At 39.0% G+C, this 144,179-nt stretch overlaps 3 long non-coding RNA genes and 1 pseudogene across 4 annotated transcripts; all 4 read right to left on the minus strand.

Annotated features, from left to right (window-relative positions):
* Window positions 1-7,186: 7,186 nt before the first annotated feature.
* On the minus strand, window positions 7,187-10,420 carry LOC134476772 (uncharacterized). The gene is made up of 3 exons (XR_010048566.1): window positions 10,094-10,420; window positions 9,832-9,924; window positions 7,187-8,060 (listed from the first exon to the last, which is right to left on the minus strand). It is a non-coding gene; the product is annotated as an uncharacterized LOC134476772 (long non-coding RNA).
* An 11,986-nt stretch (window positions 10,421-22,406) lies between these two features.
* Window positions 22,407-106,000, minus strand: LOC134476774 (uncharacterized). Of its 2 annotated transcripts, XR_010048569.1 has the most exons (4): window positions 105,002-106,000; window positions 104,685-104,894; window positions 101,108-101,205; window positions 22,407-22,599 (listed from the first exon to the last, which is right to left on the minus strand). It is a non-coding gene; the product is annotated as an uncharacterized LOC134476774 (long non-coding RNA). The 2 variants fall into 2 exon arrangements; XR_010048568.1 differs by lacking the exon at window positions 22,407-22,599 and having other exon boundaries at window positions 99,282-101,205.
* On the minus strand, window positions 24,974-28,331 carry LOC134477056 (glutaredoxin-1-like; annotated as a pseudogene).
* On the minus strand, window positions 79,310-95,523 carry LOC134476773 (uncharacterized). The gene is made up of 4 exons (XR_010048567.1): window positions 95,466-95,523; window positions 93,196-93,347; window positions 89,856-90,085; window positions 79,310-79,671 (listed from the first exon to the last, which is right to left on the minus strand). It is a non-coding gene; the product is annotated as an uncharacterized LOC134476773 (long non-coding RNA).
* Window positions 106,001-144,179: the final 38,179 nt, after the last annotated feature.

A 144,179-nucleotide genomic window follows, 5' to 3' on the forward strand; every position in this document is an offset into this window, starting at 1 on the left:
AAATATTCTGTCCATCTTTTTGGCTAACAGAGCCAATAAAAATGTTTCGGAGTCATTATCTGTTAAAAACGGTTAAGTATTTCAGTGAGCTCCAACCTTAAAGGAATTGGTCAAACTCATCTGTGTCATCCTTTTGTGAGGGGCTGGCATATATAGCCACTTAGAACATTTTATGAAGCAATGAATTTAAAGAGGTAAAATACTATATATGCTTTTGTTAAAGTTACTGTGAATCAATGCAAGGAGTTTTATAATATCTCTAGAATAGAGTAGAAGTTATAAAATGAAGTTACTCAGAGATGAGTGATCTAGGAAAATCTCAACATCTAAAGTAAATGCAAAAATATTTCAGGTAAAAATGAGAAAGCCAACAAAATCAAAATTGTCTTTAGCCACACAAGATTTCTCACAATTGCCCTTAAGTACACGCATGTGAGATTTTGCTTCTATTCCAGTTTTGTTCTCAGGGCTCTTTTCTTTCTTTATATGATTCTTCAAATGAATCCCTGTTGAGGCGGTCGTGAGAAGAGAAGCTAATGTGTCTGCTGGAAAGACTGCATTATGCTTCCCTGCACTCTGCCTAACACTGAGAAGAGAAACACTCTGACTACTAATCTCCAGGCTCCTGTGAGCAGCATGGGTGCCAGCCACCCTTAATTAAGTGACCCACTCAAGACACAAGCAGAGGAGAGGAGCAGTCATGGAATACCAATATTTAAACGGGGCATGGTGGCACACACCTATAATCTCAGCTACTCAGATTTATTCAGGAGGATCATGAGTTCAAGACTATTGAGGTGATTTAGCAAGATCTTGTCTCAAACCAAAAAAAAGTAAAAATATACACACATTTATTGTGATGTTTTCTGAGATCTGTCTGCTATGATTCTCTTGCAGTTTTCATAGGAAGAGGATAAATATCTATTGTGTAAAATGCTATTCTTACAACACTAGCAAAATCAATAAAGTAAGTCAAGGAACTTCATCCTCTGTTTTCTAGATTTCTGTCTGCCCCCTATCCTCAGGACACAGAGTCCACATGCTCAACATGACCACATGTGATATAGTTGATTATTTAGTATTTGTCCTCCCCTGCAAGAATGTAAGTTTTGCAAGAACAAAGACATGATGTTTTATCTTGAAAAATATGTGCTTAGTATTTATTGTTAAACTAACAAAAGCATTAAAGAATTCTGTGCCCTGGAATCTAAGAACTTCAGTTTCTTATTAGAAATTTATGAAGTAGGTATTCAGTTTTGTGTTAGCTACTTTCTCATTGCTGAGACAATGCTTCACACATACAACGCCAAGGAGGAAAGGTTTACTTTGGCTCACAGTTTAGAGAAGTTTCAGACCATAGTCAGCTGGCTCCAAGGCAGGGCAGCACCGCAGAGGAGGCCTGCTTATAGCATAAAATCAAAGAAAGGGATCAAGGAAGACAGTGACAGCTCTTACAGGCCACTCCCCGAAGCAATCCACCTCTTTCAACCAGGATTTCCATCCCAAATTACCTTTATCTGTAAACTCACCAGTAGACTAATCAGTAGATGTGTGTCACATTCCTGTGCTCCAGCCACCTCCCAAAAGCCAGCCCCACCTCAGTATACACTGCTTTGGTGGGACACCTAGATATAAACCATAACAAGTTTATCTTGTCCAGACCACTTTTATGACTCAATATCCCTTGCTATTCTTACTCTTTGCTCTTCTTTATTGACCCATATATATTTGCACAAATTCATTTTTTCCATCTGTAAATATTTCTGTTTAGTCCACATGCAAATACAAGCTATGCTTTATGGATGCACTGGTATGTTCTGGAATATTCCGGCTGCCTTCTTTGCTGACTAATCACAAGCAGCTTATATCCCTGGTCTAGGCTCATTGCACTTTCATTGCACAGGGTACTCTTGTTCTACATACGTGTTTTCTGCAGCAGACACTATTTTCTGCCTCATGTTTAGTACGCTTCCTGAGAAACCAAATGTGGCAAACTTCTAGAAACTTCTCCCCCTACCAAGACAAAGCACAGAGCTTTCTTTGCAACCAAGCATCCCTTGAAAATCACTGACAGAGGAAAGCACCCCTAAGTAGTTCCCAGTGACTATCATCAATTTTACATAGAATATAAAAGTATATTATAGAAAATTTGTGGTAATATTCAATATGAAATTTTATATGAATAGAAACCTAAATGATTCATACTGATTTAATACTACAATTAATGACCACAAAACAAGACTACATTGTACCTCAAGTTATTAATTATATTATTATAATTACATTATATATAATTATTATATTAATTATATTATTAAACATATGGCTGGCCATTTAAAACAATTTGTTTTTCATTTAATTTGATTTTATTTAAATATGAAAAAAACTTGAGAAAATGTGTATATAATATGAAATTGCAAATTTTTACATTATGTCAGGAACTGCTATTCTATTACCTACCAATGAGTTATCAGATATCTACACTGTACAGAAGGGATAGTTGACTTGTTTAAAGGAGCAGATGTTTTAGGTAATATTAAAGGAATAGCTACATTTAAAAGTCAATCAGTTTTGCTGCTTTAATTGGACCTCATTTATTCTTACAAATAGGTAAGCTGCAAATATACTAAATAAGTGACTGGAGCATTTTTAAACCCTCTAGTCTATCTGGGACCTGTGTAGAGAAGTATTACAGAAAGTTGTCCACACAAAATCTAAGAAATACATGTTATCCTGATCAGGCACCTGCCATTGAAAGTTACCAGTAACGTTTTGCTGTATGATTCCTGTCATCTCTCACAAAGCTAATACAAAACAATGAATGCCTGCACCATGGCAAAGGCTTGTGCTGTGGTTGATGGTGCATTTGAAAAAGGACTATAGAATTTTAGGCAAAGTCAAAGAAGGCAAGTGCCTGTGGCTCCCAGCTTTACGTTAGGTATGTGTTTCTGTCTCCAAGTTAAACACCAGCTTCACTATACATTAGAGGCCAGTAGACAAGAGGCAAGAACACAGCACGTTTCAGCTTGGCTGAGAGTGACAGGGGAGGGAGGCGTCTGGCTTTCATGGTCATTGGAGTTAGTGCTCCCTCTTCTTCAGATCTAATCTCTATGTACAAAGGGCAGAAGTAACCAAGCTAAAGAAGCTGCAAGGTTTTATTGGAGGGTCATTCCTTGATGGCGTAGGTTCCAAACCTGACTTACTCTCCCTTCTGGGGTCTCTCTGAGGTTCTCAACGTCCTCTAAGAAAGCTGATGGTCAGGTGCAGTCGGTGTGGCTCTATCAAAATAGAGCTCACCCTTGTGAAATATTCATCTTCCTCGCTGCACTTTGGTTTCTTTCTTCTCTTCTTTGAGAAACAAGTAAAAATGTCACCTCTTTGGAGAGCCTCTCCCTGAACACACATATTTTTCCAGTGGAACTGAATTCCAAGCTCGGTCTCCACTGTTTCTATATATAACCTCTTTGGGAGTCAGAAATGATTTGTCATTATACACAGACCCAGCAATTAGTGGATTTAGTCTAAAGATCTACCCTGGTCTTTTGTTTCATCTTTCTTCCTTGATCTTTTCCTCCCCTGTCTACCTTACTAGTTTTCTGTCAAAATCTATTCTCAAAGAAAATATCCTTACTATGACACCTTCTTCTGTTAAAAACTTCATCTCTAATACTGTTATAAAACACGCCCACCCAAGTAAGAGGAACATATTCATTAAAAGTACAACGAGTATTTTAGAATTCCAACCCTTAGGGTTGGAAAGCAAACTTAGGGTTATGCTGACTTTACTTCTCGTTGTGCTACATAAAACATCCAGAGAAAATAGTTACAAAGTGATATCACTTTCTCTGTGATCTCTCCTGTCAGAGATCTCTCCTGCCAGAGATCTCCCCTATATGGTGTGGTGGGAACATTATAATTTTCCAATACTTTCTAATTCCACCTGTGAGGTATGAAGTTGGCTAGTGGCCATAGCAGAGAACAGTACTGCTCAAAAACACAAAAACAACACTCCAAACCCTGCCCCAAAACACAAAACAACAATACTCGAAACCCTGCCCAAATCCAAATCTAGAGCATAGTCTGGCATTCTGAGCAAAATTAAACATTAGATGCAGATAAGCAGTGTGCAAAGGTTGAAATCAGCACTGGAACCATACTATGGTTTATATGTGGGCCTTTTGAGAGCTAACAAGGATCATTGGGTATGTAATACTCATTAGTTAATTAGATCATTGATGAATTTATAGCTAAACTGGGAGTTTAAGCTTAGTCAAAAGAGGTGGGTCATGGTGGGTATGATGTGGAAGAGTTTATCTCCCTCCTTCTTTTGAAAGCTTTCTGCTTCCTGTTTCCTGCTTCCTATTTCCTGCTTCCTGTCTCCTGCTTCCTATTTCCTGCTTCCTGTTTCCTGCTTCCTATTTCATGCTTCCTGTTTCCTACATCCTTCTTCCTGCTTCCTGTTTCCTGCCTGCCATCCCATTAGCTGTTCATCCTCTGCCATAATTCTCCACCATGCCATCCTGCCTTGGCAACTATGGACTGTTTCCTGTGTACCTTAGATTAGTTTTCTATAAACTGAGCCAAAATAAACCTTTACTCTTTAAGTTATGGGTAACAGGTTTATGTCTCAGCCACAAGAAAGTAACATAGACCAGAGCAATAGTTACCTACAAAGAGATTTCAGTGACCCAGAATTTGAAATTTGTAATAAAATGCTATCAAAAAGTTGTAAGCAAAAATGTGAGATTATATTTTAAAATTTTGAATGTTATTAAAATCTGAAGCCAATAAAATTAAGACAGATTCCCCAAGGATAGCCTAAAATAAAATGTTAAAAAATCAATGTGGAAATCATTTAGTTTGTATCAATAAAACATTAGCCAATTTTTTGTACACACAAATATACAAATATCTGATATTACATCTTAACTATAATGACATTTGAATAATCCAAAACATTCCCATTTCTCTTAAAGTGAGGGCTTTACACAGAGCACCAAAAGACACACTTTGTGTTCAAATCAATAAAAGACTGCTCCAACATAAATTCTTTTCTATCACATATTATTTCTAAACCCTCCCATGAGACTTGTGTCATGGCTTAGAAAACAAACAACAGTACAACTGAAATTGAAAATGCATACTGCATTAACTTTAATTAAGCCATCAGAATTTATTTCAAGGCCACTTCACAGAGAAAGTTCTGTCTACTAGTCTGATTATTTTTTTGCTAAAAAAATGAGGAATCTTTTTCAAAAGAGTGCACAATGGGCAAAGGGCTCTGGAATGAGCTCTGTCACTTGTGAACCTAAACTGTCACATTCTCTCCTCCCCAACCCCTCCCATAAGAGCCTACTTCAAAGCTTGCTTCCTACCTCAGTACAGCCACAAGGCCACGATGACAGCAGCCTGCCGCAGGGGACTGCACACAGTAGGCACTAGTCATATGGTTTCTGCCACCAAATTATAGTAAACACTAGGAGTCACACAGCAGCAGTGATGCAATTTTAGAGATGTCATTCCAACCACAGCCATGCCGAGCTGTTGGATTCCAAGATGCTTGCCGTGAAATTGGTTGTCCTCTAAATGGTTTCATCTAAAAATGTAATTGCTTTGTTCTGGGTTCAGAAAGGCACGGGAGGGAAAGTATGATTTCCATCCCCTACTGTTCCTGCAGACTCCAACTGCCAGTACAAGGGCTGGTAAAACAATAAAGTTGTCTTCTTTTATCTCAATACCAGATAGATTTTCTCTCCTTGGCTTCCAGACAAAACTCACTTATTATAATTATCTTCTGAGCTGGCAGTGACCACTATCTAAATCTTTATAAATGTTCCAATGAAACCCATTGTGCCACCACTTACATCGAGGGGAGCAGGTGACTCACCTCCCACACCGCTGAGATGCAGCATGCACGTGCTACATAAACACGGGGAAGGCAGCCACGTGCAAAGTGGCATATTGCACAGCACACGTGAAACACCCTTTGGCGTATTGCATGCAGCCTAAATAAACATTAAAGACCTAAAGAAGGCGAAGTTTGCATTAGAAAACATAAGCACTGGGTTGTTAACGCTCCTAACTGCTATTTACAGTAGATAATTTAATTATTCTAATATATGATTAGCCATCTGAAATTCTTGCAAGCTTAAGTATTTATGCTAAGAACCCACTGACATCTATAGTGCTATCTGCAACAATTTTATTCAGCATTTCAAATAACATTTGTTCATTCATTCTTCCTAAATCTTTGTTTGCTTCTTCATTATTTTTTTAAAAACTTATTAGAGAAGTGAAATTTGAACAGGTGTGGTGGAGTGCACCTGTAATCCCAGCACTTGGGAGGCTGAAGCAGGAGGATCATTGCAAGTTCAAGACCAGCCTGGGCTACAGAGTGAGCTCAAGGCCAGACTGAACTGCACAGGGAGACCCTATCTAAAAAAAGACAAAAAAGAAAAAAGAAATTTAATCATTTTGCTTAGATTCTCTGAAAAATGTTATTTTCAACATGAAATTTTTAAGAGATCAATTAATTTTGGATTAAGGACAATATGGAATATCCCTGAACTCATTTATACACATAGTTTTTATTTACAGGCTGCTGAAAATGAGCAAAGTATATATTCCTCTTTCAAACTAGGTAGTTTCTCTGCTTATTAACTTCCTTATGGAATAAAACTACTAAAGTCAAAGCTTCAAACACTTCTGTCTTAGTTTAGGCTTTATACACAATAAAAGGTATGATTAAAAATATGGTGCACGTTTAAATGATAAAAATTCAGTACAGTGAGAAATACAGTGCCACCCATCCTCCTCAAGAAACTCCTTCGTGCTTCAAATAGTTATTCCAACATCTTTGTCACTTTCTGAAATTTGGAAGTTGTCTTTCTTGAGGATCATTAGTTACAATAGTAAGGCTACCCTGATGTCCTGAATCAACTCAAATGTTTACATTTCATGGTCATCTTGAATGTGGGAAACAACCAGGAGTTATGCCGTGCCAAAATTGGTCAATAAGGTGTATGAAGACTCACAAGAATGTTTGTATGCATCTGTCTTTCTGTTGGATGGTGCCTGGCAACAGCATTCTCCATACTTTCTATCACCCCTTTAAAGACACTCATGAAAAGGGACTTCCAGAAGTCCCTTCTTTGCAAAATGGTGGGATACATGTGTTCAAGATGGGAGAGGTTCCTTGAGGGGAGTTAATGGCAATGTGGCTTTTAATATAATAATTTTTAAAATTTATATACTCACCATACATTTTGATCAGATCTCATAATTTTATATTAGAAACAGGAAAACTTTGCAATACCACACTTAAATTGACTCCACAAACATCTTTTAATTTAATTTTAGTATGATGGTTTTCTAGATTCCAGATTAGGAAATTCAATCTCAAGTAGGTTAAGTGACTTGAGCGGTGTCTCACTCCATTTAATGGATGGTCTCAGATCTCTAGGATGGAGAAGAAGAGACAAGGCACGGGGGAGACCTGAGTTCCTGAGGGCAGAACCTCCACATCCTCGGTGCAAGTTACAATGGCAGTATCCAGACGTGTGTCAGCTGCGACACACTGCAGCACAATGATGCAGGATGGAAATGGCGGGGTCATAGCAGACATCAGAGTAAGCCAAGGCACATACCTGACCAGACCAGAATGCCTCAGAAGTCTCCAAGAAGCATAGAACAGCACTGGGATTTTCCCTGCTGGTGAAAGGTCACGGACATTGGCTGAGAAAGGTTTATGAGGAAACTCACAGAGCAGTGGACCTTGGCCTTGCAATCCTGAGATGCCATCGTAGGAGGCAAACAATGATTCATGTGACCAGGACTGCAGGGATGGCATAGATTTCAGTAGATGCTGCCACGGAGAACTGGCCACGTTGCAGGACCCAGTACGTTAGTGTTCATGGTAGAGATAACACATGCACTAATACCAGAACCAAATATTCTTTCCAGCGTGAAAAGTTCTGAATTGAAAAGCTAAAGCCAGTAATATAATAGACACAGTTTGATTATTGACTGGCATTGTGTCTGGGCTGGGAGAGTCTGTTTTGCTATAAGGTAAAAATAAAGTTATAAAATAAACAATGCTGCAGTTATAAATTAATAAAGTTGCAATAAGCATCTCTAAATATGTGAGCTAAGATTTTGTTGCTTCTACAAAGGGAAAACTAATGTCTTTTTTAAAAGAGAGCGGGCATTTTCTCATCAGAATTCCAAATTGAATGTATTCTATGTCAAACCCAAAAGATTAAAATTACTACTTCTTAAAGAAAAAACAGCCCATTGAGGTCATTTGCAAAGCACACAATTTCCACCTTCTTTGACCTAACTTGTAACCGCTCATTGTTTAAAGAAATAACTGGGTCCTTAACTGACTTTTCTGTGTGTAATAGACTTTAGCAATACCATCCTTTAGACTTTACAGTACAGAAGACTCTTCTTGTTCTGCAGACTTTGCCTGAATAACATCAGCGTTCCACCTCTGGGATGGAGACTTAGCCACCCCAACATCACAGCGTACCTCTCCCAGCCTTCCAAAATAATACGTTCAAAAAACCCATAAGTGAAGTTGGAGGTTTGGGGAAATATAACTCATCCACAGATAATAGAATGCGAAATATGACAGTGAAACATAAGTCACAGTTCTTTATTTTTGCCTGCCAAAGTGTAAACTTTATAGATATTTCTATCAAGAAAAAACAAAAAATCGGAGTCAACCCATGATTGCCATCTTGTGGAGTCGTTTGGCACTGCTGGGCCGGAACACTGTCCTCAGGTGTTTCAGTAAAGATCGCCTCAGGACACTCCTCAAGCAGCCCTCCGTGAACAGTTTAATCTCTCTCTGCCTGGCAGCTGACCAAGCCCTTGGGGTCCCTCCTGTAGGTGCCAGGGAGAGCAACTGCCTCTGCCTGAGATGGAATATTTTACACACTCCATCAGGTTACTAAAGCATGCCTAGGATTTTCAATTTCTAGGTTACAAAGTCCCACATTCTCTGAAATTTTCACTATATTCCTGTGTTTCATTTCTTGTTTCCAAACATCTTACAACTTGGTCTTCTTGTTTTGCTGTAGTTTGAGCAGGTGGTTCTAATCTGCTCTGCTGCCCGTCCATGTGTAATTTTTAAGATGTGTGGCTCATATTTGGGGAACAATGTAAGACTTCTGCTAACACTATGCTAACTCTGAGGGTTCCACACGGTTCCATTCTCCCCAAAGAAGCCCAGAGCCCTAGAGCAACCATAATGCCTGTCACCAACAAAACCAAATTATAATAATGAACACTCCAGAATTTCTCCTGTCATGTTCCACAACCCAGCACACACAGAGTAACAGCCATCAAATTCCCAAGCTAGCGGGCAGTTTTATAAACTTGTGTTTCCAGGGCATGAAAGCACAGGGGAAATGCTCTTTCTTACACACACATGCCTCACAATTGACCGTTGAGCACATAATGTCAACTGAGCTCTCAAAAATGGAGCACACATCACAACGTGATAGCACTGCCACACCCAGATCCGATTCCGCTCCTACATTGCTTCTTAGTTAGATTTCTACACGACCCTCTGCAGTCTGCTCTCAACAGAGAAGCCAGGATAATCTGGAAAAACACAAATCAGATCACATCACTTCCTCCCTGCCTTAACCTCTGCCACGGCTTCTGTCCTCAGAAAAAACGCCAAAACCTTTGCTGTGATTTAATACCCCTTTAGAAAATGGCTGCGCGCTCTCTCTGCCTCCTCGCCTGCACGCTGGCCCTAGATTATTTTGTCTGAGCCATCAAACTTACTTCTGTCTCAGGATTTTTGCACTTATTACTCACCCTGCATGGAATGTTCTCACCCAGTATCTTCACGACTTCCTTCCTCCCAGCATTCAGGTCATTTCTCAAAAATTACCTTACTGAGGCCCTTCCCTAGAAATCAAAAATAAAATATCATCCTAACTCCCATTTAATATCTTCCTATCTTGATACATTTTTAGTTCTTAGCATTCAAAACCTATTAACCAATACCTTGCCTCTCTAGTTTTCAAATGCTATTATAACACATCTTCAATTTAACAGAACACATGTATCATCTCACCATTTTGTTGAGCAGAAGTCCAGTGATCTTAGTTTTCTCATGAAGCTAAAGTCAAGGTGTAAACTGGCTCCTCTTTCTTTAGGAGACTGTCAAAAGAATCCACTTCACAATTCAAGTTGTTTCTGGCAGAATTTAAACCAAGGTGTTTGCAAACAGACTTGTCTCCTTTGTGTCAGCCAAGAATCAAAACTTTCTCACCTTCTAGATGCTGCTGCATTTTTTAGCCCCATCACCATTCCCTGGCATTCAAAAACAATCATGGGAAGTCCAGCCCTTAGCACACTCTGAGTCTTCTAGACTTTCCCTTCTTCAGCCTCATCTCTCTGGTCTTCCTCATCTACTCCAGCTAGAGAAAACTCTGTCAGGATTAGATTGAGCTCACCTGGAGAATCCAGGATAAGGCTCTTAAACTTAATTATAACGGCAAATCCCTTTGCAGCAGTACTTAATTAAAGTTTGATTGAATAACCAGGAGATGAGGATCCTGAAGAACTCTGGTAGTTTTCCATCATTCTAACAAAACACCTGAAAAAGTTAAGTAAAGAGGAGGCAAATTTTATTTTGCTTCACAGTTACAGAGGGTCCAGGCTTGATCAGTTGACTCCATTGTTTTGGGTCCTCTGGTGAGATGGACAAACATGCAGAATGGACCAGAAGTCCAACAGGCTCCTAGGGACACAGGCCTAGGGACACAACTTCTTCAACTAGGCCTGTGTGTGTCTTAAAGGTTCCTTTACTTCACAATAGCACCGTAGGCCTGCGACCTGAACTGTAATGCATGAAACTGTGGGGGTAGCCCAGATCCCAACTATGAGAGACAGTTTTTAAAATTCTGCCTCCCACGGTGTCAGATTACCAGAACAAACAGAATATAAATTCTGTAAGGGAAGAGGTGTTTCAATTGTGTGTAGTGCGACTTCTCTAGTATCTAAAAACAGTGCTTGAGACCAAGTCCACAGAAAGCTAATAACTATGGCATGAACACAGGTGCTCCAGGCTTCTTCATATGAAGAATGATGGCTTTGCAAAAGGACACGAAAGAAAACGAAGTATAAAAAGGGGTTGTGAAGAAGCGTGAATACTTGCTTCGATTTTCATCAAGTTCTTAAAATGAGTATACTTCTAGTTTGCTGTGGATAGTCTTTATTTATGTTTCTTCTCATCATAATTACTCATCCAATCCCCCTTGGCTCTCAAAGTATCCAGATTTGAAATAAATTACATTTTTATTCTAGATTCTTAAAGGTATCCATGGCCCAACAAAAGTTTAAATTCCTCTGAGATCTTTAGGTTCTTATGCAGGACTGTTTTTAAACAGGAATGGATGTATATGTTTTCCATAACCTTTCTTTTGAGAATACATTTTAGGGATTTGAATTAACTAAATTAAGACAAAGAAAATCTATAACTCAACTCTTTAACACTAACCAATTAACCATCTCACCAAAATAACCATGAGTGAGATTATAAGGGACGGCAGTGGGTATGCAAACAAATATGCGACCCTGAGAGCTTGGCTGCAGTACCTGACATGGGACCACGTGTTCCACGCGCTCCAAAAGATAGCACCTGTGTGCACCACACTTCGTTAAAAAGCTTGCTCTAAAGTATTCTTGGTCTAGTATAACCTGTGACCTACAGGCTCCTTGGCCTCTTTTTTAATCTTATGAATATCAAATAAAATGTACAGAAGGTTTCGTTACTAATATACGTTAACTATATTACAAACAGTGATTCCCAGTTTATGAACTTAGCTTGTTTCACCGCTTGGAGGGGAATGAGTCTGTGTGCGTGTGGGGAGGATGGATGTGGTCGTGTTTGTCACCTCATGTGCAGTTGGTAGATGGAAGTGAAATTTTGCTAAATGCTTCTTTTTATGAACCGAATTGCCTGCCAATAGAACTGTCTGTGTGTCCCAAGACAGTTCATTTTTTCTCAAGGAAACTCAGGCAAACCAAAATATTGTGCACACCTGGTTTAGAAGTTCATTGTAATGACAATACCATTATCAGTTTTTTAAGCCTTAGTTATGTAGAACTTAAAATCTAAAATATGTTATTATTAGAGTTTGAAACTGAACACACCAAATATTTCAGTTTTCTGAAGCCTTTCATTTCTGTCTAACACAGTTACACATTATGGAAGAAACTTCACTGGAGTAGCAGATGGGAGTTTCATTTTTATTATCTTGTGATAATTTTCTGCTTTTATAAACTTTTGGCACTTTATTCTCTTTCTTTAAACCAAAGAATTTTATTACGGCCTCACAGCCTGATCACCTCACGTGCAAATTTTAGGGCCAAACATGGCCCATGCTAAGAAGATTGGCTACCTGTCTACATGATTAAAGAGTTAAAAGACTTCAAGTGGCTTTATAAATCTGTCTCCTTACACTCGTCCTGGGGCGTGGGAGAGGCTTCATTTATAGACTGGATTTTTTTCTCTTCTATCAAATAGTTTTAAATCAGCCACTCAAAATGAGGAATTTATAAGTGTATTACATTTTATCTGTAAAATATACACCTGCTGAAATTACGAAGTCAATGTCAAGGAACCTGACTCAGCGACACTGTCACTGAGAAACCAGAATCAGAATGAAATAAACTTGCCCCCTCACCTCAAGCTCATGACGGCTGCATGATCCTATTTTCCACACTATTAGGGAAGAGGAAGGAAGTTAAACGGGAGAAGGGGAGACAGTGAGGTAGAGGAAGTGGACAGAACCACAGTATGTTTACGCGTGTATGAAAATGCCACAACACAACCCATGACTGCGTAATTAATAAGCACTAAAAGCCTCCTTCTGTTCTTAGTCCTGTTCCCCATCAGACATGGTCATTTTTACCAGGATGTCCCTGAGGACACCTTTTTGCTCTCCATGATCAGAATTAATCCAGGTGCTGCATAAAGAAACCCAATGAGCAATGCTCTGCTGACGTAGCCCTTGATGCCTGTGGTCAGTCAGTTCCTAGGTTTGAGAACGCAAACACTGGGCGAGGAGTAAGGTCCTCTGCAAAGTGTGACTCCCAAGAGGTGGTACTCTAAACGGGCTAAACTCACAGATGACCAATTCACAGTCTCACATTTAATGCTAGGCCTGGAGATCTCTGAAGGTGACCTGAAGCAGCTCTAAAACACAAAGGAACTGACAGAGAATAATTCAGGTTGTCATCTGTGCCCCAATACATCTTCTTCAAAAGCAACTACTGAAAGAATAATACCATCACAGGCAGAAGCAAAACGCTGTCAGGCTGGTAAACGGTGGGTGGTGAGTCTGCTGTAAGATGAATTGCTGGCCAGTGAGCTCATCAGGAATGCAGAAGCCAACCCCACGCTAACCAGTCTTACCCTTCTGCCTTTGCTGTATTTTATACTTACCTTGTTAGAAAAAATTGTAGTAATATAAACGTGAAAGAAAATCTGCTGCTTTAACCTTTCGAAGTGCACAGTTACGTGACATTAAAGATGTTCACACTGTTGTGTCACCACCATTAGCATCTTCTTGTCATGCAATATTAAAATTGCACCTATTAAACACTGCCTCCCTATGATACAGCCTATCTACATTCATATTTTAAAATTAACTTATGGAGGCTGGACAGGTAGCTAAGAAGTAGAGTACTTGGCTAGCATATAAAAGGCCCTGGGTTCAATCCCCAGCACCAAGACAAAGGGGGAGAAAACAGCAGTTAAATTAACTTCTTTACTAAGAGCCTATGTTACTTAAACTCAGCGGTTGGGGAGGAGATATGAAAGGCTCAAAAAATTAGACACCTTCCAAAATAAAATACGGGCAAGTAAAATGAATATCAAAAGCACACATGGCCAAGACGCACATGAAGAAATCCTCAACGTCGCTGGCCACTAGAGAAATGAAAATTAAAACACTGAGATTCCATCCTATGTCAGCAAGAATGGCTGTCATAAGAGGTCAAATAATAACTAATGCTGGCGAGGCTGCAGGGAAAAGGGACCTTCCACCTAGCCGGTAGGAACATAAACTAGTACACACACTATGGAAATCAGTATGGAGAGTCCTCAGAAAACTAAAGCTAGAAATTCTACTGGACCCAATTATTCCTTTTTCCAAATGAGTTAAAGACATCATAGTACAGTGCTACACGCATACCTGTGTTTATAGCAGCAGGATTCATAACAGCTAAGTCTCAGAGGCAGCCTCAAGTCCACAGCAGATGAGTAGATGGAAAGTGTGGTGCTGACACAGGATGCAGCGTGATTCTGCTCCACACCTGAAAGACAACTTAAACCATTTGGAGGAAAAGGGATGCGTCCTGAGACCGTAATGGTTAAGTGAAACAAATCAGACACATAAGCTTAAAGATCACACAGTTTCTCTTATCTGAGAAGTCCAAATTATAAAGATCAACAAATTATAAAGAACAAAAGTAAAGACTGATAACAGGAAATAGCAAGACAAATCTCAAATTGAAAGCAATAGAGATAAAGGAGGGAGGACAGTGAGAGGAAGAAAAGATGGAAAACAAGAAATTTAAAATGTTACACAAGCAACGTAAGCATTATGCACTTCAAACGTGTACCATTAAAAACTCTAGTCACTAAATCTTCTCTTTTTGAAAAAGCCTTTTAAAAATAAGTTGTTTACCATTATTTATTATCTAATCAACTAGAACTATTTTGTTTGCATATGACAGAATCCCAATGCAAGGTTTTAAGAAAACCTTTAAGAAAAAGAAAGAAACTCTGACAACTGTAAGAATTCATCTAACTACAGGAAGGACAGGAATATATCTGTGGCTTCAGGATAACAAGAAGAATCTAATGTCTTTAAGGCAATATCCAGAAGAAAGCCTGATATTGCCGTTCTCTGTCCCTCCTCATCTTACGTTTTTCCTCTAGTGCATCTTGAGCAGAAAACCCCATGTCACAATGTCTAGAGACACTGTTTGTCACAGCTAAGGAATGCTACAGGAATCTAGTGGGCAGCAGCTCTCAATGCTGCTGGGCATCCTACAATGTCCAGGACAACTCCTACAATGAAGAATTTTCCCCATTCATCAGCATACTGAAATCAGAAAACTGGTCTGCTCCGTATCTGTTGCTTTCATGTATTCAGTAACACAAAATCTTTCATTTCTAAGCATCTCATTGGATGGCCTCCCAATTAGAACAGGACTGAATTGTGCCGGTAATTTCCATATTTTAAAATTCTTCAGGAAACAATCAAGTTAGATATATCTGAGTCAACTACCAACAAAAGAGTCATGAATGCAGGGTAACAGGGACCTGGGTGACCGGTAGAGGGTGACCCTCTCTCCCCACTGATAGTAGACACTGAAAGGAGCCGGAAAGACAGTTTATGTTACATGGAAATTTCTCAGTGATAACAATTTTTAAGGGTCTTAGTGTTGCTTCTTTAACAAATTCTCTAAAGTGAAAAAAAAAAAAATACACAAACAAAGTGAGTGCTATACCCAAACTATATATTTAGGCACTAGTTTTAAGCACAAATTATTTGCCTAAAGCATAAATTAATTCAAGTAATAATATATGCAAAAGCATGGAAAAAGCAGAGATATTTATAAGCCTCACTTTTGAAATTGGCAAAAATAATGAATCTTTATGTCTGCAGTGATAAAGTTGGACTCCTCTCTGAGTATCTCCATCTTCTGTTAGATTGCTTGCAGATCCACTGAAATTAGATGTCAGGGTAAATTATGGTGCAGGCCGACTTACTAGCCGCGGCTATGAAGGGTAGACACATAAAAACAAGGTGCTATTCAATGTAATTGCTTCTGATCTTAAAATTCTTCAATGACACAATTGGTCCTGATGTGGTATTTACATCAGGTATTCTCTTTAATTGACACTGACTCACTTGGGGGCATTTTTCTTTCTTGAGAAGTTTTATTATTTTTTCTTGTAAATTCTTAAATCCTAAAAGAGGGAAATCAGCAGCTTAGAGCTTAGATACCTCAGAGAAGAGAATGACAGCATGAGATGTTAGTAGAGAAACTAGAGATCACCAGACTTCTGATGAGGTCTGTGTCCCTATGAAGTCTGGAGTGAGGAAATAAATCTGAGCAAAGAGCATTTGAGATAATACTGGGGTGGAAGCTAGCACTTTCTCGATCCTGGCTAAATAAGAAAGCCCTATTTGCAAACATTTCCATTCTTGTCTATTTCAATATGGCAAAAGATGAAAAAGCATGACCCACGGAGGCTCCTGGAAGAACGAGATACATGGTTCTGTCTGCTAATTTAAATACTTAACAAACCACAGGGAAAAAAGGCTTCCCATTTCACTGCCCATAGCATATGTCAGTAAGTCATAAAAATAAATCAGCCTCTGGACGGCTTTGCTTAGCCTTGTGTGAGACATTAGCGCTTGCTCTTAAGCCAAAAAAGCAAACAATCCAACTGTCTGTTCCCTACCTGCCACGAGAAACAGTTTCCAGAAAATAGAGAGTAATTAGTTCATTCCTATCCTGCCTTTATGGCAAAGTTATAATGTTCTCTCTGTCTAGATATTGATTTTATCTCATTGAACTTCTTTAAATTAATGTAGAATATCTCAATAATATTCTCAGGTTTAAAAAAACTAGAGAAAAAAATCTGCTTTATACTGATCACATTAGTAAACCGTAGCTACAGAGAAAGGTGTTGGGACACCGAATACTGGTTAGAAGACTAGTCTTTGTAAGACAAAATATATATATTGAATAAAATCTTTTTTCTTGCCCTCTCATGCCTACATTCAACTGAAGCTGAAGAACAATGTGTTTTAAAATATTTCCAAAGACTATATAACTGGTTTTGAGGAAAAATATTAGTTTAGACTCAAGTGTAATTGGAAAAGCAGAACGTAGAGACCTATCTAAGAAACTGAAAACTTTCAATCAGCTGTTTTTCTTGGGGTTCACCCTGATAATATGCTTCAACGGGAAGGAATTTTGAGTCTGTTCTCACCTAGATTAGGAGCAGCAGCAGGTGACAGTCCTGCCTGGACACATTTCATCTTTTCTCCCAGTCTTTTAAGGAATACAGGTGAGAGCAGCCAGAGAGCGGGGGACGAAGTCACAGATACACTCAGTTATGTGCTCAGATTATTGGGCTCTAGGCTCCACTCACTATCCCCTGACTCGCAGCACCCTAACCACTCCACACCTGCCCACCTAACCCTCCCCCAGTTATTTTTGGGAACAGTCCCTAGAAATGTCTCAAACATTTAGAAATGAGGCTTTCTCATGAGCACAAGGCATTGGACTTTTCAAGCCCTTCCTGCCCGCCCTGCCCCGTTCCAGTTTCTTAACTGACTTCTGCTTCCATGGTCCACGTGGTCCAGTGCCCGCCTGACACGCGTGATTTAGGCGGCACACCACAACATGAAAGCCCCTCACAGGATACTCAGCCAGCAGCTGGGCTGAGTCCATAATGGCTCTTTTGCCACAAGACGGTCTCAGCCGCTGCTGTGCCTACTAATGCCTGGGGATAATGATGGCTCTGACTCCAATACCAAGGGCAGTGAAACTCGCAAAGGCACCAAGCACGTCTCCTACAGATGGTTCGTCTCCTGCTGGATGTGTTGCTCTGCCCTGATCTCACATACATATGGGAGCTGCTCCACTTCCAGGGGAGGCGAATCATAATACACCACTGCACTGTTTCCACAGTGGCCACAGGGACATCGTGCTGGATCACAAAATCAAAGTTGCAAAGATGTCCTCTCCCCCATGTGTGGTACTGTGCAAATACCAAAACGGAGTTCTTGCATGTTTCCACTATTTTACTTGTGAGGAATCAGTAAAAAAAGTCACAAAGCTGACTCACATCACAGCACCTTTCACCAGCAGTCCCCGAGGTTAGTCATTACAGGCGACATTCAGGCCTTGCCTTTCTATTAAGAAGCAGAGTTCTACCAAGGCAAATTGGTGAAGGATACAATGTCTGAAACCCAGTGAGAAACAATGTTTTCCTTACTTTTTCATTGTTGAACAAAATAGCCAACACTCAAAATTAAAGGCGGAAAGGTTTATTTTGACTCACAGTTTGTAGAGGTTTCAGTGCATAGTCAGCTGGCTCCAAGGCGGGTGCTATGGCAGAGGGGCATGCAAAGGAGAAATAGCTCATACAAACCAGAGCAGGCAGGCAACAGCAAAGTCACAAAGTAACATAGCAGCCTATTTTCTGTCTGTCTTTATATTCCATCCAGGATTCCTGCTTTCTGAGTGGGCCAGCCACAGCCAGGATTCTTAATCACAGCATTCTTAAACCCAGCTTCACATGCTTAATCCCAATCTCATGCACCCTAATCCAACCACCTTCAAAACTCCCTGCCTGTGACCACATGAGGCTTTGGGGGGACATCTGTATGCAAGTCATAACACACAGCTTGGGCTTCATTACCAAGGGCTAGAAGCAAGTGCTCTCCGGCCTTCGTGTATTCAAAATTTTAAGCTTAAACAATTCAAAAAGAAAAGAAACACTCTAAACATATCCTCACCAGGGTGCCAAATCATAAAGCAAAACGAACAGGGGCTGGGGATTTAGCTCAGCAGCATAAGCACCTGCCTTGCAAGCAGGCAGTCGTGAGTTCGATCCCTGGTACCAATAAAAACGAAAAAGACAAAAAAAAAAAAAAAAAAACAGTACAAAACGAACAATAACAGAAAAATATCAACTAAACAAAAAGCACAACGAAAAAATATGAACAATTTATCAAAAGTTATCTAATAGCATTTTCATAATCTCTGTCTCTCTCTGTCTGCCTCTGTCTCTGTCTCTGTCTCTCTCTCTCTCTCTCTCTCTCTCTCTCTCTCTTTGGCCACCTTTTGCATATCCAGTCATATGAAAAGCCAGGTTCCCTTCATTTTTCTATCCTTTCCTTTATCCCATATAAAAACAAAAACTTTCACTTATTATTCTCCTTCTAAGATACAAATACCCTATTAAAATATTAGGAAGTAAAAATACAAAATGCTTCCAAGTAACCTTTGGCTTTGAAGCCATGGATTAATCACAACAAAGAAATTAAAGTTTAAAACAGTGACGAATGCCACATAAACTTAATCACTGAAGCTGGAAATAGAGCTGGGGATGGAGAGCGGACAGTGTAAAAATTCTCCTGCTTCAAGAATAACAAATATAAAGTAATCATGCTTTAAAGGACAGTGATATAAGTAGGTTGTGTTGTTAATATTAATTTCTTCAGGCTATTTCCCCCTGACACCCAGGCAAGATTAAGTCTTAAGAGCCTGTTCCACCTCTAACCCTTCTCTGCAGATGCCTGTCTGCCTTTGGTTTTGCAGGTTAAATCAGGCGTGCGTTTGCTGCCCAGGATGGTTCAAGCACAGTGAGAAGAAAACACCGAGCATTCAGTGACCTGAGCTCGGTGCCCTCCTCCTGCAAAGTATAATGCAGTTCCTTCAAACTGATAATTGTCGCCAGAAGGAATTCAGATTAAAAACCTTAATCTTCCACCAAAATTCTCTCAGTGAAAGCCTATAATCTGTCCATCCTTGTGTATTCAACCGTCAGGAATAGATACATTAGCCTCACCCGCTCCCAACAGAGGCCGGCTGTCCTGCTCTGCTGTTTCTGTCTCCTGCCTTAATGATTAGGGCTGTTTCTATCCTCTCCGTCCACTCTCTGCTCAAACATCCTGGTGCTATCACTTATCTAAGTGCTGAATACTAACAAGGATATGTGATTTACGCTGAATCTGAATTTCGTTTGGGCTTTTACCACCAAAACAGAATGACTTCTCTCTCTCTTCCACCCCCCCTTTTTTTAAATTTTACCACCTCAGTTATATCAAATTATCCAACAAAGCCTCGTGATCACCATCATAAAACTGATCACCTAAAGGTAAACGGGCAGACAAAGTGACCCCTGGGGTCCCCAAGATCAATACCAATTTAATTCCAGTTGGAAAGGTGGCTTCTCTTCTCTATGGAAATTTGAAGCAAGTCTGTTGGAATCAAGGCCACTCCCTATGACCAACCACAAACTAACATTTTTCTCACAGCAATTTACTATCTGCCGTGAACCTTGTCAAAGGACAAACTAAAAAGACAGGAAAAAACCTGAAAAACCAAACCCTGAAACATGCCCAGCATTGTTTATCTTTGACCTGTTTCGCCATTAGTAATGGAGGTATTGTTACAGAGAATAAGGCTTCAAGAAGGAGAGAAAGAAAGTGAGAATCACAGATAAAGGAAGAAAAATTATACTTTTTACCATCCTGACTGTTACTGCCTCCAGAAAGGCAGAAAGCTCTATTGACAAAAAAATAAAAAATTAAAAATTTATAAAGACTTCCAAGTCAGGACTGAATATAAAACTAAACTACAAAAAAATCAATATTTAAACAGAATCAACCCAACTTACTATTCTTAAACATACATTTAATCTAATGTAAATGCTCTCATTTTTCAGGCATAAAAATGTATTTTTTCACTTCTACAACAAATTGTGATCCATTTCTCATACACTGTGGTGTTCAACATTGTCATCATACTATGAGACAAATAGTGTCCATTTCTAATAAGCCAACCTAATCAAAACATGAAACACTTATAAATTATCTGTCATAAAAGATGATACAAAGTAAGGTCAGGAAAAAAATACTGTAGTGAGCCTTAAAAGTTGGCCATATTTAAATTTTAAAATTCTATTGAAGATTTTGCTCTTTTGGTAGAAAATATAACTAGATTTTTAGTGATAGGCCAGAAATAAAGAGGACTCTAAATCTCCCCCTTGCAGAGATTAATTCTGCTAGCATAGAAATAACTATAGTATCTAAATGTCACTCACTGGTATATAAGCTTCACCGGCCCATAAAAATATCACTTTCCTATGAATGAAAAATAGGATTAAGATCAAAGAATAAAGGCCATATTTTTAGAAGTTGGAGATAAATTATTTAAAAATATGTGAGGGGAATAAGCTGAACCAAAATACAAACCAAGGTATTCTTCCTTGACACATGTATGTTTTATGATGTACTATATTTATGCTATTGCATTTTAGAATAATAATTTAATTTCTACATTTTTAGCTATTTATAAGTTAGTGATAATTGAGTCCCTTAATACAAGCTTTTTCTTGATTCTTTTGTCTAGCCATCATATTTATAAATATTAAAGTTAGAATTTGAATAAATAATTCTTGGATGTCCAAAAGTGAATAAAATAAAAAGACTGTAGATTATGAAAAATGTTCTTGATCATGCAATTACCATGATCTACACTGTAGGGTAGGCTTGCCTTCTGAAAGGCAGAGCTTCTGAAGCCAGACTGTGGTGTGAGTTCTCTGTGCCTTTTAATTACGAATTATGTAACATGACGAAGGCCTTTCCAAGATCAGTTTTCATTACCTGTGTAACTAGAATGATAATCACCACCCTGCATATTCTTTAAGGATTGGAGATAACACCATACCTGACACGCAGGTAGATCATCAGGAAGTGATTAAGAATAATTCCTTTCCTTTCCACCTTCTTCTTTTCCTCTTTTTTCTTCTTCTCCTAAGATTCATTTCTTTTCCACAAAAGTAAAGCCAATGTCCAGTTATTTTACTTAGTAAAATACAAAAGTAAACAAAAGGATGTCACTTTTTTAACTCTCAGAAGAATGGAATAATATTTGGAATATGGTTCCCACCATGTCTTTAACTCAGAGACATCAAAACTCAGACTATTCACTACAAGCACCAAAATGACACTCTGCCAAATATGGTCAAAGAGAAATCTACAAATAAACCAGGAGATTTTAGTTACTCTCCACATTCACCGGTTGATTTGGGCATATGCCAGGCAACAAGTTGAATTCAGCATGTCTAGGAGCAGCGAGTTTGTTTATCTAAGTACTCAGAACCTTGCACACTTCCCATCACAATTTAGGACCAAAATATTCATTGCTTACTTAAGAACAAGGATGTAAAACTATAAAATAATCTTTTTCTTCATCACTAGTTTAATACTTTTCTTTTTAACTAATAGTTTCTAGTATTTCATTTATCCAATATGAAACATTCGTACTAAGTGTCAACATATACAAGCCAGTATGTGAGACACTAGAGATGTGAATTTAAACAGGGTAAACAGTCTTAAATAAAATTATTCAGGAAAGCAACACAATGCCTAGCACACAGTAAGCTCCCTGCAAATCAGTAAAGTCACAAAACAAGCGTACAAAGATGCCAGCCACACACATACGCACACACACCCTCTCTCTCTTACACACGCACACACACACACACACACACAAAAGCTCTCAAGGTTCAGTTACATTCCTTCCTCTTGGAAATTCAAAAGAAAAAAAATGAACCTTCATCGAAGTATCTTTCACTTTATTTTCTTTTTTAAAAAAACCTCAGTCCTTCATAAAATAACCTTTCAAATTAATGAGAAAGTTGTTGCTCCCATCAAAGAATCTTCAAACTTCCTGCAATTGGCAGCATTCTGCTCCAGCTGTTCAGCTCCCACAGCAATCAGTCTTTGAAGTTGAGAGGTGTCCTGGACCAAGCTAAAAAAAAAAAAAAAAAAAAAAAAAAACCATTACTTTTGTTTTACTGGAGACCTGGTGAAAACTGATTTGGAAAAAACAAAGCCTGAGTTTCCAATACTGCTGCTGGGCCCTGCAGGGTGGGCCTCTGCCCGCTGAGTGACGTCCAAAGGCTCCTCCACGGCCGCTGAGAGCTGTCGATGCGCACCGTGCACGTCTACCTGCCCTTTGTTTAGTCCTAGCCAGGTGAGGCCCAGAGGCAGCTGCCCTGCTGAAAGGCCACAGACAAACACGCTCCCCTCCCACTAATGTGCCGTGGGCAGCTAAGCAAGGTCAAGCACGTATGTCCTGAAAATCTAGGCTACAAGACTAGGCAACACCTCCATGTTAGTAATAGCACTAAGAGCTGCAAATTACTATGTGCCTAAAAGTCAGGCAGTGTACCAAGGGCTCTGTACTCGTTGTCTGATGCACACGACGCAAGAGAAAAGATCCATGTGGGTCTGGAGGGGATCTGTCTTGCCATCGGCTTGCCATCGGACAGTTCTTGTGGGTGAACTATTCTCTATGCGTGCTGTTGCCTTCCACAGAGAGGGATTCCATCAGCTTGGTCCTCCAGGTCTCACTCCATTGCCTTACTAACCCCGAGAGCATGTAACATGCTTGGTTAGTCCATTTACCAGGGGGAAGTAAGGACTCAAGTTATAGTACCTGCTCTCTCTCTCGCTCTCTCTCTCTCTCTCTCTCTCTCTCTCTCTCTCTCACACACACACACACACACACACACACACACACACACAGAAGTCCACCACCAGAGAGCTCACGTCCCCTGCTCAGCCTTCTCCATTACTTAGAGGAACGCCACCACCTGATTAGCTGTATCAAAACTAGCACAGCTGTCCTTGAAGATTGTTCTTGGGGATTCAGTTGCCCAGAGAAATACATCTTTTTGATAGTTTCATTTTCTAATTGCTGACTGCTTTAATATCTTGCCCAACAGTTCCAGAATTTGGGAAGAGATGATCAGGATGTTTGGTAGGATATTCCCTAAGACCTTGACTCTTATGAAAGGTATATAATTTTCAGTGCCTAATTATCATGTCTGTAACACAAGAATAATCCTAGTGCCTGTCTCAGAGGCACACTGCAATCATAAGAAAGAATATATATGTGAAACGTATACATGAAGCACAAAATAAACATTAGCAGTTAAAATTATTCATGTTATCATTATTTTTGTCATTTCATTAATCAACTACCGGATCCATTTGTCTTCTTAAACAGATTTCTCTTAATTCTAAAGTTATTTTACAAATAAAACTTGTCTGTGATCAAGACACTCTCTGGGACTTAAAGGCAGAATGATAGTATCTAAACTGCTGGGTTTAACTGCAATTTAGATACTAATATATAAGAAAATACAGTTTAGTGAGTAGCACATGGCCTGTCATATAATCCCAAGCAATGAACTGTTGCCTGTATTAATATTTTTTAAATTTATTGTAGATCATCTAACGATTCACATCCTTATCACTCTCTTGTCAATTACGCAAGCATATTTAATTTAACATTTTACTGTAAATGACATACAGTTTTCTTACATCTAAATAATTATTATCTTCATTTAAAGTCTCAAAATAAATTCTCCATTTGTCTATTGTATTAGTTAAGGTTTACTGTAGAAACAGAATCAATATAAAATATAGTGTATAATTACATAAGGGATTTACTAAGTAGCCCTACAGAATCACAAGAAGAGTCGCAGTGGCTGTCTGCAGAATCAAAGGTGGAAGAATCCAAAATGGCCATCCGTGGGCTAGAGAGCCAAGTCCAGTGGCAGCTAAAACTTGGAAGCTCACTGTAAAGTAACCAGTGTAGGTCTGTGTTAGAAAACCAAAGGGCCTAAATTGGAAGGTTGAAGAGTGCGGACTGGAAGCCTAAAGCAACAGGAGACCAACATACAACTTCAACGGTGAAGACTCGACCTTCCCTAAAGAAAAAGGGAGATTTCCTCCTTTCCCTTTTTATTCTGTCTAAGCTCTTAGCCTATTGGTTAGTCCCACCTGCATCTTAGTATGCAGCCTATATGTCAATCATCCCAAAGTATTAATCGGCCAGGCATGTCTTACACAAGTCAAACTGATATATCATAATTAAGGATCACATGTAGTATTTTTAAATTCATTTTATTGGTACATTTTATATACACATAATAACACTTATCATTGGGGTCTGTACCTGTACATGAAGTATCTTGATTCTCCTTTGTCCCCCTTCCCCTCCCTACCCTTCAACTCGGTCCCCTATTTATTTATTTACAAAAGCTTTATTTCCCTTTTTCCTTCTATTCCCTTCTTTCTCCTTTTCCCCCTTCCCCTTCCCAAGCTCCCCTTTGCATTCGAGCATTTTCTTCCTGTTTCTCAATAGCTGTTACACATTTTGGTTCTGATTTCCGTGTCCTCTGGTTTGGGTGTTAGGGTAATGCCTGCTTCCAGGAATGAGTCTGGTACTATTGTTTCCCTTTCAATTCTATTAAAGAGTTTGCAGAGTAGTGGTGTTAGGTCTTCACTAAATTTCTTGTAGAATTAAGCAGTAATTCCAGCAGGACCTGGCATTTCCTTTGTGGTAGACTTTTACTTACATCTTCAATTCCAATTTCATTCATTAATCTTCAGTTACATCTTTCAATTTCATTGGTTGTTTAGACATTTTATATCTTCTGGATTCAGCTTTGGTAATTCATTTGTATCTAGTAATCTATTTCTTCTGTGTTTTCCATCTTATTTGAATACAGTTTCTTGAAGTAGGTGTTGATGATCTTCTGGATTTCTTTAGAATCTGTTATGATTTTATCCTTTTCATTCTTAACTGCATTGATTTGAGGCATTTGCTTTCCTTTTTGATAAAGTTAGCTAAGAGTTTATCAATATTTGTTTTATATAGTTGGGTGAAATATATATATGTGTTGCATACATATATTTATGATAGCTTTCTCTTCATCTTTGAGTGTTCTATGAACAAGTATGCAAAGACCTTCTTTGCCTCTCTTGATCAGTCTTGGCTTGAAATCCACTTTTCTGCAAATAGAATAGCTACCCAAGTTTTTTCTGGGTTCCTGTCGCCAGAAGTACTGCTTTCCATCCTTTGACTTTCAGTTCATGCATTTCCCTTTTAATTGTTTCTTCTATACAACCATATTGTTAGATCTTGTTTCTTGATGCATTCTGCCAGTCTGTTTCTTTTGATTGGTGAATTGAGACCATTTACATCAATGGTTATAACTTCTACATATGAACTTATCCTTTTTTTTTTATATGTAAACAATGATGACCCACATGTCTTTAATTATAATGGCAGGGACAAACACAAAACTTTACGACAGTATATTTCACATTAATGTTATCCCTTAAAAAATTCTTGAAAATGTGGACAAAACTAGATACAAATCACATCATAGCTACTGCTTTATTAGAAGAGAAATTAACTGTCCTCACTGGAGACCAAAGAAGGAAATTGACTTGATCTTGCAATTCTGGAACACAAATTTCACAGTAAATTTTAAGGTGTGTGAGCCATACAAGGAATTATTTAGGATTATGTTCCTCAAAGTTGGCTTCTTTCTTAGATATATTCTAGGGTGGGGGCTGCAAGTTTTCTGCAATCTTGTTTTGCATTTCATGGTTTAATATCTGGTAATCTAAAGCATTAGTACACAGCTTCTGTATGTAACGGCGTTGCCAGGTGACTGTACCGTCTGCTCCAAATCGCCACCCACGTAGCCCAGAGACCACCAAGTGAGGATCAAGACTTAATTTTTTTCATATAGGTTCTCACATGGGGTGCTCACACCTTCTACGGAATTGGGGAACACTGAAGATGGTTTCTGGCTGTGATTCTGTAAACAGGATAGGAGAGTGCATGCGTGTGGTTTGAAGAACCATGTTCAAAATACTCACCGATTTCATCACTCAGAGCCAGGTTCAGCAGAATAATTTCAGCTGATAGCAATAGCATAAAATCAACTATAGCCAGGCATGGTGGGACACACCTGTAATTCCAGCACTCTGAAGGCTGAGGCAGGAGAACTGCTGTGAGTTCGAGGCCAGCCTGGGCTACAAAATGAGTTCAAGGCTTGCCTGAACTGCATGGTGAAACCCTATCTCAAAAAGACAAGACAAAAAAAGAAGAAAAAACCCCACCCAAACCAAAAGAAAACCAACTGTAGATTCATCCTGGGAGATGGGGTGTCTGGATACACATGACTGAGAAACATTGCCTTAGAGCTGGAGGCGCTGGCCCGCGGAGAAGAGTTTGTTAGAAATGCGCAGAAGAGAAAGATCGTGTGGATCAGTGAGTGACTCCTAAACCAGAACCTGTCATTGTCTCCTGGGAGCTACGGGGCAAACCCAGAAGAAACCCACAGTAGTTCATCAATCTTCTTGGCCCTGTCATGAGGGACAAGTTGGTCTGTTGGTCTACTTTTTAATTTTGAGGCAAAGAAGAAGGAAAAAAAAAAAAAGCTGATTTTGTTCAAAAATCCCATCACCAGGAAGTACCATCATTCTTTTCGATGTCACCCAGCTCTCACGGGGGACAGCAGCACGGGGTCTGTTCTGGAGTCACTGCAGAGTGCCGATCTGCTTCAGCCGGGTCAGCAGCTCCCCATTCTGCTGCAATGCCACCAAGTCACTGCAGCCCCCGTGCAGCCTTTCCCTATGAACACCCGGGGGACCGTTCTGGCGCCTGTCAGCTATTGCAGATAATCCTGCATCTCACTTGAGTTGCTGGTGGCTGTAATATCCACGAATTCGAGAAGCCCTTCTCTGAAGGGCAACTGACTGAGGATCTCTTGGGTCTTTCTGCAGTAGTGGAAGGTGGGTTTGATGAACACAACCACCTTCCCGGACGGGGTTTTGCTGTTCACAAACGCTTGAGCCATGCTGCAGGCTTCAGTCTCCTAGGAAGAACCCCCAAAGGCAGATACAGCTCTGAGCTGCTGAACCGCGGGCCAGCTGGCTCCTATCTACTAAGGAACCTCCCGGGGGAAGGAACTTATCCTTATATTATTTTCCTGCTGTTGATTTCTTCTTTCCTTTCTGTTTAATTGTTTATTTTTACCTGGTCAATTCTTTCTATTGTTGTTCATGGAATTCTATTCTTCCTTACTCTTTTTTAGAACATCCTTCAGAACATTTTGTAGTCCTGGTATGTTGGGCACAGATTTCTTCAGGTATTCTTGGTCATGGAAGTATCTTATTTCCCCATCAATTGTGAATGATACTTGTGTGAGGTGTATGAGTGGGGTTGGAGGCTATTTTCCTTCAGGACTTGACATACTTCTTCTCAAGCTCTCCTTGACTTAAGGGTTTGTGTTGAGAAGTCTGCTGTGATTCTTCGGGGCTTTCCTTTACAGGTGATTTGTTGGGGTTTTTTTTTTTGTTTGTTTGTTTGGTTCCCCCCCCCCCCCGGCATCTTGTAATATTCTGTTCTTGTGCTAAATTTCTGGAATCTTGACTATTACATGACTTGGTATAGACTTTTGAGGGGTGTGGGGGGGTCATGGCTAATTGGAGTTCTAGATGCCTAATTTGTCTGTATGTCATACACTTCTTCCATGCTTCGGAAAGTTTATGTCATTTCCTCTGTGAAAAGGTTTAATTCATTTGCACTGTCCTCTGCTCATTCTGTTTACTTCAGTCAATCTTATGTTATTCTTTGCACCATCTTGCACCTGTTGGATTGATTCCTTATGGTCCCTTGCAATTTCTAAGAACTCTTTCTCTTCATGATCACTAACCACGATCCTGTCTTCTAGAGCTGAAATTCTCTGTTCTCGTATCAGTTCATTTGGCTGCATAAACTTTCAATAGAATATTTAATCTCCTGACTATCTGTTTCAATCTGTTTCATGAATTCCATTTCTTTCCTATGTTGGACCTTCATGCTTTCTATCATTTTCCTAAGCTTTTCTATTTTTTAAATCTGTATCTTCTTTAGATTCCCAGATCAGCTCCCACATGCTGATCGTAACTTTTATTAACATGAGAAATTATTTCTGATCCTTATTTTTTGGTATGACCTTAGTGATCTCTTTTGTTTCTTCTGATGCCACCATTTCAGAACATTCGGGAAGGTGGTATATGATTTCCTTTATCTTGCTGCACCCTGGACAGTGTCCTCCTCACTGCCACCCCTGGGTGAGCTTGAGGTCTGAGGTTCAATCTTGCTCCTGCATTTTGTCATTTTTTAATTTCTTTAAATTTATTTTCTGTGTTGATACTTGTAAATCATTTATCACTCATATCAAGGCTTTCCTAGAAAATGATTATTCTCCAGAGGTAGTTCTAGTTGTAGCTGGCTCTTGGTCTTTGAGTCTGTCCCAAAATCCTACCTTCCCACTTTGTTAGGGAAGAGAAGTTACTGCCTATTTGGCCCTAAAATAGTACAATGAACAATAATAATACCACAAACACAGCCTAAAATCTGACAAGTTATAGTAATTATTCATTAGGTACCTTTAACCATGGAAGCAAGATCTATAGTTACATAATAAAATCCAACACAAACCAGGAGTTTATATTCCCCAAGTAGAATAATTTTACCATGTGGTGGGATTAAAGGAAATAAGAGGAAAAAGTAAAGAAATAAATGAAGAGAAGGCTATTAGAAATGATTCTGGAGGACAAAGGAAATCACCAAAGTTTTGGGACATTGCAGAAGGAGACAGGACAAAAATGATAAAGGAGAAGACAAAGAAGATCAAAGTGAACCAGAAAACTCAGGCAATGTTCACTCACATGAGAAAATCTAAAAAACAAAAGATATTCCAGCAAAAGTAAAAAAGAAAAAATAATAGAATATCAAGGAACAAAACTAAACCAAACCAAAACAACCATCAGAGTTTAAAAACCTATATAATCAAAAAATTTTTAAAAATAGAGAAAAAAGAAGAAAGTCACAATTCCCCTGACCACAGGCCTGCAGCTGTCTTCTGTGGTCTGCAGTTCCGTGGCAGTGTCTATGTCAGAGCTCAAGTCTGTCCTGGGGGAGCCCACCCAGGATTAGTGCTGGGTGCAGGACAGTCCAGGCCAGGCGCAGCAGGCGCTGCAGGCACCAATCTGCTCCTTCAGCCCCTCAGCCTTGCAGACTGATCTGGCCTCAGTTTTGGAGGGCTCAGGGCGTTCAGCCAGGAACGCTGTGGGTGTGCCTGGGTGGCCCACCCGTGTAGTCTTCTTACTCCACATGTCTCTGTCGCTATCACTCGCCTAGTTGCTTGTGACTTTCAACTCTCACAGTCCTTACACAAAGACCCCAATGCTGGACTGAGAGCAGCATTTAGCTGGCCCCTCCTGACCCTTGTGCAGCCCCCTCTGCTCACTCGGCTGCCATATCTCTCTCCTCTCTCGTGCCACTGGAAGCAAGATGGGATCATTCACACATGATGTTCTCCTAAGAGCTCCAAACTCACTCAGAGGTTGCTTTTTATCTTCTCGTAGTCTGAAAACAAACTGGTGGACCATCAGGGGGGAGGTCACTCGTCCCTAGTGCAAGGGTAAAATAAGATGACAGGCCTCAACATCCTCTGTTTGAAGCAGAGCAAAAAGGAGGTCCATATACCCAGAGTCTATCGTGATTCTGCCAAATATTTCTATCCACTTTAGGGGAACTTTCTGGAATGGTAGTTCTTACGCAGCACACAGCTAGAGGTCTCATAGGCAGCCTTGTGGAATCTTCACCTCTTTATAAACTCCCATGGCCACGTTTTGTTGGTCTGAAAGTCTCTTATTTCCATCAGGTTGCATTCCTGTCTTTCTTCCAATTATTATTTTAGTTAATTTTCTCTGAGTATATCCAGTGTGGCTCCTCTATTTAGCCAGGTCAAATTCCCGTCACATCTAGATTTAATAAAATTTAGCACTGGCATTTCTTTTCCAAAGAACCAAATATAGATTGTTTCTTTCAAGGAAAAAATCAATAACAGCTCATATATATTTTAGTTCTAGAGACTTTGGCAATGCAAGTCATGGCAACCACATGCTATTGCTACCAACACCCCACAATCAATGAAGAAAATATATGTAGACCTCAACTGTGATAAAGGCTGAGCAACTCAGAAATCCGAGTCTTCTCCCATCAAAATAATTTTCAGAGGGCAAGAAAATCATGATCTTTCTGAATTGAGTTGAACTAAAAGACATGTGTATAGATAGCAGTGTTGTAGAAAGTCACTAATCTTCAAAATCCAGAAAGAAAAATAACTATCCTATCATGTCTCTGAAAAAGATTTGAATTCAGCTGAACATTTTATTAGGATTTCAAGAAAATAAACTCATCTTACTCTTCAAAGGCACATGTTTGAAAGGAGATTATAAACTTCTAAGTTGATTTTCCACTTAAAAGTACAAAAATTTTTAAGTGCATTGGAAATATTTTCTGTTGTAAATGTAGGAGCATTTCCAAGGTGTAGAGAGGCCACACTTTGTCCCAGACACATTCGGTTGACATTGTTATGGGAGAAGTACAGGACTTAAAACATCGCCCCCACCCCGAGGTTAAAACAGGAGGTCCTGTAAGGTCAAGAAGTAAACAAGTTATATAATCTGAGCATGCACAATTTGAGTTTCTTTGTTCTTTATCTCAATAAAAGCTGCTTGCGTAGGCTGCCTGGGCAGCAGTCATTTTGCTGACCCTTAGTGTGTGCAACCCTTTATTTTTCCTTTGCTTGCAGACCCCAACATCTGGCACCTGAACAGGGGACTCGACAGCGGAGACATCTGCTGTGGAGGGTGACTTACCTTCCTGGGTGGGACACGGTCCCTGATGCACTGACCTCAGTTTCTTGGAAAATCCCTGGGTAAGTCCTGGGAAACTCCCTGTCCGAAGCACAGCAGAAACGTCAGGCAGAACTGCTTTTTCTCCTTGAGAAGGTGGGCGATGAGTGTAATTTAGTGCGACTTTTGTGGAAAATTCATGATTACTGTCCTTGGTACTCTGAGGGAGGAACGCTCATTATGGAGGATTTGGAAAAGGTAGGCCGACTGCTGCATGCGGAGCCTGGAGCCCGTATCTCTGTCCTGCACACCTGGCAGCCCTGCCAGGATGCTGCTGCCACCTTGGGCCAGCAGACAGACAGACACCGCATGGCTCCCAGCTGTGCCGCTCTGCTGTCTCTACCTTAACTGGCTAAGGCCCTATTTTCCTTTGACCACTCAATAGTAGCTCCTCTGATGCTTTCCAGGGTCACGCAGACCCCGCTGATGTGGTCCCTCTCTCCTCTCCAGCAGGCCCTTCAGAGCATTGCTCACACCCTCACCACAGTTACCGTGGCCTGAGCCCCAAGGACTGCCCTCTCTCCTGACTCATGTTTCATTCAGCCCCTTTGCCCACCAGGGCTCTTGTCACCATCCAGGACAACCAGGTATTTATTGTGGAATGGTTCCATTTACCCCACTCGCCAGGTAGTACTTTATTTCCCATATTAACGCTATTTCTGCTCTTATCTCTCGAGGACGTACAGGAGTACGTGCAGGAGCACTTACACTCCTTGGAACTGATCTCACTGATGTCGTTTTACCACTCACCAAGGCCGACTTCTCCTTTCTGCTGTCCTCTACTGTTTCTCTTCAAGTTGTTCTGGCTGACTATGCTGGTTCCATGTCTTTCAAAATGCCCCCAGACCCAGGCTGGTGGGGGCCAGTGCCCTGCTGACCTGGGGAGGAGGGGATGCTTCTGTGTTATCTCCAACAGGCCCTATGTGGATTCCTGCTTGTTGCATTTGCCCTGCATGGAAGGAGTTGGCACCATGGTTTCACCTCTCCCTGAATCAAGGGTGGCCACCTGGGAAGTGACCCAGGACCATGACTGCTCAGCCAGTGAGCATAAGACTTGCTTCATGCATCTGAAGAGGAACCCACTGCTGAAAAGCTTCTTCCGGGGGTATTTACCAAATTGAGAACGAACTCTTTAATGCTTGTTTGTATTCTATTGCTATGCGTTTTGCAGTCCACCATGGGGATTGCAGTGGGATGCAGTGCATGTGGGATTAGAGTCCCACAACCTCCAGGAAAGATTGGAATACAATATTTGGGTTCAATTGGCAAGAATAGCTAATATCTCTCATTTCTGTCTTGCTCAAAAGAAAGAAATAAAATACATTCTTGGGTCCTGTCTGATTACGGTCTGCAAGGACACTGCCTCTATAAGTAATTACACCATTTTCTCTACTATTTCAAACAAAATCGTAACATATGTTGGCTATCCAAATTGGGGCACTACCACCATTAAAAACCTGATAATGCTGTTGAAATGTTCAATCCATGTGTATCAACTTCAAATGCCTCATGTGCTCATATTGAAAGTTGTACTACTCAATCTCTTTGCCTTCTTAATAGTACTTGGAATTGTTCTAGCTATGAGCCAATATTGTATGGACGTGGACATGGACATGTTCCTCTCCCTGCTGGATGGTTTTTCTCATGTGAAGAGTATACTTTTAATTATATCCCTGCTAACTTATCTCATAACACAAAATGCTGCCTTAGTCACCTTACCTTATTGTTGCCTTCTCCTGAATTTACACTGTCTTGCACCAAAAGGTCCAAACTAGTCTCACTGACCTATGTGGGGACCTTTCTATTAGCCTGTTAACTAAAACAGAAATTTATGCTTTAGGTATTTCTTTGGTTGGGGTGCCTGCCCTGGCAGCCAGGGCCAATTGCAATGTTAAAGCACTAGCTTGTCTCATGGCAAAACAAATTAATTATACTTCTACAGCTTTGGCATTATTAAACAAAGAACAAAGTGGGCATCGACAAGTGATTTTAGATAACTGAGCTGCAATTGATTATCTGCTTCTATTGCATCATCTTGGATGTAATGAAATTGCTCAAATGTGCTGTTTTAATTTGTCTGATAAAAGCAAATCCATTAATGGGAAACTTCATGATTTACAAGAACTTACCAAGCAGATACATATGTCTCAAGGGCTCAATACTGGATTATGGAATTTCCTTACACGATGGTTACCAGATATCAATTGGCTAAAACAAATGTTTCTTTATGGTGTTACTGTTCTCATCTGCTTAATTGGTATGGGATGCCTTGTTCAATGCATCCCATCCCTATGCAAAATGTTCATAGCTAAAATGCCAGCTTCTAACATGGTAAGAAAACCTAAACTAAAAAAAAAGAGGGGGGAGATATAGAGAGGCCACACTGACTCCATTTTGTCCCAGACACATTCGGTTGACATTGTTATGGGAAAAGTGCCTTGAAATATCACCCCCACCCCAAGGTAAAAAACATGAGGTCCTGTAAGATCAAGAAGTAAACAAGTTATATAATCTGAGCATGCGCAATTTGAGTTTCTTTGTTCTTTACCTCAATAAAAGCTACTTGCTTAGGCTGGCCGGGTGGCAGCCATTTTGCTGACCCTTAGTGTGTGCGGCCCTTTGTTTTCCCTTTGCTTGCAAAACCCCAACACCAAGGCATCAATTAAAGTTTCCGATACTATGAATAGTCTGAGTGTCTGCTTCAATGTCGTTATTTTAAATATTGTGATGGTTGATCTTGGTTGTCAAGTTGATTAGATTGACAGACATCTAGATTAGTGGAATATGTTTCGGGGTTTGTGTGTATGGGTGTTTCCAGAGATGATTGGCACGTAGGCCAAAAAATTGAGGGGAAAAATACCTCATTTGTGGGTGGCACTACCCAATAGATTTGCAACTCAGCTCAATCCAAGCGGAAGTAATCATCCCACACTTGCAAACTCCATTCTGGTTTGGCTGGTGTGTCCTTTGCTGCTTCCATCACCTATGGACATCCACATCTAGTGGCTTCAGCCTTTCAGTGTGGACACATGCTGTCACAGGAAGCATCTAGGCCTTCAGCTGTGGACTGGATCTGTATCCTGGGTCTGAGGCATCCAAGTTCTTAGATCGAGCAGCCACTTGACCATCTACCTCTTCAGCATCCATGTCAAGCCACTGGGGACCATCCAGCTTCTTGTCTTGTAAACCAATCAAGCAAAGCCCCTTTTTAAATTATGTGTATGCACATGTGCTCTATCAATCCTGTTCCTCTAGGGAATGCTAACCAACACAAATATAGTAATATAGTCCTATTAAAATCTTTGATAAACACCAACTCTACAGCTGTACACTTTTTTTTTTTTTTTTTTTTTTTTGGTGGCGGTACCGGGGATCGAACTCATGACCGCCTGCTTGCAAGGCAGGCACTTATGCTACAGAGCTAAATCCCCAGCATTAGCTGTACACATGTAAGGAATCCCTTCATCATACCTGGTAAATTTATAGGAATTCCTGATATGAGGTTGTAAGACATACACCTTTGTATATATTTTAGAAAAATGTCTTTGGAGGATTCCATTTCTGACAAGATTGAAGAAATATTGAACCAGAGGGTGTCAGAGGAGGCCCATTCTGTTCTAATTACAGAATATAATCTAATATCTAATAAACAGAATATAGAAAGAGAGAAAAAGTACAGCCAGAGTTTTTTAAGAATTAGCTCATGTGATTGTGGAAGCTGGGAAGTCTCAAAATCAGCAATACAAAAGCCTGAACACCAGGAGAGATGGTTTAAATGATAGTTTGAGTATATTCAGGTTTCAAATATATCAAATAAGGCCCAGTCACACTGAGGGAGAAAAGATGCTATACTTAGTCTGTTGATTCATGTTAATCAAACACAAACACCCTCACAGACATCCTCACAGACTAAGAATCATCCTCACAGACTAAGAATCTCTGGGCTGTCTTTGGCCTAGGAGAATTATCACATAAAATTAACTATCACAGATAAGAAAGTCTTATGGTACAGGTAATAATGTGGCAAAAAAGGCAGTATATTCATGGATAGATATCTTTAAAAATATTTTCAGTACATCAGTAGTTAGCCATGCAATTATCTATTTGCTCTTTGCCCTTCACTTTTATCCCCTAAAAGAAAATAACAGATCTTTCTTTATTGGCCAGTAAAAACACTGACTGAAAAGCCATCTTTTTATACCAAAGGAAAAATATTCAGCAGTAATCCAGAGGCTTTTTTGTTCCTCTCTCAAATTCACTGTATTCATAAAATATAACAAATACAACACAATTTTTCCATGTTAACTAACAAATAACGTATCAAAAATTTCTAGATGGAATTTTTCTTCAATGAATTCTAATATTCTTCTGTGTATAAGAAACTTAAACAACTCAATAATTAAAAGAAGAACCCAATTAAAAAGTAGATAAAGATCTGAATAGACATTTCCCAGAATAGACATACAGATGTCCAAAAAGTATAGGAAAATGCTAAAAATTATTATTATAAGACAAATGCAAATCAAAGCCACAATGAGATGTCAGGTTACATCTATTAAAATAACCATCATAAAAAAGGCTAAAGATAAGTGTCAACAAAGATATGGAGAAAAGGGGAATTTTAATATCTTTGATAGATTGTATGATTATGGAAAAAGTATGGAAGTAATTTAAAAATTAAAAATATAACTACAAATTTGTACAATCCAGTAATCCTACTACTTGGGCATAAAAACAAATGAAATCAATAAGTCAAAGAGATATCTGCACTCCTGTATTTATTATAAAACTGCTCACAATGCTAAGATACAGAGTCAAATTATATCTACCAATAGATGAATAGGAGAACCAGCCAGCTAGTGTCTCCTGAGATCCTGCCATATTGGAACTTAGGGCACTGGGCAACAAAGGAACCCACTTGCCTCCCTGGTAATCAGCTGAGAGCCTACCAGTGCATGGGCTGAGAATCAAACATCCCTCCCTCCCCTCCACTGTTCACAAATGAAAACCAGAGGTCTGATCATCGCCTGGGAGGATGACTGTATGCAACATAGCAAATATGGGGGATTTCCTTCTACCATCTCTTTGAAGGCAAAATATTGTTACACTGTTTTGCTTTGTTTTGATTGATTGCTCTATTCAATACTCTGTTTTGATAGGTTTTGTGATGCTCTGTATTTGGTTTGATTTTACTATCCCTGGTTGAAAGCATAACTATTGTGAAGATAATGAGATATACAATGGAACCTATTACTGCTATCCCGGTAATCTGCTGTGAAGTTCTGTACCAATTTCACTGCACTGCCTCAATTCTGTCTTATTCTGTTGTATTTTACTACCTTCAAAATAATAATTAAAAAGATGAATAATTTTTAAAATGTGCTATTTGTACAAATGTATACAACTACATACATGCACATGTAAACACTATGTAAATGTAAATTGAAAATGTAAACACTATGTACCCCTTTGAAAGAAAGATCCTGTGATTTGCAACAGTTTCTCTAATCTTATGATTAAGACTAGGTAATTTCTACTCCCTTCTTTGTTTATTCCTTTATTCTGTTTCCTCAATGCTGCTATTTAACATATTCATTGGATTTGTTATTTCTATTAGTGTATTTTTCAGTTCTCAAATTTTTCATTTGGGTTCTCTTTATGTCTGTCTATTTCCAGTTGTTGAAGATTTGTACTTGTTTTATTTTTAACTATTAAATATATTCATAACGGTTATTGAAGCACTTTTATAATGGTTATTTTAATATCATTGTTATGTAATTTCAGCATATATATACTGTATCAGTACTGACATCCCTTGACGTCATTTCTTGTTCACTTTGACATACAATTCTTCGCAATGCATAGTTTACTATTATAACCTTGCTATTATGGGTACTGTTAGGTCTGGGAAAAGGGGGAGGAGAGAGAAGTCCGTGGGAGGAATGGAGCGGAGTGGACGGCCGTAAAAGTAGTGGTCAGCGGTGGCTTTATTCCGGGACTGCGGGGAGGGGGCCCCCGCCGCCACCGGCCCCGGGCGCAGCATTGCGCCCGGGGCGGGTGGTCTCTCTCTCTCTGGCGAACTCCTCCGGCGAGCTCCCCGGCGAACTCCCTCGGACACGTGGCGTGGGAGATCTAAATAGCCTAAGCTTAGGGCAGCACCCTAACTTCATTAGAGATGCACAGATATCTCATTGGCGCACAGGTCCTTAAGGATGGGGATACAGAATCACAATCAAGTCCATAGGGGGCAGGGTGGGGGAGGAGTTTAGGTGCAGCCTTTTCTGGTTACAGTGTTTTATCTGGGCCGGCAACTCTTTCAGGTACTATTTTCTTCAGGCTGGGAAATGATGACAGTCTGGACATTCCACTAGGTCTACTTTCCTACCTTTTTAGTAACAAAAGAAACAGGAGACTTTCTTGAGGGGAGCAACCAGGGATTCTCTAGTAGCCATTTCTAAGAGTGATGTTGGAGTACAGATTAGAATTTCTCATTGCACATTCTGATAAAAAGATTTTTGGTTATATTTCATAGAAGGACAAGAAGAAAAAATAAAACTATTTATCTTTTCAGAAATATATCAATCCAAAGACATGCTTTTAAAATAAATACAAAATTATATGACTTACAATCTAACATAAAGGAATTATTATAAATTATTAAATAAATATATTGTGGTAGTAACATAAGTATACACTGTTTATCAATGAAATAGATTAAAATCCAAAAATTGACTTATACATTATTAGTTGACTTTTGAGAAAGAAACCATAAGAATACAATGAAGAAAAGCTTTTTAAAATAATGATAAAGCCCCTACATTAAAAAACAGAAAAATAATGAAATGACCATGCTTTGTCTTACATAAAAGTAATCAGAAATATATCATAGGTTTACATATGAATAAAACTAAAATTAAAAAGCTCACAGAAAAAACTATGAGAAAATTTAAATATAATGTAGAAACCAAGATCTAGACATATAAACAAAATTAACTTTTGAAGAAAAAAAATCTGACCTGAACTTGATAAAAATTAACTGTTCTTGAAGTCAAATTAAGAACATGGAAAGCCAAGCTAGAAACTAAAAGATAATAGTCACAAAAACAAGTACCTTAGGTACATGATGTTTTAGGGACTCCTCTAAATTGATAATAAAAATAAGCAATCCAATTAAAATGTACAAAGAATTAAAACAGACACTTGTCAAAACAATACAAATGGAAATAATATGGGAAAAGGTTTTCAATATCATTATGCATTAGGGAAAGGCCAATCAGCACTATAGTGAGATGCCATTTCCATGCACTAGGAAGACTGAATAGAAAAAGGAAAACACTGACAATAACAGATGTGTGAGGATGAAGAACACTGAGACTTCTGTGCATTGTCAGTGGAAGTGTGAAGTGGTTCACTCATATTGGAAAATAATTTGGAATTTTCACGCAACATTAATCATACACCATGACTCAGTAATTTCACTCTCAGTAATTTCCAGACAATCCAAACCTAGAAATGTAAAAAGATATTTGTCCAGTATTGTTCACAGAAGTATTACTTACAGCAGTAAACAAAAAAAAATATGAAAATTAACATCCAACCTATGTATTACCATTTGGATTCTGTGTTCCTCAAGTTTTATATGTTCAAGTTTTGATCCTCAATGTACAAATGTTCAGAATTCAGGTCTTTGGAAGGCTAATGAACTATGGTGGCTCTGCACTCATCCCTGGATTAGTCATTTACAGATTCATAGCTGCGTAGGTCTGGGGAACAAGGTTTTGTCACTGAAAAGAGCTCTCTATCTTTGCTGCCTGGCTGTTGTGCAGGAATAGTATAGAAATATCCATGCTTCCTGCCGTGATATTTTGCCTCAGCACAAGCCCTAGAACCAAAGGACTCTGTATCAAAACCTCCAAAAGCATAAACCAGAATAACCACTTCACCCTTTTATAAGTGGTTCGTCTCTCTGATGCTCTAGCTTTTATTCAGCTTGTCTACATCCTTCATCTTTTTAAAGTTGTTTGTTTCAGTTATTTTTGTCACAACAGTAGAAAGCTGACCAATACACCACACACACAAGGAGAGGGGGGATGAGGAGATGAGGGGGAAATGAGAGGAATAAAAACATGCCATGTGCAGGATGCTACGTAACTAATCACTGTAGACATTACATGCTGTAACAAGAGCTAAGACAAATAAAATCGACAAGTACAAAAAGATGGTAGAGAATCAGAGGAGCAGGGGGAAAGGGAAGGAAGGAGAAAGGGAAAAAAAACAGAAAGCTGTAATAAGCACACATGAATTCCCCAAGGTGACGATAAGCTGCAAGAATTGCAAACATGTACCAATAAAATAAAATAAAAATTATGAAATGTAAAAAAATTATATAAACAATAAACTAAAAGAAACCAGAGACAATTATTATTTTAAAAATAAAACAAAACAAAAAAGGATAGAAATGATATAGAATTTCAAAACTAAGAAATTAACAGTAGTTAGTAGAAATTAACAGTAGTTAATATATTGCATATTTTAATCTTTCAATTTTGGAAAAATTAATATTTTATTACATGGAGACTTTCAATCAATTGTTGCAGTATGTCTCTATTTAGGTCTTAAACAGAAAGCAGGTAGAAATGATACAGAATTTCAAAAAAATAACATTAAGAAATCATCACTAGTTGAGATATTGCATATTGTTATCTTAGAAGTAGTTGTGCAAGTTACAAAATCAAAGCATAAAAAATGAACAGACAAACAATGACAGCACAAATTATTCTGTTTGATGAACTAAGAAAAACTTAGTAGCACGGTTATCTATGTTGCACACTTAAACATGCACCTCGTTATATGTTAGACCTACAAGTTGTTCTTTCCTTTCGAGCACTTTCCTTCCCTTTCATTCTTACAATATCTATTACACATTTTGGATCTTATTACACTTTCAGTTTTTATTATCATTTATTTTTATGCTAGAGAGACAATACAATACTTACAAATGGAGTCTGATTTATTTCACTTACGAGGCTAGTCTCAAGGTGACTTCCTTTACCTATAAAGGCCTCAAGAGCATCCTTTTTATGGCTGAATAACATTCCATTGTTTAAAAATATCACATCTTTTTCAGTTGATGGACATTTTGGTTGTTTCCAAGATTTAACTATTACAAATTGTGCTGCTATAAACAAGGGTGCACATATATCACTGTAACACGACATTTTCAGTTTTTCTGGGAAAATACCCATGCATATTGTTATTTTAGAAGTGATTATTCAGATTACAAGATTTAGGTATAAAAATGATCAAATAATCAAACAATGAAAGCATGAACTGCTTTTTTGATGAACTTAGAGATTAGTAGTATAGTTATCTATCTTGTGTGTATATATATACATATACACATACATGCACATATGTGTATACATATAGGTATATATTCATATATATAATCTTTTCCCTTCCTTTTTTCCTTTCCCCATCCAGTTGTTCTGTCCTTTTGAGCACACACTTTCTCTTTCATTATCACAGTATCGATTGTACATTTTGGATCGTATTTACTATTTAATTTTTTTTTTTCACTGAGAAACAATATGATACCTACACATGTGAGTTTGATGTATTTCACTTATGGGTATGGTCTCAAGTTGCATCCATTTGCCTATAAAAACCTTAAGCTTATCCTTCTTTATAGTTGTGCAATACCCCAATGTATAAAAATACCACCTCTTTTTAACCATTGCATGGTTGATGGGCATTTGGGTTGTTTCCAAGATTTAGCTATTACAAATTGTGCTGCTATAAACATGGGTGCACATATATCACTGTGGTGTGATGTCTTCAATTCTTCTGGAAAAATACCCAAAAGAGGAATGACTGGATGCAATGGGACCACGAATCCTCGTTTTCTGAGGAGCCTGCACACTGCTTTCCACAGCGGTTGCCCCCGTTCACCAGTGGAGAAGGGCTCCTTTCTCCCCATAGTCCGGGTCTTGTCATTGCCCCAGAAGCAAATTTTACTACAATCAAATAACATGACATAATTTTTAAATGTGTATGACTAAAACAAATAGGAAACATTTAAAATTTGGTAAAATATACAAATCCATAAATTATGAATATTTAAAATAATCACACAAATATAATTTTAAAAATGAAAAATACTTAGAACAAACATGACAAATGGCTAAATAGAGTACTTGCATACATAATGTAAGAATAAGAAAAATTCTCCAACTTCAACAGACAGGCAGGTGAAAGTCTTAAACAAGTAATTTGGAAAAGAGAAAATGCAGAGAAGTCAATATGGGTAACTTTTACTGCTTTTAAACTGTTCTTGCTTTTGCTTTTCAAACGCAGCACCACTGTCAGCCTAGCTGGCACTTACAGCTGGTCACAGCACACAAGTGTCACATGAAGAAAATCTTTCTCTTCCCTTTCTTCTTTCTTAGGAAACAATAAAAATGGTACGAGTGGTGCAGCTGTCATACTGGAACAAGAAGACGCGGGTAAGTGAAAGCCAGGATGTTTACAATGGCAAAGTAAAACACATACACAAATAAAACGGGTTTTGGAGATTCTTTCAACAGGTGATCAATCCTATTTTTGTTATATAAGAAATGTCCTTTGAGAAAAACAGTGCTCATATTCATTTAAACTGCAATTCATTTGTTTTCTTATTTTGATGAAGGATATTACTTACCAATGTATTAATCAAATTTAAAAAACATTAAATGTCAAAGAATAGTAAAGCTACAAAATAAAAATATTTTATTTCTTTACAAAATAAAAGTTCAAATGTTTCTAAGAAATAAAACAGGAAGGATTGAATTTATTTACTAGCACTTTGGGTATAAATTTATAACTCTGTAGAGACCACAATAGTGTATATAAAGAATATGCATGATTTTATAATCTAGGTTTTTTGTGTGCATGTTGTCACTTTGTTAGGAATTTATAATTAGATGTAATTAATGTTTTTAACATGAAATTCCTGCTGTCAGTTAATATTCAGGAACGGTCATTTTTATTTTTCCCTCATTTCGGGTCTCTCACTAGTGTTTCTTATTTGTAGAATGATGTGCACATCCCTGATGGAAAAAAATTCTAGGAAATGTAATTCCCAAAGTAAAAAGTAGGCACTAAATAAAAAGAAAACTTCAGACCAACAAAGATGTGGTTGAGTAAAATTTGAACACAAATACAGTTCATAGGGCGTGAATAGTGCTGTCCTATACCGACGTGCACTTTCAAATGCAGCATTTCATGGTTTAGGTAAACAGAATATTATTTCCATCTCTTAGAAAGTAATGCTATAAAAATTCTATTACAACAGGAACCTGTTTAGCATTTCCTAAACTATTTTAGCTCACACTTAATTGATCAGAATACACATTAGAAAATAGTAATATATTACATAAATACTAAATTATTTTTGAAAATGTTTAACAATATGGAAAATGTTATAAAATATATGTAAGACAGAAAGTTAAAATTCATAATACAAAAATGTAAACAGAACTTCTAACACTTCTCTTCCAGGCCCCAGATTAATTTTACAACCACTGAAATTTACTTACTTCTCCTTGGAGACGATGGGTTTTCTAAAACATAACTATTTATTTCACACAACCCCAACCATTACCAACAGTGCAATGGCAGCTTCATAAGAAAGAAATATTGGGTTCCTTATTCACAGCTGTATTTATAATGCATAGAAAAATTCTTCGTTAATATTAAGTAAATTGCTGAACAGTGGATGAATTAGAAAGAATAAATTGATTGTTTTATGATAATGTTTCTGTCACTTTATAGGAAAGGTAACCAGTGGAACAGTGAAATGTCCTTGGTGGAGGGGCTTCTGGGCAAAGATGGAATTGTAATTAAGTGTTAGTTAGACAGAAGGAGGAACAGGCTTCCCTGAGAAAGAGAATGCAGCAGAGGGAGGGATCTGAGATGATCGTGGGTCTCAGAGAACTCCACCAAAAGGATAATCTGTGCAGTGGAGTTAAAAACAGTGCAGTTAAAAAACAAAAATAGTCAAGAGTTAGATAAAAATTTTAGAAGATCTTATGTGCCACCATTAGAAGTTAAAATCTTCTAATTTTTGCAAACTAAGAGCTTTTCTTGGCTGCAGTGTCTAAACCCAGGCCAATAATTTCATTTAACGAACTGAAAAATAAATAGGGAATGACTTAGGTTGTTAACCTTATGAACAAAAGGGGTGATATTTAGTTAGGGATAGAATAAGGGAAAAAGAGCAGGCTTTCTTCAGAAGTTGACTATGAAGTATTGATAAAGGAAATACAGTGGAAAAAAGATGATGGCCTAGAAATCTCTGTGAACAGGGCTGTTTGAAACACAGCTGAACATATGGACGCAGGCTTCTGTTCTTTTTTTGCCTATTTCAAAAACAACTCTGAGGCCTCCCAGTGATCACTGCCAACATACCAATGGAAATCTCCTCCTTAGCCTATGGTGAGACCAACAATCAAAGGAAACCTTTGTATTTTAGTATTATTTAATCCTTGCAACAAACAATCCTTAGTATATTCAAGTGATCAAACTGATGTTTACATATTAAGATATAGTTGCAGTCTCCTCAGCTCTGTAACCTAGACATACACATAACCCTTCCCTCAGACCCTAGATTACTGCATTCCACCCAGTTCAAGACATAAAGCTAGTGACAATCTAGACATCAAATGCTTTGCATTACTGAGATATCTCTGAGACACCCAGTAATGATTTTCAGCAGGGTGTTTGACATCCAAGTCTGAGGCTCAAGAACACTGTATAAATCCCCGAGGTAGACTTAGCAGTCATAAGCATTTGGGTAGCAGCTGGATTTATTGGTGTAGGCGAGATCATCAAGAGACAGCTACAAAGTGAGACCAGAGGGGAGGGGAGCAGAGAAGAGTATTCAAAACTGTGTCCTGTTGCACAGTGTTGCACCCAGACCCGCCCCTGGGTTACTTAGGTATGTCTGGCGTTATTTTGCTGTTATTTTGTTTTGTTAGCTGATTGCTATTTAAACTAATTACTGGTTTCTGATACTTGGACTTGAAAGATCCTGACCACTTTCCTTTCTTACCAAGATGCCACAAGCATCAAATGATAAAACCGATGGAGAAGAAACTATATGCATTTCCATCATATAAAAAGGTTTACCGCAACAATCATTTTGCCCTCTTCCAGCCATCCTCCAACTGGGAATTCCAGACCTTCCATTCACTGCCAGGCCATCTTAGACTCACTGTGAGGAGCTACTTCAATAGCAGGTCCCACACCTGCACAGATCATGTCCTACGTAGCCAGAGGACAGTGAAGACCAGGCCAAGAACAGCATGGGGAAGGGCCCACAGTTTAAGTGTTTTGCTCATGTTACAGAGTTTATAACTGACAATATCCAGCAAACACATATATGTGTTTTAAAATAAACATGACATCAGAACATTTTTCTTGCACACTGCACTCATACCCACTATGGCAGATTAACTAATCACCAACTTGTAACAGCCCGCTGAACTGAATCGGCATGGTTTTGGGTGTGAAAGGCCACCCTGAGGACTGTTGCCAACAGCGTAAGCGCAGAACTGGAGGGGAACACGGTGTGCTGTTGATTGTCCTGGAAAAGCTCCTCATGCTGGCTTTCTTGATAAGAGTTCAGTTGTTCTTATCATCGAGGAGCTCTGTTCTAGCTGTTACTGAGGATGGTTGTGGTTCTTTTCCGGGTAGCTCTGGGTCCTTACCCTGAGTGTCACTTCCTGGCTCCAGTGCAGACCCTTCAGCCTGGTGGCACAGATCCTTCATTTCACTGGCACAGACTTTCTAGCTGCCACCACTGACCTTTGGGCCTTCCCAGTGCAAATCCTTGATACAACCTTGCATGAGACACTGTTGTAGGTTTTTGGCCTCCAGCTGGAGAACATTGCCATGAGATCCAGGCCTCAGCTGAATTCTTTGGTTCACTAGCGTGTGGACAGACTCTTGTGATCTGCATTTGACTTTTGGGGGGAATATTATAAAATAATCCTATAAATTGTTTCCTATATGAAATCCTTTCCTTTGTAAATCTTGACTATAACACTCACTGAAGGTAAAATTACCAGACCTCAGAGTAAGGTCCAGATACTCTTTCAGACAGACTTCCTAATTTTTCACCTGAATCTAATGGATGTCAGTATTTTCCTGCATTACAGTCAGACTATGTAGTGATAGAATGTGAAAATGGTTATTCATAAGTTACAGGCATCTGGTCTCAATAGCAAAGATGAAATTGGGATGCGCCTTCTTTGGAAAGGAGAAAAAATGTACAAAAGAACGTGTCTTAGTACCCACGACGGCCGCTGTGGAGGCTCAGCTTTCTGACCTTGCTAGGACCAGTGGTTCCTTTTCGCTTTTTGCACTGCTGCCAGAGTGGGTGCTAATGTCTTCTGTGATCTACAGCTCACCAGGTGTAGCGGAGTTAACTTTGTGAAGTTCTCAGGTTTGTTCTGTTCTCTCATTGGTATTCATTACAATGAAGACTCCACTGTGTGCTAATTTCCAATTCCCTGTGTAGAGTTTTTACTGTTATGAGGTGAACTTAATTCCACAGTTGGCCATTAAACACCTGTGCTTCATCATGGGTTTTTGCCTCTTTACCTTGAAATAATTTCTGGGTTAGCCTTGCATTCTGAAGACCCTGAACTTTATGCAATATCTCACCTGATAATATCAACCTTTCCTGACCAGACAGGCAGACTTTGGCATTAAGAACAAACGAAGTTGAGTGGTAACGCTGTCAATAGATTTTATCATTCTGACACACAACTGAATGCATCCGTGCTGACACAATCTTTGATCAGGAAAAAGACAAAAAAAAAAATCCTAATTTTTCATCACAATGCCCTTTACAAGCATCGGCATGAGTGCATGTAAATACTGTTACCTTTTGAAACTAATAAAAATCAGCCACTGAGGAAATGTATTAACATTCATCAAAAGTAAAGCCGTTTGTAGTCTATGGTACCCAACATAAGCCCAGATGTACACTGAGAAAAACCTGACCAAGGGGAACCCATGGACCATATAATCCTCACAAAAGCTGGAAAAAATGCTTTATATAATGTAACATTTTATAGGACACATTCAAATAAGCACTCTCATGAGGGAAGAAGCCACAAACCAAAATTTTCAACAGAGCATGATTCCACAAATAGAAAATAATAAGATATGTTCCATTAGACATGGTAACATTTCTACTAATATGAAATTCTAGTCTGTGTTACTGAATGAGCAACATAGCAATGGAGTGCTAAAATTAGTAGGTTAAGAAAACAAATAAGTTTGTACTTTTTCCCAAATAAATGAGGATTACTAGAAAGTTCATAAAGTTCTAGACCTTTTATCTACATTACAGGTAGCAAGAAAATCAGAGACAATGTTTTTAAAATAAGCTTTACTTTCTTGAGATGTTTATCTTGTGCTAGCGAAGGCTGGGTCTCCATCTTATTGTTTGTGTTTTCTATACTGATTAGCACATAACAGACCAAACATACGTCTGTAGGTACTAAATGTTGTATGTGAATAAGGCGGAGATTGATTAAAAGACTTGGTTTTCAGAGCTCCACGCGGGATGAAGTCCTACCTCATTCCACTTCCTCACTCCAAAGTTTTATGGCCCGGCCCTGGCACTTCTGTTTTGCCACATCTAAAAATTTGTCTTGAACAAGTCTTCCTTCTTGACCTTTGCATTGTCACGTCTTACAAACCACAGGTGCAGACTCAGCACCCCAAGCAGAATAACATCATTGACTAAATGACCCAAACTCTCCTCCATTTGTATTTAGATATCAATTTCTGCTTTCCAAGACAACAATCCCGATGACTCTGAAAGATATTCCTATTGGGGGAAACGTGTTGATAGAGGGAAAGAAAACATTAAACTACAGATCTTCCAATATGCATCATTTATTCCAGCCCTGTTACTTTCCAGACAAACGAGGGCCAGATCAATAGAGTACCAAGCTAGTTCATGGGATCAGCAGAGCCTGGATCCAGGTTTTGACCACCATGTTTGGATATGAACCTTGGTGTATGATATGTCTGCTGTCCTCTGTTAATTGAAGACAGAATCTAACACTCTTCCTACACTCCTCAGCTAACACTGAATTATACATGGAGTACAATTCCAGGCACTGACGGTCATACCCGAATCTCACTGAAGACAAATTATCCATATACTGAACACATTTGTTAAAAGGAGAATTCAAAAAGTAAAGCCCAATTCTGATGAAATTTCCCAGAAGTTTGCCACAGAAAAATCTAAATGCTTAAACAAAACCATTCCATTTTACTACTTATGAAAATTTTATGCCTTGACTTTGGTATTCTTTCCCTTCTAAAAAATTGAGTTTCATATGACAAAAAGTAGCAGGTGAAGCAGTTTAATGTTTCTCAGAGCTGAGGGCTCCTAAAGCATTTAATTGTGCTATGCTGAGGCAGAGAAATAATGGTCAAGAAGACCAAATACGGTGGTGCACACATACGCTTGAGCGACGTTTTATCTGAAGCACTCTCTTTAGAAAATTTAAGCATTATTGTGAGAGCCCTACAGTGAACAAAATGCACACAGTCTCCTGACTCAATGAGCCTACGTATTTGTGTGTATTTAACAAATTGTAACTTGGAAGGAAATCAAATGTAGTATTACTACTTCACGTTTCAAACTAAAAGGAATAGAAATGAAATTTAACAATTGAACAGATGGCTTATGACTTGATTTCAAAAGAAGAAAAACAACATTACTTTTATTCCGCAACTGAGATTATTCTCAGTGTTTAAAAAAATATAGCTAAATCTTTAAGAAAATCTAAATTTCATCTGGAAGAACAAAAGGCAATTTTATCTCCAATACAAAGAATTATATCACCATATTTACAAACTATAGTAACATGTTTAGCATATGAAATTCTAAAAATTCTATACAAGTGAAATTTTAAACATGTACACAGAAGAATATATATATATACGATTACATCCAGGGATGTTTCTACACAATGTTAAAACGACTATGTATTTTAGTATGCTCCTTCCAAACATAATTTGGAACTAAATATTTATTTGCCACTATAGATTTCTAATTATAGAATTTTTAATTATAGAAAGTACAGTAAAACCTTAGTTTGTAATCATTATTCATTCTGGAAACACATTTGTAACCAAAGCACTTGTATATCAAAGCATATTTCCCCATTAGAAATAATGGTAAATCAGATGATTCATTCCAAAATCCAAAAATATTCATATAAAATGATTATAATACTGTGATATAATACACAATAAGGAAGAAAATACAAAATATAAAGGAAAAATTAACTTGCACTTACTTTTGAAAACACTGGTGGCTGGTGTGAGGGAGACATGGGTGGAGGGTTACTGTGTGGGACGACTTTGACTGTCACGAACAGAATCACTGCTATCTAGAGACTCAATGGAATCTTTTTCTTCTCATGCATCTTTAACAAGAGTCTTGTCCAAAGGCACTTGCTTTGCCTCTTTTTGAAGATTTCTTAGAAATGTGATGTTGCTTTGTTATTAAGCAGATTCATCGCTCGTGTTGCTACAACCTTATTCAAGTGTTGATTTCTAAAAAATATTGCACTGATCCCACATTTGACACTTCTCCCTAATCTCATCTAAAGTGAGGGGTTCTTCTACCTCTTTCTCCTCCTCCCCTACAGATGCGCTCTGCTCCATAACCTTTTGCTGTAGATCCATCAGTTCATGGGTAGTCAGCCCCTGGCCATGTTCCTCCACCAGCTCATGAATATTGTCTTCAGTCACCTCTAGTTCTGTGGTCTTCCCCAAGGACACAATTCTATCAACACCTGGTGGCTCCTGTTCATGAGCAAGGCTTTCTGAGTCATGTTCAAGAATGCAATCAGGTCAGTTTTCTCCAAGAAGAATTGAGGGCTTTTGGGGAAGACCCATCCCAGATTTATTAATGATTCTGAAGCCATTTATGATATGAATTTCCAAAAAAAAAAAAAAGGGGTATGATTTGCTCCTTCGGTCACTTCAAAGAATTGCTGATATAGTGCTTTGTTGTAAAGGTTTCTAAGTTTTGAAATGGCTTGCTATTCCATTGGTTGGAGGATTACAGTAGTGTTGGGAAGAAGAACCTAGACCTTAATGAACTCAAATCCCTGCAGCACATCATCCTCAAAGCTGGAGGATGACCAGGAGTACTATCCGTAACCCCCAAAGCTCTGAAAGGCAGATCCTCTTCACCTCAGGATCAAAGACCTCATTGATCCACTCAAAGAACAAGATACAAGTGACCCAAGCCTTGTTTCTGGACCACTGCATATGTTTAACTGGCTGGTCTGCACCTTGTATTTCTTGCAGGCTTCTTGGAATGATACATACGCAGGGGCTTAGCTTTGAAATCCTCACTTGCTGGGCGTTGCATTCACTTCTGTGATGTAGGTTTTCTTTGGTAACTTTTACCAAAAAGAGCCCCATCTCATCACAGTTAAAAATTTGCTCCAACCGATAACACTTGGAAACCATGAGCTTCTGGAACTGTAGCTTCTTTGTGCCTCGCAACATTATGGGTTCCACTTCTCCTCTTCAAGCTATCAAACCACCCCCTGCCTGCCTGGAAAGCTTGTTTGCTTTCTGCTGACATATCTGGCAGTTGAGAGGTTGACACACAAACCTTCGTCTTCTCACAGATAAAATTCTCTGTCACAATATCACCTGCTAGTTTCCTCTCGTTTATCTAAGATAAAAGCCACTTTTCAACATCTCCCAGAACGCGTGGCCCTTGCTTGGATGTTCTCAGGACTCTTTTTGCTACACCTAGTCCCCTGATTTCTTCTTTTTTCTATAACACTGCAAATGGTCATAGAGACTTCTTACAAAACCTTGAAATTTTGGCCACTCACATATCTTGTTCATCCTTCTCAGTGATTTCCATCTTAACTTACACTATAATTAGCTGTTTATTACTACCTTTCCTATCAACCTTTTTATGTATGGGACTATTGTATACATTCTCACGAATGTAACTACAACACAGAGTTAATAGACTCTTCTCATAGACTGTACTTAATGTAACTGGCAATAAAGCACTAGAGAAATGGGTCTATATCTTATCTGTAGGAAGCCTGACCTAGAAAAGTAAAGCATTCCTAAGCTTACTCTTGTATGGAAAAGAAAAAGACTGACCATAAGTGCTTTGAAGTAACAAAAAATCAAATAGTGCCAGTGTGGGCACCATCCAGTGTTCTGAAAAATCATAGTGTCTGAAAAACACCACAGCCTAACAGTAAGCATCTGAGCATGGTAGATGATCACCCACAATCAGAGACAGAGAGACAGAGAGAGAGACAGACAGACAGAGAGTGGGGGGAGAGGGAGAGGGAGAGAGGCCATTGGTTCAGTTATGACCATGTGACATTCAGGATCACAAACTACTCATGTTACAAGGAATCTCTCTCACTTGTAGAAGAAATCACAATCTCAGGTTGATATATTTGGTTTTTGCTGGTATCAATTTCTTATCATAATTAATATTTTTAAAGTTGCTTAGTATGGGCTAAGTAAGAAAACAAATATAGGAAAAGTTATGCCTGTTTACTGATATTTTATGTGGTTGTCTTTCTTGTCTTTAGAATCCTTTATACAGCAATTTGAAATAAACAAAAGTAAAAAAATCAGAAGTGCCCATATGCTTTAACTTCAATTTCCAAATTCAGTTTCTGAAAGACATGAATTCTTTTCCAACTTTTTCTGAGTCAGATCATTCATCTTTCAAAGCAAACCACTTCTCTAGCTGATCTAAAACCTAGCAATTTCACTGTCAACAAATGCTTTCACAGAATGGCTGTGAACATTTGCTGGGTATGTTTTTCTCTAAGTTTATGAAGTTGTTTAAATGACAAAGTATTTCAATCTATGGGTGAGTGCTCTATAGGGTTTGGCCTGTGTAAAACACAGATACCACTGTTTAGTATTCTAAACCACTAACTTCATTTTCCAGCACAAATGGACACGTTTTTCTCCCACATTAAGGCATTTTTAGAGCAGCAATATGGCAACTCCAGGTGGTGTGGTTATCCATAGATAATCACCCCACACACAGTGCCTCTTCCCTGAGAGGTGATGATAGCCAAGCCCTGTCACGCCTTCCTGCTTACATACAAGCTGATGGCAGTAATCAAGGATACTTGCAAGGCACAAGCCTCCAACAGAATTTATGAGGTTTGTCCATTTGCTAATTATAAAAGCTACTAATACTGCTGCCAACACTGTGTACACTTTTACACTGTCATCATAATTAAAAAGTTTTAGTGTGTGGTTTGGTGTTGTGACACCATCGATCAAAGTCCGTTTTCTGACACTGTGTTGCAGAGGCAATACGTTCCACATAGGTTATTTCTGAAATTGTATTACTTACTTTAATAGAGTTCTGTCATGTTCCTCTACTGCACTAACTTTACCCACCCTGCTGTGCTGCCTGTGTGGTGTTCACTCCTACATACTCTCAAACATGCCCAAAAATGGGGTGATGGGGCCAGAAGAGAATTTTTAAAAATCATATTCGATCAACCAATATGCACAAATATATATTTGAATGTCTAAAACTCCAGTCTTCTAAAGCTCTTTGTTTAAGTTATATTCCTGATATAGCTGGCCTCAAAATACCTTTTTTTGGTTAATGACTTAATAATCAAAAAAAAATTCTGGATTATACAAAATATTTTAAATTTTTTTTTTAAAAAATCCAGCAGTGTCTATTTTATGTTGTTCACTGCTGTGTAAAACATGCTTTGGGCAAGAGATAGTCCTCATGGAGAAAAGAATCTTCACTAAAAGACAAAGTACAAAAAATTGAAAACTATTTCTTTCATGCATCTCATTACAAGTTAGGGTACACCAGTGTTTCAAGGGCAGAATTGGGGTTGAAAATGAAAACTGACAAAATGATTATTAAAAGTTGGTTGGAATTTGACAGAAAAATTAGAGTATCTGTAAGTGATGCTAAAAAAAGAAATGTGTATATTGCAAATGAAGTATAACAAGGGGAGCATTCTTTAATTGCAAAGAGAAAAAATCTCAACTATTGCCAAATTTAATCTTCCCCAAGTCTAACGGCATAAGATTTGACACACTTCATCAGTACATTATGAAAGTCATTCACAATTACTGTCAAAGGTACAATATTCTGCTCTAAAAAGCTTTGAATTAGATGTATTTCAAGACATACTAAGGAAACTGACCTAGCATATGTTCATACTAAGGATATATTATTTTAAATAAATATTTTACAATCATATTCTTCATATTTGAGACGTTAGAGGGTTGCACATGTTAGTTAATTTTTAATTAGCTACAATCCAAGTGGGAATTCCAAAATTATCAGAAAGCAGGCAGAGAGAAAAGAATTAATTTTAGTGTACACATTTTCATCTTTTAAAAAGATCAATGAAATTGTAATAATTACATCAATAAATGAATATGAAATGATGAATTACATCAGTAAATGAATATTGTCCTTTAATGCCTTAATTAAAATTCAACACAAGCTATGGACATCGTACATATTCAAATTGTCTGTTATATAAAGGAAGGAGAGACAGATGACAGATAGATAGATAGATAGACATAGACAGACAGATTATATGTCAAAGCCAAAAAGTCTGCAACTCATAACAAGTAATAGAATTAGAAAGACAATAGCTAAATTAAATATTTTCCTCTATAATAAAATCAGATTTGTCACAGAACTTGGGTTATTTTTCTAAAATCTAATGAAAATTATGTGGTTTTATTATATATATTTTATCCTATTATCCCAAATTTCCCATCTTTAATTAAGCTTCTGAAGATACTTGCTAATGCCTCAGGGAATGTGCTAAAGTCCATTCTCTATGTTTCATCTGCCAGACAATGGAAAAACACAATCCCTAAAAATCATTATAACTGAAAATTAGAGTAATTTTTATTCATATTAATAGAATTTCCGGCTCACAGATGACTTTCAATTCCATTATCATTGCATCTGACGAGTTCACAATTCCAGGGAGGAAGCCAAATCTTAAAAATATACATCCCGGAGAGTGCTTGACAGTACAACCTTTGTGAAATAATAGAAGAAAGAATTACAATCACTTTTTCAGAATGTCATGGTTGAAAAAAATGTGACAGTGGGATAGATTGTTACAAAGACTTGGAAGGTGACATTGACTATCTCACATGCACATCAGCTCATCAGAGAGCAAAAGTTACCCCTGCTTGAAAGTAGAAGCAATGACCTTTGTGCAATAAATTAATAGCACTGGTCCATTTCCATGGCCTCTATAACATTATAATTTTTTCATTATTTAGGATCTGAAATTTCAGATTGATGAGGAATAAAGAGATATGCAAGCAAACAGAGAGAGAGAGAGAGAGAGAGAGAGAGAGAGAGAGAGAGAGAGAACTCTGATTTCTTCCAGAATCGTTCTGCAGCCAATGGGTCACTACCATAACATGCCTTGTCTAGTGTTGCCTAATATTTTATTTTAAGAAAATATCTTTATGTTCATCCATGGGGTCTCAAAAGACTATAATTGTTTCAATATAAAACTATTTCTAAAATAACATAAGATCACAAATATTATTTAGAAAATGAATTTTGATGACAACGATGATGGTGACTGTTTTGAGAAAGTCTTCCCCACCTCTTGGAGCTTGGATTGGGTACTCAATTGCTGTACTCCTGTAACACCCACTGAATCTTAGTTGCTGCTCCTCTAAAAGACTCACTAGCATAAGGCTATGTATATGTCTCTTTTTCTGGATTCTGATCACCTTAAAGACACAAATCATGTCTTCACATACATGTTTGAGTTTCATGAATGATTCTTTGTATTACAAATACAGCTGTCTTGCAAAATCAGGAACACAAAGGAGACAATGCAGAGAGAGAAAGATTTTGTATCACCATCAAGGCAGAAACTAGGTGACTGTTCCCAGAAAGTTGGACAGAATTCAAAGCACCACACTTCAGGTGTGAGCTGTATAGCCAACCACCCACAGAGCAAGGAAGAAGCAGGAGGCTGTTCTTCTGCTTTCTGTTTTTCTTTATGTTGAACTTTGGTCCATCTTCTCATTCTCCACAATGACAGAATAGTGTGACTGACGGTAATGTCTCTCATTCAAATCCACTACAGCTGTCTCCAGAGAATACAAATAAGAACGGCTGATTATGAGAAAAAGGACTTCTGTGTAAATTTTGGTGATATAGTCACAAGGTAGTGGCCACATTACCTCTTTTTATTAAGGACTCTGGAAGACAAGACTGTAGAGTACACATGCACCTTAAAGTATACAAGTTTGTCCTACATATATGACTAAAAAATTGTATATTACAGCTGATTAGCTAAAAAGTATAAGGTAACAATTGGTATCATTATAACTTTTCAAGTCCCTAATACAGAGTCCCTGATGTCACTTATCGTAAGCTCAAATAACTATTCCAATAAACACCTCCAGATGTGTTTATCTCTTCTTATCTCACAACCTCACTTGAGGCACAACACCAACATTGTTTATGATTTGAAAACCTTGCCCAGAAATGGGAAAGGCATCCTGTGGGTTTGAGTGATCCTCCTACATTGTCTAGCTGCAGATAACAAAATAGGTGGCTGGACTAAATTCAAATTTCCTCAGGCCGTATTGGCTTTAGGAAACCCACAAATGCACTAAGTTTACACAAAGTCTTGTTCCTATTTGTGTTGTATTTTCTGGCTAGAAATTCTCAGTTGTATCAGATTCTAAAAAAAGAATAGTGCCTCTGAAACTTAAGAACCAAGAGGAACTGATACATGACCAAAAGGATTCTGTATTCACTCAAATGTTTTCTAAGAGTTTCTCCCACGAAAATATCTGTTTTTATGCCAAGGTGAATGCAAGACTCACTGACACCCAAGCATTCCTCAGAGATTAACTGCCTAGCAGAAAGAAAAGGGACACATAAAAATGACCACAAAGAAGACAATACATAGATTTGGAATGACTAATACAAATAAATGACACGTGAAATTCTAGAAGGAGACATCCCTTAATTGGGGTGCTCAAATTAAAGCCATTCAGCCCACCCCTTGAGACTATGTAAGATTTCTATAGGCAGAGACCGGGGTAAGGACAGAGGATACAAATGGCACTCAAACCCTAAGAAACAAGTACCAAAGGGCGGTCAGAAAAAAGTAACTCTGAGAACTGCGACAGTGCTCAAAGCAGGGTGACTACAGCTGAACTATCTGCCTTTTTAGGTTCTGTAGAAAAAGTTTATTCCATAAATACACCTGCTGTGGTGTATTGTGACTGGTGAGGCCTCTGTCATAAAATCAGGATAACAATGAATAGTAACTTCATAGTCAAAATACAGTACTGATTGTGCTTGTTTCCATCCCTCTGGCAAAATATCTGAGTAAGTCAACTTGAAAGAGGATAGATTTGTTCTAGCTCACCATTGCACAGGTTTCAGTCTGCGCACCCCGGCTGCACTGTCTCTGAGCTTGTGGGAGTGTGAGCAAATCCACTCATCTCGCTGAGGCCAGGGAGCCAACAGAGAGAAGAGGCCAGGAGTAAAAGAAAGCCTTCAAGTTCAGGGAGCAGTTACCCACTTCTTCTGACTAGGGTCCCGCCTCTCCAAAGTTCCTGCCACTTCTCAATATGCCATTCAGTTATGAATTTGTAAAAGGAGGAATCCATTAATGAAATTGCAGTAATTATCCAGTCACCTCATGAATCTTCTACCTCTGACCACTGCCGCATTAGGGACTTTAACACATGAGCTTTTAGGAGACACTTAAGATCCAAATCATAACAACAGCTCTGTGTAAAACTGCGGAACATTGACTGGTATCTAGTAATAACGTCATAGGTATTAACTATCATTGCTACATTGCTGTGGTTATAAAGGAGAAAGAAAGAAACAGAATACTCCTGAAATTGGGGCCCTGTTATGAGATACATGGGAGAATATTAATAAAAGCAGGAGGGTCAGAAGAAGGAGCAGCTTTAGAAGGAAGGCCAGGATAGCAAAGTAAATCCTATCAAGTTGTTCACAGAAGCATGGAAACAATAAGCAGATAATTGACTGAATAAAACATTTCCTCAAGAGACGGTAGAAAGGTCACACCAACAGGAAGTGATGCATAGGTCAGATCTGGAAGAGTTATGGCTTAAAAACTGGCACCTCCGAAGTCAAGCCTCATGTGAGTCAAGGTCCAGGAGCAAAACCAAACCGAAAGCCAGGCAACCAGTCCAGCCAAGGCAACATGTTCAAGAGGTTAATCTAAGGCAGAATTCAAAATAAATTGTAGAACAGAAACCCTAAAGCAAAATAGAAGCAATTTGGTTGAGTGGCTTATATCACTCTCAAATCTAAACCGAGACTGGATTCAGTCTGAATTCCTATGAGCTGTGCATCCTAGAGGAAGTTTTGTTGCTCAGTCTAATTCTCACTGTGAAGGAAAATGTCAGGACCTACTTCCACAGAGCTTCTGTGCCATGTCAAGGAGATCATGCACCAACAGGAATCAGTGCTGGTCTGGATTATAATAATTACTCCAAACCATTAGCAATTCTTATTAGCAACGGGTTAGAAGTAGGGACTAAGGTCTTCCAATTGCCTGGACACCTCATTTTAGATGCTTTATAGTAGACACCTAAAAGCTAAAATGTAGAAACTCTAAGGAATTAGATTTACTGAGCCTATTTAAAACAAATCTTGAGAATCAAAACAATGCAAGGAAATTGTCTATTAGTTCACAGAAGTCTGTTATATTGTCTTATTAGAATTGGGATGTGTTTAAAATACACATCAGAGATTAATCTTGAAGTGGTATGCAAAATAGTGTAGGCAAAGAATGTCTTGTCAAATTCATTTCCTATGACTAGTTTTTAAAAAGAGAGCTTGTAGTTATTTAAATTGTCTGGCCATTTGCTCACAAGCATTCACTCCCCAGAGACTATCCTGTTACATTCTGTCACTGAATCTCTTCTACTGGGTGCACGCTGAAGTATTTTTTTCCAGATATTTCTAGGCTTAAAATGAAACAGAAGATAGAATCTTCAGTATGCTGCAATGATTTCAGATGGCTAAATTGTCAAATCGTACCAAAAATGAAAGAACACCCATAGAACTCTGACAGTGTCACGGACCCAGCCGCTGCACTTAGCTGCACATTCATAGTGAGCTTATTGTTATCAAGGGTTGAAACAAAGCACATGTAAAACATTATTGGTTTCCAGAAATGACTAGTGGATCCTACAAGTGAAACCCAGCCTGCGACCCCTCTCTTTCCCTTCCCTCTATGTCTAGAGACCTGCCTCATGCCAGGAATCCTGCAAACCAGGCTCGCAATTGCTAAAAATAATTGCAGCTTTCTGTGTGTGTTCAGGCATGATGCTCTAAAACAAAGAAGACAGCACAGCGACTTCAATGAACGCACACGGCCACAATATTATTCAGTTCTGCTTAGATTCATTTTTACCCCAAGGATAGTACAACACATCACAAACTTGAATATCATTCCTATCACATCTGTCATTAAAATCAAAGGCATACAGTTAGATTCCTATAAATCACAGGAAACCTGCCTTCCTGCAGCGAGACTCAGACACCCACCCTGTGCCCTGGCCTTCCAAACACTGGAATAATTGGTGGTCTTGTTTTGCATCTCATCACCAACGTTTCACTTCAGAACAATACCACATGATGAGTCCACTGTTTTTGATGCTAGCATGGGAACAGTGTTTTCATAATTTAGCATGCAACATGCTGCTCTAAATCGACATGTTTGTAAGGGATTCCACCGTGTCAAACAGGAGAACGGAAATCTGACAGCAGGCATTTGCTGGATGCAGCCAAATCTCTGCTGGATCCCACGTTCGCTGCATAGCCCCGAAGCATATAAACCTTCTCCCACCTTTGTAAAACCATGCATGCATGAAACCAGGGTAGACTTTCAAGCAGGAACTGATGACTTAGTAAAAGTGCGTGTAATTTCCCAATATAAAGAGAATGGAAGGCACACCAAGAAAAAAAAAAAAAGAAAGAAAGAAAAACATTGTTCCTGAGTGATCTGATTAACAATTCGAGTCCCTGTTTGGAGGGAGACTCTCACAAAGCTCGTCAAATCTGTTTAAAGGCAGCCACCTTCAATAAAAATAACTGCACAGGAGACTTCAGGGCAGCATTTTGGAGGTGCTCTGCCTTTTCTACTTGTGTATGTTTAATACAGAAAAATCACAAAAGCAGAACAGGAATAGGTAGATTTACCTGGCAGATTAGTAGACACACGCTTTTCAAAATCCAGCGGGAATGGCTATTTTAAACAGAAATTCTGTCTTTAAAGAAAAATGCTTGCTTGTTTTTAAATACTCTAAATTCAGTGGTTGGTTAACTAAACTTTCTAGATTTTTGAAGTCACATTTCTTATTTTAAAAAAACCTATTATTGGACCCTGAAAAAATGTTGACATGTTTATAACTGGAACCAGTACATAGCAATTTCAAAAAGGAAGTAAGGTCAATTTATCATGGGTAAAGATACTTTTCAAAGATTCTATAAAACAGTTTACATTAAATCCTAACTTCAGACATTTCAATAATTGAATTACCTGTCAGCCCCTACAATTCCATTGCTCTGCAGTTTTGTTTGGGCTGTGGGCTTAGAGAGTAAGTGGGTCCAAGAAAAGGCAAGAGGGTTTGTCTACTGAGGCTCAGATCCCACTTTCATCACATACGGTGTCACCCTGAGCTCGTCACTTCTTTTTTTTTTTTTTTTTTTTTTTTTTTTTTTTGTCTTTTTCCTTTTTTATCGGTACCAGGGATCAAATTCACGACTGACTGCTTGCAAGGAAGGTGCTTATGCCGCTGAGCTGAATCCCCAGGCCCCAGCACGTCACTTCTTAAACTGTCTTGCTTTCTTCCTTTGAAAATGCAGCTAAAACAGTATCCATGCTATAGAATTAACATGTAAAGAAGCTCGGTACTTGAGAAACATACGTAACTAGGATTTTGCTCTTAGTAAAGGTTCTAATCACCATCTCTGTTCTCTCATTTATCCGTCTTTCTTTTTCACTATTGCACATTTGCTCTTACTCTTTTTGATCTTACTCCATCATAATAATCTGTCCTGCATTTTCCAAGAGACACACTTGATAGTGGTTCATGTTGGAGGAGAGAGATAGAGAGACACAGACGGAGAGAGAGACAGAGACAGAGAAAGGTATTTTTATTCTAAAATATCTTCTATAAATATCTTCTATAAATGTTTTATAATGATGTATTTTAAGTTGAACAGATAAGTGTGGGGAAAAAATTTTTCACAAAACTGATGCTGTATCATATTGGCGAAAAACACCAATGAGTCCACCATTAGAGGTGGAGAAGAATAACCAGGCTTATTCTCACAAGGTGCACCATCTAAGGCAAAAGAACACAGCAAACCACCACCACACAGATTCATTGATGTCTATGAATTACTTACCAGACCAGATGCCTAGTATGTACTGATGGAGGATCAAAGAGGAAAAGCAAAACAAAATCAGAATAATTACTTTCAAAGTGGGATTAACTTAGGGCTGGACAAAGTAGAGGGGGACTTTGTGGAGAACTGGAGAAGTCCGAGCGTCCAGAATAGCTGAACGATGGGGATCTGGAAGCATTAAAGCTTAAAACTATGCTACAGAAAAAACCCGTAACATGGGAACGATGGTAGACAACGGAGAGAAGGGGTACTTGAAGGATCAAGGGTCTAGCATAAAAGAATGGAACGCAAAAGTGACTTTACTTTTTCTCCAGAGTCCACAAGAGAGATGAGTATGGGACATGAGTCTGGACATTGTAATAATGAATGGATGTTTCAGGGCAAGATGATGTCCACACTGTTTTTGCCTGACAGTGTACTTCTCTAGGAAGAACGAGCTGATGAGAACCTACAAGAATAGGGCAGGCAGTGTGGAGGAATGGCAGTTTGGGAGCTGAAGAGAAAATTAAGGCCATGGAGGGAGCTTCCTTGATACACAAGGATCAACAGGCGGTATTACAGCCTAATATTAGTTGGAGATTTTTTTGAAGTACATATTTAGACAGGTAGTGGTGTTTTGATCAATGGTACCCTGCATTTGAACTGGAAGGAAAGCATATTTAGCATTCTCCTGCCTTGATAGTTTTCTAGGTTCCAGTGATAAGGGCCAACAATGGTGTAGGGGATTAGATAATGTAACAGTAATAAATTAAGCAGGTTGATGAGAAATGGAACTACTATTTTGCATGTGCTGTGTTGCCCCCAAAACTCATACTGAAATTAGATTCCCAATGTAACAGTGTTGCAAAATGATGGGAACTTTAGAAGGTGATCAGATTGTTAAAAGGTATTAATACAATTCTCATGGAGCCAGGTTAATTCTTCCAAGGGCTGCATATGATAAAAGTGAGTCCAGCTTCCTGAGAGTCCTTCTCTGTACTGGATTTTCCTCCTTACCCTTCCCTTTTATACCTCAAATTTCAGCCACAGAAAGTCCCCATTTGTGACCTCTTCCGGGACCTCCCAGATTCCAGAAGCTGAGACTGAACGAACTCATAATAGCAGAATCCCCGAGGCAGCCTATATGTGGATAATAAAAGTGTGGTATTTATAAACAATGGAGCTACTGTGCTTTAAAGAATGACATATTTGAATAATTTGTAAGAAAACAGATGCACCCTGGAACCATAATGTTAAGTCAAGTGAATCAGTAACACGGGCTTAAGTATTATATGGTTTATTTTATATGAGAAACCCAAAACATAAGAGAAAAATAAAAGATAATAGGAAACAGGAAGACGTATCTTGTGCAAATGGGAAAAGGACCGAGAAATAAAGGGAAGGGGCAGGTTGGAAAGAGAAGGAGAAACGAATGAAGATGTGTGGGATGCACGTGAACCAGTTCCCCGTGATGACTATAGTAAGTGTGCATTGCAAACACGCACTAATAAAAGTTACAAACTTTAAATATAAAATAAAATAACTAGCCTTGTTTATTTCTATAGTAACAGAAAATGGACTAAGAGAATAAGTAGAGCCAAGGCAGGATGATTAAAAGAAAAATGATGTATGTAGTAAGAAAAATAGAGAGGGCAACGGTTGTAGTCAGGGGTTGTGAGAACAGTTAGAATCAGGACACAGAATTTGTCTTGTTTTATGATGGTCACCCAGAGTTAAACATAAGAAGGTACAGGAAATCTGTCCACAACACTAAAGACTCAGAATATTCAGCCAAGGGCCTGGATCCCACAGCAATGTCCTACATGAGTCCAGATGAACCTAGAGCCCATGACAAGGCCTCCCACGAGTCTAACTGGAGATCTAGAGCCCACAAGAAGGACTCACGCCAGTCTCTTTTATGGATCTGTGCTGGGAAGGTCTAAAGGTCAGCAGTGGAAGGTAGAAAGTCTATGCCAGAAGGGTGAAGGAGCTGTGCTGGTAAGTTAGGGTTCTACACTGGATCTGAGAAGTCACACTCAAAACAAGGACCAGGGCTGTCCTGAAAAGCACCACAGCCATCCTCAGTGACATGGTGGTCCTGCGCTCCTCTGACAATAAGCACATTAGAGTACATGCCAGGAAGCCAGCACTATGAGTTTCTTCTGAAAATTAAACAGCACAAGTCTTCCCCTCTGGCCAGGAAGTGATGCTTGATGTAAGGACCAAAGTGCCCCAAAAGTGAACCACAGTCACTCTCACCAACATAGTCCCAAGCTCCTCCAATGACAATGGTCAAACTCATACTGGGGAAGCTAGTCATGACAAGCTCTTCCAGGAGAACCAATGGCTCAAACAGCAACACTTAGAGAAACCCACAACACCTCACTCATCTTCTCCATGTCTATTTATGCTGGCAACTTACCTCAGGTGGAACATCTATGCTCAGCACTATGCTGATTTAATTCAGCTGGGTGTTAAGTTTGCCACCAGTTTTTAACTGATAGCAGCAAGTAAATTAAAAAGAAAAGACAATCCTCTGACCTCCTTCCATTTTTACCATAGTAAGAATACTTTAAATGATACCTAAACTCGAGGAGGAGGAGCAAGATGGTGGGCAGATAACAACTGGCTACAGAAGCTCCCTGAGATAGTCAACTTAGAATTCAACATAATATGGAATCAGGAGCCCCAAACAGAGGGAGATGAATTCTCTCATCCCAAGAAGAAATTAAGGCGACTTGCCGAACCATCCAAGGTCCCACCGTGCCTTGCCAAGTTCTCAGAGGTCCCGCTGCTTCAACACTGAATTCGGGGGCTGGTGACCCAAAGGGAGAGCTGAGTTGGCAGACTGCCTACATCGACCTGTGGTGAGTGGACGGAGTGGAGCCATTCCACAAATAGGGGGGCGCCGGTGGATGACATTCTGCGACTGGGCAGGACTGGCAAGTACAAGGGGCAGCAGCGACTTCAGTCAGTTGTTCCCTATCCAAATGGGATTGGTGGAGTGAGCTAGGCCTGGGTCATGTGACTTGGCTAAGCCCCAATAGGTTATCCAAAATTAAGTCCCTACAGTGGTGGTGCATACTAGCCACACTAACCCAGTGAAATCTCAGAAGTTTGACTGATAGGCCACAGCAGCTTGACTGACGGGGAGGGAAGGTGGGGCAACGAAATGCAGTTTACCTCACAGTAGCTTGACTGATCCTCGCAGCACCATGCTCCAGCCGCCCCCTGTGGCACCTCCGGGCCACTGGTAAGACCTGTTGCCACTGCCTGGGAGTGGCTGGGCGCCCACAGGCTGTCCTCGCCCCTGACCCTGCTGCTGCTGCAGACTGGGAAGGGAGGTGGCACAAAGTCTGCTGCAGCCTCTGCTGCCGCTGCCAGCATGCTCCAGCTGCCGCCACCAGAGGGGAGGTGATGAAAAGTAATACAGTGCAGATCACAGCATTTGACTGATCTGGAGGGGAGGGGCCAGCATACGCTGTCCCTGACTGCAACTCACTAGCACACAGCAATGGGAAGGGTCATCTAGCCAGCATGCTTCAGAAGAATTGTAACCAACAAAGAAAGAAACTGGGGCCTCCTTGAAGAAGCAAAAAAGATGGGAAGAGGAAGCAACTACAAAAAGTCCCCAGGTCCCAACCCTGAGAACATTGACCCAGGACAGGTAAATACAAAGGAGAATGAGAACAGCAAACATACAATATCAGACATGGCACCAATGGACATAAAGAGATATATTTGGGACCTCATAGATGAGTTCAAAAGTGAAATATTTAGCCAAATAAAGCAAGATATAAGAAAATTAAAGAGATACTAAGAATCCCTCAAGCAGACACAGGTGGAAGAAGGGAGGAACTCAAAGGAGAGAACCATTTGATGAATATAAAAAAATATAGAATACATGAAGCAGATTCAAAGAGATAACCAAGAAATTAAAAACTCTATAGAAAAATGGCAAATCAGCTTGAAAGAAACTAAGGATAGAATACCCAAACTGGAGGACAATTTTGCAATATGGGAGTATGAAAGGGAAAACTTTTTTTAAAATAACAAGGAAACAAGCAGTAACAATACAAAGGCTAGAAGACAACAAAAGGATCTATAACTTAAGAATAAAGAATGTGAATGAAGAAGCTGGGGTACAAACAAAGGAACTACAAAGGTTGTTCACAGAAATAATTAAGGAAAACTTCCCAAACATAGGAAAAGGAAATGATATGCTGATATATGAGGCATACAGAACTCCAGCCACCTATAACCAAAACAGAGCTACACCCAGGCATATAATAATCAAGATCCCAGAAATTCAATATAAGAATGAAATATTAAAAGCTGTTAGAGGCAAGAAACAGATTACCTATAGAGGAAGGCCCATCAGAATAATGGCAGACTTCTTGACACAAACCATCAAGTCAGGAAGAGCCTGGAGCAAAATATTCCACGCCCTGAAAGAAAATAACCTCCAGCCCAGATTGATATACCCTGCTAAACTGTCTCTAGAAATTCATGGAGAAAAAAAGATGCTTCCAAGACAAAGAGGAACTTGGGAAATTCACAACCACAACCCAAGTCTACAGAGAATACTGCAGAGCATTCTAGAGAGAGAGAAAAGTACTAGGATTCCAGGAACAGTGGCAGAGAGGCCTCAGTGAATGGAGCAGAAGACAGAATGAAGAAGATAAGCAGACAACTGATGGCAAAAAAAAATAGCATAACAGAAATGAGGCAGAGAAGATTTTATTCAAAACTGATATGATTGATAGTATCAAGCCTGAGAGTATAGGCAGCTACACTGAAGATGACAAGATTCTACGATTCACATTCTGGTTTGATAACTGCTGGCTTTTGAAGTTCTATACTATATACAAAGTTGTGTTTTTATTAATACTGTTATGTACTGATGTATTCAATTAATCTATGTCTGGTAATATAGCCAATTCTATTGGAGATAATAGACAGCACAGGAACCATGGTAGAACTCTTTGTACAACAGTCTTATATGTTTATTGCATTTCATGTGTTTGTAGGAATATGTTTTGTTTTGCCTTGCTTTGTTTTGTTTCTCCCTGTAACATAGAAAGGATAGAAATGCATGTTAAGACTCATGCATGTGTAGAATCTGTAAACAGTTTATGAGAACAGATTTTATGACACATGATGAAATGAACAGATACTCTGAAGAAAAAGAGACACTAAAGTACCCAGTGCTGATCCGGGAGGGTCATAATGTGAAACCCAGCGATAGTATTATTCTTTGTTCAGAGTGACATTAGCCTGCTTGGGTTTATTCAATGTCAACATAATTGAAGATATGGATAACTGTGTGTATGTTTAAATGTATAGGATTGATAACCATATTTCTAAGTTTTTGTTGGATAGTTGAACAGAACTGATTGCAATCTCACTGTTTGAATCTCCACTTTATATACTCCACTTTAGTATCTTGAATAAACATTTGTAAGAAGACAATCTGTAATCATCAACTAGTGATTCTTACTGTTTATATTTTCTTTGAAATTATGTATTATTTCTACCCATTTCTGTTTTGTTTAGTCTTTCTTTAAATTTAAATTAAAATTTTTAAAAAAAGACACTACAGTACCCAGTGCAGATCACAGAGTGTCATGATGTGAAATCCAGCAATACTATTATTCTTTGTTCAGAATGATTTTAACCTGCTTTAGTTTGTTTAATCTAAACATAAATAAAGATATGGATAACTGCATGTATGTTTAAGTGTATAGGTTTGACAACCATGTTACTAAGTTTTTGTTAGACAGTTGAACAGAACTTTTTGCAGTCTCACTGTTGAATTCCCACTTTACATATTCCACTCTTGTACCTTGAACAACTATTTGTAAAATGACAGTACGTAAACATCAACTAGTGATTTCTTACTGTTCATTTTTTTCTCTGAATGTATGTATTATTTCTACCTATTTTGTTTTGTTTAGTCTTTCTTTAAATAAAATTTTTAAAAAATGATGTCTAAACTCCTAAAAAACTGCAGTACTGTGAACTATAAATACATTGGTATGCAGATCTCAAAACTTACTCATTTTACATAACTGAAATGTTATACTTACTTGTCCAAGAGTGCATTTTTTCTATTTAAAAAAATAAAAGAGAATTTAGGAATTGCAGTAATTTTCTGAAAACTCGATCACTCAACTTTTCCTCATGGTAAAAATATCTATCAAGGGTGTTAACAATATGACACTCAAGTGGCGATAAACTCAGACAATTCTGAGTATTAAGGTTGTCCTGTTGGTAAATATGACAGTACAGAAGTCATAGACCTGGACCACCCTAGGACACTGGAGATGTGAGTTCACTACACTTTTTAGGAGATAGAAGGTTCAGGAAAACAGAAAGATAAATTTAACTTCCTTTACAAGTCTGTTTGGAACCAATTTTATAAATATTCCCCTCCATACCAATAGCCCTCAACAACTCAGTATCTCGTGTGTCTCTTGCTAATGAAAATATTTCACAACTGTGCACATTAAATGCCTTAGTTCATCTTTGGGGTATGAGATAGATGAAATCTATCCAGACACTTTTTCTTTAAGTCTTTTTCAAGCTAACAAGCTAGCTTGAAATTTTAAGAGGAGAGAAGTTGATTCTCTTGCTTCAAGGAAGGCAAGTATCAGTGGATCTCTAAGGGTTTATGTGGCAAAGATGCTATCAAGTAATTCAACTCTCCTTCCCCTTCATCCTCCCTACCTTCCTCCAGGGTGAATCGCTGTGTCTCAGCTTGAGGCAGGCATCCACTGCTGTGGTCAAGGGAATGGGATTATTGATTGAAAAGCCTACCAGAGAAAATGCTCAGAGAATTAAACCCTAAGGTTTGCTACATACTATTCAAATTGTCCCTTCAGGAGAGTTAATCCTAAAACTGAAATATTAACTTTTCACTCTACCTTTCAACCACTGAACAGTATTATTCCTGTGATTCAACTTCTGGAACCCCAAGGTTCAATATGGCTGTACTTAAATCAAGACTTCTTTGATAGATAAGGAATTCATCAAAATGCAACACTTACATTTGGAAATTTTTATTAGACGCCATGGAATCCAAGAAGCCAAAAGTTAAGAAATTTTCTTGTAAACATATTAAAAATAGGAGCCCTTGAAAGTATATTTCAAATGTTATTCCAGATTAATATACTCTTCTTTGAAAGAAGTCTAATGTTAGCTAAATGAATTGCAATTTCTAGGTGAGCTGAAGGAACGTGATAGGCAGAGTCGATGATTCACCAGAACCGCGGATGAGATTCAGTCAATGCACATACAAAGATCCACTCTGTCCCTGCAGTCAGATGGAGATGATTGCCAAATTTCCTTTGAATATCAGAGTTGAGCCCTGAAGCTGTTCCTATAGGATACAGATTTTCATGAATCTATTTATACTCCAAATCAATGCCTTGAAAGTAATTAAAAGAACTTCAAAGTACCAAATTGCACCTCCACTTCAGTTTAATCCACAGCATCAATTTGTAATCATCAGCTTGCATCTATAATAAAGTCAGTAAAGGTCTCCGTGCCATTTATTTCTATGTGCATGCATACCTTAATGTTTATTGACTTGTTGCCCCCTTCTTATAATATGCTTTCTTTTAATAAAAAAGCACTCCAAACCACAGCACAAGTTAGTTAGAGGTCTGTTCAGGAAACTAAAATACTTTTAAAACGTACAGTGCCCAGAAGCAGGGTTAAATAAGACTGGCCTCTGTGCTGAGAGATGTTGGGGCTATGACCCAAGGATCGACGGCTCGAGAGACGCGTAGTTCCAGTCTCCAGCAGGCCAAAGAGTAACATTAGCATCGATTGGAGCAGTGGCTGCCCGCTTTCTGGCCTACCCCATGGCTACAAATTGAGTACTAGGTGGTAACACCAACGATAAACAAAAAATGAAGAAGAAACGAGGCAGGATGTTTCCTTAATGTTTTAAACAATTTGTTTTAAAAATCAAGGCTTGATTCTTTTGCTTATATATAAAGCCCTAAGTTGTAGAATCACACATCTGTTCTAAAAAAAAAAAAAAAAAAAAAAACCACTCAGGTAAGAATAGTATTTCTAGCCAGGTATGATGGCCCATGCCTGTAATTGTATCATTCAGGAGGCTGAGACAGGAGGATTATCACAGATTCAAGGTCACTCTGGGCTACATAGGAAGACTCTGTCTCAAAAATGCATCAATTTTTTTTAAAAAGCACTATTCTTATGTGACTTCTGTATTCAACTTATTATTGCTGTAAGATATCAGCAGAATAACTCTCTTAAAGAAATTTGGTTATTTTGTTCTGTCTGATACAATAATAAGCATAAGAAATTTAAATTGGGAAAGAAACAGTAAGGAAAAATTTTAAATTCATATAAATTTCCAGTAAAGGTAAATTTCTGTTTGCTATTTAAACTGTTCATGGATTAAACAAATGTGTCTTTCAATATCCAAAAATAATACTCTTTATATACCGTTTCTTTTTATTTTTCTCTTCTTTTTCCCACTATCCTTTAAATGGAAATATTATTATACTAAAGTATTAATCAATTACCCTCTGTTCTCTTCCCTCTTATGCTCTGAGGTGACACAAGGTTTTTCTCTCTGGAATACTTTTCTCTAAATTACTGATGAGTATATGTATCAAAGAGGTAGATATTTTAAACACCGTAAGTTAAGGTGACAAATAGAGATGCTTGTAAGATGCTTAACAAAGACCCAGAGGAATTGAGCTCACATGTCCTGTGCATGATTTACTTTGTGCACGACCTTGACAAGTCCATTTTACGCAGTTCTTAAATTCTTTCTCTTTATTAGTATAGTCTTAATAATCTCACAAATTGTGCTTGCTTCAGGGGTTTGAACTTTTAAAAATATATCTATAGATGCTGTGTAAAATTTGGGTTCTTTAAAAATCCTAATCATAACTGAATTTTTATAATTATAAAAAAGTCAATAATGCACTATGGGGCTGGAGATCTGGCTCAGTGACACAAGCACCTGCCTGGCAAGTGTGAGGTCATGAGTTCAATCCCTAGTACCAAAAAAAAGAATGCACTATGAACAAGGCTTATCTTAATTACTTTTCTCATTGCTAAGACAAAATACCCAACACCCAATATTAAAGGAGGAAAGATTTATTTAGTTCACAGTCTGTAGAGATTTCAGTCCATAAAAGCCTGGCTCCAAGGCAGAGTGGCACATGGCAGAGGGGTAACCGTTCCTGGCAACAAGACAGCAAAAGCAACAGTTGAAAGAAGGAAACAAGCATCTTTCTGCCCCTTTTATCTAAGCTGCTAGGATTAGGGCAGTGCCAGTCTAATGGGAGTATGATTCAGCAATCACTCACCCTTAATCCCAGCATTGAATCATGAATCAACCACAAAACCTTAGATTCATGTATCTCTAAAAAAAAAAAAAAAAAAAAAAAAAAAAACTCCATCTAAAAGTGTCTGAGACTGTGGGGGGACATCTAGATATAAATCATAACAAGGTTAGACCAAAATTAGGTCTAAAATAAGCCAGACATGAAAATATTGAGCTTTAACATTATTGTCATCAAATATGCTAGGTGACAGCTCATATGTAAGAAGATATCTTGCAGACATTTCGTTGAATCATTTGTGCAACTAACACTGATGTGCCAGAAATTCTTCTCAGTGCTAAATGGACAAGAGATATGAGAGAGCTCAGCAGATAACCGTGCACTTCAGTGATGCTATTACGGGTGTGAACATTGTAGAGCACCATCAAATCCCATCTCGGGGAAGAAACAGCAGGTCATGGAGACTTCTGGGAAAAGTTAACACCCTCTTTTACAAAAGCGAGCCATAAACAGGGCAGCAAGCAACAGCCATGAGAGAGTGAGAGGTCAGTGCACAACCAGACATCTGCAAGTTTCATCCTCACCAGGAAGAAGAGAAAGAAGGTGGTCCCAGGAAATTTAGTATGAGTCATGTCATAAGGAGCACATTAAGACATCAGGATTTTAGTCTTGAAAGCAATAGGAAGTTGTTAACCTTAACAGGATTTGTGTTTTTAAAAGGAGAGGCAACACTGTGGAGCACTAAAAAGTTATTCCACAAATTCATTGCAATGACCAAAGCACTAACATGAGAAATAGATTCAGGGCACGTGATTCATGAGAGAAAAAGAAAAGAAATTGCAGCAAGATACATGAGGAAGAAGCATACACGTTTGGCAAAGAACTGACATGGTGAAAATGCAAGAGAAAGATTCAAGGGCTTTCCAGAGGGCTGATTCATTGACTTAATAGCTGGGGACCCCGCAGGGACCATGAAGGGATACGATTGCTCCATGTACAATCCATCCATAGGGGAAAAAAAAAAAGGACACGATTTTCTGATAAAATGATCTACAGTCTAGGGACTTGAGTGAGGAGAAGCAAGACATAATGGAATTCGGTTTGTTATATCTTTACTTTATAGTATATACTTAAGCAAAATGCCAGGTTTGGAGCTCAAGAGGAAGGTATCAGTTAAAGAGAATCAAAGGTCATCACAATAAAAACAGCACGAAAAAAGACGGATTAACTATGTCAGCACAGTAGGAGAACAAGGCGGAAAGTTAGAACAGGGATGAGGAAAGAGACTGCAGATTACTGAGAAATTAGACACAACAGGATAGAATCGTGACAGTGGCCGTTGGAAAGGAACTTAGATTATCCAGTCAAATTTCCTTATTTTGAAGATTAAGAACTTAAAACAGGAAATTCAGGAGTTAGTTTAAAATGAGAGAGCTCTAGAAGAGAGAATTCTACTTTGTAAGTACTGCAGCCTTCATTCTCGTACCTTTTTTCTTTATCATTCTGGGCTCTGAATTATTTTTCAGTATAACTTTACTGAAGGCACTATAATTTATTTAAAGTCTTAATATAATTTTTTTTTTTTTTACAAAGCGAATGAGAGTGTGATACCCAATGAAGATATTACCTTTAGATTGTCTAACGCTGTGCATCTTTTGTGTTTAGGTTTCCTCATCAATGTTATAGTCATTAAGTGCTCTTCTCACTCATTAAACAAATAAGTTTTTACAAACCCAGTTATCTCCTAGGTGACTTCCAAAGTGCACAGGGGAGAAAAATGAGCAAAATAGCCAGTCAGGAATTGGTACAGGGAGCACTGAGCAGGCTGGACTCTTGGATCACTTTGTATGTACATACCAGCTCCTTCACCCCATCACCTCTGCCCCAAACAACAGGGAATGCTGCAAACCAGTGGCATTCTCACCAGTGCTTACCAAGGGCACCCACCTTCCATCGGGCACTGTCCATTGCCATGGTCCCACACTAAGCAATGTTGTCTCCTCAGACTCCCTTCACACCAGTTCACAAAGGCATTCACAGATTTCAGGGCACCCCAATTCCATGCGTCCTTACCTGCCTTTCCTGCAGAGTCTACCATTTTATCTAACAGGAGAGAATGGAATCCCCAGGGAAAACCAGAGACGGAATCAGATTCAAGCTGTGGGCTGGCGGAGACAGCTGCTGAGAGGGTTGGTTTAGGCTTCGGAGTACAAAGGAAAGAAGTGATTCTTTTTGACTCCGTACAATCAGACTACATCCAAGGTAAGAAGGAAATTGTGTGAACAGTAGGGCTTTTTGGTAAAGTAATCATGTGTGGATTGATATACACTCTCTTGTTGAAGTATTTAAACTAAGTTCCCACGGGTTAGATAGATAGATAGATAGATAGATAGATAGACAGACAGACAGACAGATACCTGTGTTTGCTTTGATTTACTTGGTATTTATTTCCTCTCCTTCTTCACATCTTCCTGCATAGCTGCTTCAACTCAAGCTTTCATAGCAATATTATTCTTATTTATCATTTTATCCTCTTTTTCAATTTTCTCACGAGGCCTTCAGTTCACCACATTTTTCTCTCTCACTCCTATCCTCTCTTGTTAACCTCCTGTCCTCTCTATTCTTTCATTTATTTTAGCTACCCCATCTTCTGTTGACTCTTTACCGCTTTACAGGGGCACAAATATATTAACAGGGTCCAACAATCTCATGGCTCTCTTCAGTCCCAAAGCACACATGCCTCCTATATCTCATCTTTGCTCCCACAAATGTCTTCTTAATACTCTCTTTGATAGCTCTTCAAGCCAAGTAAAAGCCCTCCAATAGAACCTGACCTCACATCGAGTTTTCACCTAGTATTATCCACCTGCTTATTACTCCCCCCTACAGACTAATTCCCGTCTCTCACCCAGCCCTCAGTCTCTCCCCTCCAATTCTCTTTCTACGCCATACAGTAGTGAAGATCCACTGAACACAGACTGCAAAGAGTGTTGACAAATGGGGAAAGTGTGGCTGCAAGGTCTAGAATATATAAGCAGTGTACAATGATGTTGTTACAGCCAGAAGTGATTCATTATGCAAACCACAGGGATGGAGTCCAAATGGCTTAAATTAAATAGCTAAAAGGGTAAATACTATCTCTGGACAAATCAGCCTGAAAACATCACAAGCAGCGCCTTATTGAAAAAGATCTGCATATCGGCTACAAGCTCTCTGCATCTTACTTGGCCTAAACTTTCAGCACCAAAAAAGTGAAAAAACAACTCAAGAAAACAGATGAACATACACAGCAGAACAGGGGGACAAAATATTTCCAAGTTCTCCCAACTCTCCAAAGTAGACGTAGTGGGGCAGAAATCGAATGTAAAGCAAACATTAGGTTGTAGAGCTCTAAAATTGATTAAAGAAGAGTTAATGAATCTTGGTGAGTTCAAAGAGGACATGATCCAAAGTTTATGGCATTATGCAAAACAAGCAATGTAGAATGGAGGAAAACAAATAAAAATTGGAAGAATTAACCAGTTTGCAACATGAATGACAAATTCAGCCAAGTTATAGTATCCATGAAAAGGCATCAGACAGGAATACTGGATATTTTTAAAAAGAGATAGAAATTATAAATTGCAGAAATCACCATTGTGAAGACAGGGCTTCAGAAATTGAGCACAAAGGTAAATTATAATTAGTCATTTAGAGAAGACTAAAAAGGGTAAGAGAACAAGAAAAATTCATCCAACAGCTACTAGATGACACTACGAAGATGAACCCGAGACTAATTTCAATGAGACAGAAACTAGAAGGCAGCACACTCGGACATTTGTTTACAGAAACCATAATAGAAAACTCCCTATAGATGAAAAAAGAGCTGAACACACAGTAAAGTTTTCAGAGCATGAAAAACTACAATGCAAAAGAGAAGCTTCCCAAGACAGAATTAAAATGCCAGATGTAAAAAAAAATTTTAAAACCCAGAATTTTAAAAGCAATCAGAGAAAAGCAAAAAATTACATATGAAGTAAACCATTTTGAATTGCATGAGATTTCTTAACACAAAACTTAAAGGCCAGAGGAACTTACAGTATTTCAAGCCCTAAAAGCAAATAACTTCCAACCTAGTTTAATATATTCAACAAACATTTCCTTCAAAATAGTTGGTAAAATAAGTTCATTCCATAAAAAATAACAATTCAAGAGTTTTATGCATGCCAAACCAGCACTCCTGAAAATACTCAACAGTGTCCTAGGCAAATACAATGAAACCAAGAAAGCCAGAACCCTGGATAAAATGAACACATCAAACAAGGCAAATAGATTTTTTTTAAGTGAAAAGGAAAACAACCATCAACAGAGAAAAAGCACAAGATTGGGAATTAATTTACACTGTTCTTTATATTTCTCAATGTTAGTGGCCTCAACTTCCCAATTAAAATATTGGCAGATTGGATCAAAAATTATAACAGTTTGCTCATTTAAGAAACTAATCAAATCCCAAAAGATATTCATAGACTAAAGGTAGCAAAACCCTTTTAGAGACCAAGTTCTAAACTGCCAATTAAAACCCACTTATTTAGTGCAAAATGGCACGTCTGTAACTAAAGCTGAACACTGAGGTTTTAGTTTAGAAAAGACAACTCATGCATTAATATCTTCTACCTTAAAAGAAAAACAGAATCACATGCATGCCATACGTTTGTCATCATAGTCAGAAACTAAACATCCAGGAATAAAAAGCAATATTGCATGCATCAAGACCCCCAGAAAAGTAGAGGCAGCAACTTTACTTTCTGAAAAAGTAAATTTCAACCTAAAACTGATTAGAAGAGACAAAGATTCTTACAAATTAGTTAAGGAAATAATACAACAAGAAAAGATCACACATAAATATACACGTACTGAACACTGGAGCATCTATTTTCATAAAAAATACTTTTCAACATAAAAGGTCAAACAAACACTAGTATACTCATAGTGAGTGATCTCAATACCTTGTTTCACAAAGAAATAGATCAACTGCTCAAAAAACACCAATGAAGAAATATCAGAGCTTACCCACACTCATGAGCACATAGATAACAGATATCTATAGAATGTTCTACCCTGCTACAACAGAGTACATACTCTTCTCTGCAGCAGGACATCTTCTACAAAATAGCTCCCATATTAATCCACAAAATCTGTTTAAGTAAATATAAAAGAATCAAAATCACCCCATTTATTATCAGGCCATGTGCAACAAAACTAAAAATCAACCAGAGGAAAAAAAGCACAGAAAATTTAGAAACTCCTGCAAACTTAATAACACACTTCTGACTGAACAATAGGTCACAGAAGAAATCAAGGAAGAAATCTCTGGAAACAGATAATGATGCCAGTACACTACAATAGAACCTACGAGAGGCAATGCAAGCACTCCTAAGAGGAAAGCTCATTACAGTTGGTGCTCAGGTTAGCAACATGGCTTAAATAACCATGAGGAATCTCCAAACATTTGAGAAGCAACAATCCAACTCCAAACTGAAATTAAGAAGAGAAATCATAAAGATCGGGAGTAGAAATTAATGAAATTGAGCCTAAAAGGCAATACAAAGAATCAACGCATTGAAGAGCTAATTCTTTGAAAGAATAAAACATAAATGAAACTTAGCAAAAGAAAGAAAGACTGACTTCAATGCAATTAAAATAAAAAAAAATCACAACAGACTATCCAAATCAGAAGTTACCATAGTAACCCTATAAAATTGTATTCCAACAAATTGAAAATGTTGAAGAAAAGGACTAACTCCTAGACTCATGTGAATTACTAAAACTAAACCAAAAGGACATAAAAATACTAAACAACCCAATAAAAGGCAATGATATTGAAGCACTAGCTTAAAAAACACTACTAAGAAAAATAATCCCAGAACTGGAGGGATTCGCTGCTGAATTTTACAAAACCTTTTAGGATATTGTATCTCCAAAGCTCCTCGGTGAAACTGAAAGGGACCCAGTGCTTCCAGAATCATTCTGGGAAGCCAGCATCACTTTGATCCTGAAGCCACAGATTCAACTAAAAAAGAAAACTATAGGCCTGTCTCCCTAATGAATGAACATAGATGCAACAATCCTCAACAAGATATTGGCAAATTGAATACAACACATCATCATAATGCTCAAACATCATGACAAGTAGGTTTTATTCCAGGTTTGCAAGGATGGTTCAACCTATGCAAATCAATAAGTGTAATACAGCCTACAACAGAAAAAAGGACTAAATACACAAGATTATATCAATAGACAAAATCCAACACCTCTTCATGAAAAAAACCCTGAAAATGTAGGCTTAAAAGCATCTTATCTGAATCTGATAAAAAGCCTTTCATGAAAAACCAATGGTCATATTATCATATTAAGTAGAGAGAAGCTGAAGGCTTTCTCTCTAAAATTAGGAATAACAAAGATGTCCACCATTATCACTTCTGATTAACATAGTACTTAAAACATGAACCAGAGCAATCAAGCATGAGAAGGAAATAAAAAGAATATGAATATTAAAGTAGTCAAATTATCATTGTTTGAAGATAATACAATGATCTACCTAGAAGACCGAAAGATCTCTACCAAAAAAAATGCTTGTAACAATGAATTATAGCAATGTAACAGGATACAAAATCAACACACAAAAATCAATAGCATTTGTGTATACCATTAATGAACTTGTTAAGAAAGAACTTAGGAAAACAATAGCATTCGTAATAGCATCAGGAAAAATTAAGTGCCTAAAAATTAACTAAGCAAAAAAGTAAAAGACCTCTGTAATGAAAACTACAGTATTTTGAAAAATGAGATTCAAGTACACATCAGAAAATGGAAAAGTATCCCTATTCCTGGATAGTTAGAACCAATATTGTCAAAATGGTCGTACTCCCAAAGCTGATATAAACATTCAATGCAATCCTAATACACACATAAATAGCATTCTTCAAAGAACTAAAAAAAAAAAAAACTGTTCTAAAATTTATATGGAACCAAAGGAGACCCAGAAGGGCAAAAGCAGTCCTGGGCCACAGGAGCAAAACAGGAGGCATCACAAAACCTAATTTTGAGTTATACTACAGAAGACAGTGATTAAAACAACATGGCATGCTATTGGTATGCTAAAGACAGTGTATAGTTGGGATATGGTGGGATGGAAGATGATAGAGGACACAGAAACACATCCATTCAGCTATTAGATATTTGGCAAAGGGACCAAAACATGTGCGAAGAAAGATCACCAATGATGCTGTGAAAACTGGCTATCATGTGCATTAGATTGAAGCTGGACCCATATCTCTCACCATGGACTGAGCTAAAATAAAAATGGATCAAAGATCTAAACAATAAAATAGAAAACACTGAATCCACTAACTGGAGATAAAATAGGTAAAGCACTTGAAGTCATAGGTGTAGACAAGGGCATTCTGAACAGAACACCAATTGCGTTAAGAAATAATAGCAAGAATTAACAAGTGGGATTATATCAAATTAAAAATTTTGCACAACAAAGAAAATATCATCAGAGTTAAGACAACCTGAGGAATGGAAAAGAAGTTTTACCAGATACTCCTCAGCCAGAAGGCTAATATCTAGTACATATAAAAAATTAGATCACCCAAACTAAAATATTCCATCAAGAAATGAGCAAATGAAATGAAAAGATAGATCTTAGAAGAAAAAGTGGCTCACAAACATGTGAAAATAAGTTCAACATTGCTAGACATTAGAAAAATGCAAATTAAACCAAAGTTAAGATATCATCTTATGGGGGCTGGGGATTTAGCTCAGCGGCATAAGCGCCTGCCTTGCAAGCAGGCAGTCGTGAGTTCGATCCCTGGTACCAATAAAAAGGAAAAAGACAAAAAAAAAAAAAAAAAAAAAGATATCATCTTATACCAGAAAGCACGGCTCTGTTGAAAAAAGAATCCTCCTATAATGTTGGTACGTGTGTAAACTAGTACAGCCATTATGGAAACTGGTACGATGCTTCTTAAAGAAGTACGCTTACAAATTCCACTTGATGTAGCTATTCTGCTTCTAGCCATCTTCCCAAAGAGTTTTAAAACATCAAATTACAGCGATCCATGCATAACATGTATCATACCACGTGTTTATAGCAGCACAATTTTTAACAGCTCAATCCTGGAGGCTGTTCAATAGCCAAATGAACAGAGGAAATGTGGTATCTATATATAATGGAATATCACACTAGAAAGAAGGATACACTGGAGACATTTACAGGAAAATGCACACACCTGGAAAATCAGTGAAATAACTCAGACACACGGTGTAAATGCGATATGATACCTCTCATTTGAATAGGGCAGAGGACAAATAAGGGGAAAAATAAGGGTCAACAGAAAGAAACAAAAAATGTTCTGCAAGTGGGAAGTGGTTGGGGGTACTAAGGGAAAGGGAAGGCAAATGAAGATTGGATGTGTGCTTTCACATAAGGCAAGTACTTCAACAGTAATAACTGAAATGGGAACTTAGAGACAGAGGAAGGGAAGAAGGTGGAGAAATACAGGGATTAAAAGAAATCAAGGTGTGTTATGCTCATGTCCCGACTCCCAAGGAGGAATGCAAACTTCGTGGACTGCAAACATGTACTAACAAATAAATTTTAAAAACAATGTAAAATACCAAGTAAAACCCTTTAGTAATCAAATTTTATTTTATTTGTCAGAAAAGTTTGTTTTTCATTATTGTAGATCTGTTTCTTAAGACATTAACATGGAGGACCCTTTAATTTGCTTTATATAATTTTGTGGAGTTTCTGTTTTGCTGGAATTATAAGCATGTTAATTATAAATAATTATATCAACTTGCTAGCTGTACTGGTTATTATGTTTTAGTAACTGGGACACTTGTCTTCCGGGCTCACCCCATTGCCTTTCATTACTCAGGTTTGAAAAAAAAAAAAAAAATAGTGCAGAAAAAAGATAAAAAGTATATATGCTAGGTAAGAAAAAAAAAAACTTTAAAAAAGAGGAAGAAGAAAAGTGAAAAGGGGCCAGATTATATAAAGAATCAGCAAAAAGAGCCTTCTAATAATAGCATATGAATGAAGGACTGGTCAAGGTGCAGTACACCACGCTTTGCACAAGAACCATTTTGGGCCCAGATGAAGGTCGCCGCTCCGGGATGCAGGCTCTGATGAGGAAGAGGCTGGAGAAGCAGCGAGCAGCCAGGAACTTTAATTTAAGGTGGGAAACATCTCAGAGTTTCCAACAGAAGAATGATATCATTTGGCAGCTTTAAACATTTATTCTTAGAGCTCTGCTCAAAGATGGACAGCAAGAGGAAGGAGAGGCCCATCGTGACTGCAGCTCTGAGATAATGGGCTGTTGATCTAGAATGGTTCCCTTGGTGAGAAGTGATCAGATATTTAAGCTACAGATGGATTTATGAATGGATAGAAAGCCTGACAGGACACAAAGAGAGGAAGAAAGGATGCAAGAAGCGTTGGACTGACAAAGTGGACTGAGTAGAGGGACCTCAGACTGCAGGGGGCAGACCATGGAGGAGCCAATACGGGGCTGTGAAAGAAGCAACCACACAGCTGCTAAGTATGAACTATCAATAGGGGCCAGCTTGGAGATGTCAAAGAGGCAATTAAATATCTGACTCTGCCCTGGAGTTATACTCTGGTGGCTGCTGTGGGCTGAATGCGTGTGTTTTCCTAGCCAAATTTATAAATTGAAGAGTTAAACCTTAATGTGAAGATATAGAGGTAACTAGGTGTAGAGGGGGTCAGGAAGGTGGATCCACATGGATGAATCAGTGGCTTTATAAGAAGAGGAAGAAAGAGCCGTCTCTCCCCATCATGTAAAGACAGCGAGGAAACAGCCACCTGCAGCCAGTAAGAGTCCCTCGTCAAGAACCAAATCTAGGCCACCTTCGTTTTGGTTTCTTATCTCCTAGCACTGGGGTAAATAAGCCTCTGTCGTTTAGTTTTTGTATTTTGTTAGAGTCATCCCAGCTTACTAAGACAAGAGCCATGAGTTGAATAAGGCACCTTCTTAGAAAAGACACAGTCGGGGGACACAGTCTAAAGCACCCTCAGTACCTAAGGTTGGTTACGGTGGGAACACAGAAGGGAGCAGTGGCTAGAGAAAAACATATTTGCGCAAAGATTTCCTGAATAGAAGGTATCACTTTATTTTGTGTGACACTGATAAAGGCTTGGTGTTCAGAGGGACCCTGATGTGACGCTATGAAGAAGATCAGTTTTGAGAGGACACTCCTGACAGGAGTGGGTGAGATCCAGCGCCTTAGGGAAGGTGAGGCCTCCGACAGCCCGTTGCTGTAAGAGAAGGCAATGCTCAGCAGATGGACACTGTGATTTGGTGTGTCTCGTGGGTCTGAGTGGAAATCTCTTCCACTGCTTCTCTTCTCTCTGTGAAGTCAGAAACAAAAGTCATCAGCCAATAGGGAAAGGCAGTGGGGGTATTATAGTTTAAAAAAAGAGAAAACATAAAATCCTCTACTCAATAAATTGATAGAAAAAGCCATTCATTTCTTGAGCACCCCTAAAAGCCCTTTTTGAGGCTTGCAAGAATAAATTGCACGTTAAGCAATTGTCCTGGTTGGGTTTTTCCTGGGTCCATTCTGTCTCCTGGATACAGCTATTGAGAGTGGTCAGATTGTCTCACACACTAAGTATCCACTAAATTAAAGGCTCAGAATAGGGGATACAGAGTGAGGAGGACTTCATCACATTTCCACTGTTTTAGACAATGGGGAAAGTACATAAGTGAAAGGAAATCCATTTAAAAATACAGATTAATAACAGAGAACATCCAGAGAGAGAAGGTATCAGCAATTATAGGGAGGCACAGTCAGAACAGGCTAAGTGGAGGTTACTCATGCACTAGGAGATTTCACACCTGGGATGGTTAATTTCTTGGGTCAACTTGACTGTGCTAAGTGATGCCCAGACATCTGCTAAAAACAAATTATTTTGCAAATGTACTTCTGAGGATGTTTCCATAACAGATTAGCCTTAGAATCAGTACAATGAGCCAAGGGAACTACTCCAGCTAACACAGGCAGGCTGTATCCAAGCTGCTGAGAGGCCAGATGGAATCAAACCACACAGGAAAGGCACGCTGACTCCTGTTATCCCTGAGCTGGCACTGCCCGCTCCTCCACCTGTGAACATCGAGCTCTGGGTCTCGGGCTGCTGAATTCTGGGAAGTCCATTAGTAGGTTTCTCCCTTCCCCGCATCCCTCAGTCCCTCAGGCTTTTGGCCCTGCCTGGGAAGTGCACCGTCAGTTATCCTGAAGCCCCAGCCTCAGACTTGGACCAAGTTACACCATCAGCTTTCTGGACCTCCAGTGCACACTGCAGGCGGAGAGACTTTTCAGCCTGCATGGTAACATAAGCCAACTCCTGAAGAAAGGTCTTTTCCTGTTGATTCTGTTTCTCTGGAGAACCCCAACAAGTACAACATGCCCTTGGGATTCCTAAGTCACGGAGAGAAGGGTTTGGCTGTTTGTTCCCTCTTTTGATTCTACTCAGGTTTCCCCTACAAATACTCGCTGAGGTGATGCCAACCCCACAATCCCGCACTGCTTCCCACTGTACTCAGAGTAGCCTTTCACGTCCATTTCTGTGGACGACTGTCACATCTTTATGGCAAGAATCTGAAAATTAAATTTCATTATCAAATTACTAATTGGTTTGTTTACAGCTGAGTTCAAATCGTGTCTTAGTGACTCAGCACCATTCAGACCCAGCAATGTTGCTTCCATTCCATCTTACTGACAATAGTTCATACTCAATGACCTATTTTTCATCGCTCATACACTCCTGCCTCTCTTAATCGCAAGCGTTGTTACAAGTGTCAAAAACATTTGTAAAATATTCCTTAAACTCAAGCGTATTAACTTATATTGGTTGTATTCCTCCTTATCATGATATGTACTGAAAAATGAATAAAGTTTTCCTGGCAAAAATAAATTGAGAATGGAACTTGCAGGTCTAAAAATTCACATCTAAAAATATAATAACATCGGAAAGGAAACAAATCCCACAAGAAAAGACACCGATCTCCTAAGATGCCTCAACATGCCGTTCTCCTGAGCAGAGAAACTCCAGTCCAAGTCCCAGAGGGAAGGGATGGACTCTGATCAGTCCCCTCCATACACCGTGGTTCCATTTGCCTCGACAGTGATGAGATAGGACACGTGAAGTAATTTTGGTCAGTGACACACGAGAAGTGGAAAGAGGGTATTATTAGTGGTAAGGATCTGGTTACTTCTACAGAGACACACTAAAAAGTTTTCTCTCCTTTTCTGCTGAACAAAGCCATGTTTTTGTGTGTCTATGCAATGACCACTGCTACCTTACAAACTGAAAGGACACCAGCCAAAAGTTGGTCACTATCCTGAGCCTAAGGGTGGAAATTGCGAATGATGTAATTGCGAATGATGTCACCTTTCACTGAATCAGTCACAGAAGAAGCTGCTCTCTGTCTCTTGGGATTTATGTTTCTGTGATCTATTAAATATAATTTTGGATAAAATATAATTTTAAGACAGTAAAGAAGGAAGGGGAAAGAATAAAAGGTCTGAGCTAGGGAGCAAAGAAGGGAGTAACTAAAATGCAGACTTTTTAATCTGTAAACAAAATTTTGCCTGGCATTTAGGGATCATTTAGAAAAATTCTGCATTTATGAAGTTCGCTTAGTCAGATTACAGACACAAGAATACTACAAACAACACAATTTTAAACCTCTGATTCGATAGTCCTGAGGTCCAGGTAGAATAAATGTTCACCCAAGCTCACGATGCTGATTGCAACTGAGCTAGGCCCAAGCTAGGACAGAGACTCACACTTTGAAGCGCAGTGTTCAAAAGTACCCTGTAATACTGTCATTCTCTTGAATGATTTTACATTGTCTTGATATGTTTGATGCTACAGTATATGAAGTTATACTCAAAGATTTCAAGGAAAGAGACACTATGGTAACTACTTTTATGTCAGGATATCTTGCAGTGAAACACTATTTTGCTTAAATGGTTATGTTTTGACCTGTGCTGTTTTGTTGTTATGTCTTCTTTTATCTCAATCTCCTTTTTTTATTATTTACTTTTTTATTTTTATCTTTTTAATTAAGGGAAAAATTTTAAAAAGCAGGATATATTATAGTAACCCACTTTGATTTCCTATTAACTTGATTTGAAGCCCTGTATTGCTCTCACCATCTTATTTTGACTGATTTTCCTCTATTCTGTTTTGCTTGATATTACCAAGTTTGACAGTATAGGCAACAACTGCGAAGACAATAAGATTCATTATGATGCCCATTCTGGTTTGTCTATTATCTTCTTTTGAAGTCCTGTAATATTCCAATGTTTTGGTTTTATCGGTTTTGTTCTTTACTGTTTTGTATTATAACTGATGATATAGGCAATTCTTTTTAAGATAGCAAGAGGCATTATGGTAACCTGTTGGGAGCCGCGTCTGTGATAGCTCGCCTTGCGCGGCGGACGTGCGGCCTGTGGTAAAGAGCAAAGCCTGAGGTAGATTACCCCTCCCATCGAATATGTTAGTTTCCTGCTTACCGCGTAAACAACCCGCTCAACAATATAGTCTGCCTGGCAACTGATGATGTTAGCCAATCAGCTTGCCTTGTTCACTTTAACATGATTGGACACTGTATCCGTATATATACTGGTGCCACCCCTGGGGGGAAGAAGAAGCCCGGAAGTAGAAGCCCAGAAGGAGCCGCGGAGAGCGGACCGGTAGAGGCTTCGGAGCGAAGCCCGAAAGGAGCCGCGGGGAGCGGACCAGAGGAGGCTTCGGCTGGGAGCGATCCCAGGGCAGGCTGTACGGAGAAGAAAAATAAAAAAAAAGGTTGTCCACTGCCAGACTTTGTCGTGTGTCCTTCCTGCCGGCCGGGAGCGGACATCGACATTTGGAGGCCCGCCCGGGGACTGATCACCCCCGAGACGTAGAAGTGGACAACGCTCCAGTACAGAGCTGCGAGACAGGTGAGTTGGGGATAAGCCTGGGCTCTGGGTGGCGCGCACCTACAGGGCTTTTAGACTCCCCTCAGGCTCACACGTAAGTGGCGGATTCCTTGGGCCTCACGCGGTGAGTAACATATTAAAAGATGGGAAACATGTTAGGTAGCAACACTAAGAGCGAGGGTGGTTGTGGAGAAAGCTCTCAAGAGCTTACAAAAGTACGCAGGGTATCTGAGCAGGCCCAGTCAGGGAGCTCCCGAGAGGGGTCCGTCAAGGGGAACAAGGATGCTAAGGAGGAGGACGGGGCTCTAGCCTCGGAGTCGTCTGACTCCGAGGACGAGGGAAAGTTAAATGGCAAGGAGGCCAAAGAGACCAGCTGTCAGGAGCCCAAGTCGCTCGATAAGGAGTCGCAGGGTTCTTTTCCAGCGTTGCCCCGCGAATTGCGCTCTGCTCAACCTGGTCTGCGGAGGAGTAGAGAGCTCCTGAGCGCTCCCCGGCGCGAGAGGGAGGCGAAGCCTTCCGCCCCACCTTGGGGGCCGTTTCCGGAGGCGATTCCTCGCCACGAGGCGGCCGCCTGGGAGCTCTCTCCCCTTTCGCCAGAACAGGAAGTGATGCACGGGCCCCCATTTTCCGCCCAATCACGGCCGCTGTCTTATGCTCCGCCGCCGGCGGGTCGGTATTTTTACAGGTGGCTTTGGCAGGGGGGACGCTTGTCTCATGAGGTACATCCACCTGGGATAGATAGTGGCCCCTACGGGATATTTCCTGTACAAGTAGCTATGGGCCAGGGACGCAATGCATGGGAGCCTTTTGAGATAAAGCAGATTAGAGAACTTAAAAATGCAGTTACAACCTTTGGGCCGACTGCGCCTTACACCATTGCCATGCTGGAGAATCTGTCTTCTGGGCCCCTCACCCCCGCGGACTGGATTCAGCTGGCAAAGGCGTGTCTGCCCTCGGGCAGTTACCTAGATTGGCGAGCCTGGTACGCAGAGTTCTCTGCAGAGCAGGCTGAGAAAAACGCCAATCGGGGAAACCGGGGGTGGAACAAGGAAATGCTTATGGGAGAAGGTCGGCACGCTGATGACCAGACCCAGTTCCCCGGCGCTGTCTATGAACAAATCAATGCCATAGGGCTCCGCGCCTAAAAACAGGTAAGTGGTGCCGGAACAGCCTCCTTGTGTCTTTCAAAAATAATTCAGGGTACCACAGAGCCATTTGTTGACTTTGTGGCCCAAATGCAAGATGCTGCCGATAAGATATTTCCTGATCCGGGAGTGGCTCAACCGCTGGTAAGACAGCTGATTTTTGAGCAATATACAAAGGAGTGCAAGGCAGCGATAGCTCCTCATAAGAACAAAGACCTCAACGCCTAGATTAGGATATGCAGAGAGATAGGGGGGCCGCTCTCCAACTCGGGAGTGGCTGCTCTCCTGGCCGCGGCTGTACAGCAGAGGGGACCTCGCGGGTTAGAAGGGGAATGTAAGGCTAAAGGGTGTTTTGCCTGCGGGGAGCCAGGACACATTAAACGTCATTGCCCAAACAATGCAGATGCTAGGCCTCGCCCTAAGAATGAAAAACCATATGTTTGTGGGCGATACAAGAGGGGATCACACAAAGCTGAGGAGTATAGGTCGGTCTTTGATGCTCAGGGCAACCATATTTGTGGACAAGATGCTAGAGAGCCAAAAAACGGCCAGAGGGGGCCCCCTTCACAGGCGGGCCCCCGCCCCAGAGACAAGACAGCTCAGGGTGGCAGCCTTCAACAAGGGCCACCCCTGGGTCAGCAGGTGTAGACCTCAGTGTCGCCTCCAGACTTATACAAAAGGTCACCATTAGGACAGATGGCGTTAAGACCCTAAATGACATGCAAAAGCTATTGAGAGACATTAAGTAGATTAGGCCATATTTACATATACCAAATTCAGATCTCAAACCCCTGTTCGACCTTCTAAAGAGAGATCCAGATATAGCCTCCCACAGGAGGCTCACTCCTGAGGCAAGAGCTGCCTTACAGAGAGTAAAAAAAGCCTTAGGTGGGGCTACCTTACACAGAATTAAACCAGGGCGACCCTTTGATGTCTGTTTGCTACAGACTAGTCTACAGCCCACAGCGGTGATTTGGCAAAAAGGACCACTACTGTGGATACACCCTAAGGTCTCACCTGCAAAAGTCATAGAGCATTACCCAGAGGCAGTCGCTTCATTGGCCCTTAAAGCGCATGATAGAGCTGTCCAACATTTTGGCTCAGGACCACAAGCCATCCAAATACCCTATACCGCCAGCCAGATCAAGACCCTGGCTGCCTGCATAGATACCTGGGCCATTCTGAGATGTGTTTTCCATGGGGATATAAACAATCAATACCCTAAAGACCCTATCTTGTCATTTGTCACTCAGCACCCTATAATTTTTCCAAAGGTTACTGCCTCTGAGCCATTAGTCCCAACAACTACAATATACACAGATGGCTCCAAGACGGGGATAGGCGCCTATGTGATCCTAGACAAGCCCCCGGTTACCATACAATTTAAACCAGATCAGCCTCAGGTGGTAAAACTACAGATCGTTAAAATGATTCTTAAACGGTTCTCAGAAGCCATTAACATTGTCTCCGATTCTAGGTATGTGGTCAATGCTATACAAGTGCTTGAGACTGCCAGTTTAATTAGATCCACTTCCACAGTGGCTAGACTGTTCCTGTCTATCCAGACATTGCTTCAAAACAGACACCATAAGGTCTTCACCACCCACATAAGAGCACATACATCCCTGCCAGGGCCCATGGCACAGGGGAATGCGGCTGCTGACACTGCCACTCGCCCGTTATAGATTTTTACCTTACTAACACCAATCGAGCGAGCCCGTGCCTTCCATGATAAGTTTCATGTTAATGCCAGGACACTAACAAACCATTTCCATGTTTTTAGAGCAGATGCACGAGATATCGTGCGACTATGTGACTCCTGTGCCACATACAAACCTGCCATACCGATGGGAGTAAACCCTCGAGGTTTGATCCCTGGTGATGTTTGGCAGATGGACATCACACATATACAGGAGTTTGAGACTCTTAAATATGTTCATGTTTCCACAGACACCTGTTCTCACGTCATATTCACAACAGCAAAAACAGGTAAAAAAGTGTCTAATGTGATCAATCATTGCCTGGCGGCTTGGGCCGCATGGGGCAAACCAAAAATATTAAAAACTGATAATGGACCAGCCTATATAGGCAAAGCCTTCAATGAGTTCTGCAAAATGATAAAGGTTCAATTAAAACATGGTATCCCATACAATCCCCAAGGTCAAAAAATCATTGAGAGGGCTCATAAAAGCCTCAAAAAAATTTTACAAAAACAAAAAGGGGGAGTAGGCCAAGGCCTGGCCCCAAAGGCACGATTGTCCATGGCACTATTCACACACAATTTTTTAAATTTAAATAATGATAATCGCTCCCCAGCTGTGGAGCACTGCAACCCTTCCCCCAACCATAAAGGGTGGGTGAAGTGGAAAGATGTCCTGACAGGACAATGGATGGGCCCGGATCCAGTGGTCAGCTGGAACCGAGGCGCGGTTTGTGTTTTCCCACAGGAACCGGGACGAGAACCACTGTGGATACCGGAGAGACTGACACGGGCAACAAAGCCCTCGACTAAAGATCAGACCTGCCCTACCGGAGATCCATCACAGACCAACCAATAAGATGAATAGAAATAGCGGTAGCCCGAAATGGACAAGAAGATCCTCAGGCATATGCATGGCTTGCTCAATTGGCCCACGACCGAGTCTAGATATGGCGGGCATCCCTCATTCTCCTCCATAAGGTGACAATACACAGCAGGGTAGGTGAGTCAATGACGGGTAAGAGCGTGCCTCCCCAGCACGACTCGACCTAAGCCAGGCCCTACCCCATCCTGCACGTAAGCCGCTAGACTGTTAAATGCTGCCCAGGTCTAAATTTCTCTCCGAGGGGATTTCTTTACGGAGAGGAAATGAGTGCAAGCTTGTGTGCATCCAGGTTCCGTCCAGTTTGTGCCTGGCCCTAGAAAAAGGACGAGGGCCTCAGGGCCTTGGCAGACCATGGCATGGCCAACCAGGGTCTAAGCCAAGGACCTACGGTGGACCTACACATAGGGCATAAGCCTCTGCACCCAGTCCAGGAAGGGCTACGATGCGCACATTCATAAAAAATAAAATAGGGGGAGATGTTGGGAGCCGCGTCTGTGATAGCTCGCCTTGCGCGGCGGACGTGCGGCCTGTGGTAAAGAGCAAAGCCTGAGGTAGATTACCCCTCCCATCGAATATGTTAGTTTCCTGCTTACCGCGTAAACAACCCGCTCAACAATATAGTCTGCCTGGCAACTGATGATGTTAGCCAATCAGCTTGCCTTGCTTACTTTAACATGATTGGACACTGTATCCGTATATATACTGGTGCCACCCCTGGGGGGAAGGAGAAGCCCAGAAGTAGAAGCCCAGAAGGAGCCGCGGAGAGCGGACCGGTAGAGGCTTCGGAGCGAAGCCCGAAAGGAGCCGCGGGGAGCGGACCAGAGGAGGCTTCGGCTGGGAGCGATCCCAGGGCAGGCTGTACAGAGAAGAAAAATAAAAAAAAAAGGTTGTCCACTACCAAACTTTGTCGTGTGTCCTTCCTGCCGGCCGGGAGCGGACATCGACAGTAACCATTGTTGATCACCTTGTATTTTGTTTTTACAGTATGTATTATGTCCATCCTTTTGATTTGATTGACTCTATTTTGTTATGTCACATTTGGTTTTATTCTCTTCAAAAAAAGTAATAAGAACTGTGGGAGTAATAAAACCCAAAATGTGTAATCGTCATTGTACAAAAGAGAGGAAAAGAAAATGCTCTAAAGGATATAACTGCATGTATATTTAAGTGTATAAGACAGATAACCATATTACTGAGTTTTATTGGATCACTGAACAGAACTGTTTGCAGTCTCACTGTTTGAATGTCCACTTTATATGCTTTAATTTTGTAACTTGAACAACTATTTCTAAGATGACAATATGTAATCTATTAACTAGTGATTTCCTACTGTTTATATTTTTGAAATTCTGTGTAACTTGTACCCTTTTTCTGTTTTTTTTTTCTTTTTCTCCTTAAATAATTTTTTTTAAAGTGCCACTTTAACTTGTAATATCTGCAGGTAAAGGTAATGCCCTGTCTCCTAATCGCCTCAAATTTTATTTCAAGAAACCAGTGAAATAATATCTGTGATTCATTTCAAATTCTATGCCGTTCTATTTTACCCAAATACTAATTTTAAAATCAGTGCAGTTCCTTGCACTCAAAATTCTTTGAGGAATAAATGATTTAATTTCTAATTCATTAGTTAAAACCACATTGTCACATGAACAATCATAATTTCTTCTCTTTACACTGCCTTTTCTTAGAAGCAGAACAACACTGTATTGTGGATGACACTAAACTTCCCAGAATATAAAATAATCATTGTAACCAGTTCCCAGAAAGATAATAACAAAGTCAATGACCAGTTTTCCCTGTTTCCTGAGGTCATGTCTAGCATTCCTTAAAACAGCAGGGCCAGCCAAATTTTTGAAGAATTTGCATACAATATTTGCTCAATATTTATTGGAAAAATAAACGAATAATTTCCCTCACATTTACTTAGAATCAATTAAATTACGTCCCACATTTTACCACGAGTCAGAATATCTAATCTGTAGGCTTCTTGCTTCACTTTTTCATCCAGATTGGTTCTTAGATTAAAACTGAGTTAATTAATGTTTAATGTGTATGGGGCTGAGGATTTAGCTCAGCAGCATAAGCGCCTGCCTTGCAAGTGTCTGGTCGTGAGTTCGATCCCCAGTATTGATAAAAAAGACAAAAAAAAAATTAATGTGTAACACTGTAAATACATTATACACATACATATCTGTGAACACATGTGCGCACATGAACATGATACACTTAACTACACACGTGGACCTGTACACATTATACAGCAATCAATTTCTCTTTCAATAATAATTCCTATCTTCCACCCTGAGGCAAATAAACCTATCTGACAGTATTTTCTGAGCCAAGGGGACAAAGAAAGGCAGACCCTCACATTCAGCTCCTCATTTTAATAATTTCCCCCAATCCTTTAGATCATCCTGTGAGTGGAGATGGTTTCTAGTTGAACCACATTCCAAGCAAACTCCAGTCTTCCCCAATTGTGCAAGAAGGCCAGGCAGGCAGCTGCGCTGAGCGTGAGAGGTGAGAGGTGGCTTTGCTTCCTAAACATGCTTTTTTAAAATTTTAAAATGAAAAAGGAACAAAAATGATGATACAGAATTTCAAAATAGAATAATAAATTAACGATTAATAAATTACCTATTGTTATCTTTAAAGTAGTTGCTCAGCTTGTAAGACACAGGCATGAAAAAATGATCAATGAAAGCACAAAACATTCTTTTTCATGAACTAATAAAGACTAGTAGTATAATTATGCATCTTGTGTGTGTGTGTGTGTATGTGTGTGTGTGTGTGTGTGTGCGCGTGTGTAATCTTTTCCTTTCTGTGTTTTCTCCTTCCCTATCCCAGCTGCTCTTTCCTTTTGAGCAGTTTCTTACCCGTTCACTTTCCAGTATCCACTGTACATTTTGGATCTTAGATATTCTTCTGTTTGACAGATTTTCCCAGCTTCACGGATGTCTGGTGACCCCAATTTCTGGGATTTTTAAGGTTCATTTTTTCGAATTGGCTTGCTTCTCATATTTCTTCCTCGCAGGCTTACATTTCATCTTTCACAAACATGTTGGGTCAGTAGTCACTCACTGATTTGTTTTGTGCTTCCAAAAGTCTGCAGCCAATATCGATATGAATCATTAAACATATTAACCTAATAGGTTTGCTAGCTTTCGTCTTTCTAATGTAAGTTTGCACAATACATTCTCTGCCTATATTATTAAATATTAGTAATAACAACCAAGCCTCCAAAAGACTACCTGAGTGGCTGGATAGAGATTTTTGCAACTTTTATCCCTTGTTCATGTCAATTTACCCTTGAATTACTACATTTATATTTTTCAAAACATGTTTAGATTTCTCCTAACATGCTTATATTTCTTCTGTGATGTGAAATATTAGGCATCAAGTTTCTTACTAGGCGTCCATGTTATTATCAAATCTCTACTTATATTTGCAATTGTATCCATCTCCTTTTCAGTAGGTATACTCTATATTCGGGCCTGTCCCATTTCACTTTTTGAATCAATGCAATCTTTGTTTTGCTGGAAACTTGAAATTTGTTAATGAATTTTTATAGGGTCCTTTTCCTATTGCATTAGTTTTGTCTCCATTTCTTTAATTTACTGCCTGCTGAATATTTAACTTCCCCGTTGTTTTTATGTATTGTTAATTTATGAACACATTTTATTTTTAAACATTTACATTACCATAATATAGAAATTCAGATAATCAGTGCCTTCCTAAGGTCTACTGCATCCCTCAAACTTTGATATATAATACTTAAATTTTTCTGATTTCCAGTCAATTTCCTCTTTAACTCATAGCTGGTTTTCAAGCATTCTCTCTCAAAAATCTCATCATCCATAAGGAATAGGAGAAAATTTTTAAACAGCTATTGTCTCTAAAATATTATTACGCTGTCATTAAGAATACTGTCTATATGATGTCAGTACTTTTGAAGTTTGTTGAGATTTCCAGTGAAGTCCAGGGAATTTTGAAAATAGCTCCGGTGTACTTCGAAACAACGTCTATTCTCTGTGCCAGATCAAGCTTTTATACATATTTAGTCAATCAAGATCTCAATGGCTTATTCAAATTTCCTATTCTTGTGTCAATTCTATCTGTTCTGTATTTCAGGGAGCAATATGTTAAACTTCTTTCTGTGATTGTGAGTTTGTCAATTTCTCTTTGTAGTTTCTTCTTTGTGTATCTCAATCCATTGTGCTTAGAAACCTTGAATTAAGCAGATTAAAAATGATTGAGGCGTTTCCTGAACAGGGGGGGAAGGCTGAGGACTCTGCTCAGCACAATACAGCCCGAAGCCTGATACAAGTGACAGGAGAGGAACAAAGTACTCGAGTCTGTCAAAAGATGCCCAGCTTCTTTTGCTCGGACGCCTTGATGTACGTTTTCAATAGCTCTGAAGGATGGAGAGCCTCTTTAAGATCTGTAAAATATTTTGGGGAAGCTGCGGAGGCTCCCGCCTGCCCTCTCCCCTCCCCTACATCTGACTCTGTGAATTTCCCTTGTCTCCCACGTCTCCTGCACGTCCATTTCCTTCTGTCTCTATGGCCAGCTCTTTCTCCTGTATTTATATTTGTCCGTCTCTCCTCACTGCACATGAAGGAGAAACTGAGGGTTTTCTTTTGCTTTATCTATTGGATAATGCTTATATTTAATTTAAATAATGTTCATTCCATTGAAATATAAATTGTTTGAAGAAAAAAGAAAGTGTGCTGACTTTTCTCTTTATCTTTTCAGATAACCATGATGATTTTTTACATTTGTGCCTACCACTGCTTCTGTTTTGGTTCAAGAACTAATGATTTCTTTTTAAGTTTCTTTTTCCATATCATATTCTTATCCTACCCATTTTTAATGGGCAGGAAAATTTGTAATATTATCTCTTTTTTACAGCAAAATTCAAAAAGTAAGTGTGATCCCTTGTAGTTTTGTGTCTATCTTGTAATGTCAGAATAAAGGAGAATACGTGGGACTGATTTTTTAAAGTTTAAACAAAAAAAACAGAAAATTATGTCTGAGAAGGAAACTGGTCTAATCAGGGCAAGATCAATCTTCTAAAACACAATGGTTAAGTATCCCAGAGCTATGGTACAAACAAGCATTGTCACTAAAATGTAAAACATTAACTTTCAGTAATAAAAGCATCTCTGAGGTTGCCATGTCTTTGGATAGTGCAGCTATGGTTGATGCTGTCTGTTTTAAAGCTATAAATAGCTTGGGCTTTTATGGCTTTATCAAAGAGTAATTATGATACAAAGCAATAAGAATATGCTTGTCTCTAAAATGTCGCCACTGTTCTTGTAAATTTAACGTTAGATCAGGCACACATGTACACTCATATATATATACATGCACTTTAATTTCCCCAAACTACCAAGAGAATACATGAAAAGAATCTAGTTGGACATCAAGGAACCCCTGCCGGGCTGCTTGAAGGATAGTTTGTATTGCATCTTTGTGTCGTTTTCTGTCAAGGTGATTTCTATGGTAACCCCTATTTGCATCCTTTCAAATGGTGGTAAAATCTGACACATCCCATTAAATATTGATAGCAGTGTTTCACCCACTCTTAGGCCCACTTGAGAATTCTTCATTTTATCTACTGACTGAGATCATTCTCATGGTATCAAGGCAGAAAGCTTTTAACTGTTAAAATGTTAATTAGATTTTTATAACCATTTTTATAGTTTTGTTCTTCATCTTGATTGCTACAAACATATTTATTTACAATTCCATAACGTCCTCATTAATATGCTACAGTAATTTGCCATAGAGCACAGAAGTTAACTTAATAACAAGCCACAGAAATATATCCTTAAAGACATCTGTGAAACATCTGTAGAATTATAATGATGCAAAATAACTTTTCAGCAAATGAGATAATAAGCAGATGATACTTAAGGTCAGCATTCTTTATGACCATAGCCTGTCTGCTGGCATAACTATTTCATGCACTTAATAACACTGATACCACTGCCTAGTAATGGTTATTTGCTAGATTCCATGCTCATTAAAAGTAACATACATATATCCCAGAATATCCTGTGTCCAAAATAATAGGCACAGCTGTAACATTTACTGGTACACAGTTTCCTCCAAACATACCCAGGAGTTTCACACATCTCATTCTACGTTGTCCTATTCACCTCAGCATTTACTTAATAGAAAACATAGATGTTAAGAGGCAAAGGCGCTTACCTCTATTCATTAAAAAATAGAAATCAACAATGGAATTTCAAGTTACCACAGAAGAGATGTCCGGGTGTTTCCAGTGCATTTGAAGTGAGAAACATTATTTGTTACCTTGAACAAGTCATTAAATTTATCAGAACTTATTCACTAATCTCTGCCTGGAAAAAGAATAAAAGGAAACATCTCACAGTATAGAAAATAAATATTATTTTATTTGCCTCATTTTCCCAAAGCTCAGCAAAAATCAAAGCAAGCAAGATTAATTGCTTGGCTAAATGAATGATAGATGAAGGGACACAAATGATGCTTTGCAAACTGCAAAGCACAAGACATTATACACAAATCTGCTCATTGGAAGAAGGCTTCCAACATGTTGATACACATCATGTATTGGTTTTCTACTTCTAATATAGTAAGTCACACCAAATTTTGTACCTTGGAAACACAAAGTTATTATACAGTTTTATGGGTTAGAAGTTCAACATGGTTTAAAGAGGCTAAAATTAAGGGTTCAGCCTGAATTTCTATTTGAAAACTATATGAAAGGATCTTTCTGGCTCCATATAACTCTCAAAACCAGCACAGTCCTTTCCTCTGTCTTCAAAACCAACGGTTTGTACCTTTGATGACAAAAAAACTCAAGGAACTAAGAATACGATAACACAACAGCAACACAAGAATCACCTTCTGACAAACCAACAGCTAAAATTTATTCACTGGTGAAAAACCAAAAATCTTTTCTGAAGTCAGGAAGAACATAAGGAAGCCCACTCTTACCACTTCTACTCTACAAAGTTCGAAGATCAGGCTGAAAGAATTGTGTAAGAAAATGAATACACGGCCCAATAAGAGAAGAGAAATTGAAATGATTTCAGTCCACAGATGACATAGTCTTACATTACCCTCAAAATCACAATACACAGGGGCTGGGGATTTAGCCCAGTGGCATAAGCGCCTGCCTTGCAAGCCTGTGGTTGTGAGTTCTATCCCTGGTACCAGTAAAAATACAAAATACAAACAAAAATAAAAAATAAAAATAAAATCACAATACACACACAAGTACTATAATACCTAACAAAGGAATTCAGCAGCATAGTGGGACAAGAAATCAACATACCAAAATTTCTAAACACTGCATGGCTTGTCTTATATGAAAAATGCTCAATATGAATAAATAGCAAAATAAAAGTTCTTTTTTTTGGATAATAGGAAGTAGGAAGGTAGGTCTTCTATCAAGATAGGTGAAGGAGACACAAAAAGAATTGAGATCTGTCATGTACGTGTACTGGCACCCCAAAAGAATGTGATCATTATGTACTGCACACATGTATTAACAAAACATTAAACTGAAAATAATTTTTAAAAACTCATTTAAAATAGCATCAGAAATAAAAAATACTTAGGAATAACTGAAGCCAGAAGGTGAAAGGCTTGTGCTCTGAAGATTATAAAATACTGCTGAAATAAATCAAAGACATAAATAAAATAAAAAGATACCATGAATTCATGGAACACAGTACTTTTAAAATGTCTATCCTAACTACATATCTAATACAATCCCTAGCAAAGAACCAAATGGAGACTAGCAATATGAAAAGCATCCTAAAATACATCTGGAATCTTGGATTGAGAATCACCAAACAGTCTTGAACCATGATAATAACAAAAACGAAGGCCTCACACTTCCTGATATCTATTATAGTTTTAGCTATTTGGACTGCTATAACAAAACTCCACAGACCAAGTGACTTAAAAAATAAGAACTTATTTTCTATAGTTCTAGAGGTTGGAATTTCTAAGATCACAGTGCAGTTCATTTGGTTCCTGATGAGGGTTGTCTCTGTAGCATGCAGACATCAGCCTTTTGTTCACACGTGAAGGGAGAGCCTTTGCACTGTCCCCTCCGCTTATAGGACAGCAGCACTGTCTGGTTGGGGATCATCCTTACCAACTGCTTTAAACTCACACAACTCTCATACCAATACTATCTCCAAGAATTAGGGCTGCAGTATAGCAGTTTGCGAGGACGCAGACTATCTGTTCATAGCAGCCACAGAAGGCAAAACCGTACATCACACAGACAGACATGTAAACCAATAGACCTGAATACAGAGCCTAAAAGTAAGCCCTCCATCATATGGTCTCAAAAAGACCAAAATGACATTCATCAAAGGTGCCAAGGTTATACAAGGTAAGAAATCATCTCTTAAACAGATAGTGGTGGAAAAACTGGACAGTCAAATGCAAAAAAAAAAAAAAAAAAGTTATACCTTTACCTTATATCACGTACAGAAATGAACTCAGAATTGATTGGAGTTATAAAACCTGAAACTCTAAAAGCAAGAGGGAAGAGCGTGATGTTATTCTTGACTATGACACTAAAAGCACAGGCAACAAAAACAAATGTGATTACATCAGTTTAAAAAACTTATGCTGCGGAATGGAGACAATCAAGCGAAGAAACAACACATGGAACGGGAAGGTATTTCTAAGTGACTTATTTAATAAGGTTCAATACCCAGGAGATACAGAGAACTCCCATAACTCAGCAACGGAACTAACTGATGAAAACTGAACAAGAGATTCGAACAGATATTTCTCTAAAGCTTATATAAATGGGTAAGAAGCATATGATGGGATACTCATCAGGGAAATCCAACGTTGTTTAATAGGTATCCACTTTAAGATTCTAAAATGAAAATTTTCTAGGGATCTGTTGAACATCAATATGCATAAATGTACAACAATTCATATAGTTAATGCTATCATACTGTACATTTTAAATGGTTAAGGTGGTAAATTTTATGATTTGAGTAACATAATTTGTTTTTAGAATCAGCATGGTTTGGGCGTGGTGGCAATGCCTGTAAAGTCAAGGCCAGCCTGGGCTGCACAGTAAGTTCCAGGCCAGCCTGAACTACTTGGCAAGATCCTAACATGTATGTAAATTAAAACACATTGTATAACCTTAAATACATATAATTTTGTCAATTTACTTAGTTTTACAATTTTAATGTTCTTATTTTAAAAAAGAAATAGAGAAATAAGAGAAATGAAAAATTTTAAATATTCTAATACTTAATAACATATCTGTTATACATAAACATGAGTACACATTAGTACATTCCTGTATATTTTTAATCTATTTTACCCAAGTATATATGGAGTAAAATCACCAGCAAACAAACAATAATTAATTTTATGCATTTTATGCCCCCGTTCCTTTCTCAATAAACAAAGCTAAGCATAGAAAGTATATTTTCTTTATAAACGAACATATTATTTTTAGATGGATTTACCTAAGAAATGAGTCCTCATTCCACCAGCTTTTACTATTCAGATTAAACTAGTCTGTATCCATCTGCATTGTCCAATAGTGCAATTATTAACCATGGGTAGCTTTTAAATATCAATTAACCAAAATTTACTAAAACTAAAATTTCAGTTTCTCAATCAAAGTAGCAACATTTTGAAAATGCAGCGGCCACATGTGGGAATCCATCTGCACTGATGAACATCACAGACAGAGAATATTCCTACCATCTCAGGGAGATTCTACAGGCCCCAAGCAAAGAGCAGCTATGTAACAGATACATAAATACAGCAAATCCGACTAATGATACAGTTAGCTTCAGTTCTCTGGTTCCCCCTTTTTTAAATGCTGTATTTCTTGTGTTTAAAGAGCATCTGGTGTGTATTTGCTCAACACATTTCAGAACTAGTTTTTCTGTTATTGCAAACATAAATAGAGTTAAGTCAAGCTGTTGAGATACAGTGAACTTGATAGATGGCATTTCTTTTTAATGTGGACTTCTTTAAAAACTGAAGGGTAAAAGATCTGGACTTGTTGGTAATAGGAAAGGAGGGTAGATCAGGGAGTTTTCAGCACTTTCTTCGCCCGCACACAAATACGTGTGTGTGTGTGTGTGTGTGTGTGTGTGTGTGTGTGTGTGTATAATAAGTATATCACCAACCAGGCTTTGCAAGATGATCTGACTCCATGAAAATGTAAGAAACTCTTGACCTCCAGAATTCTACCTAGAAAACAAGATAGAGACCAGGATTCCACAGTCTGGATTGAAGTCACTAAAGTCAGACTGAGAACTCACATATTTCCCTAGCAGCTCCAGATCGGAGAATAAAATAATCCAGCTCCTCCTTCTGCATACTCAGTCATCTCCATGTATTTCTCCTTCAACTCAAAGGGACAGTTATATAGTCAAGGACTCATCTGGACAAGGACATGCCACCACAGGACACAGCTCACCCAAGTTCTGTGTTGAATTTTTCGTTCTTCTATTTTTAACAAGACATTTAAATTTCCAGCTATGTGATATAGAATTCACCTTCCTAGCTGATAACTAGACTATCTGATATCTAAAGATAATCTATGTAATCTTCCCATACAACTCAGTTATTAACAAGAGGCACTGGTTCATTTTCAGTTCCCTTCTACTAGAAATGCTTCAGAATATTCTGAAGTGCTTGTCTGTGATCGCTGGAGAGAAGTGAAAGAATGGTCATCATGCTGGGAGGAGAAAACGGCATTATTAAACAACTCACCGTGATGTCATGGAGCCACTCCAGCGCTAAATAAAACACGGAGAACAAGGAGCAAGATGACACGTCCAGGAGCTGGCGAGAATTTAATCGAAGATTCCATAAAAGCCTTTTATCTTCGTCCACCCCCACTTTTTTCCAAAACTGACCCAATTTAAGGCTTCACAATCAGGTCAACACAGTAGGAAATACAGGAGGCAAAAAAAAAAAAAAGATTACTGTTCTCCCAAATGGAGAGTGAAAGCCAGGAACTCATGAACTACAGTTGAATACTTCAGAGGGTTGATTTTAAAGTTAAGGTAAAAAGAAAAAATAAGAAAATAAGGACATTATAAGTAAAGGTCAGATCACCTTTGCTTTATGGATCAGGGAAGAAAACATGTCTGTTATATTTCTTGTGGTACCTGTGTACACGGCTGACTTAACGATGAGTTACTCTTGCTGCATAAATGAGATCTAAAATAAATCGAGAATTCACTATGTGCTAGTACGTTACTTAGCATCTGAAACAGATTTAAGGAATTAAATCATCATCAAACCCTCATACCTCTATGTTATTGTGGAAGTTACAAAACTGTGTTTAAGCAAGTTGTCCATAGCTTGGAGGAGTTAAAAACACCAATTCAAACTTCAGGATTTGGGTCCTTGGAGACCTCTGCCTTCAGTAGAATTGGACTTTCGCCTCAGCTCTACTAAACTTCACGTGCCCACAAACCATTGAGTTTCAAAAAATGACACATGAAACATAACTCTCAAAATTATTTAAGGCTATTGTTAAAAATAGTTTCCTGATACGGATCCAAAGCCAACTGGATCAGAATCTGCAGGAATTCGACCCAAGCAGAGGTATTTTCACAAACTTTCTAGATGTTGTGAAAACATTCATAAATATATATTTAAAGATTTGCAGAACTTAAAATACATCGTTAGAGCAGGCCTCAAAACCAAGCCACCAAAGCCTGGGTCAAATCCTGCCTGTGTCATTCACTGGCTCTGACTTGGGCCCCTTTCTGCACCTCAATTTGTACAGAGCGTGTGCCCGTTCCTAACTATAGGTCTGTTTGCTGGGTTTACTTTCATATTTTATAGAGAAATCCAAAAGGATGAAGGATCCAAGAAAACAGAGAGCATTAAAGAAGTGTTATACTGAGAACATGTTTCATCTGAACGAGCTGGATTTACATTTACTTAGTGAAAACAAAGCAAAACCAAACAAGAAATGGTTTCAAATTATGAAAAACTTTACTTTGAAAAAATAAGGAAATGATCTGGTGTCTTTGTTTTTACTGCCTCTGAAATGCATTTCCTTCCTACCTTCCCACGTAGTTATCTCTTGTAAACCACAATATACTGCTAGAGGCAATCAGTCTCCTTTCTTAACCTGACCCTTGTTTATATTCTGCTGTAGGATTTCTGGGGAGTCGGAGATGATGGAAAGGAAGAGCTGATAAGAATTTCAAAGAACATTTGGGTAGCAGATTACTCACTGTGTACAAAGAATCTAGAGTTTAAATAGTCTATTAAGGCAGTACTTATCTAAAATAGGTTTAACTTTAATAAAATGGAAGCGAGATTTACCACCAAATACAGATAATCATTCCAGAGATACAGGAGAGCTGTGATTGTCAAATAACTTTAAATCAGATTCTTTTTAGGACTACAAAACGTGATCCTGAAGTTTCAAGGTGTAGAGGAGGAAAAGCAATAAAGACATACACTGCTTGAATAACATTATTTACTATGTCATGCTGGAAAAGTGTTTACCACAAACAACTTCTGTCATTAAAAAACAAAGGCAAGCATGGACCCAAATTCAGTAAACTCACCAAAGGTGCACCTGGGAAATTTCGAGATGCCTGAGACTTTCCAATCGCATGACACAGTTCTTCAATAAAGCACCTTGTTTGATAGTAATTAAAATAAAACAGCAAAGTCCTGCGTAAAGGGGACGAACAAGCAATCGTCCTGGCTTCTGCATCTACAAAAACAATCGCTAAAACCAGGAGCTTCACAGAAATCTTGCCTCCAATTCGTTCTCTATTTGGAAGGATATATTGTTAGTAAAAGTTAAGTGCCACAAACGTGGTATTTTCTATTTCAGACACTCATATTCCTGGCTCTGAGGCCAGGAGTCAGTAGTAAGGAAAAAAAGTGGCACTCGAACATCATTAATTGGCTATTAATTGCCATACTAATACTGTACGTTTCATGCTCTACTAATACTATACGGCTTAAGTCAACACTGCGTCCTCAATTACTGAGTTACCCGTGTAGATAAAGAATAACCCTGCTTAAACAACTTTGTCGCCTAGGAGGTTGTAAGGGAAACTAGAAAGGATGAAGACTCAGTCCATTGTAGTCGGTCTGGTAGTGAACTGTACAGCGCTGTACACTTACACCACCTTGGGAAATGATAATGTGCAACACTCAGACTGATGTTACAAAACAAAATTTGAACCAAGTTTTAGGACCCTGTTGGCTTTTATTATGGATCCACAAACAGGCAATACCCTACCTAAAACTCCAGAAAGTGTACAGTAGCTGACAGCGGAGGGGTGAGCCCTACAGACAGGGAAAGACTGAACAAGCAGAAGCAGGATACAAACGCAGGCTGGTCATTTCAGTTATTTTCCCATAAGGTTAAAGCGAAGAGGCGGTTGTTGTTGTTGTTTTGTGGTTTTGTTGTTTTGCTTTTTGTCATGCCAGCTCAGGCAAAGTGGTTAATGTGAATCCTGTATTTTTCTAGAAAACTAATCTGTTCAAAGGGCACTTTGATTAGATGCCATGAGCGAATCCATTTGGGTTTTGTCTGTTGGGTCCAGTACAGGAGCTCATGAGGAAAACCTCTCATGAATCTCACTGAACAGTGATTTTATTTGTAATTTTCCTTTTTTTAATTTTTTTTTTAAATTTTATTTTGAAAGTAGTAAAAACACAACAGCACAAGACAGAACAAAGCCAATGGAGACAATGCAGAGAAATTGGTACAGGGTTTCACAGTGGGATACTGGGATAGTAGTAATGGGTACTATAGTATATTTCATTATCTTCACAATAGTTGTCCAGTCAATTAGGTATAGCAAAATCAAACCAAAAATAGAACATTATAAAACCAATTGAGAACACTGAATAGAGCAAAAGAAACACAACCAAACAGTGAAAACAACCTTTGCCTTCAAATAGAAGATGGAAGGAAATCCCCATATTTGCTATACTGCATACGGTCATCCTCCCAAGAGATGCTGGACATCTATCCCCAGAAGCTATGGTGGGGGGGGGGTGTGCTTGATTTTCAGCCCCCGTGGCAGTAGGCTCACAGGTAATGGTTCTCCTCCTGGCCCACACTGCAGGCTCTTACCAGGAGGGCGGGTAAACCATGGCTGGATCTCGGGAGCTCTGGTTCTCCTCTTGGCCCACACTGCAGATCTTGGGAGTTCTCTTTATTTGTAATTTTCTCTAAAAAGAAATCAGTAAAGGGGGGGGTCAGTTTGGACTTCACTGCCTTGGAAATGGTAATAGCCTTTATTGGCCATCAGCAAACACAGTTTCTCTATGAGCTAAGTAACTGCAGAAAAAAGAAAGCAGTCATAGCAATATGTATCACCTCTCCCTCCCTCTCTCCCTCTCTGCCTCTCTCCCTCTCTCCCTCCCTCTGTCTCTCTCTCTCTCTCTCTCTCTCTCTGTCTCTCTCTCTCTCTCTGTCTCTGACTCTGTCTCTCCCCCCCCCACCTTTCCCACCCTGATTTACTTTTACTTTTAGCCCTTAGCTAACTTTTTTAGTCACTCTGAACAGGAAGGTAGTCAAACAAGTAACTAAAGAAGCCTATCAAATCACATCCCTACCGGGCCCAGGTCCCTACAACCCAGTGACAGTGGCTCAGTTAAGCAATTGAAATTGCGGATGCAGCTCTGAACCAGTTCTGCCTCAGGACAGGCTGCAACATTTTACAAAGCTCTTTTGTTTTACCACGCTAAGACCTCCTCACCTCCATTTACTCCGGACTCCTTCCAAACAGAGTGATAAACCAGACTGGATTACTCCATCAGGAAGGGCTACATTCTTCCAACAGAACATTGAGGCCTCTCAGGGCGTGCATCTCTAATGAAGCACTACGTTATTTGCTTAAAATCCCATCCTAATAATAAAGCATTTTGTGTCTGCACCGAACGATTTCGTTTCAGGTGCATTTACCTGAGGACTGAGAGCACTGCTATGCTGCATCCCTGACTCTGAATGGCTCTGGAGTAGCAGTGAGCCCCAGTGAGGGTAAAGGGGCAGGGAGGGGCGACAGGAGCCTGAGGAGGGCTTCCCTGGACAGTGACACTGCTGACTTCATCTCCTCACTGAGCGAGGCATCGTCTGAACTAATCAGCGAAAGGCCAAGGGGAGCGGTCTGGAGCAAAACCTCAAATTCTGATTGAATCCACACACTGCAATGGCGAACAGAGCCGAAGCTGTGGAATTAACCGAGCATGCAGTATACATAAGGCTGAGATGCTAGGTTAGTCTTTGTGAAATTCCCTGCCGCAGGAGAACAAAGGAGATAAAAAAAATGCGCACATTTAGCAATGCAGCAGGAGCTGGATTTGCCACCACCGCCCTCCCACTCCCGGTGTCAGTCTCTAAGTGACTTTGTGGCTAACATAGGATCCCTGAGTTTTTCATAGACAGGCTCGCGGGCTATGTCAGTAGGATGCAATGTTTGCAATCTTTTTTTAAAAGAATAAAAAGCCATTGCCATCTAGTTTTGTCAAAAACCACCTGCTGTTCTATTTGACCACTGAAGCATCACTCTTCAGGGTTTATCCTCCCCAGTGAACGAGCACAGACCGAGGCTGAACGAGGAAGAGTCTGAAGCTTGGCCATTTACAGCTGGGTTAGAGAGCTTTCAGAGAGGACTCCGGCCAGGAGCTGTTATCGTTATCGTGCAGAATGGCTGAGCTCGACTTCTGGATCACTGGGTTGGGGCCAGGCTTTTACAAAGAAGCAAATGGTGCTGTCAGTGTAGAGGAAACGATGTCCCCACAGCTTAGGTGTTAAATTCGAAGCAGTGGAGGGGCAGGGGGAAGGGAGGCTTGTCAACTGATGCAGGTAATGGAGAAAGATAAGCCTTAGATCATAAATCAGCTTCCAGCTACCACCTATGGCTTTGAAAGGGCACGGTTGTTTCTTACTGTACCATCAGCTCATTAATACTAGTCAGCAGTCATTACAGGTGGTACAAGAGAGAAGATAATTTACATATTAAGTAGTTAATCGCGGATTCCACTGCATTTCAATTCTCAAAGGCAAGCCTTTCTAAAACACTTCAAGGGCACAGTTCAGGTTCATGTCGGTACATTAAAGTTTTCTTCTGTCTATAAAAAGGATGCTTGTAAAAAGTTAGGATTTCAGTACAATCGCACGGGCAGTTTCTCCGGATGAACCTGCAGCCCACTGTCTGAAATGCAGGTGGGAAATTTTCCAACATGAATGATTATTCCGATAAGTTAATGGACACAATTTACATGAGGCATCACATTTGAGAGTTCTCAGTAGGGATAGGTCTGAATAATATTAACTTTTGTAATGCAAGACCATAAAAGTCAATTGATTTTTATTATCATCATAAATAAAATTATATTAGAAGAATTTTCTTGTTTTGGAAAGTTTTATAGGTATTAGGATGGGTGAGTAACTTTTCAAGCTCCAAGCCTTTCTATTCTTGCTTGCTATGAACAGATGTGGACTGCCAGCAGGACACGAAAAGGCCAGGCTTGAGAAAAGTTTACTGATCACCCAGTAGAGGTTGTGTTGCATAGTAACTACAGGATTAGTTAGATTTGGTCTGTAAACAAATGCTTTTCTAAAAAAGAAATTATAAGCATTGTGGCACTTGGCAGAGCAGAATGAATTGGAAAATAGTAGTTCTCTGTGGGAGGAACCAGTTCAACAGGTCCTCCCCTCTCTCAAAAGCAGATCTATCCCACCATCTGCAAGAGAGTGGACTTCCCCACGGAGCTGACTGCATATGAGAAAAATCTACCATGATGATGCCACTCAGGAACCCTGATTAGCACCATACTGGAGGACTGTCAAATATCATTTGTTTTTATTACTAAAGTAACATATTGCTTTGAAATAATACATTATTCAGGATTGTGAAAATAAATTTCTAAAATATAACCACTTTTAGTCTTTTGGGACCCATTTTCAAGTATGTTTTCCTCCTTAAAATCACCTGACCCAGTATTTTACTGCTCCAAGAACAGTAAGGAAATGTGATCCATCATCGGGGTCTATGTTCAGTGGAAACCATGCAGGATGTAACAATAGATAAATTATAATAAACAAGATCAGGGAACTTTTAGGTAACTGGCAGATTCTATATGTGGGTAACCTTTATGGGCTGATTATGGTTGTGGGATTAATGAATGCTAGGCAAAAGTAACTTTAAGCCATCCATGAGAGAGAAGTTAGCAAATATTTCTGACCATTACCTGCAATTTTACCTGAGCATACTTCTTCCCCCCACATACTTGGTCTAAAGATATCAGCAAACACATACTTTATTAGCTGAGAATCGGGGACATTTCTTCTTCTCCTATTTATAGAAACAAAGCTTCCTGTACTTTCTCTCCTCCCCATTTTCTGATGTCGACATATTTCTGCCCATCCTACTTCTGCTCTGACTACAAATTCATCCGTTCATTTGTTGACTTAATCACTAAGTACTGAAAGCTCAGTCAGGCTCTATGCTGGGGACCGAGACTATCAACCAGAATAGATGAACATCTAGTTTCCCTTCCCTGCCTTTTAGAAAAGCTTCCAATTTACATACTCAAAGAAACAGAGTCTTAAGTTGGTTTTAAAGATTGGTGCATTTCTTTTTTTGATCCCAAGAACTTAACTATTTAAATTTTAGTTGACTTGGTACATTGCTGAGCAGACAAACCTGGTAAAGAAGCTCACACTGATGATCATTGTGTCCTTAGGATTTTGACCAGGTAATTTAAATTCTGAAATAATTGCATGGCTGTCCTTGCTGAGTCTCGCTTTGTGATGGAAGCTACTTTAGCTCGTTGAAGCTAGTTGGCTGTCTCCAGAAGAACAGATAATAACATTCTCATTTGGTTCCACCTGAACAAAATGCCCGTATTAATATCTGAAAGAATTTTATGCAGAACATCACAAGAGAAACAAAGAAGTTGATTTAGATCAGTTGGCTCCATAGGTATTCAGAATTCTATTTAACTATCAAATTAGCTTCACCATTAAAATAAATGTGTGACTGTAAAATCCAGCATCTCTTCTCCAGGAGATTGTGTCCTCCTCAGCCACTTGGATGCTGCAGGTAAGAAGTGCCGGGCAACAACTCATCTTCCAAGCACATTCGAAGAATTAGGGACAGAGTTCATTCGTGCCTTGGAACTTTTCATAGCCCAGTTCCTGCATATAAAGGATGATAATATCTCAACAAATACAACATTTTTGGCAGAGCTGTTGTAAAAGAACAGTTTTTTGTTTGTTTAAGGGACTGGCAAATCTTCTTAACATATTGAGGAAGACACTCATATTTGGTGGGAAATATTTGATAGCAGAAATAGCTTAAAGAATTTCCCTGAAGTCACACAAGGGGTCACGTCCTGTGTTCCTAGACAGGTCTACATGATACAAACCACTGCTTTCCAGCTCACTGAACTGCCTTGGACCAGCTCCCCTCCCCGAATGCCACAGCATTCATGTTCCATGAATGCCTTATTTCTTTACTCGTACAACAAATTTTTATTTAGCACCTGTCAGCCAAATGTTGTGGTAAGTGTAGAAAGCGTTGTTTAACAATAATTGTAGGTAATTATCTTTAAAGCTTCCATTATTCAATATCAAGGTTTTAATATTTTTATTTATGAAATATTCTGGCATAATGAATTATGCATTAGCTAGTACAATAGACAGCCATGTCATCACCCAAATCTAACACAGGCAAATATTGTGCCACCTGAATTTTCTCTTATCCATTAAGAATCAGAACGCTAACGCTCCCTGAGCCCCGACCCTTGTCATTTCCTCTCTTCTCAGCCATTAATTAGAAACTGGCATGTATAATATATGTGCCATTATGCTTTCAGGCTTTTTTCTATATGTATCTCTCAAGGTCCGGCTTTCACTCTTCGTGATACAGCAATTGTGGATATCCCCTTTCTCTCACATTTTCTGTAAAATACCAGTCACTAGATACATTCTCTATGAAAGAAACAGGGTGCATTTGCCTAGTTCTATAAACACCAGTTCTGCTCTACGGAAAACACTATGAAATAAAAGATGTTTTGAGATTGGACTTACAGCACTGGTGACTAGGGAGGAGGAGAAATCAGTAACTGACAAGATTATAGAAAACTGCTAGGGTTCCTGTTTTGCAGTACCGTTGATTGAGACTGAAATCTGAAAACCGGCAGGTTTTGATGAGAAGAGTATCTTGGAAGTTTGGAATAGCTTGAATGTGAAGTGATTACGAATCTTTCAGCTCAAAATAGTTGAATCATGAATCACACAACAGGGAAAAAAGAAGGTTGTATAGGAATTTAATAATACACTAAAACTTGAGTGAACACACACAACTCAGTTTACTTGGCTTTACTTGTAAGTTCCAGGGCCGAAGTTGAGAGGAATGGAGGAGAACCGAATAGACCACCTGAATTCAAGCATTTGTCAACCACTAATTTTAGCATTTTGTAAAGTTTAACCACCTAAACCAGCGGTGGCATACCTATGGCATGCGTGCCGCAGCAGATTCTTTGTATCATTGAAAGCTCTCAAAGCTTTGCCATCGCCAATCTAGACTCTCTGTGTCCAGTCTGCCCTCCCCTAAACCTTTCCTCTGATACAATGGGTGTGGAAGCCCAGGGCTCACACAGCTTCGTGGCCTGAGAGTGCAAAGATCCTCAGACCTCTGGATCTTCGTGGTCCAAAAAGTAAAGGCAAGTCAATTGATTTCTAAGGATGAAAGTGGGCCAAACTCCACAGCCTTGTTTTCTATTGACATTCGGAGGTCACACACTACCTAATTCTTCTTTTGGTGCTCCCCACTCTGCTGACATAGCCTCACCTTGTCACCTCATGGCAGCAGGTCCCTGAGCGCCATCACTGCTCTCCACCTGGCCATCAGTCCTGCAGTGAGTCACCAACAGTCTCCGCCACAGCCCGTGACAGCAGGCTTCTGTATACACCCCAACTCTCCACTCAGAATTTGCCCCAAAGGAGGAATAGAAAGGAAAACTCTTCGCGTGTGATGAAGAGCTCTTCCTGCCTAGATATACTGAGTCCTTAGGTCTTGCTGGATATCTACTTACAGAGCAATTTATCTCCTAAAGTTCTCAGTAGGGATTCATCTAGAGGATCTTATCTTTTCCGTGAAGGTTGGAGTGGTGAGCCAAAAACACTCTTCTGACCACCTTGTTTTCTGCTCACCTCCTCCCTAGAGCTCTGTTTTGCTTAATAATCCCCTAGAAGCAGAAAGGACACTGATTTTTAAAAGTTCCTGTGAGTGATCCTCCTTCATGGCTCAGTCTGATGGCCCACGCTTAAAGAATGGATGGAGTTTTTTACTCCACCAGGGGAAAATTCCCTGATCTGAGTCCTTTGGGTATAAACCTTGCTAAATTAAATGGGAGATTAAACAAATTGAGCAAATCCACCCTTTCCACGAGTCTTGGCTTTCCAACCCATTTTCATGCAAACTTAGCAAGTACTAGCCTACTTTTGCTAATAGGTCACAGGAAAGTAGGCTGTTACTCCACAAATAACTAGAAATGTTTGGAGAAGATCATCCTGTAACTGTGAACAGCCTTCATTATTAAAGTAATGGATGCAGCATAAGTCAGGACAGCAGAACAAAGTTTATCATTTAATTGTAAACATCAAAATCACTTGGTTTAATGCTTGGTTTAATATTTTCTTTACTGCATGTAGAATTGAAATCATCACTAAAGTCAAACGATAGTGGTAATTCAATGAACCTCTTTGAAAAGAAAGAGGAAGGCATAGATAGATGGGGGGAAAGTGAATGTACTGAGGAGTGTTAACATCTGGGAAGCAAACAGTGGAAGAGATCCCAAGTGAAGAGTAAAAGGTTGAAGGAAATGAAAGGAAAAAAAAAAAAGAATGACAAGTGAAAGGTATCCGTGAAAGTTTCTGAAAGTCAGAACTGCTGCGGGCTGCACAAGGTCAGTTAAGGTAATAAAATCAGTCCACTGCATCTGAAAATTAACTGCTCGATGGTAGTTTTAGCTAGAATGATTCTGATAAAGTGTTGGGGTCGGAAAGCATTTTAGTAGAGCTAAGGAATCAAAAAGAAGAGGTGGAAAGTTAATAAAGGGAAGTTTGTTTTGAGAAAATTAGTTTTTAAGAGAAGAATAAATGTGAATATAAGGGAATACAAACAGTCTCAGTCTCCTCTTTTTAAAGAAAGACTGGGTTTGTTAGGATAGCTGAGACTTAGTTGTACTGAGTAATAAAATTCCAAAGCTGTATTTTTCCTGTATTAAATGTCCAATACAGGTCAGCAGGGGCCTGCTCTGCTCATCGTAGTCATCAGGGATCCAGGAGGATGTAGACTCTGTCTTGTTGGTTCATGAAAGGGATGGCCACCAGTGGAAATTACTACCACCACAAACCTGTTAATCACTGAAGAAAGTCATACAGTTCTATATGACTTCAAAGGGAACTTAGAAATACACCCACATGGAGGCGATGTATGGTGAAAATCATTCATGGTGAATCGGTCGATTAAATACTGTGGGCGACGATGACATGGCTGAGCCACAGCAAAAGGATCAGTAAAGATGCTGAGAAAAGAGGTTAAAGACAGACAAGAGACAAAAGTTAATTGAAAGAGCATGATCTTAAAAAGAAGAGGAAGAGGAGAATGCAGAGCACAAGAGGCTGGTAGAGCTTTGGCCAAGGGCCACTCGTTCCTTGAGAGATACACACTGAGGATGGCCATGGATGGGTACGATCTCCCTCTAAGAAACCTGTATGCTTTAGAATTATTTCCCCAGCAAGTGGGAAAGAAGACCTGCAAAAACTGAATGAATTATTTCTTCATTCTTTCTTTCAGTGGGAATGTTCACACTTGCACCAGGTGATGATTGCACCAGGTGATGATTCCCCATCAGTGGAAGGGAGGGAATGGTAACTGAGATGGTGGTATCAGTCAGTGTTGGAGGACTTACAAGATGAGTGCCATAGATGACTGAAAAATTGGGACTGTTAAGAACATGACAAGAAGCTGAGGGGTAACCCAAGAAGTGGGTCATCAACCAGGCGAAAAAAGTATTGATCATATTCTTTCCCTAATGAAAAAAAAAATTATGACTCTTCAGCATCCCTAGTAAGGCAGATCCCTTAAAAATAAGTGACAGCTGTTTATAGGAGTCTGATTAAATTAAGTAAGATTTGTCTTTGGTAAAAAGACACCACTAGCACAACTATTGTGTCACTGTGAGTAGCTTCTGTGGAGGTGGCTAATAAATCTATCTTTTCTGATCAATGCCTGAATGTGTCACAGGAGCCTAACATATTTTATACAGCAAGAGAAGGAGTATCCTAGTCAACTTGGCTTGCAACTCAAAAACATAAATCATGTTAAGAATGATCATCTGAACTAACGACACTAATGTAATAGAAAGCCTGGGAATCACTTAAGAAAACCATTTATTAGAGCAAGGAATTAATACAAATTCTGATTTTTAGGTTTTTATTGGAACCTACTTTCTTTAAGAAAATTCTGGATTGGGGGATTACAAGTAAGAATATTTACTTCTTGGATTTAAAATTTCAGTTAGAGGTAGATATTGAAAAGCTATCAAATGTAGCATGCTGATATCCAACTGCCTTGTATTTACATATCCAAGAATGTGAAGATTATCTATACAGAAAAAGTTAAAAAGCTGAAAAGATTTTATGTTCTTTTTACCCACATTCTTTCCTTGAATCACAGGTTACATCCTCTTCCGCTTCAATTCCAAATACAATTTGAGTTTTTTTATTATCTTCTTTCCCTTAAATTAGGACAGCGAAGGTTGTAACTATTGATGAAAATAGACCAGGAAAAGCACTGTACACGAAGGCCCACTTGGTCTGTCTAGAAAACTTCAACCAAAGGTGCGACCTAGGTTTAATTAGTGCCGGTAAGAACTGGGTCAAGTCCAGAAGGAGGTAGTTTTAATCAATTGTTTTTCAGAGGAGAGTCCGCAGCCAACTGGCTTAAAAATCGTTGTGGTAGAGATATAGCAGACTTGCCAAAATTGCATTACTGCTTCAAACCATCACAAATTACACTGCACTTTAAGTTTTATTACCAAGTAAGACAGCACACAAATTCATTTCCACGTCTGTTGCCAATTTAAATGAATGGCTGGCTCCTGCAGCTCAGGAAGACACCAGAGGAAACGCTGCATAGATCACTAGTGCATGCAATAAATGATAGCAGGCCCCTTGGTCATTTAATCTCGGAGAAAAATTTATATTTTAAGTAGGCTTTAAAAGTGTGATGTGAATTATGCCATAGGACGAGAATAATTCAAGTAAGCAGCCACATTAAATGCCTACTATGTACTCAAAACCATCCTAGCGGCTGTGGATGATATAGAAATACAAGGTACAAGCTCTGTTCTCAGACAGCCTTCTCTACAATTGGTCAAAGTAAAGGAAAATATTTGACACTCTCTAGGGCTGAATTATGTTCCCTTAAAACTTAGATATTGAAATCCTAACCCCAATATTTCAGAAAGGGACAGGCAGGGCCTTTACATATATAGTAATTAAGTTAACTGAGGCCATTTAACACAAAGACACACTGAATGCAGACCATGTGAGGATACAGGGAAAGACTCTCTTGCAGCCACAAGTCAAGAGAAAGCTGCAAAAAAAGCCCCAACCCTGCCACAAAAAACCCCTAACCCAGCCACCTGCCACCTTGATGGTAGACATGTAACTTCCGGAATTCAAGAATTGAAACTTCTGTTCTTTACCACAAATCTTTACAGCTGGGACCTTTGCTTATGGCCCTCCTGACACTGTGAAGTTAGTGCCCAATTTCATGCCACAACTAAATGCTATAGGAACCCAAGGATAAGAAAACACAAAACAAAACCTCAAGCTCAAGTAGATCTTAATGAAAACTTAAAAATGGAAGAGAAACTAAATTTTCCAGGAAATAAACGATATTTACAACAGCAAGGATGAACAACTATCCCATATTACATGAGATTTGACTGATAAAGGAGAATCGGATTGGAGATGTGGGACATTGTCAAGCATGGGAAACTGTAAGACCTGGCAGGGGCATTTAGACTTGACCAGGGAGGATGCGCGATTGTAGTTCATTATTGTTGTTTCTTTCCCTGGTAGCCCACCCCAAAAATGTTGACAGACTGGGAGAGAGGATACATTCATTTATGACCCACCTACCCTAAGAAGTACTATAAAGCCAAGTTAAGTTGATTTAGAAATAAAACCAACCAGTTTGGAGGCCAAAAAGCACCTAAGAAAAGAAAGATGGACAATGGCAGTCAGAATAGGAAAATAAAAGCCTAAACTCCTTACCCTTCCGTCATGGGTAGGGCCCAACATGAGCTAACAGGGACAGAAGGGGGAAAGCAGACACGGATTTTATTTAAAGGAAAAGGCAACGTTACAGAATAATGATTAAGAGAGTTAGGAAGCTGAAGAAGATTAAAAAGTATATAAAAATGAAAATAAAACCAAGATGATCAAAGTTAAAGAAAATTAAAATAAACCAGAGGGGAAAGTGAATGAGACAAGTGAAGACAGCGACATCCTGCAGCAGATGCACCACGTGGTGACCCAGGACAGGTGATGAGGGAAGGGAGGCGGGAGGAGCCTGGCAGGCAAGGAGAGGAGGTAAAAAGGAGAAGGAACTTTAAGATGCGGGAGGCAGATAAAACCCCACGGAGAGCACAGGGGAAGGAGATTCAAAGATACTCTTCTCAGTCAGACAAAATCATCAACACTGGTCTCTGCCCTTTCTCTTCCTAAACCGCACACTCAGCGGGAACCTAGATTCCTGCGCTGCCTTCCACCTGCTCCCCACCCCTCAGCCCAGGTTCTGTAGGGACTTTAAACCACTTTAAAGTCAGCTACGTGGCGTCACTTCACATTGGACTTCCTGACCTCAATCACATGTTCTCGCTCACTGACTTTTACTAACGTTTCTTAGAAATTGCTATTGCCTCTTTCATAGTACAATTTTGCAAAAATTTTCCCTCCACAAACCCCTAAAACTATCCCTAAAGACACTCCTCAGTCTTATATGATTGTATTTCCTCTACTTCTTTCGCTCAGAACTTTAAGACTGTTTTCATAGTTTCATTCAGTTTCTTCTCTTCGCTACCTTTCTTGGGAGTCAGGCGGGGACGGAAAGTAGAAAAAATGAAAACAGAAAAGAAGAGGGAATAAAGGAAGGAAGGGAGACGAGCAGGAAGGAGGAAAGCGTTCACATTCCCTGTCGTTACCCTTTCCACGCACGTCCCAGGGCCACCCACTCTCCCCACGTGGGCACACACACCCTCCCAGGACCCTTCCACGCTCACGCATTCCCTTCCACGGCCCTCTTCCCCAAACTTCTATCTAACCTGAAATATTTTCCTTTCGAACTTTTGTTCCAGGTCATGTGCCAGGACAGCGTTATTATCACTTGCATCCATCTTTAACAAAAACCCCAAGAGCCATAACCCCTTTCTTAAATCTCCTCCTCTACTTTCTACAACAGGATTCCAAGCTGCAAGTACTAGAGATTAACCCTGCTGAATCACACAGAAAAGGGATCTGTCAAAAGGTTAGTAAGCGGTTGACAGAAACTTTTAAGATGACTGAAGAACCAGGCCGAAGCCAAAGCGTCTAGAATCAGACTCAAGCCTCCCTTTAAAACACACACGGGCAGCCGCATAAACATTCAGAATTCCTGCCAAGAGCTCAGTTCAGCTAAAGGACCCTGTGTCCAGCAGAGATGCTACTTCTGAGGAGACTAGATCTTCCAGATACGGCTGCTTGTAAACCTGAGTGGTTTTCCTCCCCGCTTTGCTGCAAAAATGAATGCATATTACCTCTTCCTCCAAAATGCTTACCTTGGAGCTAAAACGTCACATGAATACAACTGATGCATGAAACCCGATAAGAACTCCCTGCAAATCAGTTAAAAGAAAGAATGGGGAAAAATTATAAGAAATATAAACTCATAATCATTAACTTTTGACACAGAGTAATTTATATTTTTGTCTATATTTAAAATATAGTCAAATCCAGAGCCTATACCTCCACTTTTCCACGATGAATAAAGAAATTCCTTTCAGCTGCCAACTAGCACACACAGAGTGAAGTTTTCTAAACTAACACCCGCGTCAGGTTCCTCTACGCTGCATCCATGCGCCACCCAGATGCTGGGCGTGTCACATTCTGGAGACTAGGACGCCTGTCTCCTCTTTGCTTCCAGAGCATCTATGTTCACATAATAATAATTCCTGCAGACAGCAACCATTAAAAAGTTCTGTAATAGTGTAATGCTGGCTTGCAAATTTGCATAAGTCATATCCAGGTGTGTCTCATGTTTTCTTAATATATATTCTATATAAACACCAAACCAATGTAATACAAACTCATTAAGCCAGGCCCTACTCGTTTCAAACTGGACCCCACTGATGATTCCATGTCTGTTTCTGTTTCTCTCCTCTCACCTAGGATGATTTTCCTCCCACTCAAATTTAAGTCTATCAGCTCCTTACTAACTGAACTCAAAAAGACCCATTATAAAAGCTTTTTTTGTTTAAACTCCCCTAATTTTGGTCTCCCCAAGGCACCATACCCTATCACAACTTCTGAACTCTGTCCTTCACTTTTGAAGCTATGCATGTGACGTTTTTATTGGTTTTTTGACATTTTCTATGTGTGTGTTTTCTCCCCAGCTGGGGTCCAGTTTCCAGGGAAAGGAACCCACAACTGTGTCCCATACGACCCCCCTCCGGAGCCCACCTTGGTCTACACCAAGAGTGGGTGTCCAGGACGTGTCCAGAGAGGGACAGGATATGCTGGGGGAGGCCGGAAAGCCAGAGTGTAATCCATTCTCCTGATAATCGCTTCAGACCTTAATCTTAGCAACAGTAGAAGCAGCCGCGGGGAGCTGACAATATCTACAATGTCATCTTTAAGGAGGCTGCGAAGAGGAATCCACATCTGCAGCAGGCAACAGCTAAATTATTTAAACGGAAGGAAACCAGGTGTAGGGATTTCAGCGCTGCATCTCTGCGGTGATCTCTGACAGGAAACTTGCTGCACATTTGATGAATTGTCATAGCCCGAGTTACTAAGAGAGTAAGATACCGAATATTTCATTCCACAGATACAAAGAAATCATATTTTCACTCTGCGGGACTGGAATTGGAAAACAGCTAACTTTAGTAAATTCTTCTCTTGGCAAATTTGCACTGCATAAAATTTATAACATTTTTCTAGAATTAAATATTAAAAATGACATTTTGTGAGACAATGCTATATTTCAATTCTGAGAATATACTGACAATTTTAGGAATATTTTATACATTTGGAGATCTGTGATAATAATATGCTTTTGTTTTAGCAAGAGATCTTATCTATTATAATGTATTGTAATGTTTATGGTTGTAACAACATCTATGATTTACTTAAAATTCATATATATATATATATATCTTTCATTATTAGAACACCTATAAAGTAAGTACTGTTTTGCTCATTTTATAAATGAGGCCACAAATTTAGAAAGATTGTTTCTTATCTAAGGTCCTTTGCTAACTGTCAGCAAAGTCAGAATCTATTTGCTACAAAATTCCATGTTCATAATCATTGACATATACCAAACCTAATTCCAAAATATCTCCTTCATACAAAGAGATATTTTATTATTAAGCACCTAAAGATATGCAATATGCAACATATTAACCAGTGTTAATCTATTATTTTGCTTTGAAATTCTGTATCATTTTTATTCTTTTGTTTTTAAAACAAATAAAAAATTAAAAACAAAATTTTATTTTAAAATAAAAAGACAAAATAGATTTTTTAAAATTGCATTCTGTAGCTATGCCCTTTCTATTAAAACGTAGTCAAAGTAATATAATTCATTTAAGAAAACAAAACATTCAAAAAAGATTTCAATCATTTATGGCTAATAAGATACCACCAAGGGAAAAATTATGTATATCATATGTACTACTATCCATATCATATTACTGATATATTTCTGACTTAGAATCATCATCTCAATATTTCTCTTATCCATTCTGTTACCTATAATTATTAAGGAAATGTGGATTTAATAATTTAAATTCCAACCCCTGTGCACGAAACTAAACAACCTCACACATAATTTAGATATTGCCTTTCTGAAGGATTTAGACAGGAGTTATTTTTGTTTTTGAGAGAAGGTCTCACTATGTTGTGCAGGCTGGCCTTTAACTTGCTTATGTAGCTGAGGCTGGCTCAGACACATGGTGATCCTCCTGCCTCAGCCTCCTGAGTGCTGGGATAAAAGCATGTACCACTACATCAGGCCCTAAGGATCTAGTTGCAGAGAAAGGGCATCAAATGGCCATAAACAAGCTAGATGTGGTAACGTATGACTATAATACTAGCACACTGGGAAGCTAAAGCAGAAAGAATGCAAATCAAGCCCAGCCTGGGCAACTTAACAATGTCTTGCTCCAATTTTTTTTTTTTTAAAGAAATTTTTAAAGAGCTAGGCATGTAGCTGAGTGAGAAGACTGCGTTCTATCCCCAGTACTGAAGGACGACGAGAAAAGAGCACCAGCATAGTAAGTGCCGTGAAAAAGGAGTACAGTATTAGTGGAGTTCAAAAAACAAAAATTACAGTGAGTGGAAAAACAACAAAAGCTTCCTGAAGATGTATCTTATCAGTGAGCGTGCAGACTGAGCTGATCTAACACAAAGACTAAGACGTTCACGCAGGGTCGTCTTCAGGACACTTGCAATCCAAAGCACAGTAAGCACTCGGCTGTTTTTTTCAAGTTGGTCACGGAGGCTCATGAGGCGAGGGGGAGACCAGGGAGAGAAGCAGAGCAGTAAGCTGAAGAGCAAGGAGGAAGCCAGTGGTCTCCTATCACACTCGCTTTGTCCCTTCAAAGGCCTAATGTTTTGACTCAGTTTAACAAGTACCTGGAGTTACTACGAATGTCATATTTCTGACATGCAAAAGTTATGCAGTAACTCATGCTTATTACTAATACTTATTTTGTGGGCAAGTGGAAGGACTAGAAGGTTCTTGTGCAGAATATAAAATCTGGAGATCTGTATCTTAATAAAATAAATGTGATGGCTAGGAAGATGTTAAATAGGAATGGAGAAAGATAGGAGACGTTCCCAAAGAGATGCAGGGGGCTGGGAAAGATGGGCGCCTGCATGAAGCTGACCAAAGAAACATAAAACATCAAACTTGATAACCGAGTCAATTAATTAGGTAAAGTAGCATCATGGTAAATAATAGCATCAAATAGAAGTTATTTTATGGAGAAGTAACATTCTATTTTGGTAGTTACAGGGTTAAATTGCTACTAAGTAACCTGAAAATAGATAACCAGGTACACAGCTTTAAACAAAGCTGTAATATCCATGAAACTGTAGCAGTTAGCAATAGAGTCAGAGGCCAAACGAAGGTTGAAATCAAGATTCGGAAGGAATTTTAGGTGTTAGTAAAATGATCTCTGTTACAAAATTTTAAAATGTGTAAACACTTTCAAAAGATTTTGAAAGAAAGACTTCAGAGACAGGGGCCTTGCAAAATATTTTGGGTTTTGTTGCTGTTGTTGTTGTTGTTGTTTGGGGTTGTTTATTTGTTTTTGTTTCTTCTTTTGGATAAAAAATTGTTATAAAATGGAATAACATTTGGCAATGAAAAGGAATGGATTCTTTTTCCATGGTAACTTGGACAAATCACAAGGTGAATGTGCTGAAGTTTCCAAAGTATACAAAAAGAAGAAGAAGAACCAAGTACAATTCTATTTATGTACATTTCTGTGAAAAGACTAACTTACAGTCACAAAAAGCTGGTTACTATTTGCCGGTGTCAGGAAGAGTAGACTGCCCAGGGCAGAGGAGAGCTTTGTGGAGCGACCTCAGCATTCTCTGCCTTTCATATGGCAGATATATTTATTAACTCATAGAACTGTACAACTAAAGTGCACTGGGTATCACTACTTAAAAGGCAGATAAGGCCAACTTAATGATGTAAGTATTTGGAAAATTAGAATTAGTAATCAAGAGAGCTATAATTCAATGCATCAGAAATTAACCAAAAAAAAAAAGTTTCAACTGATGGCTAACAGTCAACTGAAACATACCTTACAATGAATTTATGAGGTTCAGAAAAAAATTAATACAACCATGTCAAAAAATACATGAAGGCTAAGCATAGCAGCCAACATCTTCAGTATCAAAACTCTCAGCAACAGATTATAGCTCTTCCCACTCTATGTATTTATTTTTATTTTTAAAACAGAAAAAAGGATATAAAAGATACAGAATTTTTAAAATAAAGTAGGAAATTAACACTACTTCATATGCTGCATAGTGTTATCTTACAAGTAATTATCCGGGCAACAAAATTTAGGCATTAAAAAAAGATCAAACAGACAATGAAAGATCTTAAGCCTTCCGTGTAAGCACTGACTAGTCTTAGCTTGAGTAACACATTACTAGATTTCACCAAAAAAGATAACTGCTTAGGTGATGAGGATTTATGCAGAAAAAGATGTAATATTTCATGTCATCTTCAGGCAAATTTATATGGCTCCATTAAAAACCACCAAGGTTAAAAATCAGAATACATAATGAAAATATTAAATGAAGAATGGCTTATTGGCCAAACGATTCTGACAATGTCTTCTGTAGGAAGATACAAAAGTAGGTCAAATTCTCAAAGAATCTAGATTTTTTCAAAGTACTAACTGATGAACCTCTCAAAATCATTTGCAACATAAAATGGACTATGAATTTGATGGCCTTTCAGGCTGAGTTGAAGTTAATGTTGAAATCCCCTTCCAAGTGTTAGTACGCGGGTCCAAGGTAGAAAGGGTCTCTACAGCAGCAAACCTACGACAGGCACGCTGCGGCGGGCTGCTGGTCATCATGGGAAGCCCACAAAATTCACTGTCACCGCTCTGTAACAAAGGGAACATGGGAAAATGGCCTGAGAATGCATGTGTATTCACAGACCTGCAAGAAGCCTCGGAGACCTGCACCTTTCATCCTTCCAGAGACCCACTACATAATAAAATAATCAGAACTTCAAACTCCTCGGGGGTGGGGAGGAAAGGAGCTGAAGGCAAACAAACTAAACACTGCTGTTTTGCCAACTGCTCTCTTTTAATCCCTACATTTCACTCCCATCATTTAAACTGGTGCAATGATGATCTTCATTTTAAATACATGAAAACTAAGGCTCACTAAATTTACGACTTCCTGGTCACAACTACCAACACACACTGCTAACCCTCATTCCGTGGCTCCCTCTGCCCGCCACACCGCCTCCCTGGGACTGCAAGCATCCCCACCTATCCTGCACCCAGACCCAGGGTGAATGGGTGCCTGACCTCAGTGACTCAGTCCATGGCGGTGTTCACCTGCCTGGATGCTGTATGTTCACCATACTGTGTGCTCACCATACTGATGGCTGAGGATACAGACAGAGGACAGGAAAAACGTTCTGGGTATAAGCTTGTTGCCATTATCTGCTATCCCTGGGTGTCTGCTGTGCTGCTGACGTGAGGTTGTTCCCCTTCTAGAATCTTCTGCATGCCAGTGTGCATCATTTCTGTGCTTTCATTTTAATAATTTTCCAAAAGGCTGAGCATTGGGAGCTTTCATGGCACAAGAATTTTTAGTGGATGAAAAATTGTGGTGTGTTCCGGAGCAGTATCTAATCCCAGTAACTCAGGGGAAATCGGCCGTTTAACACACAACTTTTGGATTTCAGGAAAATTATAGAAGCTCACAAATGTAAGGAAATGTAAAATTAAATTTGTACTTTAGTAAAATAAAGTAAAACTATTATGCATATCAATCTGAGAAAAGCAATTCAACACGAACTTTTAAGAAACAAGAAGTGATCTACAGGATATTACTTATTGTTGTATTACATAATACCTATTGTGTTTTGTTTCTGAAAAGTCTGTTTTTCAAAATTCTTTCAAGCTTGTTAGATATAATATTATCTTTTTGTAGTGTTAAATAATAAAATCTCTCAATGGTCATTACTGATTTGTCAAATAAAATGTTCTGCTCTAATAGGTAGTACTTTCATTTCTGAGTGTGAACATGTTTTTATTTGTTTGTTGGTGGCTGAATTCCCACTTTAGTGAGAAGTTAATTTCCAGTCCTCTTCCAGCTCCATACTAACACAATCATATCCAGTAGTTACACTCAAGAACTACTATTCTGTATCTTTAATTCAACTTACATTAGATAAAACACATTTATTTTTAAAAAATAATTGAATCTGCACTAAAAAGCTACAGATATTTTTCTTGTCATTATCTCCTAAATGATAACAGTATAATAACTATGTACATGTCATTTAGGCTGCATTAAGTATCACATGTAATTTGAATATGATTCAGTTATACAGAAGGATACATGTACTTTATAAGCAAAGATGACCCGCCCTTTTAAAGTACTTAGGCATCGCTGGATTTTGCTATGTGCAGTGTGTTTGTAACTTATTCCTCATGGACATGGAGAAACAACTGTACAGTATCACATTTTGAATGTAAATAGACTAATAAAATATTTCCAAGCAAGTAGCCCTGTGTCTTTTGAGAATTAATTAGGACATGTTAATAGATACCACAATAAAATTTTTAAAAACTAAAAATATATATCCTGCTAACAGTGGAAAGCATTGAATGGCAGAGTTTTTCTGATATATCAAGATAAATACAAATTTGAATATTTTAAAGCACTTTTTGTGAATAATATATGAAATCAAAATTATATAATATATAATTCTAGTATTAAGGTAGCAATTTCTCTGTTTTCCTGTGATGTGTTTTCTAGCTGAATTCAAATTTTCCTTATCAACTTTGGATGAGACGTGATTTTTCTTTTTCAGATAGAACAAAATTACAAAGCAAATAATTGGCTAAACCAAAGTTAAAATCAATTTCATTTTCTTTTTCCAAATAAAAGAACTATAATACGTCCAAGAAAACATTATTATATAATTCCCATGAATACAGAAATAGGTAACGTTTTCCTACAAATTACTAGGAATCTTGCATACATAATTAAATTTTCAGTTAGAAAACATGTATTTATTGTTTGTTCCTCACCAGTACGGGGCCAACTTTTGCTTGATGATACGTTTTGGGAAATGGAAGACACACGTGGTGAGAGTGAGCATTAGATACATACATTTCCGTTTCCAGTTCTCTGAATTTGAACACAAGACTTCACATTACTTGCTTCTTTTCAATGCAGGGAATGCTTCCAAGCAAGCATCCCAGAAGACCAAGCGCCCTGCAGAAAGAGAGATCAGGTAAAGGCCAGGGCAGCTGCCAGAGGCCGACGCTGGCGGGAGGCTCGGTCCTGAGCGCTGCATGTTGGTCTGATGCTGAGGACAAACGGAATGTAGGACAGAAGGCCAGCGCAGGAGGACACCGACCACAAGATTATCTGTAAAATGCACCTGATGTTTCGCATCTTAGTGGTTATCTGCAAAAAGTTATTTTTATCTATTCATTCCAATGTACGAAATATTTTTAAAATTACCTTTTAAACATTAAAAGATAAAAAATCCCTGCCCCAGAAGAGTTTTGAAATCAGAAGTTGCAGCTCTGTACCGGCTTCCCAGGCTCGGACTCAGCCAAAGGCCTCACATCCTTTGTCTATGGTGGAGGCAGCCCTGGCCCCCAGAAGAAGCCAGACCTCGGCCTGCAAAAGTCAGCGAGCAATTCAGCAGCAGCACTGAGGAGAGAGACACACAGTTGCTGGCAAGTGACACTAACAGTCCAAAAGTGCTCCTTAAAAGAATAAATAAAAACCAGCCTACTGAGTTTGGCCAGATCTCGGCGAAGAAAACGTCCAAAAGTAAAGTGAACTTAGTAAAGACTAATCTACAGGTCTGACTAACTCATAAAATTTAGAGTCAGGGTGAAAATTTAAGTAAAAGGGACCCACACAGGCATAAGAAAACGCACCATCCTCAGCACGGCAGTGACTCACTGCATGGGAGTCCTGGTCTGTGCCTTTTGACTGCCTGCACAAATATTGTTTTTATGTATTTTATAATTTAGGTCAGTCCACAGCAGCTTTGTGGTACCGATATCACCTTCTAGCAGCTGAGACACTGTGGAAAATATTCTGTGAGGGTCCTGGGGGACTCTCTAAGGCTTGACCTCTCTTCTCCACGGCAAGAAGAGGGTTCTTTCGGCCTTTGGAGGTCTCCGGAGGGCATCGGCGCAGACACAGGGAGGGAACAGTTATGAGTTCTCCCAGCGCAGACTTGACATTTGAACCTAACCTGATTGTTGCGAGAATTAATTTTTTGAAGTTGTATGATTAGTTTTTTGAAGAAAGCAATAGATATTCATATACACATTCATAATAGGTGTACACATATGAAATGATTTTTAATGGGCAGTTTTATTGCTTCATGGTATGAATTTATTCCAATACATCCAGCTCAGAAGAAGCTGCAAAACATCATGGCAAGTGCGTGGTGTTTAGGTTTTCCAGTTTGTTCACTTCAAGAATAACCTCTCTAATGCTGAACTTCTCCATTCGTAGAGTGGAGGGCATATTTCTTCCCCGGAAGAATGGTTTCAGAATAAAATGCAGCGCTGTAGTGAATGTTGCTGCAGACACTGACGAGGATTAAACGGCAGGAGTTATTGTTTCTAAAAAGCGCGCCCTTCTTCCCGTGTCCCCGCCGTGTCCCCGGCATCACTGAGTCACTCAGTTTTCCTCTGACGCACTCATCTGGCTCCCAGACCTCCACACCATCACGGCCAGCTTCACCTCTGCGCTCTCCCCGTGGGCTCAGGGATTTATTCTGTTCCGGGTCTTCCCCCGACTCAGGACCAGCAGTGCACATAACTTTGCTCCCGCTGTTTCTCTTCAGTTTTGAGATTTGTAATACCTACTACAGCACAGTGGCAGGCCACATTTCCCTAAAACTCCGTGTGCAGACCAGCAATTTTAAATACTAGCCTGAAAATTGCATTTCATAATGCCACTCATATAAATCGTTTCATTCTTTTGAATTTACTTGGAATAAAAACTGCATTTTTTTATTTTAAGAGAAACAAAAAAAATAATAATAAAAGTTTCAAAACAGATTAGTAGGAGAGTTACTATACTTAATACACTGTGTATTCTTATCTCCCTAGTAGGTATTCAGAGTACAAGACGTGGGCATGATGTCTTGTCCAAACAATACTAGCACAAACTTTCTTCCCAGTGAACTAAGGGAAACCAGCTGTGTAACTGTCTTAACTATCTTGTGTATGAATATATTTTTTCCTTCGTCCCTTCCTTCCTTTCCCCATTTCTCTCTCACAATTTCTTTCCTTTTAAACAGTTTCTTCCCAATTCACAATATCTGTTCTGCATTTCGCATCTCATTACCTGTTTAGCTTCTCAAACTAGTGAGACAGTACGGTGTTTACACATGTGGGTCTCACTTATCTCATGTGGGAGTATGGCCCCAGGGTGCATCCAATTACCTATCAAAGTGTCAAGTCTTGTCCTTCTTGTGGCTAAGTAGTATTCCACAATAAATTACTTTTTATCCATTGCTTAGTTGATGGGCATTTGGGTTGTTTTCAACATTTAACTATTATAAATTATGCTGCTATAAACATGATTTCATACATATTGCCATGGTATGATGTTTTTAATTTTTCTGGGAAGATACCCAGAAGAGAAATAGCTGGGTCAAATGAAACTCTAAGCAATCCTCATAGTAGCTGTACCAGTCTACACTCCAACTCACATTGGAGAAAGGTTCTTTTTCCCCACACCCCACCAGCATTGGCTATCAGCTGATTTTTTGATGATAGCCATTCTTTCTGGAGTGACGTGAATCTCACATTTTAATTCGTGTCTCTAGAATGACCAATGATGTTGCACACTTCTTCATGTATTTATGTGCCTTTTGTATTTCTTCACCTGACAAGTGTGCATTCATCTTAGATGCTCATTTTTGGATTGGGTCTTTCAATATGGGGTGTCTGATTTTTTCTAGTTCTTTAAATGTCCTGCACATAAGTCCTTTGATGGACAACTGACTATATTTTTTTTTGCCACCCTGTGAATTGTCTTTTCATTCTGTGGGTATTTTTTGTTGCTGTTGTGAAAAAGCTTTTTAATAAGTGAGAACTCAATTGTTGATTTTTTGAAGTACTTCCATGCAGGTTTGGGTTTGGTTCATCATCTGCCTGTCCCTATATCTTTGAGATTTCTATTTTCTCTTTCAGTAAATTTAGTGTTTCTGTTTTAATATTTAGATCTTTGATCTATTTTGACTTTAGTGCATAGTGATACAAATGGGTCTAGTTTTAGATTTTGGCATGTCAAGTCCAATTTTTCTAAACCGTTTATTAATGAGACTACCTTTGTTCCAATGAACGTGTTACGTTTGGCTCCTGTGTCAATGATAAAGTGGCAGCGTGTGTTTGGGGCTGCTTCTGGATCTTCTCTTCTGTTCTACTGATCCTCAGGTCTGTTTCTTCTTGCTAGTACCATGCTATCACATTTTATCACAGTAGCTTGATAGTATAATTTCGAGTCAAGGATTGTGATGCCTCCTGCCTTGCCTTTTTTTCCCCCCAGAACTGCCTTTGCTATTGTAGGTCTCTTCTGGCTCCAGATGAATTTTAGGAGTGATTTCTCTAGTTCAGTGAAGTATGCTAATGGTATTGTGCCTGCGATTGCATTAAATCCATATCACAGTTTTGGGAATAGAGCCATTCTCCCTATGTTAGTTCTTTCCCTAAAAACAAGGGATGCATTTCCATTTTCTGGAAATTTCCATTATCATCCATCCTGTTTACTTTTCTCTCATTGTGGAGACAAAATACCTGACACCCAATGAGGAAGGAAAGGTTTATTTGGCTCACTATTTGTGGAGGTCTAGTTGGCTCCCAGGCAAGGTGACATGGCATCAGTCCAGCACTCCTAGGCAGCAGCCAGCAAAGCTACAAGAGTGGACAAGGGCACGAGTGAGCTTCTTTTCCTGTCTTCTATTGCACGTAGGCCACTCCCACCCCCACCCCCACCCCGGCAGGTGTGGCACTCACCTGTGCCCTCCTCTCCGGCAGGATGGGGATGTTTACAAAGTAAGGATCCTGGCTCCCTGCTGCGTCTCTTAGTTAAACTTCTCAAATTTATACAATATACCAACCATAACATCTTCTTCTATCTCCCTTCTTAGGATACTGTAATTTTCATGTATACATCTTTTAGATCCTTTGTTAGATTGATTCCTAAGTATTTCATTTTCTAGATGCTATTTCCCTAATTTCTCTCTCTGTGGGTTTATTGCTTGTGTACAGGAAAGAATGGCATTGACATTGAGTGTTGACTTTGTACCCTGCCACACTACTGAATTTGCATTTTAAATCTACAAGCTTTATAGTGGAGCTTTTGGGGTCTTCTATGTAGAGTATCATGTCATCTGCACATAATGATAATCTAACTTCTCCTGTTCCTATCCTTACTCCTTTTATTTCTGTCTCTTGTCTAATTGCTCTGGCTAATGTATCCAGAACTACACTGAATAAAAAAGCTGCAATTTCTAAGAAGATCAATTTTTTCTCTGTAATTACAGAGAATGTGCACACAAAGATACAGCAGCTACGATGGAAAACAACACTCCTTTTCATCATTCTATCCAAATCCCGCAAACTAAACGACAGGCTCACGTCCATCAAAAGTGAAAAGCAAACACACAGCTATTAGCATTAGGGGACGTTTCCTCTTATGCAATTGGATGACAAGGAAAGAGGCCCCCGTTGGACGGAGACTCCGAATGGCCTGCACGCTGTGTTGTTTAACTCTGTGACACGGTGTCTGGGGACTCCCTGTGTATGAGGCTCAGCCGACCTGCGAGTATCAAATGAGGATGGAGTGGATGTTGAGTTTCTTGTACAGTCCTTACGCCTGTTCTCAACAGCAATGACTAATAGTAAATACAGACAGAAAGAGACCATTTCTATGTGCTGCTTCACAGGGCACATATCACCGTCTCATGATGTCCTGTCATCTTCACAACTTCAGTGTGGAGAGCAGCACGGGGTGGCTATCAGTCCCATTTCTACATGAGGGACCTCAATTGGAAGATTTCAGGCTGAGCCAGAAAATGGAAGACCAGGGCTTCGTATGCATATCAGAGTGCATATTTCAATCTCTCCACCTTTTAATTTCATTTAATTTAAAGTTTGCAACAAGGGTAATCTACAACAGGGATTTTATTTATATATTTGTCTTTTTTAGGTCTCACTATGCAGTTCAGACTGGTTTTAAGTTCACTTATATAGCCCAGGCTGGTCTCAAACTTGCAGTGATCCTCCTGCCTCAGCCTCCTGATTACTGGGATTACAGGTGTGTACCACCATGCCTGACTGGGATTTCAAAAATAAATACATCAAATATGAACATAATATTGTCAGTGTGGCCTCATAGTGTTATAAAACCACTTACATCACAGTTAATTCGTGCATAAATGTGAATAGTAATTTAGGTCTCTCATGGAGAAAGAACCAAATGCTATAATTATATGTAAAAGTCCTTAGCATGGGATTCTACATACATCATTGCTATTTTTGTCTTCCTTAAATAAAATACTGTAAGCTTTCAATCAAACTTGTTTTAAAAATTCTACTAGTGCATGTTTGCAGTACATGATGATCACACTCAGCATGGGAGTTGTGAGGAGTTGGTTCATGTAAATAACAGAAATCAGTTCTTTTTATTTCCCCATCTAAATCTATGTATTTATTTACTTTTGGTACTGGGAGTTGAACCCAGAAGCTTCACACTAATCTACATCCCCAGCAGTGTGTGTGTGTGTGTGTGTGTGTGTAAGACAGGGTCTCTACATCCCAATTGCCAAGCTGGGCTCAAACTCGTCATCCTCCTGCACCAATCTCCCAGAATGCGGGGATTATATACACTCACCACTGTGACCAGGTTAAACGTCCCTCTTCCTACAGATTACACACCTCTAAACTCATGCCAGGTTTTTCTTGCAGAGTCCTTCACCAGATTACTTTTCCAAGAATCAAAACATCTGCAACCTTGCTTCCCAAAACACAGACTCTATGACTGGCAGCCCTACCAGCAAAGGAAGCACATTAGAAACACACTGTCCAAATCCTCGCCCACATCTGATGAGCCACATCTGCATTTTACCGGAACCCCCGCGGTTCTGAAATACATGAGCGTTTGGGACGCACCAGTGCCAGCATGGCCCTAGAGAGCTGAGTGGAGTCCCGCACAGGCGCTGGTAGCAGCAGGCCTCGAAGCAAACTGGACAGGTTTAATTCCACCTCTAAAATCATTGCTTCAAGCTCGAGGAACCTTCCTCTGGCAGGATACTTTGCCTGGTGCCTGGTTTTATTAACTTTTCATTAATGTATTACTGTCTTTGCATCCCACCCTCTAACCCTCCCAGAGAAATACACTTACACACACTAACTGATCGCAACGCTCTGCAAGCTTGCGCTAGTGAAAGTTAAAGGCAGACAAGGCATCTTCTGAAAGCTTTCTTTCTTCCTCTTCTCTCTTCCTTTCCCAACTCAACCCAAAAGGGCAGCAGCTGCTCAGAGTACATGAGGAGCTTCGAAAATTAAATCAAGGGAAAAATATGTGTTTATTACTGAGGTTGGATGGCAAGGTGACATTTTTAAAGGTTAAATTAAGTAAATTAATTGGAAATAGAACACATGAAAATCAATCTTCCTTCCTGAGAGTAAACAAGCACTGCTTTTCAATTGTTTGATTTTGGTATGTTCTTTTATGGCTCTCTCTAAGGTAGGTGGTCCCTTTTTAACTGGGGGACAAAGGGACTCCATCACTCCTCTTTAATTCCAGCAGCCAAATTGTTACATGACTGTATGACCTAGCAGAAGTCTCATGGTTAGAACAGCCTGGAAAAGTATAAGGGGGATCTAACCCAAACCAACCAACACACAGCAGCCAAAAGAGCCTCAATATTCAGGACCTTAGACTAGGCGACAGGCTTTCTAATGCAAGGAAATGCTATTTCTCAGCAACAGTGAAAATGTTGTTATAACAGAAGGATTTGAAGATGTACACAATGGAGTTATCCCTGGACTTCACACTTAGGCTTTGGGGACATCACTGCGTCTGATACCGGCCCCTCTGTTCTTCTTCATGTGTGATTGGGAGTGCGCTCCTGCATTGTGAACTTGTTTCCTACACTTTGGAAATAGAATCTTTACAACTACCTCATTAAATTTATGTGAAGATAGATTCAATTAGGATGTATGTAAAATACTATACTCTGTGTTCCATTTAGCAGAAACTATTAATTCCCTTTGAACAAATACAATGAGTCTTCACTCTGGTGGAAATTAAAACTAAAATAGCAGTATGAATTTATAGGCACAGCTTTAATTAAGGAATAGAAGGAAGAGATCCCAGGCTGAGCACTGTGGCCAGAGCTGGAGGGAGCCGACGCTGGTAAAGAGGCTCGCACTGTTCCAGCTAAAAGCAGAAGGCAGATTTTAAGGATTCACAGTGGTGGGCCAGGGTTCAGCTGATCATTATCTCAATACTGCTTTTATAGCTCTAGAAGAATCCTCAGTAGCTTGAGGGACAATTCTCAACCCATGAAATGATGATCTTTGTTCACGGCAGCTACAGTCATGGAAGGCTCTGATTTTCCCGAGACCCAGGTTACTACTGCTGTAAAAGACAGCTTAGTGGATTATAAATAGACTGAGGACAAGGCCTAAAGAAGGGTTGGCTGGTTGTAAAGAAAACAGCACAAATACACTGAGTTAAGAGCTAACGCAAGCTATACAGCTAGTTAAGCTTATAAACATTAAAACAAACACAAGAAAAGGACAAAGAGCTAAGAAAGGAACTTCATTCTCAGAGACAAAATTTTTCTTACGTATAATACACTAAGTTAACAGCTCCTACCTACTTCCCAGCTGGACTTCCAGAAACTTAGAAATGCACTTTGAATTTGGCTTCCTTTATTGAGGCACTGAGTAACTGATTTTCTTTATACTCCATGTGACACAGCCTAAACCCCAGCTGATGACTGTAAACCCACACAGCCACCCGGGATGGGAGAACACCAGATAAGCTAACAAGTTTCCACTCTGCTTATCTGTGTAAGACAGACACAAAAGGAAAACCCTAGAGAGCTGTATTTCTTCTTATATTTCCTATAAACACTTCTCCTTTAACCTCATTTCCATGGGCAACTTCACTCTTTGACTCCATAAGATAATGGGCTCAATTCCCAAGGTGACAGCTGTGTCCCTGTCAGCTGCAGACAGTGGCTGCAGGCCTGCGGTCATTTCTGTAAGGGGTGAGGTCTGGAACTGGACGCTTTTAAAACAGATAATCAAAAGTCACTGAGAAGGTGGAACATTACTTTAGTTACTCCGATCTCCGTGTTTGTCTTGAAAGGGGAAGGGGATGGATAGGCTAGGTAAAATCGGGACTAATATTTTTCTGCCAACTTTTAGATAGACACCTCTTGAATGACTATCATGCCTAAAAAGAATGCTGACAAGAATTTCATCCAGTTTTATAAATGAAGGTCAAATTTTGTTCTACTTAGTTACCTATGGGGCTTCCATGGGCCTCAGTGAAGACTTACATGTTTTAAAGAACTGCTTTTGAGTCCCTGACTGCTCAGAACAAAACACAAATTCTACTTTTGTGATTTTTGTTTTGTTTTGCTTTGATTTTGTTTTGTTTAGGTTTGGGTTTTTCCGGTACTGGGGATCGAACTCACGACCTTGTGCTTACTAGGCAAGTGCTTGAGCCACTGAGCTAAATCCCCCGCCCATATAAATTCTACTTTTAATGAGTAACAGGTGAAAATCCCAGGAGTTTGTCATTTGTCCCTATAGTGGTCCATGATAGTGTGTCTAGATATAAAGACCTGACTATCACTAAATATGTTTAAAAAATATTTTGCTTGCAAACACAGGCTTGAGGGGACTGACCACATCTGATCTGTATGCCTGAGGCAGAATTCAGTGCTCAGTCAACAGAGCACTCTCATCCCTGCACCGGCTCAGGGAACTCGCTATATAGCATTCACTGTTCGTGTTATACTTACTTGAATTTGTAAAGGTTCATTTAATCAAACCATATGAAATATTTTTCTTTTTCCCTAGAAATTTTGCTATAATAATTAGGTATCTTAGTCATACAGATTCTTGGGAAGGTAACACAATATAGCAAATTCTGCTTCTGTGATATAAAATACTCTTCTGCTGCTGGTTTCCCCAGCTATAGCCTCACCATATCGGACAACAGTTACACTGCTGGTTTTGGAGTATTTTTGTCCAGTGAGTTTCAGCTACTAAACATCCCAGTGAAGTGAATACATGTAGCAATTTCATCCTTTTATTCCTAACCAAGAGTCCAACTCCAATTGGGCAGTAGAAACAAGTATCTTTTTATCTCAAACACCTACATACACACACACACACACACACACACACACACACACACACATATTTCAAACAATTAAATAAATATAATTTGCAAAAAGATAAAGAATATTAGTTCATATTAAACATTTCTAATTTAAAATATATCATAAAATAAAGTATAAAGCATTTAAAAATACAGAAATAAAAATTTTTGTGTCATTAAGGTTGGCAAAAATGTTTTGGATTCAAACACAAAATCATCAAACAGAAAACAGGATTAATGATTTGGACTTCACAAAAAGTATGAATGTCAAAGGCAGGGCTAAATAAGCAGAAAAGGAAGGAAGGAAGGAAGGAAGGAAGGAAGGAAGGAAGGAAGGGAGGGAGGGAGGGAGGGAGGGAGGGAGGAAGGAAGGAAAGAAAGAAAGAAAGAAAGAAAGAAAGAAAGAAAGAAAGAAAGAAAGAAAGAAAAGGAAGGCCTTGATCTAGAACAAAATGTTTTCAAATTCCATATCTAACACATGGAGATATGTTAAACTTTCTAAACTCAAGAATAAGAAAATAAATTTAAACACAGAAGATTCAACAGAATTGAACTCTAGTGCGAAGCAAACGGCACGGACCCTCGGGGAAACCTGGCTGTTTCGGGCAAAGTGAAATATGCACTCGATCCCATTTTGGTAAGAGAGACAGTAACTTCATTCACACAAACTGAAATTTCATTTGTGCAATATTCTAGAAAAGGCAAAACAGGAATGAAAAACAGATCGATGGTTTCTATGGTTTGTGAGAGAAAAGTAGCTGGCTGCAGAGGGGTGGATGGGTGGGCAGCACCAAGGAATTCTAGGGGTTGAGGAGACGTCCTCATTCTGAGTGTAGTGATAAACAGATGACAATCCACTTGACAAAAGCCCTAGAACTGTGCACCATAAACAGTAACTTTCTCCATGTGCAATTTAAAATTGATTGTTAAACAATAAGCAGCGAAGAGAAAGAAACAAAGTTGTTATTCCTACAAATGCTGCAAATACAAATCTAAAATTTCCACCTACTGGAAATATTTGGTTCAAAGTTGGATCCCAAAGGCTCTCCACTGTAAATACTGGGTTCAAAATTAAAACCACACATAAATATTAGTTACATTCCTCTAGAGTAAAGATGCTACTGCTAAACATGTAAATGTCAAAAGACTTCTATAAAGTTAATTCATGAAGAGGCATTAAGTATGAAAGAAATAAAAAAAAAGAAAGAAAGAAAAATAACTGCCATGTTCATAGCCAGTGGGTTGCTAAATTTTACCTGTCAAATTGGCTAGTCTAAAGTGCACGACTGTGGGTGTTACTGTGAAGGTATTTTGTGTAGTCCATAATAAACTAATTTTAGATAAAGGAGATTATCCTACATAAAGTGAGTGGGTTTGGTTCAACCGGCTAAAAGCCTCGAGATCAAAACTGATGCTTTAAGAAGGAATCCATGTGTGCTCAGGCTTCAGCCTGTCCCAAGAATTCCAGCTTGCCCTTGTCGGTAGCCTGCCCTACAAATTAGGATTTGCTCAGCCATTCGAATAATCGACAAGCCAATCCTTGTAATAAATCTCTTCACAAATATTTACTGATGGCCATTAAATTGTATAAAGTACCAACTACCTTCAAAACTATTTTTGGGGTAAGTATAACCTCAATTACATTTCACCTTTTTCCAGTTACTTGACAAACTAACCCTGAAATTTTTACATATTAACAAAAGCTCACCAACTGCCAAGTAAGCACAGAGTGGGAGCCTGGACTCCCGCTACTAACACTTACAAATCATAATCCCGGCCTCGTGATACAAGAGGAGGAAATTTGGAAAGAAAATTTGACCCAATAGAATAGAATAGCGTACCCAGAAAAAGACTCTGAAGTACAAGGAGCTGGGATTTATGCAGAAGCTGTATTGCTGAGCACTGTGAAAAAAATAAGGTGCTAAGTGCACAGTTTTAGTGAATCTTAGGTACCGAGTACAACGGCAACCTTCAAACAATGTATACAGAATTCACAGGTTTTAGAAAACTCAGAACAAGGAAACAAAATACACATGTATGTTGCAAAGGGTATTTTTAAAGCAGAAAACAAAGTAACTCCGCATAGTTGTTTCTAGGTAAGTATTTCTAGGTAAGTTTCTAGGTAAGTGATTGAAATTAGGAAGGGGGCAAAAAAGATATATTCAATGGTACTGGCAGTAGCCCTGTTCAAAAGATGGGTGGTGACAATGGGGACTACAAAAATACTTCACAAGTAGATCATTAAGTCTAAATCAATTAGGACGAAAAGAGCCAGAAACAACCAGAGCAGAAGTCAGGTCCGTACCCACTCACCATCAGCCCCACGGGGAGTACTGACAGTTATTCACTCTACTACTGTGCTTTTTATTACAATGCATAAAAGTATTATACATTTTATTAATCTTAAATATTATGTAATAAAATTATAAATACATGAATTAATAAATTCACAAGGCAGTGTTTCCAGAAGCATTTTAAAAACCTAATTGTAGATTCCAAATCCATCAAGAAATTCAAGAAAACAGTTCCACTTTATCCATTGCCAGAAAAATTTTTATCATCATTGATTTGCAAAGTTCCCATGGATATAAAATATCTCTCTAAAGTGAACAAGACAAAAATAACCCCCTATGTGATTCCATATATGTTAAAATCTGAAAGGTTAGTATCTTTGGAGTTTCATCCTAATAAAATTACAATGTTAATAAAGAAAAAATGTAAGTTTAATATGTTATTTCCCAGATCGAAAGTGTGGAAGAAGAATAATTGCCAGCATATTCTGAAAATGAATGATTGAAAAATTTTTCTGAAACTAATTCAGAAAATTAAATGTAAATGACAAACAAATGTTCTACATTTTAAATTTGAAGTTTTTGAGATATATATATATATATATATATATATATATATATATATAAAATCTGTTCTTACTTTACAGATAGGAAACTTGAGGTATTAGAAATTAAACCAAGCTCCTAGAAAGCTTGTACACTATCCTGACTTTCTCTAATGAAGTCCAAACTCTGGTTTAAAATAATATCAAATCAACTCAAAACTAAACAATCTGCTCACTTATCTACTGGTGTGTATTACTGATGTCTTGGATTTTTTTTTTCTACTGAATCAAATACTGACAATTTCTGTGCCACCAAAGAATTCAATACAATCTAACGATTTAGTCAGCTAAATTTAGAAATAGTAATTCTTATTTAGTAGTAAATATTTAAAACTACTTAATCTAATTAATTAAAAATAAAAGTATCTAGTATCTTGTGGACTGGTTTCTTAGAAGTTTAAAATATTTTTAAAATAATTTCTGAAAGCTTTTGCATGGCCAGCCTCTCATTTAATTCCAACCCTTTTAATAGCTAACGATATGACTTATGCTGCGGGAACAATGGTTTTGTCTCCTGTGTATACAGAGTTAATGTTTTCTGCTACGTACTTTATGCTTCCTTTTACTTTCTTTTTAGTTTTTTTTTTTTTTTAATCCAACCAAGGTACATTTTTCTACCAATGAAGAAGAAATAACCACATGACAGATGTGTTGGGTCAAGAAGGAACAAATCACAGCATAGCATTTGATATTGTCAACATAAAAGAACCTTAAAAGGTAGTCCATTATACCTCTTATTTTTAATTTGAATTATAAAAACAACATTAACATTGTAATCATACATATAGTGATAAAGAACACTTTAACTTCATATATTCTTTTACTCTTTAAATTTTCTGCATCATCATGACAACAAATAATTCTATGGTTCAGGCAGAAGTAGGCGCTCAGGAGGCCACTGGACCAAAGGAGGTCATCTCAGCATTCATAACATCAGTGATGTGCACTTACGAATGATTTAGAAGGTCCCCTTTTTCAGTATGGCAGGGGGAGACTACTAATCATTTTCTAAGTCATCACAAGCAAGCACACTGTGAGCCAGTGAAAAATGGCACCTTCAGCAAATGTAAATCATCTTGGATGTGAATGTGGGACAAACAAGGCCAGAAGCAGCACAACAAAAACATACCTTTGATGACTTTGTCAGCAGGGTTACAAAGTCACTGTGTGCCAGTTACAAAATGGAAACCTCATTTTTGCTCACTCTGATGAGAACATTCAGACTGCTAGACTGAGACCCACTAACAGCACAGGCAAGCTTTCACTCGGCACAATCGCGATAGATGGAGCGAAAAAACCACCTGTAATCACGAATTACCTGCAAATTTCACCAGAATCTCTCCTTCCAAGGTTGGTAACTATCAAATCTCACTTTGTACAAAAATCAGCCAAGAAACCTTAAAAGGCAAGATCAATCATTTCATCTCATACAAGAAACCCCAACATGTGTTAGCAAAATGAACAGCAGCCTACAATCAGAACAGAATTCTATTCATCCTCATCAACTAGTGTAGCTTAAGCTCTCTAAATTCCGTGTAAAACAAGAAGATTACACACATGTAAGGTCATTTTCAGTTCTCAAACACTGAGGCCCAGATTTTTTTTCATCTAGCTTCAGCATTGCGGAGCATTTATATTTATAGATTGTACAGGGTATTAATGCCAAAGGAAACGAACACAAAATTTCAGAAACAAGAATTATGTTTATATCAAGTTGAAACCAGCACAAACATTTGCCTCTCAGCCCAGCCTGTCCTGCTCTGCTCCTTAGCTTTGTATATGAGCACTTCCCACCTTACATCTCTATCCAAAATAGTCTTGGATCTGTGCTGCTTTTCTTAAATCTTCCTCATTTTGAAAACATATATAAATCAGGGTCTCAAAAAGCCCCTTCTACAAATCCCACTGACGTCTCTTGTCTTCAAGTCTATTGTTTTTATGACAGATAGCACACAGCTTTATTGTTAATTATTTAATTCCTCTTACATTTGTCTTCCCTGAGGAAACTCCAAATGCCTATGACAGAGATTGCTGAGAATTTTTCTGGGTCCTGCACAATGTTTGGCCAAGTATAAGTGTTAGGTTTCCATAAACGTTCTATAAACTAATGAGCAGTGCAGGCTATGGGTGCCAAAAATAATTACCGTGCATTTACTGCATAAAACTCTACAATACTTAATAATTCTAATCCGCTTGACCTTTTTCCAACAGTAAGCATCTGTGAAATCGCTTTTCAAACTTACTTTCTCTACCTGCATAATTTAAAAGTACAAGAAAAAAGGAGAATAATATCTTTTTTTATTTGTTTGTTTTTACCAGTGCCGGGGATCGAACTCATAACCGCCTGCTTACAAGGCAGGTGCTTATGCCGCTGAGCTATTTCCCAGCCCCTGAGAATAATATCTTAACGACTTTCTCACCAATGTGGAGAAAGAAAATTCTTCTAACTCATCCATTTCATACCTGGATTATGTTTTTAACATACCTAGGAATATACTTGGAAATTTTTCTTCACAAAAGAAGCACAATAAAAACTATAATTTGTACTTATATTCACAAATCTATTTAACTACTTGTCTTAATAATCAGGGAAATTGAAAAAAAAGTCAAGCACATACATCTCAACATGTATTTTGGTCAACTATGGCAACTCAATTCTTTTTGCACTGTGCTCATTCCCAACCAGTCATCCTGCATTTTTATTTTTACTTTTAATGACTGAATTCATAACTTTTTGCTTATTTTTAAGCAAATGTTATTCAGTGTTTGTAGAGACATATTGCCAGTGATCAACAGCAATCATCAAAGTGTTATTCCTTTCTTAACAAATCCTGCACACACCAGCATATTATTACCCACTTTGTAAGTGATGACTTATGAAGTTAAAAACACAACTGGCTTTAAAGTAATTTTAATATGAATATAACCAAATTTTAGCTCAACTCGCGAGCAGAGATTTCTTTGAAGTCAAATTTCTTCCATACATTAAGAATCTCATTCTAACTTTTTTTAATCTTAGAATACTCTTCTCCAAAAGGAAAAAATATATATATTTGTAATATATCTTCAAAGAGCTGCCAAATACTTTGCTTAGAAACTTATCTATATTTTCTACTTATACAGAATCTATTTACTAAATGATGCAAAAACAATTTAGTAAATTCAGGACACCTTTCAATCTAACAACATATTATGACAATCTAGCCAGGAAGGTCATTTTATTTTGCTTTGCACTGGGTTGATAAGTATATGACCAGAACACAAACTATCTCTTATTCTCTTTGTTAGTCTACTTTTTCATTTTTAACATACATTTAAATAGAAAGTTATTCTCAGAAAAGAAATGAATTCAGTGGAGGCACTTTGTAGTACCACAAAGGTGATTTTGCCACTTAAAGTTGTGCCCCAATTTTACCCTGGTTATATATTCACTTTTCTTCTTCAGTTCTTACACTAGTCAAGATTTTTCTCCTAGCAATTGGAAACAGTTGAAGAAGTATTCACAGTTTAGAGTCACCAGTGGGCTCCAAATGCCACATACTATCCTTTAATGTATTTTTCTTGCAAAAGAGCTAAAGTCATCTGCATACAATTCCTATGCTTCTAGCAGGAGATGTTTTTCACTTAATGATAAAAAGGCTCATTTTGCCTCCCTAGCTGGAATTCTATTGATAGCTATGTGCTGCTGACACCTCTAAAGCTGCCCACAAGCACAGTCAGAGCAAAACAAATCATTAGCCAAAGCCTGCTTCTCAAACAGTGCCTGTGTAAGGGACTCAATGGTCGTTAACCATGCTAACAAATGTGCTATGAAATATAAACTACCAAGCTATTCTAAAGACTTCTCAACATTTTGAGGATTTTAAAATGTTGCTATAGCACTGTCTTTCTGCTCATCTCCGACATCAGAGTTCATAGACTGAAGCTGTCACTAAGAATGTCTTTAAAAGAGTAAATTCAGTCAAGAGATAGCAGCATTTTTCAGGGGGCCACAGTGTAAGTGGAACTCTCTGACTGCTTACTAGGCTTATTATAAGCTTAACTATGAGTCAGACTTTACCCAGAAATTATAAAATATTGTAACAAGTTAATCTAAATACATCGCCCAACTGACTGACATAGGGGAACCCTGTGCCTATTTCTTCAGAAGAATTATTAAAGTTTTCATGCGCTCTGCTTAAAATTAGGACAATATCAGTTGGGCTAGTTGTACAAAATGTGCACCTTCAAGGAAATGAATGCATGCAAAATAGGCACACGTACAAAGACACACAACTTCTTTCCCTGTGTGCCTACTAAAGAACCTTGACCTGGACCCTCTGCATGCGCTTCACAATGAAACTCAACAGGCAACCACCGCGCCTCTTCTCCGCAGGCAGGAAATGAGAAATGTGGAGGGGGCCGAACAGCACATTTCTCAGTGGAAGAGCACACACACACACACACACACACACACACACACACACACTCAGCACAAAGGGCGCTGCCTCTGAGACACACCGGGCAAATTCAGACTGCTCAGTGACTTCAGCGTACCACCCCGCTGACACTGTGCCATTCACGCTGCTGCGTCCAGCCAGGTGAGTGCCATAAAACAAGGGAAAGCACTTGTAAAACCCAGGGAAATGGTAATCATTAAAGCTGAGTTGCTTCATTCCCAGACATGGAAAAACCCCACAAACCATCAGGTAGAAATGCATCTATATATAATACCTGGTTTTATCCTCGAGTCTTCAAAAGTACAGCAAGCAACAAAAGCTGCCTAAATAATGTTGCTTGTAAATATGCTACCTTTGCACTGTTGCTTTATTACACTGAATATTTTGTTGGCAGTTGTATAATACATCCCTTATAGTTCAGGGTGCCACTTATTTTATCCGCTTACTTTAATAAAGAAAGTTGAGGTTCGCAATAGTGTACTCAGCATTTGACTTGCGCTATTTGAACCAAAGTACAAATGTGGAGGCCTACGGCCTGGCAGTCTGCACACATGCAGCTGTGCCTTGGGACAGTCATCATGCTGCTGGCATGATCTTATGTTTGCGCTGAACATTGGCTCTAAACAACAGGAGAGAAGGCCCCACGGTGCAGAAGAGGAAGCACAGTGCACCACAACTTGGCCATCCTCTGGTTGTCTTCCTCATGGGAGTCAATTGCAAAGAAACATTTTTCCAAAGGGTGCCAAGAGTAAGTCTGTGAATACACCACCAATTACACAGTAGAGTATTTTGCAAGCATTGTTTAGAAATAACTGTTCAACACTGCAGCTTTAATCACTAGTACATCATCTCACACTTTGAAGAAGGTGTTGTTGCAACTATCAAATGTTTCAAAAATGCTTCATATAGAAACCCAGTCATTCCATTACTGAGGAACACAGACTAAAAGAAATACCAAAAGTCACTGATGCCTCAAATCCAATCAGTATAATTAGTATAAAACTGTTTTCTACAGTACCTGAGTTTGGGCTCTGGTATTTGCCTCTTTATACAGTGCATTTATGTTTGATAGCAAAATTCAAAAATAATTTAGTCTACATGACTTCTATAGACTGTTTTCTAGCACCATTTGAGTAACCACCCAAATAAGGAGGTTTTATGTGCCTATGTTTATATGTATGAAAGTGTACACAAAATCCCAATGGTCTAGTTTAAACAGTGTACTGTTTATGGGCCTGAGTGACAGAAGACCAGGTCACAGATCCGAGCTCCACATTTAAGTCACTACTTTGCCGCCAATTCACAACTATACTCTTGAGCCTTGAGCCCAGCTTGTTATACAACAAATACCAGTTAGTGACAATAAAAGACTGTGAAACAGAGATGGTGAATATACTCGGGCAGATCTTAGTAGTATAATAAGTGTATTTACTGTTCAGTGTCATACAACCATGATAAAAATGCCAAAAATCATGCTTGATATAATAGTTCACCAGGCCGGAATAGAGCCAAGTGGCACAGCACCTGCTTGGCAAGCACAAGGTCCTGAGTTCAATTCTTTTTGTTAAAAAAAAAATTTACGATATCTACAATTTTACACAGTGTTTGGAAATTTGATCAATGTCTTTCACACTAAAAAAGCAAATAAAAATAACTAAGAAGCCCATCACAGGAACAGGAATCACTCAAATCTTAGCCTAAACCATTAAGACAAAAATATATATATATATATATATATATATATATATAATAATTATATAATATATAACTATATATATTTCAACTGTTCATTTTAATAGATACCAATATGACCAAAAAAAGTATAATTTCTGTTGTTATTCTTCAAGGATATTTTTGCAGCAACCAAAGAAAGTGTATAGGAGAGGAACTAAAAACCAAGCCATTTTTTATTTAACTATTTACTTTCAAAATCAGACTCATCTACTCTGATGTCTGGGAGTTGTTCTCTCCAATTTGTTTGGTCTCCCTTTTCTTTCTGTATCTCAGGAGTCAGAACAGCAAGCTTCAGAAGTTAGTTCAGATGGTTATCTACAATTCCTCCTTGGCGTGCACTTTGAGGTCAGATCCATTACAGCAGATGTTCAGACTGACTCTGCACCCCGAACTCCACTGGCTCTGCAGTGCCATGCTCACTGCTCTACCTGAAAACCTGTGGTCCACAGAGACAGGAGATGTTAAAAATAATACATGCATAAAAAAGAAGGAAAGAAAATGTGATTCATGCCTACCCAGTATATAATGGATGAATAATCTATAGCTCCAAAGTGATTTAATAAAGGCCATGACACTTTTTTTAAAGATTAAAATCATTTGCTACTAAACAGTGCTACTGCATTCCCAAGTTACCTCGGCCCCAGTCAGAGAAGCGTGAAGTTTTGCATCCATATTCTTCCTGGAGGGGAGAACAGCATAATCTTGTCATAGCATAATTTGTCATTCATCAAGAGAATGTAGGGTGGTAGCCGAAGCTTTCCAAACACTTGCAACTGGTTCATAAATAGAAAATATGAGACAACTTTCTTGTCCCTCAAGGAATAGAACTTTACAACTGTGTCCCTCCAATTCCATTGACATGAATATTCTTGAAGGATTTATTACTTTAAATACTATCTGACATGATCTTATGTTTTGACAATTGATTAAGACAGAAGGGTCTCAGAGACAATGATATACGAACAGATAAAGTTTATTTGCCTTTCCTTTGATTTCTCTTGCAGTGCTTCTTGGGAAATAAATGTTTTTAAGCTTACTTAAATCATTCTCATCAGAAGTTTACTACAGGCGCAGACCTAGATGCTGTCCTGTGCTTCTTTTATTAAAAACTTCACCCATGAAATCTGTAGGAACGCGAAGCCCACACCCAGCACCCGCCCTGCAGTATTTTTACCCCCCAAAGGCATCTGCAGTGCTTAGGTGCCAACTGCTTTCCAGGGGGTTAAAACACAGCCTGCAGCTGGCCTGCAAATGCTTAGCCTGGCCTCAAAAGCATCTGGGCGACTGCTTCAGTGGCGACCTCTTCTGCCCCTCTACAACTTCACACACATGTGTGCTCCTGCCTCAGGGACATGCATGTGTGCACTCATGCACACACACACACACACACACACACACACACACACACACACACCGCTATCCGTGCAGATCTGAGAGAGTGCAGAGAAGGGGATGCAGCTGATGCACTGCATGCATCTCTCAGTCTCCTCTGCTACCTGCTACGTGGAGAATTTTTAAATACCTGACTTTTAACTTCAGATAAATAAAACCCTAATGTGCACAAAACAAGCTGGTATCTATTTGCCCAAGACCTCATCCTCACTATTCACTTTACTAATTCCTATTTCCATCAGCTGAAGGTCAGAATTTTAAAATGTCTTTCATTTCATGCTTTCCGGCAACTTCTAACGCCACACCTCATCACCCAAAGCTCTGTCCTGCTCTGACTTCTCCCTTGGTTTCTTTCTATTTATAGCACCCATTTCTTCCTTTCGAACTACTCAGTACAGGCCTTTATTCCACAATAGCTGATTTTTAAAGCCTGTTAAGTTTCTATCACTTTATAGATGTTAAATTAAGAATTGCAAATAATCTGAGAAATTACCCTATTTGCAAGTGAACACATTAGTTTGTCAGTTTCATAGATCCAGAGATAGGACATAAAACTCATGGACCAGAGACAAAGGACTTTATTACTTACAGCAACAGCAGGCAATACCAAAGTGTCACAGTGCTCGCAGGGCAACACGAAAGGGTTCAGATAACTCCTACACACGGAGTGGGTTCCATTCCAAGAGAGGGATCTCGTGATTAAGGAATCTGAAGTTTTATGATGGACAGTAAGCCCCAGAAAGACTCGTCATCTTACGGTGCCAAACAACACGGAAGCTGCCCTGTGCTTCTGAAGGAGACATGATCTCTGTCCTTTAAAACTGTTTACTGTACAAACACTCATGTGCAACCCAAAATAAAGAGGCAGCCGATGCCTTGCACACAAGATACCCGTGGAGAACTGTCTCCAAACACGTTAGCCTGGGAGACACTCTGCTGCTCCACTCTAAGCCGTCTCACATGTAAAATGAGGCTAACTATACCTACCTCACTGGTTTATTGGTTTAATTTACAGGTTAAAATACATAAGAACGTTTTACCCCACTGCTTGACCCAACCATGGAGTAAGTCAACTTATACTGAGTCTTACTACATTTCAAGGTCTTAACCTTTCTTCTCCTATCCACATCCTACAGTCGGTTCTCTAAGACTGCTCCTTGCATCTCCCATTAAAGAAGAGAGATGTCTCCATCTCTGCACCTTTGTGGTTTTTTTCCCTGCCTGAATCTTTCCCGTCTTTTTTTTTTTTCTCTAAATCCAACCACCTATCCCAGCCAGCTGAAGCTCTACCAATTCTCTAAAATTCCCCCAGCTCACTGCAGGGTGTACAGAACTTCTCTTCTGGCTACTTACCACGTTTACATATACTCCTCAATAAATGCCAAGCTCTCTTCCCCTTATTATATTTACACAGTGATGGATTTAATTTCTCCTCGATGATCTCTCACTTGACTTCTTTTTAACATTTCCACATGGCTTTCTTGCTTCCCAAGTAAATGTCAATCATATATACAAAACAAATTATGTAGTAGTACAATACCATGATACAGTTTTCAGCAAATCCTTTCTTTTTCCCCAGGATGATTTTAAAAACCTTTATTGGCTTATTTATTTTAATTTACAATGAAGTTTTATACCTTCAGTCATTTGAACAGTCCTTCTACATCTTTAAATCCTGAAAGTAACTTCCATCTTTGTAAGGACCCATGCTTAGATATTTAGCTAACTCCCCAAGCAAAGCCAAAGTTAAGTAGAAAGCAAAAGTTAATACACTCTTTCTGGACAACTGATCTAAGTTGAAGTGAATTGAGAATTCAGTGCAAGTGTCTCCCTGTCACCAGAAATGGACATCACCCCTACTGCTCTGGGTTACAAGATCTTAGTAAAGAAAGCAGGATGTATTAAGCTGTGATTCGAAATGGCATAAGTCTCTCCCATAGGCAACCCCACAGAAAATACAGTTCAGATCCCAGAGTGCGTTCCCCCAGAGAAACTTGTGTCTCAGCTCCGGGATAGTTTGCTTGTGACACTGGCCATTTCCAAGAAAGCCAAGAATAATTTTGAGCCTAGAGTCAGGATGATAGACTGGCTGCCAAAGAGCGGGTGGTAACCTCTGCGTGACAATGTGGGTCTATGTGTACACTCTGGACTGACCTCTCAGAAGAAATCTCAGCTCTTATATAAATGCATCTCCAAATTTGTTTCAAAGTACCTGTAAATACATACTGTCAACAGTTTGGCTACATGATTCAGGATGCAGGTGCTTGCATGAAACCAAGGAAAGCATTGCTCCAGAGCAGCCCTGACCACAATTCTCTGCAGTGAAGTCATGCTCTGGATCAAGCCCTTCAAAATACCAAGCCATGAGCTCGTCGGGCTAGAATGTCCTTGAAATGTGGCTAGCACACCTCAGAAACAAGTTGCTTGGTTTTATTTTACTTAATACAAGTAACTGTATGTTTTAGTGACTCTTTAGCTGAAGAACCTACCAGGGCAGCTCCCCCACTGCCGTGAGCACTGTGTCACTGAGCCCTCGTTCTACCTGTGGGGCTGGAGCTACTGTGATCATCTTCATAGACGAAGAAACAGACTGAAGTGTTTACAATCTTTAGCACAGTACTGCATGACTGATAAATGGAAAAGCCAGAATTCGATCTGATTGACCGCACAGTTCCAGGATGTAGAATTTAAAATCATTCCTTATTTTGCTACATTTATTCCAGCTTGCCACCTCAAAATGAAGTTTAAATCCTTTAACAGGATGTCCTGAAGGCACGGTGCAGTCTAATTCCGATCAGCGCCTCCACCACCATCTCCTTCACGTCATCCCCTTCCACGTCAGGAACACTCCCACTCTCCGAACACAGATGCAGTTCCCTGTCTCCTGCCTTGTCCCGCTACTATAGCTTAAAAGGCGGTCTCTCTCCACAGTTCATCTCCTCGCCTGCCTACTTATCACATTCACTGTATTCTTATTATTTGCTTCATTCCTTGGCTAGACAGCAAATTGAAGGGAGACTGTAGAACAGTGTATAGTAGACACTCCACATATTTTTATTGACAATAAATAAAAGGAAAAATATATGAAAGAATTAAATGTATCACATTCATAAAGGCTTATAATGCATAACTCTAGTCCAACAAGAAGAATTTTCTGGACTATAAGTATTTTAAGAAAGCATGATCACTACTCATGTATACTGAAAAGCCTGTTTTAACATCTGTGAGGAGAAAACATATACACGTCCAAGGAGGGCAGTGAAGACCACCAGGCTGCTGAGGACCAGCTACTTGGAGTACGTGGCACTTCATCCTCACACCCAAGGAAATTAGATGGTACATGGCTTGCCCAAACTAGGGGCCCCCAGCAGACCTTCCCAACCCGTGGACTAGAATGGCCTAAATCATTGTGGGGAGCTCGGTCTGCAGGGGGCTCCCAGATGAAGTGCAAAGCTGTTTGTCTATCCAGAGGGCCATGAAGCCATCTGCTGCTTCTTACAACAGATATTTATTCTGACACAACTAGCCAAATGTTTGCTCCTTTCAGAGAACACCTAGGAACTGGCTCCAAATTGCGCTCCTGTAAGTACCTCTGGTGGGTTGATTTATAAACTCACTGCTATCCTGCAAACCAGAAAATCTTCAGGCCTCACCTCATTCACGCCACACGTGCCCCAGCCTGACATGACAAACACTGCTGGGCTGCTACCATGATGCAAAAGCCATGCTTTGCCAGGAAGCATGGGAAATTTCAGTGCTTGCTTTGTGTACTATGCATGGAGAACTTGCCACTCTGGAAGACTTGTAACACTCCTAAATCAGTGGTTCTACACCATAGCTGGACTATGATCACCTGGGAAATTATTTAAACACAGGTGGTCCCTATGGTGGTGTGACATGATTCTTTTACTTCAAGATGGTGCAAAAGCAATACACATTCAGTTAAAACTGTACTTGGAATTTTGAGTTTGAGGCTTTTTCAAGGGCAGGGATACTACAGTATTTTACTTCTTGTCTTGGTACTGCCTAGCAGATACTAGGTGCTCAGCAAATCATCCTGCAGTTATAAACAAGGACTTTAGCAAAACTTTCTTTTAACAGTGATGAGTTTCTGTGTTCTAATTTGCTATTCTATGGGCAGTGTGCTTGTGAGTTGGGACAGCTAATCATAGCTCATTGGACCAACAAGCCACACCAACAAGCCACAATTCCCTGTCAGCCACACAGTGATGAG

The sequence above is a fragment of the Cavia porcellus genome, unplaced genomic scaffold (assembly GCF_034190915.1).
Source record: "Cavia porcellus strain 051 isolate PalLab524CR breed Dunkin Hartley unplaced genomic scaffold, mCavPor4.1 scaffold_7, whole genome shotgun sequence".
Classification (NCBI taxonomy): domain Eukaryota; kingdom Metazoa; phylum Chordata; class Mammalia; order Rodentia; family Caviidae; genus Cavia; species Cavia porcellus.